The sequence below is a fragment of the Acomys minous genome (assembly GCF_964271855.1).
Source record: "Acomys minous genome assembly, chromosome: 17".
Classification (NCBI taxonomy): domain Eukaryota; kingdom Metazoa; phylum Chordata; class Mammalia; order Rodentia; family Muridae; genus Acomys; species Acomys minous.
The window spans coordinates 4,470,863-4,614,594 of record NC_140500.1 but is presented as its reverse complement, the minus strand read 5'-3'; the positions used below and the strand labels follow the sequence as shown (position 1 = coordinate 4,614,594).

General features: G+C 51.0%; 1 protein-coding gene and 2 pseudogenes across 9 annotated transcripts; all 3 read right to left on the bottom strand.

Annotated features, from left to right (window-relative positions):
- Positions 1 to 28,543: 28,543 nt before the first annotated feature.
- LMNTD1 (lamin tail domain containing 1) lies at positions 28,544 to 85,165 on the bottom strand. Of its 7 annotated transcripts, none has more exons than XM_084765830.1 (10): positions 84,955 to 85,165; positions 80,889 to 81,007; positions 77,405 to 77,655; positions 76,518 to 76,713; positions 64,029 to 64,215; positions 61,650 to 61,769; positions 56,224 to 56,441; positions 55,282 to 55,454; positions 42,816 to 42,873; positions 28,544 to 29,094 (listed from the first exon to the last, which is right to left on the bottom strand). In XM_084765830.1, exons 2-9 carry the CDS (start codon positions 80,978 to 80,980, stop codon positions 42,818 to 42,820), a joined length of 1,293 nt encoding a protein of 430 aa, XP_084621956.1. In that variant the 5' UTR covers positions 80,981 to 81,007; positions 84,955 to 85,165; the 3' UTR covers positions 28,544 to 29,094; positions 42,816 to 42,817. The 7 variants fall into 7 exon arrangements, with proteins under 7 accessions (XP_084621956.1, XP_084621951.1, XP_084621954.1 ...); XM_084765831.1 differs by lacking the exon at positions 28,544 to 29,094 and adding an exon at positions 35,125 to 35,234; XM_084765825.1 differs by lacking the exon at positions 42,816 to 42,873.
- On the bottom strand, positions 44,731 to 46,743 carry LOC311588730 (grainyhead-like protein 2 homolog; annotated as a pseudogene). Its single transcript has one exon. The product of its transcript is annotated as a grainyhead-like protein 2 homolog (transcript).
- LOC311587942 (mediator of RNA polymerase II transcription subunit 28-like) lies at positions 64,831 to 65,518 on the bottom strand (annotated as a pseudogene). Its single transcript has one exon. The product of its transcript is annotated as a mediator of RNA polymerase II transcription subunit 28-like (transcript).
- Positions 85,166 to 143,732: the final 58,567 nt, after the last annotated feature.

Genomic DNA, 143,732 nt, shown 5'->3' with positions numbered 1-143,732 from the left:
GTCCTCAGGGACACTCTGTGTGAACCTGCTCCAGCCGCCTCAGCCAGTGTCGCGTCCTCAGGAACACTTTGTGTGGACCTGCTCCAGCCGCCTCAGCCAGTGTCACATCCTCAGGACACTCTGTGTCAACCTGCTCCAGCCCCCTCAGCCAGTGTCGGGTCCTCAGGACACTCTGTGTGAACCTGCTCCAGCCGCCTCAGCCAGTGTCGCGTCCTCAGGGACACTCTGTGTGAACCTGCTCCAGCCGCCTCAGCCAGTGTCGCGTCCTCAGGACAGTCTGTGTGAACCTGTTCCAGCCCCCTCAGCCAGTGTCACGTCCTCAGGACACTCTGTGTGAACCTGCTCCAGCAGCCTCAGCCAGTGTCGCGTCCTCAGGACACTCTGTGTGAACCTGCTCCAGCCGCCACAGCCAGTGTCACGTCCTCAGGGACACTCTGTGTGAACCTGCTCCAGTCGCCTCAGCCAGTGTCGCGTCCTCAGGACACTCTGTGTGAACCTGCTCCAGCCGCCTCAGCCAGTGTCGCGTCCTCAGGACACTCTGTGTGGACCTGCTCCAGCCGCCTCAGCCAGTGTCACATCCTCAGGAACATTCTGTGTGAACCTGCTCCAGCCGCCTCAGCCAGTGTCACATCCTCAGGACACTCTGTGTGAACCTGCTCCATCCGCCTCAGCCAGTGTCGCGTCCTCAGGAACACTCTGTGTGAACCTGCTCCAGCCGCCTCAGCCAGTGTCACGTCCTCAGGACACTCTGTGTGAACCTGTTCCAGCCCCCTCAGCCAGTGTCGGGTCCTCAGGACACTCTGTGTGAACCTGCTCCAGTCGCCTCAGCCAGTGTCGCGTCCTCAGGACACTCTGTGTGAACCTGTTCCAGCCCCCTCAGCCAGTGTCGCGTCCTCAGGGACATTCTGTATGGACCTGCTCCAGCCCCCTCAGCCAGTGTCGAGTCCTCAGGACACTCTGTGTGAACCTGCTCCAGCCGCCTCAGCCAGTGTCGCGTCCTCAGGACACTCTGTGTGAACCTGCTCCAGCCGCCTCAGCCAGTGTCGCGTCCTCAGGGACACTCTGTGTGGACCTGCTCCAGCCCCCTCAGCCAGTGTCGCGTCCTCAGGACACTCTGTGTGGACCTGCTCCAGCCGCCTCAGCCAGTGTCACGTCCTCAGGAACACTCTGTGTGAACCTGCTCCAGCCGCCTCAGCCAGTGTCGCATCCTCAGAACACTCTGTGTGAACCTGCTCCAGCCGCCTCAGCCACTGTCGCGTCCTCAGGGACACTCTGTGTGAACCTGTTCCAGCCGCCTCAGCCAGTGTCGGGTCCTCAGGACACTCTGTGTGAACCTGCTCCAGCCGCCTCAGCCAGTGTCGTGTCCTCAGGGACACTCTGTGTGGACCTGCTCCAGCCCCCTCAGCCAGTGTCGCGTCCTCAGGACACTCTGTGTGGACCTGCTCCAGCCGCCTCAGCCAGTGTCACGTCCTCAGGAACACTCTGTGTGAACCTGCTCCAGCCGCCTCAGCCAGTGTCGCATCCTCAGGAACACTCTGTGTGAACCTGCTCCAGCCGCCTCAGCCACTGTCGCGTCCTCAGGAACACTCTGTGTGGACCTGCTCCAGCCGCCTCAGCCAGTGTCACATCCTCAGGACACTCTGTGTGAACCTGCTCCAGCCCCCTCAGCCAGTGTCGGGTCCTCAGGACACTCTGTGTGAACCTGCTCCAGCCGCCTCAGCCAGTGTCGCATCCTCAGGACACTCTGTGTGAACCTGCTCCAGCCGCCTCAGCCAGTGTCGCGTGCTCAGGGACACTCTGTGTGAACCTGCTCCAGCCGCCTCAGCCAGTGTCGGGTCCTCAGGAACACTCTGTGTGAACCTGTTCCAGCCGCCTCAGCCAGTGTCATGTCCTCAAGACACTCTGTGTGAACCTGTTCCAGCCGCCTCAGCCAGTGTCGCATCCTCAGGACACTCTGTGTGAACCTGCTCCAGCCGCCTCAGCCAGTGTCACGTCCTCAGGAACACTCTGTGTGAACCTGCTCCAGCCGCCTCAGCCAGTGTCGCGTCCTCAGGAACACTCTGTGTGAACCTGCTCCAGCCGCCTCAGCCAGTGTCGGGTCCTCAGGGACACTCTGTGTGAACCTGCTCCAGCCGCCTCAGCCAGTGTCCCGTCCTCAGGACAGTCTGTGTGAACCTGCTCCAGCCGCCTCAGCCAGTGTCGGGTCCTCAGGGACACTCTGTGTGAACCTGCTCCAGCTGCCTCAGCCAGTGTCACGTCCTCAGGAACACTCTGTGTGAACCTGTTCCAGCCGCCTCAGCCAGTGTCGCATCCTCAGGACACTCTGTGTGGACCTGCTCCAGCCCCCTCAGCCAGTGTCGCGTCCTCAGGACACTCTGTGTGAACCTGCTCCAGCCGCCTCAGCCAGTGTCGCGTCCTCAGGACACTCTGTGTGAACCTGCTCCAGCCGCCTCAGCCAGTGTCGGGTCCACAGGACACTCTGTGTGAACCTGCACCAGCCGCCTCAGCCAGTGTCACATCCTCAGGACACTCTGTGTGAACCTGCTCCAGCCGCCTCAGCCAATGTCGCGTCCTCAGGACACTCTGTGTGAACCTGCTCCAGCCCCCTCAGCCAGTGTCGGGTCCACAGGACACTCTGTGTGAACCTGCACCAGCCGCCTCAGCCAGTGTCGCGTCCTCAGGAACACTCTGTGTGAACCTGCTCCAGCCGCCTCAGGCAGTGTCGCGTCCTCAGGGACACTCTGTGTGAACCTGCTCCAGCCGCCTCAGCCAGTGTCGCGTCCTTAGGACAGTCTGTGTGAACCTGTTCCAGCCCCCTCAGCCAGTGTCACGTCCTCAGGACACTCTGTGTGAACCTGCTCCAGCCGCCTCAGCCAGTGTCGCGTCCTCAGGACACTCTGTGTGAACCTGCTCCAGCCGCCACAGCCAGTGTCACGTCCTCAGGGACACTCTGTGTGAACCTGCTCCAGTCGCCTCAGCCAGTGTCGCGTCCTCTGGACACTCTGTGTGAACCTGCTCCAGCCGCCTCAGCCAGTGTCGCGTCCTCAGGACACTCTGTGTGGACCTGCTCCAGCCGCCTCAGCCAGTGTCACATCCTCAGGAACACTCTGTGTGAACCTGCTCCAGCCGCCTCAGCCAGTGTCACGTCCTCAGGACAGTCTGTGTGAACCTGCTCCAGCCGCCTCAGCCAGTGTCGCATCCTCAGGACACTCTGTGTGAACCTGCTCCAGCCGCCTCAGCCAGTGTCACGTCCTCAGGACACTCTGTGTGAACCTGTTCCAGCCGCCTCAGCCAGTGTCGCATCCTCAGGACAGTCTGTGTGAACCTGCTCCAGCCCCCTCAGCCAGTGTCCGGTCCTCAGGACACTCTGTGTGAACCTGCTCCAGCCGCCTCAGCCAGTGTCGCGTCCTCAGGACAGTCTGTGTGAACCTGCTCCAGCCGCCTCAGCCAGTGTCGCGTCCTCAGGGACACTCTGTGTGAACCTGCTCCAGCCGCCTCAGCCAGTGTCACGTCCTCAGGACACTCTGTGTGAACCTGTTCCAGCCCCCTCAGCCAGTGTCGCGTCCTCAGGACACTCTGTGTGAACCTGTTCCAGCCCCCTCAGCCAGTGTCGCGTCCTCAGGGACACTCTGTGTGGACCTGCTCCAGCCCCCTCAGCCAGTGTCGAGTCCTCAGGACACTCTGTGTGAACCTGCTCCAGCCGCCTCAGCCAGTGTCGCGTCCTCAGGACACTCTGTGTGAACCTGCTCCAGCCGCCTCAGCCAGTGTCGCGTCCTCAGGGACACTCTGTGTGGACCTGCTCCAGCCCCCTCAGCCAGTGTCGCGTCCTCAGGACACTCTGTGTGGACCTGCTCCAGCCGCCTCAGCCAGTGTCACGTCCTCAGGAACACTCTGTGTGAACCTGCTCCAGCCGCCTCAGCCAGTGTCGCATCCTCAGAACACTCTGTGTGAACCTGCTCCAGCCGCCTCAGCCACTGTCAAGTCCTCAGGGACACTCTGTGTGAACCTGCTCCAGCCGCCTCAGCCAGTGTCGCGTCCTCAGGAACACTTTGTGTGGACCTGCTCCAGCCGCCTCAGCCAGTGTCACATCCTCAGGACACTCTGTGTCAACCTGCTCCAGCCCCCTCAGCCAGTGTCGGGTCCTCAGGACACTCTGTGTGAACCTGCTCCAGCCGCCTCAGCCAGTGTCGCGTCCTCAGGGACACTCTGTGTGAACCTGCTCCAGCCGCCTCAGCCAGTGTCGCGTCCTCAGGACAGTCTGTGTGAACCTGTTCCAGCCCCCTCAGCCAGTGTCACGTCCTCAGGACACTCTGTGTGAACCTGCTCCAGCCGCCTCAGCCAGTGTCGCGTCCTCAGGACACTCTGTGTGAACCTGCTCCAGCCGCCACAGCCAGTGTCACGTCCTCAGGGACACTCTGTGTGAACCTGCTCCAGTCGCCTCAGCCAGTGTCGCGTCCTCAGGACACTCTGTGTGAACCTGCTCCAGCCGCCTCAGCCAGTGTCGCGTCCTCAGGACACTCTGTGTGGACCTGCTCCAGCCGCCTCAGCCAGTGTCACATCCTCAGGAACATTCTGTGTGAACCTGCTCCAGCCGCCTCAGCCAGTGTCACATCCTCAGGACACTCTGTGTGAACCTGCTCCATCCGCCTCAGCCAGTGTCGCGTCCTCAGGAACACTCTGTGTGAACCTGCTCCAGCCGCCTCAGCCAGTGTCGGGTCCTCAGGGACACTCTGTGTGAACCTGCTCCAGCCGCCTCAGCCAGTGTCGCGTCCTCAGGACAGTCTGTGTGAACCTGCTCCAGCCGCCTCAGCCAGTGTTGCGTCCTCAGGAACACTCTGTGTGAACCTGCTCCAGCCGCCTCAGCCAGTGTCACGTCCTTAGGACACTCTGTGTGAACCTGTTCCAGCCCCCTCAGCCAGTGTCGCGTCCTCAGGACACTCTGTGTGAACCTGTTCCAGGCCACTCAGCCAGTGTCGCGTCCTCAGGGACACTCTGTGTGGACCTGCTCCAGCCCCCTCAGCCAGTGTCGAGTCCTCAGGACACTCTGTGTGAACCTGCTCCAGCCGCCTCAGCCAGTGTCGCGTCCTCAGGACACTCTGTGTGAACCTGCTCCAGCCGCCTCAGCCAGTGTCGCGTCCTCAGGGACACTCTGTGTGGACCTGCTCCAGCCCCCTCAGCCAGTGTCGCGTCCTCAGGACACTCTGTGTGGACCTGCTCCAGCCGCCTCAGCCAGTGTCACGTCCTCAGGAACACTCTGTGTGAACCTGCTCCAGCCGCCTCAGCCAGTGTCGCATCCTCAGAACACTCTGTGTGAACCTGCTCCAGCCGCCTCAGCCACTGTCGCGTCCTCAGGGACACTCTGTGTGAACCTGCTCCAGCCGCCTCAGCCAGTGTCGGGTCCTCAGGACACTCTGTGTGAACCTGCTCCAGCCGCCTCAGCCAGTGTCGTGTCCTCAGGGACACTCTGTGTGGACCTGCTCCAGCCCCCTCAGCCAGTGTCGCGTCCTCAGGACACTCTGTGTGGACCTGCTCCAGCCGCCTCAGCCAGTGTCACGTCCTCAGGAACACTCTGTGTGAACCTGTTCCAGCCGCCTCAGCCAGTGTCATGTCCTCAAGACACTCTGTGTGAAACTGTTCCAGCCGCCTCAGCCAGTGTCGCATCCTCAGGACACTCTGTGTGAACCTGCTCCAGCCGCCTCAGCCAGTGTCACGTCCTCAGGAACACTCTGTGTGAACCTGCTCCAGCCGCCTCAGCCAGTGTCGCGTCCTCAGGAACACTCTGTGTGAACCTGCTCCAGCCGCCTCAGCCAGTGTCGCGTCCTCAGGAACACTCTGTGTGAACCTGCTCCAGCCGCCTCAGCCAGTGTCGGGTCCTCAGGGACACTCTGTGTGAACCTGCTCCAGCCGCCTCAGCCAGTGTCGGGTCCTCAGGGACACTCTGTGTGAACCTGCTCCAGCCGCCTCAGCCAGTGTCACGTCCTCAGGAACACTCTGTGTGAACCTGTTCCAGCCGCCTCAGCCAGTGTCGCATCCTCAGGACACTCTGTGTGGACCTGCTCCAGCCCCCTCAGCCAGTGTCGCGTCCTCAGGACACTCTGTGTGAACCTGCTCCAGCCGCCTCAGCCAGTGTCGCGTCCTCAGGACACTCTGTGTGAACCTGCTCCAGCCGCCTCAGCCAGTGTCGGGTCCACAGGACACTCTGTGTGAACCTGCACCAGCCGCCTCAGCCAGTGTCGCGTCCTCAGGACACTCTGTGTGAACCTGCTCCAGCCGCCTCAGCCAGTGTCGGGTCCTCAGGACACTCTGTGTGAACCTGCTCCAGCCGCCTCAGCCAGTGTCGCGTCCTCAGGACACTCTGTGTGAACCTGCTCCAGCTGCCACAGCCAGTGTAACGTCCTCAGGGACACTCTGTGTGAACCTGCTCCAGTCGCCTCAGCCAGTGTCGCGTCCTCAGGACACTCTGTGTGAACCTGCTCCAGCCGCCTCAGCCAGTGTCGCGTCCTCAGGACACTCTGTGTGGACCTGCTCCAGCCGCCTCAGCCAGTGTCACATCCTCAGGAACACTCTGTGTGAACCTGCTCCAGCCGCCTCAGCCAGTGTCACATCCTCAGGACACTCTGTGTGAACCTGCTCCAGCCGCCTCAGCCAGTGTCGCGTCCTCAGGAACACTCTGTGTGAACCTGCTCCAGCCGCCTCAGCCAGTGTCGGGTCCTCAGGGACACTCTGTGTGAACCTGCTCCAGCCGCCTCAGCCAGTGTCGCGTCCTCAGGACAGTCTGTGTGAACCTGCTCCAGCCGCCTCAGCCAGTGTTGCGTCCTCAGGAACACTCTGTGTGAACCTGCTCCAGCCGCCTCAGCCAGTGTCACGTCCTCAGGACACTCTGTGTGAACCTGTTCCAGCCCCCTCAGCCAGTGTCGGGTCCTCAGGACACTCTGTGTGAACCTGCTCCAGTCGCCTCAGCCAGTGTCGCGTCCTCAGGACACTCTGTGTGAACCTGTTCCAGCCCCCTCAGCCAGTGTCGCGTCCTCAGGGACATTCTGTATGGACCTGCTCCAGCCCCCTCAGCCAGTGTCGAGTCCTCAGGACACTCTGTGTGAACCTGCTCCAGCCGCCTCAGCCAGTGTCGCGTCCTCAGGACACTCTGTGTGAACCTGCTCCAGCCGCCTCAGCCAGTGTCGCGTCCTCAGGGACACTCTGTGTGGACCTGCTCCAGCCCCCTCAGCCAGTGTCGCGTCCTCAGGACACTCTGTGTGGACCTGCTCCAGCCGCCTCAGCCAGTGTCACGTCCTCAGGAACACTCTGTGTGAACCTGCTCCAGCCGCCTCAGCCAGTGTCGCATCCTCAGAACACTCTGTGTGAACCTGCTCCAGCCGCCTCAGCCACTGTCGCGTCCTCAGGGACACTCTGTGTGAACCTGTTCCAGCCGCCTCAGCCAGTGTCGGGTCCTCAGGACACTCTGTGTGAACCTGCTCCAGCCGCCTCAGCCAGTGTCGTGTCCTCAGGGACACTCTGTGTGGACCTGCTCCAGCCCCCTCAGCCAGTGTCGCGTCCTCAGGACACTCTGTGTGGACCTGCTCCAGCCGCCTCAGCCAGTGTCACGTCCTCAGGAACACTCTGTGTGAACCTGCTCCAGCCGCCTCAGCCAGTGTCGCATCCTCAGGAACACTCTGTGTGAACCTGCTCCAGCCGCCTCAGCCACTGTCGCGTCCTCAGGAACACTCTGTGTGGACCTGCTCCAGCCGCCTCAGCCAGTGTCACATCCTCAGGACACTCTGTGTGAACCTGCTCCAGCCCCCTCAGCCAGTGTCGGGTCCTCAGGACACTCTGTGTGAACCTGCTCCAGCCGCCTCAGCCAGTGTCGCATCCTCAGGACACTCTGTGTGAACCTGCTCCAGCCGCCTCAGCCAGTTTCGCGTGCTCAGGGACACTCTGTGTGAACCTGCTCCAGCCGCCTCAGCCAGTGTCGGGTCCTCAGGAACACTCTGTGTGAACCTGTTCCAGCCGCCTCAGCCAGTGTCATGTCCTCAAGACACTCTGTGTGAACCTGTTCCAGCCGCCTCAGCCAGTGTCGCATCCTCAGGACACTCTGTGTGAACCTGCTCCAGCCGCCTCAGCCAGTGTCACGTCCTCAGGAACACTCTGTGTGAACCTGCTCCAGCCGCCTCAGCCAGTGTCGCGTCCTCAGGAACACTCTGTGTGAACCTGCTCCAGCCGCCTCAGCCAGTGTCGGGTCCTCAGGGACACTCTGTGTGAACCTGCTCCAGCCGCCTCAGCCAGTGTCCCGTCCTCAGGACAGTCTGTGTGAACCTGCTCCAACCGCCTCAGCCAGTGTCGGGTCCTCAGGGACACTCTGTGTGAACCTGCTCCAGCTGCCTCAGCCAGTGTCACGTCCTCAGGAACACTCTGTGTGAACCTGTTCCAGCCGCCTCAGCCAGTGTCGCATCCTCAGGACACTCTGTGTGGACCTGCTCCAGCCCCCTCAGCCAGTGTCGCGTCCTCAGGACACTCTGTGTGAACCTGCTCCAGCCGCCTCAGCCAGTGTCGCGTCCTCAGGACACTCTGTGTGAACCTGCTCCAGCCGCCTCAGCCAGTGTCGGGTCCACAGGACACTCTGTGTGAACCTGCACCAGCCGCCTCAGCCAGTGTCACATCCTCAGGACACTCTGTGTGAACCTGCTCCAGCCGCCTCAGCCAATGTCGCGTCCTCAGGACACTCTGTGTGAACCTGCTCCAGCCCCCTCAGCCAGTGTCGGGTCCACAGGACACTCTGTGTGAACCTGCACCAGCCGCCTCAGCCAGTGTCGCGTCCTCAGGAACACTCTGTGTGAACCTGCTCCAGCCGCCTCAGCCAGTGTCGCGTCCTCAGGGACACTCTGTGTGAACCTGCTCCAGCCGCCTCAGCCAGTGTCGCGTCCTTAGGACAGTCTGTGTGAACCTGTTCCAGCCCCCTCAGCCAGTGTCACGTCCTCAGGACACTCTGTGTGAACCTGCTCCAGCCGCCTCAGCCAGTGTCGCGTCCTCAGGACACTCTGTGTGAACCTGCTCCAGCCGCCACAGCCAGTGTCACGTCCTCAGGGACACTCTGTGTGAACCTGCTCCAGTCGCCTCAGCCAGTGTCGCGTCCTCAGGACACTCTGTGTGAACCTGCTCCAGCCGCCTCAGCCAGTGTCGCGTCCTCAGGACACTCTGTGTGGACCTGCTCCAGCCGCCTCAGCCAGTGTCACATCCTCAGGAACACTCTGTGTGAACCTGCTCCAGCCGCCTCAGCCAGTGTCACATCCTCAGGACACTCTGTGTGAACCTGCTCCAGCCGCCTCAGCCAGTGTCGCGTCCTCAGGAACACTCTGTGTGAACCTGCTCCAGCCGCCTCAGCCAGTGTCGGGTCCTCAGGGAGAACCTGCTCCAGCCGCCTCAGCCAGTGTCGCGTCCTCAGGACAGTCTGTGTGAACCTGCTCCAGCCCCCTCAGCCAGTGTCGCGTCGTCAGGAACACTCTGTGTGAACCTGCTCCAGCCGCCTCAGCCAGTGTCACGTCCTCAGGACAGTCTGTGTGAACCTGCTCCAGCCGCCTCAGCCAGTGTCGCATCCTCAGGACACTCTGTGTGAACCTGCTCCAGCCGCCTCAGCCAGTGTCACGTCCTCAGGACACTCTGTGTGAACCTGTTCCAGCCGCCTCAGCCAGTGTCGCATCCTCAGGACAGTCTGTGTGAACCTGCTCCAGCCCCCTCAGCCAGTGTCGGGTCCTCAGGACACTCTGTGTGAACCTGCTCCAGCCGCCTCAGCCAGTGTCGCGTCCTCCGGACAGTCTGTGTGAACCTGCTCCAGCCGCCTCAGCCAGTGTCGCGTCCTCAGGGACACTCTGTGTGAACCTGCTCCAGCCGCCTCAGCCAGTGTCACGTCCTCAGGACACTCTGTGTGAACCTGTTCCAGCCCCCTCAGCCAGTGTCGCGTCCTCAGGACACTCTGTGTGAACCTGTTCCAGCCCCCTCAGCCAGTGTCGCGTCCTCAGGGACACTCTGTGTGGACCTGCTCCAGCCCCCTCAGCCAGTGTCGAGTCCTCAGGACACTCTGTGTGAACCTGCTCCAGCCGCCTCAGCCAGTGTCGCGTCCTCAGGACACTCTGTGTGAACCTGCTCCAGCCGCCTCAGCCAGTGTCGCGTCCTCAGGGACACTCTGTGTGGACCTGCTCCAGCCCCCTCAGCCAGTGTCGCGTCCTCAGGACACTCTGTGTGGACCTGCTCCAGCCGCCTCAGCCAGTGTCACGTCCTCAGGAACACTCTGTGTGAACCTGCTCCAGCCGCCTCAGCCAGTGTCGCATCCTCAGAACACTCTGTGTGAACCTGCTCCAGCCGCCTCAGCCACTGTCAAGTCCTCAGGGACACTCTGTGTGAACCTGCTCCAGCCGCCTCAGCCAGTGTCGCGTCCTCAGGAACACTTTGTGTGGACCTGCTCCAGCCGCCTCAGCCAGTGTCACATCCTCAGGACACTCTGTGTGAACCTGCTCCAGCCCCCTCAGCCAGTGTCGGGTCCTCAGGACACTCTGTGTGAACCTGCTCCAGCCGCCTCAGCCAGTGTCGCGTCCTCAGGGACACTCTGTGTGAACCTGCTCCAGCCGCCTCAGCCAGTGTCGCGTCCTCAGGACAGTCTGTGTGAACCTGTTCCAGCCCCCTCAGCCAGTGTCACGTCCTCAGGACACTCTGTGTGAACCTGCTCCAGCCGCCTCAGCCAGTGTCGCGTCCTCAGGACACTCTGTGTGAACCTGCTCCAGCCGCCACAGCCAGTGTCACGTCCTCAGGGACACTCTGTGTGAACCTGCTCCAGTCGCCTCAGCCAGTGTCGCGTCCTCAGGACACTCTGTGTGAACCTGCTCCGGCCGCCTCAGCCAGTGTCGCGTCCTCAGGACACTCTGTGTGGACCTGCTCCAGCCGCCTCAGCCAGTGTCACATCCTCAGGAACATTCTGTGTGAACCTGCTCCAGCCGCCTCAGCCAGTGTCACATCCTCAGGACACTCTGTGTGAACCTGCTCCATCCGCCTCAGCCAGTGTCGCGTCCTCAGGAACACTCTGTGTGAACCTGCTCCAGCCGCCTCAGCCAGTGTCGGGTCCTCAGGGACACTCTGTGTGAACCTGCTCCAGCCGCCTCAGCCAGTGTCGCGTCCTCAGGACAGTCTGTGTGAACCTGCTCCAGCCGCCTCAGCCAGTGTTGCGTCCTCAGGAACACTCTGTGTGAACCTGCTCCAGCCGCCTCAGCCAGTGTCACGTCCTCAGGACACTCTGTGTGAACCTGTTCCAGCCCCCTCAGCCAGTGTCGCGTCCTCAGGACACTCTGTGTGAACCTGTTCCAGCCCCCTCAGCCAGTGTCGCGTCCTCAGGGACACTCTGTGTGGACCTGCTCCAGCCCCCTCAGCCAGTGTCGAGTCCTCAGGACACTCTGTGTGAACCTGCTCCAGCCGCCTCAGCCAGTGTCGCGTCCTCAGGACACTCTGTGTGAACCTGCTCCAGCCGCCTCAGCCAGTGTCGCGTCCTCAGGGACACTCTGTGTGGACCTGCTCCAGCCCCCTCAGCCAGTGTCGCGTCCTCAGGACACTCTGTGTGGACCTGCTCCAGCCGCCTCAGCCAGTGTCACGTCCTCAGGAACACTCTGTGTGAACCTGCTCCAGCCGCCTCAGCCAGTGTCGCATCCTCAGAACACTCTGTGTGAACCTGCTTCAGCCGCCTCAGCCACTGTCGCGTCCTCAGGGACACTCTGTGTGAACCTGCTCCAGCCGCCTCAGCCAGTGTCGGGTCCTCAGGACACTCTGTGTGAACCTGCTCCAGCCGCCTCAGCCAGTGTCGTGTCCTCAGGGACACTCTGTGTGGACCTGCTCCAGCCGCCTCAGCCAGTGTCGCGTCCTCAGGACACTCTGTGTGGACCTGCTCCAGCCGCCTCAGCCAGTGTCGGGTCCTCAGGACACTCTGTGTGAACCTGCTCCAGCCGCCACAGCCAGTGTCGCATCCTCAGGAACACTCTGTGTGAACCTGCTCCAGCCGCCTCAGCCAGTGTCGGGTCCTCAGGACACTCTGTGTGAACCTGCTCCAGCCGCCTCAGCCAGTGTCACATCCTCAGGACACTCTGTGTGAACGTGCTCCAGCCGCCTCAGCCAGTGTCGCGTCCTCAGGGACACTCTGTGTGAACCTGCTCCAGCCGCCTCAGCCAGTGTCGGGTCCTCAGGAACACTCTGTGTGAACCTGTTCCAGCCGCCTCAGCCAGTGTCATGTCCTCAAGACACTCTGTGTGAACCTGTTTTAGCCGCCTCAGCCAGTGTCGCATCCTCAGGACACTCTGTGTGAACCTGCTCCAGCCGCCTCAGCCAGTGTCACGTCCTCAGGAACACTCTGTGTGAACCTGCTCCAGCCGCCTCAGCCAGTGTCACGTCCTCAGGAACACTCTGTGTGAACCTGCTCCAGCCGCCTCAGCCAGTGTCACATCCTCAGGACACTCTGTGTGAACCTGCTCCAGCCGCCTCAGCCAGTGTCGCGTCCTCAGGAACACTCTGTGTGAACCTGCTCCAGCCGCCTCAGCCAGTGTCGGGTCCTCAGGGAGAACCTGCTCCAGCCGCCTCAGCCAGTGTCGCGTCCTCAGGACAGTCTGTGTGAACCTGCTCCAGCCCCCTCAGCCAGTGTCGCGTCGTCAGGAACACTCCGTGTGAACCTGCTCCAGCCGCCTCAGCCAGTGTCACGTCCTCAGGACAGTCTGTGTGAACCTGCTCCAGCCGCCTCAGCCAGTGTCGCATCCTCAGGACACTCTGTGTGAACCTGCTCCAGCCGCCTCAGCCAGTGTCACGTCCTCAGGACACTCTGTGTGAACCTGTTCCAGCCGCCTCAGCCAGTGTCGCATCCTCAGGACAGTCTGTGTGAACCTGCTCCAGCCCCCTCAGCCAGTGTCGGGTCCTCAGGACACTCTGTGTGAACCTGCTCCAGCCGCCTCAGCCAGTGTCGCGTCCTCAGGACAGTCTGTGTGAACCTGCTCCAGCCGCCTCAGCCAGTGTCGCGTCCTCAGGGACACTCTGTGTGAACCTGCTCCAGCCGCCTCAGCCAGTGTCACGTCCTCAGGACACTCTGTGTGAACCTGTTCCAGCCCCCTCAGCCAGTGTCGCGTCCTCAGGACACTCTGTGTGAACCTGTTCCAGCCCCCTCAGCCAGTGTCGCGTCCTCAGGGACACTCTGTGTGGACCTGCTCCAGCCCCCTCAGCCAGTGTCGAGTCCTCAGGACACTCTGTGTGAACCTGCTCCAGCCGCCTCAGCCAGTGTCGCGTCCTCAGGACACTCTGTGTGAACCTGCTCCAGCCGCCTCAGCCAGTGTCGCGTCCTCAGGGACACTCTGTGTGGACCTGCTCCAGCCCCCTCAGCCAGTGTCGCGTCCTCAGGACACTCTGTGTGGACCTGCTCCAGCCGCCTCAGCCAGTGTCACGTCCTCAGGAACACTCTGTGTGAACCTGCTCCAGCCGCCTCAGCCAGTGTCGCATCCTCAGAACACTCTGTGTGAACCTGCTCCAGCCGCCTCAGCCACTGTCAAGTCCTCAGGGACACTCTGTGTGAACCTGCTCCAGCCGCCTCAGCCAGTGTCGCGTCCTCAGGAACACTTTGTGTGGACCTGCTCCAGCCGCCTCAGCCAGTGTCACATCCTCAGGACACTCTGTGTGAACCTGCTCCAGCCCCCTCAGCCAATGTCGGGTCCTCAGGACACTCTGTGTGAACCTGCTCCAGCCGCCTCAGCCAGTGTCGCGTCCTCAGGGACACTCTGTGTGAACCTGCTCCAGCCGCCTCAGCCAGTGTCGCGTCCTCAGGACAGTCTGTGTGAACCTGTTCCAGCCCCCTCAGCCAGTGTCACGTCCTCAGGACACTCTGTGTGAACCTGCTCCAGCCGCCTCAGCCAGTGTCGCGTCCTCAGGACACTCTGTGTGAACCTGCTCCAGCCGCCACAGCCAGTGTCACGTCCTCAGGGACACTCTGTGTGAACCTGCTCCAGTCGCCTCAGCCAGTGTCGCGTCCTCAGGACACTCTGTGTGAACCTGCTCCGGCCGCCTCAGCCAGTGTCGCGTCCTCAGGACACTCTGTGTGGACCTGCTCCAGCCGCCTCAGCCAGTGTCACATCCTCAGGAACATTCTGTGTGAACCTGCTCCAGCCGCCTCAGCCAGTGTCACATCCTCAGGACACTCTGTGTGAACCTGCTCCATCCGCCTCAGCCAGTGTCGCGTCCTCAGGAACACTCTGTGTGAACCTGCTCCAGCCGCCTCAGCCAGTGTCGGGTCCTCAGGGACACTCTGTGTGAACCTGCTCCAGCCGCCTCAGCCAGTGTCGCGTCCTCAGGACAGTCTGTGTGAACCTGCTCCAGCCGCCTCAGCCAGTGTTGCGTCCTCAGGAACACTCTGTGTGAACCTGCTCCAGCCGCCTCAGCCAGTGTCACGTCCTCAGGACACTCTGTGTGAACCTGTTCCAGCCCCCTCAGCCAGTGTCGCGTCCTCAGGACACTCTGTGTGAACCTGTTCCAGCCCCCTCAGCCAGTGTCGCGTCCTCAGGGACACTCTGTGTGGACCTGCTCCAGCCCCCTCAGCCAGTGTCGAGTCCTCAGGACACTCTGTGTGAACCTGCTCCAGCCGCCTCAGCCAGTGTCGCGTCCTCAGGACACTCTGTGTGAACCTGCTCCAGCCGCCTCAGCCAGTGTCGCGTCCTCAGGGACACTCTGTGTGGACCTGCTCCAGCCCCCTCAGCCAGTGTCGCGTCCTCAGGACACTCTGTGTGGACCTGCTCCAGCCGCCTCAGCCAGTGTCACGTCCTCAGGAACACTCTGTGTGAACCTGCTCCAGCCGCCTCAGCCAGTGTCGCATCCTCAGAACACTCTGTGTGAACCTGCTTCAGCCGCCTCAGCCACTGTCGCGTCCTCAGGGACACTCTGTGTGAACCTGCTCCAGCCGCCTCAGCCAGTGTCGGGTCCTCAGGACACTCTGTGTGAACCTGCTCCAGCCGCCTCAGCCAGTGTCGTGTCCTCAGGGACACTCTGTGTGGACCTGCTCCAGCCGCCTCAGCCAGTGTCGCGTCCTCAGGACACTCTGTGTGGACCTGCTCCAGCCGCCTCAGCCAGTGTCACGTCCTCAGGAACACTCTGTGTGAACCTGCTCCAGCCGCCTCAGCCAGTGTCGCATCCTCAGGAACACTCTGTGTGAACCTGCTCCAGCCGCCTCAGCCAGTGTCGGGTCCTCAGGACACTCTGTGTGAACCTGCTCCAGCCGCCTCAGCCAGTGACACATCCTCAGGACACTCTGTGTGAACGTGCTCCAGCCGCCTCAGCCAGTGTCGCGTCCTCAGGGACACTCTGTGTGAACCTGCTCCAGCCGCCTCAGCCAGTGTCGGGTCCTCAGGAACACTCTGTGTGAACCTGTTCCAGCCGCCTCAGCCAGTGTCATGTCCTCAAGACACTCTGTGTGAACCTGTTTTAGCCGCCTCAGCCAGTGTCGCATCCTCAGGACACTCTGTGTGAACCTGCTCCAGCCGCCTCAGCCAGTGTCACGTCCTCAGGAACACTCTGTGTGAACCTGCTCCAGCCGCCTCAGCCAGTGTCGCGTCCTCAGGAACACTCTGTGTGAACCTGCTCCAGCCGCCTCAGCCAGTGTCGGGTCCTCAGGGACACTCTGTGTGAACCTGCTCCAGCCGCCTCAGCCAGTGTCCCGTCCTCAGGACAGTCTGTGTGAACCTGCTCCAGCCGCCTCAGCCAGTGTCGCGTCCTCAGGACAGTCTGTGTGAACCTGCTCCAGCCCCCTCAGCCAGTGTCGCGTCCTCAGGAACACTCTCTGTGAACCTGCTCCAGCCGCCTCAGCCAGTGTCACGTCCTCAGGACAGTCTGTGTGAACCTGCTCCAGCCGCCTCAGCCAGTGTCGCATCCTCAGGACACTCTGTGTGAACCTGCTCCAGCCGCCTCAGCCAGTGTCACGTCCTCAGGAACACTCTGTGTGAACCTGCTCCAGCCGCCTCAGCCAGTGTCGCATCCTCAGAACACTCTGTGTGAACCTGCTCCAGCCGCCTCAGCCACTGTCAAGTCCTCAGGGACACTCTGTGTGAACCTGCTCCAGCCGCCTCAGCCAGTGTCGCGTCCTCAGGAACACTTTGTGTGGACCTGCTCCAGCCGCCTCAGCCAGTGTCACATCCTCAGGACACTCTGTGTGAACCTGCTCCAGCCCCCTCAGCCAGTGTCGGGTCCTCAGGACACTCTGTGTGAACCTGCTCCAGCCGCCTCAGCCAGTGTCGCGTCCTCAGGGACACTCTGTGTGAACCTGCTCCAGCCGCCTCAGCCAGTGTCGCGTCCTCAGGACAGTCTGTTTGAACCTGTTCCAGCCCCCTCAGCCAGTGTCACGTCCTCAGGACACTCTGTGTGAACCTGCTCCAGCCGCCTCAGCCAGTGTCGCGTCCTCAGGACACTCTGTGTGAACCTGCTCCAGCCGCCACAGCCAGTGTCACGTCCTCAGGGACACTCTGTGTGAACCTGCTCCAGTCGCCTCAGCCAGTGTCGCGTCCTCAGGACACTCTGTGTGAACCTGCTCCAGCCGCCTCAGCCAGTGTCATGTCCTCAGGACACTCTGTGTGGACCTGCTCCAGCCGCCTCAGCCAGTGTCACATCCTCAGGAACATTCTGTGTGAACCTGCTCCAGCCGCCTCAGCCAGTGTCACATCCTCAGGACACTCTGTGTGAACCTGCTCCATCCGCCTCAGCCAGTGTCGCGTCCTCAGGAACACTCTGTGTGAACCTGCTCCAGCCGCCTCAGCCAGTGTCGGGTCCTCAGGGACACTCTGTGTGAACCTGCTCCAGCCGCCTCAGCCAGTGTCGCGTCCTCAGGACAGTCTGTGTGAACCTGCTCCAGCCGCCTCAGCCAGTGTTGCGTCCTCAGGAACACTCTGTGTGAACCTGCTCCAGCCGCCTCAGCCAGTGTCACGTCCTCAGGACACTCTGTGTGAACCTGTTCCAGCCCCCTCAGCCAGTGTCGCGTCCTCAGGACACTCTGTGTGAACCTGTTCCAGCCCCCTCAGCCAGTGTCGCGTCCTCAGGGACACTCTGTGTGGACCTGCTCCAGCCCCCTCAGCCAGTGTCGAGTCCTCAGGACACTCTGTGTGAACCTGCTCCAGCCGCCTCAGCCAGTGTCGGGTCCTCAGGACACTCTGTGTGAACCTGCTCCAGCCGCCTCAGCCAGTGTCGCGTCCTCAGGGACACTCTGTGTGGACCTGCTCCAGCCCCCTCAGCCAGTGTCGCGTCCTCAGGAACACTCTCTGTGAACCTGCTCCAGCCGCCTCAGCCAGTGTCACGTCCTCAGGACAGTCTGTGTGAACCTGCTCCAGCCGCCTCAGCCAGTGTCGCGTCCTCAGGACACTCTGTGTGAACCTGCTCCAGCCGCCTCAGCCAGTGTTGGGTCCTCAGGACACTCTGTGTGAACCTGCTCCAGCCGCCTCAGCCAGTGTCACGTCCTCAGGACACTCTGTGTGAACCTGTTCCAGCCGCCTCAGCCAGTGTCGCGTCCTCAGGACAGTCTGTGTGAACCTGCTCCAGCCCCCTCAGCCAGTGTCGGGTCCTCAGGACACTCTGTGTGAACCTGCTCCAGCCGCCTCAGCCAGTGTCACGTCCTCAGGACACTCTGTGTGAACCTGTTCCAGCCCCCTCAGCCAGTGTCGCGTCCTCAGGACACTCTGTGTGAACCTGTTCCAGCCCCCTCAGCCAGTGTCGTGTCCTCAGGGACACTCTGTGTGGACCTGCTCCAGCCCCCTCAGCCAGTGTCGCGTCCTCAGGACACTCTGTGTGAACCTGCTCCAGCCGCCTCAGCCAGTGTCGCGTCCTCAGGACACTCTGTGTGAACCTGCTCCAGCCGCCTCAGCCAGTGTCGCGTCCTCAGAACACTCTGTGTGAACCTGCTCCAGCCGCCTCAGCCACTGTCGCGTCCTCAGGGACACTCTGTGTGAACCTGCTCCAGCCGCCTCAGCCAGTGTCGGGTCCTCTGGACACTCTGTGTGAACCTGCTCCAGCCGCCTCAGCCAGTGTCGTGTCCTCAGGGACACTCTGTGTGGACCTGCTCCAGCCCCCTCAGCCAGTGTCGCGTCCTCAGGACACTCTGTGTGGACCTGCTCCAGCCGCCTCAGCCAGTGTCACGTCCTCAGGAACACTCTGTGTGAACCTGCTCCAGCCGCCTCAGCCAGTGTCGCATCCTCAGGACACTATGTGTGAACCTGCTCCAGCCGCCTCAGCCAGTGTCGCATCCTCAGGAACACTCTGTGTGAACCTGCTCCAGCTGCCTCAGCCAGTGTCGCGTCCTCAGGAACACTCTGTGTGGACCTGCTCCAGCCGCCTCAGCCAGTGTCGGGTCCTCAGGACACTCTGTGTGAACCTTCTCCAGCCGTCTCAGCCAGTGTCGCGTCCTCAGGAACACTCTGTGTGAACCTGCTCCAGCCGCCTCAGCCAGTGTCGGGTCCTCAGGGACACTCTGTGTGAACCTGCTCCAGCCGCCTCAGCCAGTGTCGCGTCCTCAGGACAGTCTGTGTGAACCTGCTCCAGCCCCCTCAGCCAGTGTCGCGTCCTCAGGAACACTCTCTGTGAACCTGCTCCAGCCGCCTCAGCCAGTGTCACGTCCTCAGGACAGTCTGTGTGAACCTGCTCCAGCCGCCTCAGCCAGTGTCGCATCCTCAGGACACTCTGTGTGAACCTGCTCCAGCCGCCTCAGCCAGTGTCACGTCCTCAGGACACTCTGTGTGAACCTGTTCCAGCCGCCTCAGCCAGTGTCGCATCCTCAGGACAGTCTGTGTGAACCTGCTCCAGCCCCCTCAGCCAGTGTCGGGTCCTCAGGACACTCTGTGTGAACCTGCTCCAGCCGCCTCATCCAGTGTCCGGTCCTCAGGACACTCTGTGTGAACCTGTTCCAGCCGCCTCAGCCAGTGTTGCGTCCTCAGGACACTCTGTGTGAACCTGCTCCAGCCGCCTCAGCCAGTGTCGCATCCTCAGGACACTCTGTGTGAACCTGCTCCAGCCGCCTCAGCCAGTGTCGCGTCCTCAGGACACTCTGTGTGAACCTGCTCCAGCCGCCTCAGCCAGTGTCGGGTCCTCAGGACACTCTGTGTGAACCTGCTCCAGCCGCCTCAGCCAGTGTCGGGTCCTCAGGACACTCTGTGTGAACCTGCTCCAGCCGCCTCAGCCCGTGTCGCGTCTTCAGGACACTCTGTGTGAACCTGTTCCAGCCGCCTCAGCCAGTGTCGCATCCTCAGGACACTCTGTGTGAACCTGCTCCAGCCGCCTCAGCCAGTGTCGCATCCTCAGGAACACTCTGTGTGGACCTGCTCCAGCCGCCTCAGCCAGTGTCACATCCTCAGGAACATTCTGTGTGAACCTGCTCCAGCCGCCTCAGCCAGTGTCACATCCTCAGGACACTCTGTGTGAACCTGCTCCATCCGCCTCAGCCAGTGTCGCGTCCTCAGGAACACTCTGTGTGAACCTGCTCCAGCCGCCTCAGCCAGTGTCGGGTCCTCAGGGACACTCTGTGTGAACCTGCTCCAGCCGCCTCAGCCAGTGTCGCGTCCTCAGGACAGTCTGTGTGAACCTGCTCCAGCCGCCTCAGCCAGTGTTGCGTCCTCAGGAACACTCTGTGTGAACCTGCTCCAGCCGCCTCAGCCAGTGTCACGTCCTCAGGACACTCTGTGTGAACCTGTTCCAGCCCCCTCAGCCAGTGTCGCGTCCTCAGGACACTCTGTGTGAACCTGTTCCAGCCCCCTCAGCCAGTGTCGCGTCCTCAGGGACACTCTGTGTGGACCTGCTCCAGCCCCCTCAGCCAGTGTCGAGTCCTCAGGACACTCTGTGTGAACCTGCTCCAGCCGCCTCAGCCAGTGTCGCGTCCTCAGGACACTCTGTGTGAACCTGCTCCAGCCGCCTCAGCCAGTGTCGCGTCCTCAGGGACACTCTGTGTGGACCTGCTCCAGCCCCCTCAGCCAGTGTCGCGTCCTCAGGAACACTCTCTGTGAACCTGCTCCAGCCGCCTCAGCCAGTGTCACGTCCTCAGGACAGTCTGTGTGAACCTGCTCCAGCCGCCTCAGCCAGTGTCGCGTCCTCAGGACACTCTGTGTGAACCTGCTCCAGCCGCCTCAGCCAGTGTCGGGTCCTCAGGACACTCTGTGTGAACCTGCTCCAGCCGCCTCAGCCAGTGTCACGTCCTCAGGACACTCTGTGTGAACCTGTTCCAGCCGCCTCAGCCAGTGTCGCGTCCTCAGGACAGTCTGTGTGAACCTGCTCCAGCCCCCTCAGCCAGTGTCGGGTCCTCAGGACACTCTGTGTGAACCTGCTCCAGCCGCCTCAGCCAGTGTCACGTCCTCAGGACACTCTGTGTGAACCTGTTCCAGCCCCCTCAGCCAGTGTCGCGTCCTCAGGACACTCTGTGTGAACCTGTTCCAGCCCCCTCAGCCAGTGTCGTGTCCTCAGGGACACTCTGTGTGGACCTGCTCCAGCCCCCTCAGCCAGTGTCGCGTCCTCAGGACACTCTGTGTGAACCTGCTCCAGCCGCCTCAGCCAGTGTCGCGTCCTCAGGACACTCTGTGTGAACCTGCTCCAGCCGCCTCAGCCAGTGTCGCGTCCTCAGAACACTCTGTGTGAACCTGCTCCAGCCGCCTCAGCCACTGTCGCGTCCTCAGGGACACTCTGTGTGAACCTGCTCCAGCCGCCTCAGCCAGTGTCGGGTCCTCTGGACACTCTGTGTGAACCTGCTCCAGCCGCCTCAGCCAGTGTCGTGTCCTCAGGGACACTCTGTGTGGACCTGCTCCAGCCCCCTCAGCCAGTGTCGCGTCCTCAGGACACTCTGTGTGGACCTGCTCCAGCCGCCTCAGCCAGTGTCACGTCCTCAGGAACACTCTGTGTGAACCTGCTCCAGCCGCCTCAGCCAGTGTCGCATCCTCAGGACACTATGTGTGAACCTGCTCCAGCCGCCTCAGCCAGTGTCGCATCCTCAGGAACACTCTGTGTGAACCTGCTCCAGCTGCCTCAGCCAGTGTCGCGTCCTCAGGAACACTCTGTGTGGACCTGCTCCAGCCGCCTCAGCCAGTGTCGGGTCCTCAGGACACTCTGTGTGAACCTTCTCCAGCCGTCTCAGCCAGTGTCGCGTCCTCAGGAACACTCTGTGTGAACCTGCTCCAGCCGCCTCAGCCAGTGTCGGGTCCTCAGGGACACTCTGTGTGAACCTGCTCCAGCCGCCTCAGCCAGTGTCGCGTCCTCAGGACAGTCTGTGTGAACCTGCTCCAGCCCCCTCAGCCAGTGTCGCGTCCTCAGGAACACTCTCTGTGAACCTGCTCCAGCCGCCTCAGCCAGTGTCACGTCCTCAGGACAGTCTGTGTGAACCTGCTCCAGCCGCCTCAGCCAGTGTCGCATCCTCAGGACACTCTGTGTGAACCTGCTCCAGCCGCCTCAGCCAGTGTCACGTCCTCAGGACACTCTGTGTGAACCTGTTCCAGCCGCCTCAGCCAGTGTCGCATCCTCAGGACAGTCTGTGTGAACCTGCTCCAGCCCCCTCAGCCAGTGTCGGGTCCTCAGGACACTCTGTGTGAACCTGCTCCAGCCGCCTCATCCAGTGTCCGGTCCTCAGGACACTCTGTGTGAACCTGTTCCAGCCGCCTCAGCCAGTGTTGCGTCCTCAGGACACTCTGTGTGAACCTGCTCCAGCCGCCTCAGCCAGTGTCGCATCCTCAGGACACTCTGTGTGAACCTGCTCCAGCCGCCTCAGCCAGTGTCGCGTCCTCAGGACACTCTGTGTGAACCTGCTCCAGCCGCCTCAGCCAGTGTCGGGTCCTCAGGACACTCTGTGTGAACCTGCTCCAGCCCCCTCAGCCAGTGTCGGGTCCTCAGGACACTCTGTGTGAACCTGCTCCAGCCGCCTCAGCCCGTGTCGCGTCCTCAGGACACTCTGTGTGAACCTGTTCCAGCCGCCTCAGCCAGTGTCGCATCCTCAGGACACTCTGTGTGAACCTGCTCCAGCCGCCTCAGCCAGTGTCGCGTCCTCAGAAACACTCTGTGTGAACCTGCTCCAGCCGCCTCAGCCAGTGTCGCATCCTCAGGACACTCTGTGTGAACCTGTTCCAGCCGCCTCAGCCAGTGTTGCATCCTCAGGAACACTCTGTGTGGACCTGCTCCAGCCCCCTCAGCCAGTGTCGGGTCCTCAGGAACACTCTGTGTGAACCTGCTCCAGCCCCCTCAGCCAGTGTCTCGTCCTCAGGACACTCTGTGTGAACCTTCTCCAGCCGCCTCAGCCAGTGTCGCGTCCTGAGGACACTCTGTGTGAACCTGCTCCAGCCGCCTCAGCCAGTGTCGGGTCCTCAGGGACACTCTGTGTGAACCTGCTCCAGCCCCCTCAGCCAGTGTCGGGTCCTCAGGACACTCTGTGTGAACCTGTTCCAGCCCCCTCAGCCAGTGTCACGTCCTCAGGACACTCTGTGTGAACCTGCTCCAGCCGCCTCAGCCAGTGTCGCGTCCTCAGGGACACTCCATGCTGTGCTCATTTGGTACCCACTGCACCAGGGGAAGCTGCTTTTCACCTTTACTCAATTTTCCATCCTTATTGTTCCATCTTTATTAAAAATATAATAAGCTAGCGCTCAGGCTTTAGATCTGAGAAAAGCTGAGTCTGAAAGGTCTTCATAGGCCCTACTTTTCTTTTAAATGTTCGACAGTGCCATGATCACATACCGGAAACACGGAAAGCCTAATTGTAATTGATCACATGACAGAGGACACCATGTCATGCGGCATCTTGGGCTCTGCACTCCACTGCACTCTTTATGAGGTCAGAGAAGAGTCGTCACTGTTCATACCTAATTCCATGTGCTTGTATATTTTTTATTTTATTTTATTTTTTGCTTGTATATATTTTAAGGGATGTCACTGAAATACATGTTTTTATAATACTTTCTTGGGCCCACACACAAAATGGCAGGGTAATATACGGAGATGTCTTAGCAGCCCAGGAGTAGTGTTTTTCTTGCATGCACAAGGCCCCGTGTTCAACCACTAAAAACAAAACAAAACAACCAACCAAACGGAAGCCAGCACAGTGTTTGACTCTCTGCCTCCTCTGGATTTTGTCATTTAGTTTAGCACTGGTATCAATTCTGTTGCTGCGGACTCTCCTGGCAGAGGAGCCACCATCAGCTCTCCTGTGCTGTAAAGTGCAGAGAGGCACAGCTGCCGGCGCGCGCGCGCGCGCGCACACACACACACACACACACACACACACACGCACACTCGCACACTGCCTGTCTGTACTGCAGTTCCAGCAGGGATGGGAAAGGCTCACATCATTTGATTAGTTTAGTAATGATGAGTCACCAGGACCAAAACATTTTTCATCGCACGTGGCTGATGCTCAGATGCTCTGGCGTGAGCTACTGTGAGATTTTGGAAAACATGAAGAAAACCATCCCGTCCTGCTGTCTCTCCGTGGACGGTGTTGCCAGCTGCCTGCAGGGATCTTTTCATCCCTGCACACACTGTTCACTACGCCTCAAACACCCACACCCATGGCACCACCTGTGACAGGCAAATCCTGTTATTCATACTAGAGGGTCCATCTAGAAGCATGACTGTGCAGGCCAGCGCTGAGCACCACAGCTTGGTTCCAGCCTGGGTACCGCAGTGTCTGCCCCCAGCCTTACCCTCCCCCACCCTCTGGGATGGACATACCGGCTTCTTATGTAGCTGGACCTGTCAGTGGGGTTCGGTCCTCTCTCATTCCTTTCTTCAGTGCATGTGTTTTTGTTTAAGTAGGTGCTCATGTTTACATCCACAACCCATACCTAGTGATTGATACTTGCTAGGCACCAGAATACATGCATTAGTTCCTTGTTTCCTTTCTCTAGACATCACCCAGGAATTAAAAGATGGTCCTCAACTTTTAATGGGGTCCTCTCAATAAAGATACCACACAATGAGGTAATATTATGAGTTAAAGATGTTCATACGCCTAACTGACACAACATGGTAAGCGAGCAAGAGCTCACTGTCAGTATCAACTGCTCACCACATGATCACATTGGAACAACATTACCCTGGAGGCTGTGACTTCACTTTCATGACCACAGGCTGACTGCAAACTGGGCTGTGGCACTGCCAAGTGTCCCAAGAGGGCACCATATGCCTACTGCTAGCCCAGAAAAGGATCAAAACTCAAGGGATGGCTTCCAGCCAGGTGTGGTGGCACACACCTCTAATTCTAAGACGCAGGAGGCTGAGGCAGGGGGAGAAGAATTTGAAGCCAGCCTGAGGTAGTGAGTTCCAGTCAGCGTTAACTACTTTTGTGAAATGCTATTTCAAAAAATTCAACTCAAACCAGCACTAAGGCTGGTTCATTGAATGAATATTATACACACACAATCAGTCAGAAAATAAAGTCCCAAGCATGAACGTATATCACACACACATGACCACAGTTCAGATAAAGTCCCAAGCATGAATGTATATCACACATGATCACAGTCAGAAAAGACAGTCCCAAGATGAAGGTGTAACACACACACACACACACACACACACACACACACACACACACACACAGGATCAGTTAGGCCAGGAGCCCCTGTGCATGGTGGCTGAGGGTGTTCTGCAGTGAGCATGTAGAGTAGGAAGCAGGCTTAACACTGCGCAGCACAGCTCTGCTTCTCTTGCCTTCAGAAGAGGATCCAAAGGCACCTGTAGTAGCGCTTGACAATTTTATAGAGAAAAATAAAAATTGTTCTTAAAAGAAACAGTGTCAGGAATTGCGTGGAAGTGAGGCTGGGACAAGCTGCCACTATGCCTGGTGGTGAGGAGGGAAGTCTAAGAGACAACGGAGAAAAGCCAAGCTGAGTGCCCTCACATAGAAAGGGTGCTGTGGGTAAGAAGAGACCACAGGAGGCTCGGAGCGCCCTCCACCCTTCCCTGCGCGTCTCCTCTGCTCACAACGTACACCTGTGTAGACACAGGTGTGTAGACACAGGTGTGTAGACACAGCCGTGTAGACACAGGTGTGTAGACACAGCCCTGAATTCCAGCTGCTGCACAGAAAGGGACTGAGCCGAGGCAAAGTCATCAATTTTCCCCTCTTTGCTTCCCTACATTGGCTTCAGTTTTAGCATGTGAGTAGGAATTCAGTTTAGAGACACTTTTTTGTCGAAGGTGCCTTGGCTTGTCAGGCCACATCTGGAACACCTGGGCAAAATGAACTAAGTTCAAAACTGTCTCACCACACTCACCCTCCTGCCTCAGGCTGTGGTTTACTTCTAACTGGACAGACTGGAGAAGAGGAGGACAGTGGTGCAGAGACTTCTGAGTAGGCCCAGTGATGGTATGTGCCAGGCCCCTCCGTGCATCTCCAGGACTTTCTTCATCCCGCCTCCCCCTTGGTGACCTAATTGTTCAATGAGGAGCCCTGATTCTGCCACCAGCCTCTGCTTGTCAAGGCTGAAGACCAAGTCGTGCATACATACTGGGTCCCATATCTCAGAAAGGCTCTGGTTTCCATGGCCATTTCTGGACTCAGGGGAGGTAGGTTCAGGCTAGGACAGCGGAGCTTCCCCAGAGGCCCAGGGAACAGAACCAGGAAGTGCAGGGCGGTTAGTGATCTCACTGTGCGTAGTCCTGCCTGCTCTGTCCTTGTTAGAAATGCTTTGTTTGCCAAGCAGCAGCTTCCCTGCTGAAACTGAACCAGCTGTTAGCAGTGATTGAGCGGCTTCTTGTACCAACACAGAGGCCTGAGTGTGCCAGGGCCTCTGCAGAGCCTATGCCTTGAACATCCTTGGTGTGCGCAGATGGAAACGCCCTCTGCACCTCAGCCCCACAGTCTCACAGTCAGGATGAAGGCAGATACTGAGAGCTCGGCTGGACCAGGCCGCTGATGAACACCAGCATGGGGCACGATGGGCATGCGACTTTGCTCTCAGTCACTGTTCTCATTTAGAGAAGAAACCATAAGAGACTCTGTGGCGCCTGTGACACCACGGTATGCGGCGGCGAGTGGATTTAACTCATACACACACACACACACACACACACACACACACACACACACACACACACTAACACAGCGGGTCTTTCATGCTAAGACAGCAACAGCCGCAGCAGCCGCAGCAGCAGCCTCAGCAGGGGTTTATTATTCTCCTTCGTTCCAAAGAGCCTTCTCAAAGGCAGCAAAACAGGAATCCTCCTCCCAGGTGAAATCCCTCAAGAGGTGGTTGCACACAGGAGGAAAAGTCTCGAGGAAGGGAGGGGTGCATTCTCAGAGCAGTAAACATGAATAGCTAACCAAGATAAACACAGACATGGAAGCTGCTAGAAACAGGACATGAAACAGCAAGAGTGGCAGGCAGCCCAGTTGGGCCTGGTTCCTACAAGACTCCCTTTTGCTTTTTTAAATGCTCATAATAAAACCCAAGGGGTAATGAAGTGAAGCAAGCAAATGCTTCTGTAGCCACAGTGGTAGCTTCCACGAATACCTTTGATTCAGTGAATCAGTCGTATTTTTTTTAAATCTTTGTCTCTTTATTGATGTGCCTGTCGATCTAAGGCCACAATACTATTTTGAGGTAGCCACCATCACTGTAAACTTTAGTAGACACGAAAGTACACAGGTAATATGCTCCATGTACTTTTAAAAAAGGTTTATATTTTATGTGTTTTGCTTGCATGTATGTATGTGCAACGTGTACATGCAGTGTCTGTGGAGGCAGAAGAGGGCGACTACTCCCTTGAAACTGGAGGTACAGATAGTTGTGAGCTGCCATGTGTGTCCTGGGAACTGCACCCAGATCCCTTTGCAAGACCAACAAGTGCTCTTAACCACTAAACTACCTTTCCTCTCAATTACTTTTATAAGTTGGACACACTTGTGTGTCTAACACACAGGCAGGACTAGCTAGCTCTCTCCTCCACCTTTATCTGGACAATGGGGTTATTTGCCTTAACAATCTGGTATTGGGCTAGGGCGACAGACTAGTCGGTAAGAGCTTGCCTTGCAAGCCTAAGGACTGGAGTTTGAATCCCAGAACCCACATTAAAACCAACAAACAAAATGTAGTGTTTTCTGCCATCCCAACTGTAAAAGAAGCCCACACAGGTCACAGGGAAAGAGAATTCACTCGCTGGCAGAGATCCAGGAATAAGACACGACTTGGAAGCACATGGGTCAGCCCGAGGGAATGTTTAAAGTCGCCTTAAGGGTTATGAGGTGGCAGAAAGGAGACAAGACAGCAAGTAATGGAGTAGTCATGAGCAGGTCTTGTAGACGGGTGCACACACGACTGTAGTCATGAGGAAAGCTGTGTGTGACCCCTGCTCTGCACAGGACCTCCCTGGAATCCCCTTTGCAGGCACACCCAGAGGTGTGTCTCCTCTGTGACTCCAGATCTAGTCTAGTTGACGACGAAGACGGACATCACAGTTCATACGGCTACTCTCCCGCCCTTTGTTCAAGGACACTGGCTCTTTGTACCCAACCACCCTTGAGTGAAGGATCTTAGGGCCAAAAGGCTTACAAAAAACGCTTCCTGTCACATCGACTATTGCCAGGCGGCCTCCTCTGCCTGTCGTTTATCAGTAGGGAAACACATGGGCGTAGGTGCCGAAGCCACCCATGCTCGCCCGAGGACGAACGAGGAGTCAGTGCAGCTGTGTCCCTGCTGGGCTGCAGCTCCTGGAACAGAGCCTGTGGGTCTCCAGAGGCGCCTGAGATGCTGTCATAGATCTGATTATATTCTTTTGATTACAGGTCCCCTGGGCCTGGATATGAAGGCTCTCAGAGCTCAGTAGTCAATTATTAAAAAGCACAGCAAGTGTGCAAAGAGCATTTACAATGGGGGGTGGCGGCTTTAAAAGCCACAGCTGTAACTCACAATTGCTTTTTAACCCCTGAGCTAAAATATGAGCTCCAGTGTGGCAGTCCATTAGGATGATGGATAAAGCCACTCGCTGGTCACATTTAGGATGTGGACTACTAAAGCCAGCTCCTACACCACTGAGCCTGAGCAGGACTTGTTCAGGGTGGCTGTTGGCTGAGATCAAAGCATAGTTGAGGTTCATTCCAATGTTTGCCGAAAAATAAAAAAACAAACAAGAAAAGGAGAAATATGACAGAAGAGCCCCTGGGGCTGGACCCCTCCCACGCCCACAAAGAAGATCTGCTAAGGGTGCTGTGGAGACATTCGAGAGGGCAGAAGGCACTGGCAGAAGCCAGGTGGGCTTCAGATAGAATGCGGAAGTACCCAGGAAAAGCAAAAGATGGGCAGGTATCATTCTGTCATCAAGACTTGGGTCAGGAGGGTCAGCAAGAGCAAAGGCGAGTGAGACAAGGTGGGCGGGGTTTCCAGAGCAGGCCATAAGCCGAAGAGCTGCATCACGAGCCTTGGGTTTGACTGCTTCCAAAGGAGGGTGGAGGTCACCTGAGGAAGGCTGCTTTGGACACACACACACACACACACACACACACACACACACACACACACACACACCTTCCACATCACACTAACACATGAAGAGAAGCACCCATCTTTACATCTGTCTGTAGCTGCGTTTAATGCTGTGAAGCAGGTATGTGTCATGGGAACATGTCATAGGGGCTCTATGATGCCAGACCCTGGGGTACGTTTCGGATCTTTTCTAGTACAAAAATATTTGCTTTTGAAATAATGTTAATCCTTATATTATTTTTTAAAAATATATCTTGTCTTGGAAGAGCTGTGCTTCAGTGAGCTTGTTTCCTGTGATGTCACAGCTGTGCTTCAGCATGACTGTTTCCTGTGAGGTGACAGCTGCGCTTCAGCATGACTGTTTCCTGTGAGGTGACAGCTGCGCTTCAGCATGACTGTTTCCTGTGAGGTCACAGCTGCGCTTCAGCATGACTGTTTCCTGTGAGGTCACAGCTGCGCTTCAGCATGACTGTTTCCTGGGATGTCACAGCTGTGCTTCAGAATGTTTCCTGGGATGGTACCCTCTCTTTAGCATGACTGTTTCCTGGGATGGTACCCCCTATTTAGCATGCACACTCTTCCTGATCCTCTTTAGTCTCTATTGTTTGATCAGTGTGAGAAACTTTAAAATGATCAGAGGGGTTTGAGAAAGTCTTAAGAAAACTTACAAGTTGGGTGTGGTGGCGCACACCTTTAATCCCAGAACTTGAGAGGCAGAGGCAGGTGGATCTCTGTGAGTTCGAGGCCAGCCTAGTCTACAAAGTGAGTCCAGGACACAGAGAAACCGTCTCCAACCAAACAAACAACAAAAAAATCACACTTATGAATAGGCTCCTTTGGTTGAGAAAAGACATTTATAGTGCAGGATTCCTCATTTAATTATAGTTTATAATCTAGATGATGCTTCATTGCAGCTTCTGGGGGCTAATGCACAAGGCTTGCCACAAATTTAAGGCCAACTTGGGTGACAAACTGAGATTTATCTGGCTGAGTTAGCCTGTTCCCTAGATTAATAAACAAAATCCTGCTGTGCAGTGGTGGCACATGCCTTTAATGCCAGCACTTGGGAGGCAGAAGCAGGTGGATCACTGTGAGTTCGAGGCCAGCCTGGTCTACAAAGTGAGTCCATGACAGTCAAGGCTACACAGAGAAACCCTGTCTAAACAAACAAACAAACAAACAAACAGAAACAAAATCCTTAGACTACATTATAATATTTGACAACTGCATCTACAGGTTTACCCCAAGCTGTCACTGCACTGTGTTCCACTTCTGTTTGCCTTTGTAAGGCCGTCATTGCTGGGTGGCTGTTAGTGTGTACGTGCGGCTCTCTCTCACCGCGCTCACTTCCATGGAAGGCTCAGAGTCAAGTGCTGCTGTACATTACAAAGTGGTGATATGAACCAGACAAGGGAACCACGGCTTAAGCACGACAGGACATGGGTAAGCGGGGGTGCTACTGACATATTTACTGTTAGAGAGCCAGGCTTTTTGCACAGGGTTTAATATGGTTGAGCAAGCGTGTTTGCTCACTACGGTCTCTCCATGGCCCCTGCCTCCTACAGTGATTCCTAACTGCTATGCCTATGACCGTGGGAGCAGCAGGGTCGTGGACTTTGTACGTTGCAAGCCAGGGGCTGAGGCCTGTGTGAGGGGAGATCTGGTTAGATACTTGCAAAGGGCAGAGGCCTGTGGAGAGTGCGTTACCAGAGATGTGCAGACATCCTTCTTTGTGGTGGAGCATGCAGCCTATTTTGACATCAAGGCTTCCATTATCCCTTGGAGCTAGAGTTACAGGTAGCTGTCAGGCACCCCAAATGGCTGCTGGACTGAACAAGTCATCTTGCTGGACCCCTCCAGCCCCTCTCAGATTTCTGTCTAATTTCAGGTGAAGACCGAGCATTGTAGTCTGAGACGCACGCAGCAAGTCTTTCTTCACTGAATCTACCTGCTTCCCGAGAGCTGGACCCCTCCAGCCCCTCTCAGATTTCTGTCTAATTTCAGGTGAAGACCGAGCATTGTAGTCTGAGACGCACGCAGCAAGTCTTTCTTCACTGAATCTACCTGCTTCCCGAGAGCTTCGTACATTACTGTTTAGATCTTCAATGGCTAAAGGAGTTGCTCAACCAAAATTTGATCCACGGGTCCTGCCACTTTAAAGCCACTTCCAGATGGACAGTGGCTGGCTGTGACGGTGAGAGGGTCTGTGTGGAAGGCAGCACAGAGCCAAGACCAGGATAAAATGGAGAAACACTGATTCAACTCCTCATGCCTCACTTTGAGCGTCAGGTGTGAAATCGCCATCTTCAGCATGCTCGCGTTTGGCAGCTCTGAGGCGACATGACCAGCAGGCAGAGCTCACCTGGATGCACAGAAGAGGCAGCAGGCTGATCCTCGGGGCACCAGCTCTGGTCTCCACCAGGCTTAATTTTACATTTCCCAATAAGTATGTTTTTCACACTGACTATGCAAAGACTACTGGTGAAACCCAAAATAAACTAGAATTTATATTTTAAAATGTTTCCATTTAAGTTACAAAAAAAAAAAAAAAAAAAAAAAAAACCCAACCAACCAACCAACCAACCAAAACAAAACAAAAAACCTGGTTCAGAAAATATCCCCTGGGCTCTTTTTCCCCTGTTCCCAATTGGCCCAACATCTGAAAGATTTAGATATGTTTATAGTGTGTAATCTATTCTTCTGAAAGCAGCTGTAATTTTTCTATAATTCATTCTTTTTAAAAGAAGGGAAACTCAACTTCCCAACAATCACTGCTGCGATTCCAATAAGATAGCTCCCGTTATGGGAGAAGGCAAGTAATAAACATTTAAATCATTTTTTAAAAACTTTGTTTGAGACAGGGGCTCTGGTAACTAGGCTGGCCTTGAACTGACTGTGAAGCCAAGAACAACCTTGAACTTGGCTCTTAACTTCCTCTCAAGGGATGGGACCACAGGCATTTGCCTCCATGCTCATCTGTGCGGTCCTGGGGATGAGATGTGGGCTTCTTATACCCAGGCTAGCTCAAAGGATAACCTAGCCCCCGTCACTGCACTCCCCAGGGCACTAAGGGAGTTAGTACCTAGCCTACACAAAAGTGAGAAGCTAGCGGACACCTTGGCTAGGCCTCTCAACTGTGCATCTAACGGGGCGCTGCAGGTGGTCTAGCTGGACTGTGTAGCTGTCCCGGATATGGAGGTTGTGGCTCTCCGAGATTGCTGAAACTGAAATCAATCTGAGCCTCAAACTTTCACTCAGAGGAAAACAGAGTGATCCAAGGCTGTGATCTGCAGCTATTTCTGTGTGGTGTGGGCATGCGCTAACCTTCTCTCTCCACCCTAGGGACACTCCCAGCTCAGGAAGGCAGTCGGAGGGACTGTCCTGGAAGCTCACACTAGCCGATGTCACTGGGAGAGGGTGGACTAGACCCTTGCAAGGATGAAGGGTTAAGCAAGGCCCACAAAGACAGACTGTGACCAGGGACTCAGGGACTACCCAACACCACAATCCTCCACACAAGGAAAACCCGAGGTGGAAGCTGGTTTGGAGCTGGGAAGCCACGGTGAGCAGGAGGCGTAACTAGACACACCTGAAGCCTATACGGACCCTCATTTTCCATGTGTTTACCACAGATCTTGGAGGGAAGGGTTGGAGGAGGGGGAGGGGAGCCTGTTAAGAGAGTGCTTATCAGTGAGTCACAGGCCTCTCTGGCTGTGAGTTTATGCCCGGTGTGAACACGGGAGTCATCGCCCGCATAGACAGCTGTAGAGATCAGAGGCCAGGAAAAGTTGACACTAACTGCACGTTCTCAGGATCCCTGCTAGTCTCTCCAAAGCATTGTGGTGGCTCTGTTTCCATAGCAACCATGAAACAGAACAGCCCACACAATGTAGACGGCTTGGAATTCAAGAGTGACACCTAATGACACACCGTGGCATGAAGTGGGACAGATAGTTTTCTGAAAATGCACAAGGAAGAAATGTCTACCTGGACAATGCAGAGATGACGTGAGCCGCGTCTCCTGGCAGCTAGACGTCTTTGCTCCACAGCACGCACTGGTGGTGCATGTGAGTCTTTAGGCCCAGCAGCCTGTGCTGTGGCTTCTCATCTTGCAGATGCCAGACAGGTGTCACCGGAGGTTGGTACCAAACACTCTGACGGTTTTTAAATGGTCAGCGCATCAGCACCAAGCCCATCCATAGCCCCAGACAGGCATCCCCACTGTCCGTTTCTAGAACCTTCTCACTGCCCCCACAGACTAATCTGTTCTCCATCTTCTTCCCTCCAAACTCCTGGAGCGCTGGGCTCTGCCCTCTAGCTCTGTGATGTCTCTGCAGAGATGAAGCGACCCTCACACTTTCTGTGTCTGGCTCATGTCAGTGCACTCATGTTGATGTGTCTGAATTTCACCTTTTATAGCTCCGTGACATGGCGGTGTATGGTAGCACATGACCTAAAAATCTATCTGTTGATGGGTACCATTTTAAACAATGAAAGTAAATAATAAATATGAGGACTGGAAATGTGCTTCAATCGTTACAAAAATGTACAGTTGATCTATGCAGACAATTTCCTAACAAGGTGGCACTAAATTGTGACTATCTACGCAACTGTCCAAAACACAGCGGAGGGTTAGTGAAGCACATTGCAGGATGTCTGTCTGTGACGGTTCCTGAGACAGGACGCTGGCCTAATGCATGAATGGATTTCTTGATGGATTCGTGATTCAATTACCTTTGGGAGGCAGTGAGATGTAGGGGTGGGTCTTGGGAGGCAGTGAGATGTAGGGGTGGGTCTTGGGAGGCAGTGAGATGTAGGGGTGGGTCTTGGGAGGCAGTGAGATGTAGGGGTGGGTCTTGGGAGGCAGTGAGATGTAGGGGTGGGTCTTGGGAGGCAGTGAGATGTAGGTGGGGTGGGTCTTGGGAGGCAGTGAGATGTAGGGGTGGGTCTTGGGAGGCAGTGAGATGTAGGGGTGAGTCTTGGGAGGCAGTGAGATGTAGGTGGGGTGGGTCTTGGGAGGCAGTGAGATGTAGGGGTGGGTCTTGGGAGGCAGTGAGATGTAGGTAGGGGTGGGTCTTGGGAGGCAGTGAGATGTGGGGTGGGTCTTGGGAGGCAGTGAGATGTAGGTGGGGTGGGTCTTGGGAGGCAGTGAGATGTAGGTGGGGTGGGTCTTGGGAGGCAGTGAGATGTAGGGGTGGGTCTTAGGAGGCAGTGAGATGTAGGTAGGGGTGGGTCTTGGGAGGCAGTGAGATGTAGGTGGGGTGGGTCTTGGGAGGCAGTGAGATGTAGGGGTGGGTCTTGGGAGGCAGTGAGATGTAGGGGTGGGTCTTAGGAGGCAGTGAGATGTAGGTAGGGGTGGGTCTTGGGAGGCAGTGAGATGTAGGTGGGGTGGGTCTTGGGAGGCAGTGAGATGTAGGGGTGAGTCTTGGGAGGCAGTGAGATGTAGCAGTGGGTCTTGGGGCTGTGTCACCCTGCATGAAGGGCTCTAGCAGCGGAGCATGGCAAACATGGCACCACCAGGCTCCGCCTTTTCCCCTTCTCCTTCTGGCTAAGCCACAGACTATATCCCTGAAGCCAGTCACCAAGTTCCGTTCCCTTATTTGGCCACTTCCTCCTCCTGAGACTGGCCACCAATGTCCAGCTATCTAAACATTAAAGTCCAGCGATCAGAAGCCCCCTTTGGCTCACCTAATTAACACAGTCAAAACAAATCGACTCTTCCTAAACACGGGTGTCTCCCTTTCCCTTGACAAACCGCCATCTTCCTATGGGCCATGTCTGTCTCCTCTCTATCCAGAGGCAGTCCTTTGTCCTCTGGGGCGACAGTCCCTTCGGCCTCTCTCTTGTTCCTTTCCCCTTCTCTCTAGTCCTCTGCCCCCCTGGCCTGTCTTTGTCCCGTTGTCCCGCTGAGGGAAACACATCTGCTTTGCGCTGAGACCATGGTCTGGGTGTGTCCTGTGCTGACTCAGGACCCTTCACTGGCCACTTCCTGTATGCCTCTTCCTTCTGTTCCCTGACTTTCAAGAAGCAAAGTGACTTTTCTCTGACATGCCCTGTGTTCTGTGTGGCTGGGCCATGCTCTTCTCCCCTTAAGCTGTATCTGTTTACACAGTTTGGTCAGAGTGACAGAGAAACAATCCATCGCACAATGCTGAGGGAGGAGTCACTTCTGTACAGCTTCTGCCTTTGCCGGGGTTTTATTATTCACCCTCTTCTCCCACTGTCAGCTCTGTAGCGTGTGCACATGCCTAGGTTATAGCTTTAGTGCTGCTCCTATGAGAGGCGGAGCCTCTGAACTCCTGAGACTGTAGCTAATTCCACAAGAATTGCTTAGGCTGGGCTTTGAGCATGGGCATCGGGTAGGGTGCCGGCTTGTTTACCAGATGGCTTCTACAGGTTCTGGCCTTTTGGAATGTCTGAGGTATACCCTATAGCAGCAGGTGACTCATTTAAGACTGGACAGGAAGCACACTGTGTTCTCCCTCCTGGGACAGGCTGAGGCCTCAGCAAGGGGACTGCCTGGTCACTGGTGTCGTCCGTGGAGCTATTCCCCGCTGTTTGTAAACCATGTTTGTCCTTCACCAGCATGCTGAGAGCCCAGCTGTGGCCCCTTCACTCTTCCCACAGAGCACGCTGTGATGGAAGAGGGCAGAAGTTGGGCAGATAGAATCAGCACGGGCAGCCAGCGTGACGGTTGTGGAGACCAGAGAGCGGTGAAACGGCGACTGAAGAACTGTGGGAAATGACGCGCCACTTTGGGGGCTGAAAGGAAAAGGTATGATTAGTGTAGAGATAGAAGGGCTACGTCACAGAGAACAGGGAGCAAGCACCCCCGCCAGGACGCACTCGGGAGCAGCAAGCACCCCACCAGGACGCGGGAGCAGCGCCTTTTGCCTTCTCCACGGCCTTTAATAAGGTCTCACAGCAAGGAATATTGAACATTTTCTTTCTGAGCCACTGGATCCCGCTGTCTCAGTTATGAAAACTGAGCCCAGGAGAAAGGGTTGTTGTGGAAAGGACCGGAGTTGGCACCGGACACACCAAGACACACCAAGGTCTCAGCACAGAGGGACAAAGGTCAGGGAATAAGAGACAAAGACAGGAGACAGAGGACGAGGAAGAAAGAGGGAAGGGACAGGGAGAGGGGGGAGGGGTGTTTGTCCTGGAGCACAAAGCACTGCCTCTGGAATGAGGGGAGAAGCTACAAATGGCAGTTTATAAAGGTGACCGGGGAGCCCTGAGTTAGGGTGAGGTGTTTAATTTTAATTGTGCCTGTTAATTAGGGCAGCCAAAAGGGGGCTTTTGACTGTTGGACTTCAATGCTTTGATAGCTGGACTGTGGTGGTCAGCCTCAGGAGGAGCAATGAAACCTGTGACCCTTGGTGGCCAGTTTTAGGGCTATAATCTAACCTTTTTATTTTATTTTATTTTATCTTAGCAAGGGGAATGGGGGAGGGAAAACAAAGCCTCTTAGCACCATGCTCGCCATGCTCAGGCCTGCTAGAGGCCTTCAGGTGCCCATGTCTGAAGACAGGTCCTTGCACGCTGTGAGGATAGCCTACATCCAGTGTGGCCATCAGGAGGAGGGAGCAGGCTCACAGCTCAGTTCACACAGACCACAACTTCATTAGGGGTACCTAATCCAGTGTGCAAGGGTACGTGCCGACACCAGCTGCGGCTGCATTAGTGGAAAGTGGTCCAAGCTACAAATCTAGAGCAGTGGTAATGCTTGAGGCCAGAGATGCTGATGTGTTAACTAGAGGGCTTGTTCCTCCCAGCTCTGTTTTATGCTGTCCTACAATCCCAAGTGTGTCCCAGAGGGTCAGCAAGTTCATGACAGGAGACTAGTCAGACTGGAAAAGTCCCCAGGCCTTCCGGGTGTTCCCCAGCTAGTGACCAGTTCTGTTTTTGTACTATTCGGTGACATGCCCACCTATAAGCCCTTGTGGCCCCTCCCCTGGGACCTACTTTAGTTTCTAGCATAATTGTGGCTCCTCTGTTAACACCAGCTCCTAGCACATCAGAAGTTATTTCACCCCAAGTCTCCATTTTGATCATAAGGTGAAATTAAGTTCAAGTTCCCAGGCCCTGTGTGCCTGAAACCAGGAAGGTTCAATGCTTGCTGCTTAGAATAAAACAACAGATGATAGATGCATGTTCAGCTTGGGTTAAAGATAAATGTATGTTCTTTTAGAGTTAAGGCTGCAACATCCAGCTATGCTCCTTACTCCCAGAGAGTTGGAAGCCCCCCCCCCCGCCCCTCCCAACCCCCCTCCCTCCCACCTCCCCACCCCCCCAACCCACTTCCCCGAGAGCTCCCCTATCCTGAATCCCAGCCAATCAGCTTAAACTGCTTTGTTTAGCGCTGAGTTACGCTGCGCTCACAACAAAAATCAATCCTTCTTGTGTTTAACTTGTCAAAATGACACGTCATGCTGTCCTCTGCCTTGGTACCTGGTTGTTACTGTTATAGTTTTTCTTATAAAAAGCCTGCCTTAGGAAGCAGATCAACACCACAGTTCAGCTCCTGAGTTCTTTCTGTGTCCCTGACCAGTCTTGGGGTGTGACATCCTAACAACCCATCAGTATCTCCCTGAGACTGACACTCACGTGGTCTGTGTGGCATTCTCCTGTTACAGCACCCCCAGTCCGGTCATCAACTTCACAACCCCCAGGTCAGGCTTGGCAGCTCATACTCAATAAAACCAGTTAAAAAAAAAAAGAGCCAAGTTAACAGTGGGAATCCGGGAAAGGAGGTTTATCCAATGTGGCTGTGTGGGAGGAGGAACAGAGAGGTCCAGCAACACCCTCCAAGCCCTCTGTGTCCTACAGTGAGAGCAAAGGATACAGGGAGGGCCAGGGTACACACATCTAAGCACTCCTGGTCAACGCACACTCCCAGCCGCCACAGACCCAGCAGTGTCTGGGCTTCAGTCCCATCCTGTAAACTGGTTTCACCAGCCGCCATGTTGTTAGAACTGGAGGTAAGTCTCCCCTCTGGCTGGTGCCTTTTCCTTCTCCCCTACTGCACACACAGGGGCTGCGCACTGCATCTCTGCCAGGACTCCCCACACAGGAGCTGCACACTGCATCTCTGCCAGGACTCCCCACACAGGGGCTGCACACTGCATCTCTGCTAGGACTGCCCACACACAGGGGCTGCACACTGCATCTCTGCTAGGACTGCCCACACACAGGGGCTGCACACTGCATCTCTGCTAGGACTGCCCACACACAGGGGCTGCACACTGCATCTCTGCTAGGACTGCCCACACACAGGGGCTGCACACTGCATCTCTGCCAGGACTCCCCACACAGGGGGTACACACTGCATCTCTGCCAGGACAACCACACACAGGGGCTGCACACTGCATCTCTGCAAGGACTCCCCGACACAGGGGCTGCACACTGCATCTCTGCCAGGACTCCCCAGACAGGGGCTGCACACTGCATCTCTGCCAGGACTCCCCACACAGGGGCTGCACACTGCATCTCTGCTAGGACTGCCCACACACAGGGGCTGCACACTGCATCTCTGCCAGGACTCCCCACACAGGGGCTGCACACTGCATCTCTGCCAGGACTCCCCACACAGGGGCTGCACACTGCATCTCTGCCAGGACTCCCCACACAGGGGCTGCACACTGCATCTCTGCCAGGACTCCCCACACAGGGGCTGCACACTGCATCTCTGCCAGGACTCCCCCACACAGGGGCTGCACACTGCATCTCTGCCAGGACTCCCCACACAGGGGCTGCACACTGCATCTCTGCCAGAACTCCCACACACAGGGGCTGCACACTGCATCTCTGCCAGGACTCCCCACACAGGGGCTGCACACTGCATCTCTGCCAGGACTCCCCACACAGGGGGTACACACTGCATCTCTGCCAGGACAACCACACACAGGGGCTGCACACTGCATCTCTGCAAGGACTCCCCGACACAGGGGCTGCACACTGCATCTCTGCCAGGACTCCCCACACAGGGGCTGCACACTGCATCTCTGCCAGGACTCCCATACACAGGGGCTGCACACTGCATCTCTGCCAGGACTCCCACACACAGGGGCTGCACACTGCATCTCTGCCAGGACTCCCCACACAGGGGCTGCACACTGCATCTCTGCCAGGACTCCCCAGACAGGGGCTGCACACTGCATCTCTGCCAGGACTCCCCAGACAGGGGCTGCACACTGCATCTCTGCCAGGACTCCCCACACAGGGGCTGCACACTGCATCTCTGCCAGGACACCCCCACACAGGGGCTGCACACTGCATCTCTGCTAGGACTGCCCACACACAGGGGCTGCACACTGCATCTCTGCCAGGACTCCCCACACAGGGGCTGCACACTGCATCTCTGCCAGGACTCCCCACACAGGGGCTGCACACTGCATCTCTGCCAGGACTCCCCACACAGGGGCTGCACACTGCATCTCTGCCAGGACTCCCCCACACAGGGGCTGCACACTGCATCTCTGCCAGGACTCCCCACACAGGGGCTGCACACTGCATCTCTGCCAGGACTCCCCACACAGGGGCTGCACACTGCATCTCTGCCAGGACTCCCACACACGGGGGCTGCACACTGCATCTCTGCCAGGACTCCCCCAGACAGGGGCTGCACACTGCATCTCTGCCAGGACTCCCCCAGACAGGGGCTACACACTGCATCTCTGCCAGGACTCCCCCACATAGGGGCTGCACACAGTGTCATGCAGAAACTTCATTAGCCAACACCCTGAGGATTTGCTTGCATTCTTTTCATTAATCAGCAACCTACTGAACTAGCAACACTGGAGTGGAGCCTCCATTTTCAGGGTTTTGCTAAGATTCTGGAGATGACTTCTTTTGGACGAGAATGCTTCTTCTAGGGGCTGGGGGATGGCTCCCTGCCCCCCAGTTCATACTGCTTTTGCAAAAGACCAGAATTCAGTGCCAAGTCTGGTCCCCCAGTACCCAGGTCAGTCTGCTCACATTTCAAATTTAAGGTCCAGAGAATCTAACCTGTGTTCTGGCTTCCAAGGACATACGTGCTCTCACATGCACATACTAACCCCTGGCTATAGTTAAAGATAAAAACAAATCTAGAAATAGTTTCTCCTGGTCTTGATTCTAAATGTGCTGTTTTTTATACTTGCAGACAGGTCACAGGGCAGGGCAGTGAGACAGAGATCATCTTAGAGCCCAGGTTGGGGGGCGGTGGGGGAGACACTGACATCAGGCTGAGACTCCTGCCTGTTGGCTGCTGCCCGCTGTCTGACTGACTTTAGGAAGTTACACGCTCAGTGCTAACACCGAGGGCCTTCTTGCCTACCTTGTGTCCTAAGGCGAGATCATGGAAGCCTGAAACACTCCCCAACACAGGGCTGGGGTCCCCAGGACCACCCACGAATGGCAGTAAGAAACAGAAAGCTTCTGCTTTACCTCTGAGTGGACAGTACCTCCAAGAGCTGTCATTTGCTAACAGATAAAAAGAAGAAATAAACCTCTGCTCCTGGGAAGGCCTCAGGAATATTCTGGAGGTACACTGTCAGTCCCACAGACACCAGCAGGTGGGGGTGGAGACTCTGAGAAGAGACAGCGAAGTTGACACAGGCCTTGAACTTTTCAAAACAGGGTGGAATGTAATGAAATGAAAGCTATCAGTCCAGGAACAAGCCTGGAGCCATCATAGGTAAAATATCATCGGAGGAAGATCCTCAAAAAACCTAAACATCTACAACACTTTTCTTTTTTTTAAAAACCAAACAAATCACCTGCCGTTCTTAGCTCCTGTTTATGACAGAACATACCCAGCAAACAGAGACAGCCTGAAAAGTTGGTGCATATGAGGGGAGCTGGAGGGCCTGAAGGGACACCAGGCTGTGAGGCAGGCACCCAGGTCTCCCTGACGGGCCAGAGGACTCACAGGTTAGGGCCATGGTGCTGTGTTTATAATCTTAAACCAAGAGATGGTCCAGAGCCAGGCAGATAAAGATCACAGCAACATGAGAATAAAGGATTGTAGGTGTGAACTGCAGAAAGACATGAGAATAAGCATTGCAGGTGTGAACTGTAGAAAGACATGAGAATAAAAATTGCAGGTGTGAACTGCAGAAAGACATGAGAATAAAGGATTGCAGGTGTGAACTGCAGAAAGACATGAGACTAAAGGATTGCAGGTGTGAACTGTAGAGAAACATGAGAATAAAGGATTGCAGGTGTGAACTGCAGAAAGACATGAGAATAAGGATTGCAGGTGTGAACTGCAGAAGGACATGAGAATAAAGGATTGTAGGTGTGAACTGTAGAGAGACATGAGAATAAAGGATTGCAGGTGTGAACTGCAGAAAGACACGAGAATAAGGATTGCAGGTGTGAACTGCAGAAAGTAATGAGAATAAGGATTGCAGGTGTGAACTGCAGAAGGACATGAGAATAAAGGATTGCAGGTGTGAACTGCAGAAAGGCATGAGAATAAGCATTGCAGGTGTGAACTGCAGAAGGACATGAGAATAAAGGATTGCAGGTGTGAACTGCAGAAAGACATGAGAATAAGCATTGCAGGTGTGAACTGCAGAAGGACATGAGAATAAAGGATTGTAGGTGTGAACTGTAAAGAGACATGAGAATAAAGGATTGCAGGTGTGAACTGTAGAAAGACATGAGAATAAGGATTGCAGGGGTGAACTGTAGAAAGACATGAGAATAAAGGATTGCAGGTGTGAACTATAGAGAAACATGAGAATAAAGGATTGCAGATGTGAACTGTAGAAAGACATGAGATTAAAGGATTGCAGGTGTGAACTGCAGAAGGACATGAGAATAAAGGATTGCAGGTGTGAACTGTAGAGAGACATGAGAATAAAGGATTGCAGGTGTGAACTGTAGAGAGACATGAGAATAAAGGATTGCAGGTGTGAACTGTAGAAACACATGAGAATAAAGGATTGCAGGTGTGAACTGTAGAAAGGCATGAGACTAAAGGATTGCAGGTGTGAACTGCAGAAAGACATGGTCATGCCTTGCCCTTGGCTTTTAGAGGAATCATTTAAAACAACAGAACTGCAGGGCCTAGCTACTTTTCTGTTGCTGTGATTAGAATCTGTGATCAAGACATAACAAAACTGGTGTTTACTTGAGCCCACAGTTTTAGAGGCTTAGAGTCCACGGCCATCATCGTAGGAGGCATGGCAGCAGGCAGGTATGGCATGGGCGCCATAGTTGAGACACAACCATGAGGCAGAAAGAGGTAAGTGAGCCTGATGTGGGCTTTGAAACCTCAAAGCTGGTGACATCAACACCTCCTCCAAAAGGGTCACAGCTCTTAATCCTTCCCAAACAACTCTACTAAGTGTAGATCAAGATGCAGACACTGGAGCCTATGGGGGCTGTTTTCACACCAGCATGATGCCTTTGCTGGACTCACCCTCAGAAACACGCATTGATACACCAGAACAAGATGAAGCAACTCCAATAGTGACTGCGAAGGTGATGCTCAGCCGTTAGGCAACTGGATCCCCGAAGACGGTGTTCCCTCTCTTCTTCCCAATATTCTTAACAGTGTCCCGGGTGGGTGGTGGTGGCACACGCCTTTCGTTCAGCACTTAGGAGGCAGAGGCAGGCTGCCTCTGTGAGTTCAAGGCCAGCCTGGTCTATAGAAGTGAGTCCAGGACAGCCAGGACTGTTTCACAGAGAAACCTTGTCTCAAAAAACCAAAACCAAAACCAAAAACAAAAAACAAAAAACAAAAGTCCCAGTACAGAGCCTTGTGGGCTCTTAAGTCAGAGTGGTGTCTGCTATGCAACTAGCGTGTCACTCACATGGAATGGACCATGTTGCTTTACATGTAGAGTTCTGACTCAATTTCAGTGGCATACTACATATCCATGAACAAAGATAAAATGAAGATCAGGGTGAATTATTTCTTATTCTTAGAAAGCACATCATTTAACAAGACGACAAAGCCTCATAGATTTAAAAGCAACAGAAACGTTTGTGAGAAAATGAGAGAATGCAGAAAGGTCACTAGGCTTTGGGGTGCACAAACTTTAGGTTCACTCAGGAGACAGAGGCAGGTGGATCCTTGTGAGTTGGAGGCCAGCATATTCTACATAGCAAGTTGAAGGCCAGCCAAAGCTATGTCACCAGACCATGTCTTTAAACAATAAAGAAAGAAAAAAAAGAGAGCATGTCCTGTAGCATTCCAAACACTTTATCACATCAAGAGACTGAGGCAGGAGGATTAACACAAGCTTGAGGCTGGCGTTAGCCATGAAGTGAGACCCTCAAATATTATTACAATTATTTGTGGTAACATTTTGGTACAGAGAAAGCAAGTCTACAATAGTTACTTACTTTCATAGATTGAACTGTTTCCTAGTTTCTTTCGACTTTGATTTCTTTTTCTTGGTCTCTAAAAATAAAAAGGGCAGGATTCAGGTCCGTGTCCCAAGTTTCAACTTTTCACAGAACAAACAGTTTTAGAATCAGCTACAGCACGTTTTCTTTAATTTGAAGGGGTCTGTGGTTTGAAGGTTTAATGGAGGCCAGAAGCAAGTAGCTAAGCAACTACCTGAGGAAAACACTCTCATCATAGTGAGGGCCACAGTTTCAGTGAATAATTTAAAAGGAGACATACTCAAAATATGATCAAAACTGAGAAAAGAATAAAACCCTGGAAGACATGTGTGTGCAAGTTATTTTCAGTACTCCCGACCGGCTGAACACGCTGCAGAGCTCTACCTAGCACAGAGCTGTATCCGCCCTCTTTTTGCTGTTAGCAGAGGTTGTACCAAGTTGTTCTAACTATCGGTGCAGCCCAGGCTGGCTTGGCTGAGTAATGTTTTGTTTTAAAAGCAGAAGACTGTAGAACGACACGCTGTTAATGAAATTTCTCCAGTGATTTTTTTTTTTTTACACTCATCCCTCCCACAGTGAGAGTGACCAGGGGAGGGGATGTGGGCGGCACAGGGAGATGTGTGGACAGAAGAGGACACTGTGTCTCTTGTCTGCCACCTGGATCAAGGGTGAGGTAACATCTGTGGGGCTCGGCGTCTGCTCTACCAGACTCTCAAGGTTCCTGTATAAATAGCAGCCTTTGCATATAGCCCACACCGTTCCCCTGTACTTTTAGCTGTATCTGCAGCACTTGTAAAATACTACACACAGCGTAACTACTCTGTGTCAACGCTGTACTGTTTCTTTAAGAAATAATGATACTGCAGACAGTTAGGAATTTATTTCTGAATGTCTTCATTCTGTGGTTGGTCAAATCTGATACTGGTTAGATCTATGGGCGGCCCTGAACCTGGGAGAGATGGTTGTGCTTGTGTGGAACTCAAGGTCAAATTATATAAACATCATGTTTCCATATGAGCCAGTGTGTCAATGGAAGAGCGGCAAACTGATTGATACCAAGGTCACATGGCTTGTGTGTCACAGGTGAGAACATGCACTATGCCTACGAGGTAAAAAATGAGAGCAAAGCATTCTAAGTATAGGCTGGTGTGGTGATCATGCCTTTAGTCTCAGCATGGAGGCAGAGGTGACACCCCCAGACACAAGGGTCTCAGCACGGAGACAGAGGTGACACCCCCAGACACAAGGGTCTCAGCACGGAGACAGAGGCGACACCCCCAGACACAAGGGTCTCAGCATGGAGACAGAGGTGACACCCCAGACACAAGGGTCTCAGCACGGAGGCAGAGGTGACACCCCCAGACACAAGGGTCTCAGCATGGAGACAGAGGTGACACCCCAGACACAAGGGTCTCAGCACGGAGGCAGAGGCGACACCCCCAGACACAAGGGTCTCAGCATGGAGGCAGAGGTGACACCCCCAGACACAAGGGTCTCAGCACGGAGGCAGAGGTGACATCCCAGACACAAGGGTCTCAGCACGGAGGCAGAGGTGACAGCCCCCAGACACAAGGGTCTCAGCACGGAGGTAGAGGTGACACCCCAGACACAAGGGTCTCAGCATGGAGACAGAGGCGACACCCCCAGACACAAGGGTCTCAGCACGGAGGCAGAGGTGACACCCCCAGACACAAGGGTCTCAGCACGGAGGCAGAGGTGACATCCCAGACACAAGGGTCTCAGCACGGAGGCAGAGGTGACACCCCCAGACACAAGGGTCTCAGCACGGAGGCAGAGGTGACATCCCAGACACAAGGGTCTCAGCACAGAGGCAGAGGTGACAGCCCCCAGACACAAGGGTCTCAGCACGGAGGTAGAGGTGACACCCCCAGACACAAGGGCGGAAATTTGCCTAGGACTCAAGCTTCAGCTCTGAGCAATTGGGCTTTGGGCCCCGCCCCCTTCTCAGCAGTCCTGTAACAGTCATGTGAGGTGGGTGAGCTGGGTCTCCAGGCTCTGGGGCAGCCGGGGTAGAATCTGTCTCCGGAAGGAGTGCCCCGAAAGCTCCCATCAAGCGGACATGTGCCGAGGGGCTCAGCTTTCCCTCCGCACGCGTGACCTTGAAGCCTTCCACTGTGTTCTCCATGTTGAGGATGAAGGTGTCCTCGCTTGAACAGTGCTCCATGATGTCATCATCCATGCTCTCTAGGGCGCCCCCTTTGCTCTTCTTGTGGCAGCCCACACTTCTCAGACAGCGCTTCCATCAGGCCCCTCACCACAGGCGATCTCAGCATCAGAGCCTCGAACACGTCATGGCTCTCCTTCCTCACGTACAGGAGAACTCGCTTTCCGTTTTCCTCTTTAATCTGCTTAGATGGCGTCCGATCAAACGCCTCTTCCACGGGCCTGAACGTCCATTTACCCCGGCCGCTGCTGCCTTCTCCTTCCTCATCGGTGCTGTAACTAACACTCTTGTCCGGTCCTCTGCAGCTTTGCCAAGTGAACATCTGGTCCAAGGAGCGCAAGTCCGGCATGGTTCTGAAGTACGTGACGTCACTCTTCTGTAAGGGTGTGGCGGCCAACCTCTTCTGTGAGAGGAGTTGCTGCTCCAGGCTTGGGAGACCTGACCCTTCCCTTTCTTCCTGTTCTGCTTTCTCTGTCCCCTCAGATTTTTCTTTCTGCTCCCTTGTCGCAGAAGACCTTGATCTGGCAGCACACTCTGTGGGCGCGCTTATTGCTGCGGTCATTATAACTGTATGTGCCGCTCTGAATCATCAAAGGAAGTCCTTTCGCACGCTTCTGGGAGGGGAAGTCTGTACGCAAGCAGTTCACGGTGATGAAAATCTTTGCCTCTTCGTTCAGCTTCCAGGGGAAGGAAGCAGCACTGTAGGCGATCTCCTCAGTGTTTCCAACGGTGTTGAGGCTCTGCTTGTAATCAGCGATGCTGAGGGTCGGCTGCTTGGCAGCGTGCTGCTGCGAGTGCTAGTACTGCCGGGATCTCAGCTGTTGGTCTCGTTCCTGTCTTCACTGAAGATCACCATCACTACACTCCTGACCTTGCTGATGGGGTGCCGGAAGCATTTGTTGTCTCCGGTCTCACTGAGTGTTAAGGTACAGACGTGTCCTTTGTTGAGTAGGCCATGGGGCCCTCACCTGCTTCTGACGGAGAGGTTTGGCGGCTCCCAGGGTGTGCTGAAACGTCCCACTTCCTGTCTGGTCGTACAAACACTCCTCAGCACCAACAGAAGCACTCCAGAATTTCTCCGAGGCCCCAGCTTTGAAGCTCTGCCTGTACGTGCTGTCTGGCGGGCTTCGCTCGCTGGTCATCCTTGAGATGCGAGCTGAGGCTGGCTGTGGAGGGGAGGTTGTGCTGCGTGGGGACAGTGCACTGGGGCGCCATGAACACCGGTGTGAGATCCTCAGCTTTCACCACGGCGAAGCCTGACACGGGGATGACCGCCGGGCTCTCGGTGATGGACGCGCTGTCCTCCTCGAGCTTCGAACTCTCCCTGTGGTCTTGACTCAGGCAGAGGTTCACTGGGACAAGACCTGCACGCGGTTCTCGCCTCCGCTCAAACTGCTCTGGGCTTCACGGGTGCCGAGGCAGTGTCTTTTATCCTGGTCTTCTTGGCTGTCACTTGCTTTGTTTACAGACAGAAGTCTCTTGTCTCGAGGAGCCTTGTAGTAGTGACAGAGATGGGCTACGGTGGCAGCACTGTCCTCATCGCCTTGGTGGCCGCAGACAGAGGGGTCTCCAGGTACAACTTCCAGGCTCTTCTCCTGTTGAAGGGAGGGTCACTGGGCGTGGGCACTAAGGCCACTAGTCTTTTATTATCATCCGACTCTTGTGACATGTTTGATCTAATGACCTCAGTCCCCCTTTCCTGGAGCCTCAGCCTTTGGTGAAACTGGACTTTCAAGTCTGTGCAGGTGAAAGTGTGTGAGAGCACCCAAGATGGCAGAGCAGGAGCTACAGGTAATTCTGATTTCATCCCCCTCACCACCCTCGCTCGCCCCCCCCCCACTAGCTGGAGACGTGGGATGGGGGGGCTTTCACATGGGGTCCGTGCTGCGAGGTGGCCCTGCAGCCTGAAGTCCTCCCGGATCGTGGCAATGGGCAGCCACAGGTAACTTCCTCCCCAATTCTTTTTTCTTTCTTTCTTTCTTTCTTTCTTTCTTTCTTTCTTTCTTTCTTTCTTTTTTACTCTTTTTAATTTTTAAAAAAATGTTGAGATCATAATCTAATTATATCCTTCCCCCTTCACTTTTATCCCTCCACACTCTCCTGTGTACCCCTCCTTGACCCATTTTTCATTAATTTTTACATTTTACATATATGTGTGTGTGTGTATGTGATATATATATCATATATATGCTCTCATGTGGTATACAAAAATATCCTATAAAAGTATTTGTGTAGTTATGTACGTATGTATAATTATTTTGACAATAACTTAAAATAAGAGATTTTAAATAGCTCATGGTCCATAAACCAACTTGTAAGAGTCTCTTCCAAAGAAGAATAAAAATCAGAGACACAGAGGAAACATGTGCTTCATGGAAGATGAGCACTCTAACTTCAAGGCAGAGAAAAGTTACTGTTCAGCCAACAGTGACTCTGGCTGCACTTGGGGTTTTCCTGCCAGCCACAGAAATGTGATCGCAGACACTCCAAAGTCTTAATTCAATAAATGTAAACTCCATAAAACAAGCAAGCAACAATGAACAGAACACGTGCCAACTTGACCACATAAAGGAAATCTATATCAAACCTGCTTTGGAAGCAGTTTATGGGAAAACGCCTCGGATCTCAAGGCAGACACGCCAGTTCTAATGAGCTCTAATGAGCGATGGCCCAGCGTCCAGCTCAAGCAATGTCCCTGAGGTGTGATCCTGCCGTACAGACCTTACGTTGATGAGACTTTAAACATCTTACTGCTGCACAGGCTCTGGTGTCACTTATTTCCTGACAGTGAGCATTCATTGTGTGACTTCGAAAGCTTCAGAAATGGAGACTATTTCACCACAGTAACTGATGCTGAAGATGGCAGCAACTGTGCAGTGCTCAGCTGAAACACTACAGACTGCAGCATGGCTGGTGGCTGACGGGCCAAGTGCATTCAGCCCTACGCAAGGCAAAGCCCGGCCAGTCACCAGGCATGGCAGTTCCTCTTCTTGCTAATGTAAGGAAATACCTGACAAGAAGCAACTTAAGGGAAGAACGGTCGCTTCTGGCATGGCGGCAGCAGTGTGAGGTAGGAAGCAGAGGAGCAGACAGAAAGGCCAGCTTGTCAGAACCTCTAGGTCTACCCAGTAACCTCACTTCCTCTGTGCAGGCTCCGCCTTCCTAAGCTTCCATAACCTTCCAACATTCCCAGCTGGAGCCCAGATGTTCAGATCCGTGGGCCTATGAGGGACATTCCAGGTTCAAACCACAGTTGGAACAGACCCTTGCTACTGTCACTGTCCTCAGGACAAGTTTTCCCTTTTAAGCTGAGTTCCCTGAGGAGCCTGAGAAGGCCATCCACAACCTTAGGCTAGCACTGTGAGAAGACAGCACCTTCTACTAAAGGAACATGGGTGGGGGGGGGGTTGCAAACCCAGCTGCTAGAGAGTGGCCACAGCCTGCATTCCTAGGATTCCTCTGTGCGAGGCAAACCTCAGGCCCACACAGCAGCCTACAATGTCTCTGATGCTGACTTCTACTTCCTATTTTCATTGAAAAACAGTTTCCGGAGACCCTGGTTCCAACCTTGAGAGCTTCTCAGCAGCCATATCAGGCGGCTCACAATTGCCCCTAACTCCAGTTCCAGGGGATCAGACACCCTCGCCTAGCCTCCATGGTACCTCACACATGGCATACACTTACACAGACACACAAATACACAGATAAAAATTTTTTTAAAATCTTAAAAACATTCAAGCACACAGAAAATATCAGTGACTATTGTACCTGTGATGAAAATCTTAACCTCCAAACTGGATGGGGCAGTAAGTGCCCAGGCAGCACTGCGGCCTGCTTCTGCTGTCTGCGAGGGCTCTCCCCGAGAGGACGAGCTGGGGAACATGATGTGGGTGGCACAGTCCTAAGACTGAACAGCAGCAGCAGCAACAACAGAAAACGGGGAGGAATCCAGCTGGGCACCACCACTGCCCTTGCTCTGCTATTTGACCCTCCCCAGTGTGAGCCAACAGCCGAAGGCTCCTGCCACTACTGCCAAGCCTCGCCTGCCTCCACAGCCGCTGCCAAACCACCCGCTAAGTCACTTTGGTCAGGCATCTGGTCAGGCCAGCGAGAAGGGCCACAAACACACCTGCACATCTGTCACTTACCACCCAGGCTCAGCCTTTTGCTACCTTTACATCGTGTCTGTGGGTCCGTTACTCAACTATGAGTGCACAAACAGTGATTTCAGTATGATTTCCCTAAGAACAACCCAGGCAACCACAGGCAGCTAACACATATGAGAACAAAGCTTAACACGTAAAACTCATGTCCTACATTCAAATCATCTGACTCCTGAAGATTTCACTTGTGTGTGTGTGCACATGAGTGTGAGCAGCGTGTGAGCTGTGTGTGAGGGTGTGCATGACTGCTGATGCTCACTGAAGGCAAAATGGGGCTTTGTGTCACCAGGAACTAGTGCTGCGGATGGCTGTGAACCTTCCATGGGGGACCTGGAACTGAACTAGCTCTCTGGTCCCACATTTGTCTAAAAAATGTCTAAAAACAAATGTCTGTCATCTGTGAACCTTTCCCCTCTTTTTACCTGGAGCCCAATGTCTGAAACTAAATGCAGAGTCTCCTGGATCAGGTGCTACAATGCAGCCTAGCGATGGCTTAACCAAGGTGTCTGTATCTCATTTAACGGCCCTGAAGGCGCAGATACAGGGTGGCTCCAGCCAGGGGCTCTGCCTGCACTGTCTTCACTGCAGAGAAGCTTGCAATGCAAGGGGCTCAGGGGACGCTGTGCCCAGAACTTCAGTGTGTCTTGTTCGGAATGCTGGGGCCACGTGGTTCTGCTGTCACACAGGGAAAGGCAGTTATTATGGCTGGATCTCTCTGGACCTCTGGGTCTTGTATCTTAAAGGAAGAATGTTTTACAGCACCGGGTAGCCGCCTGTGCCATGAGGGCTGCCTGGAAATCGCTGAGCTACAAGCATTAATATAAGTTCCCAACACATCATAGTGGAACGGACGGCCTTGACCTATTTGTGAGACCACTTTTCTTCCATTAAATAAGCTTCACATCAGTAATGGCCGCTGAGGTCACTGATGAGTGAGCTGATGGATTCTCTATCCATTCCTGTCAGAGCGCAGTTATCACTGTGCATTACTGCAGTCATATCTTCCTCGCTTTCCTTCTGTGTTGGCAGATTACAAAAGTGTGTGAGTGTGTGTGTGCTTGTGTATGTTTGTGTGTGGGAGGAGTGAGTGCTTGAGTGTGTGCGAGTGCTTGTGTGCTTGTGTGTGTGTAAATGCATGCTTGTGTGTGTGTGAGTGCGTGTGTGCTTGTGTGTGTTTGTGTGTGTGCAAGTGTGTGCTTTTGTGTGTGTGTGTGTGTGTGTGTGTGTGTGTGTGTGTGCGTGCGTGCACATGCTCACATGCTGCATGTGTAGGCCACAGGTCAGCCTCAGGTGCCAGCCTTTAGATACCGCCAGTGTTTTGAAACCAGAGCTCTCAGAAGCCTGGAGACTGCCAGGCTGACTGGGCAGCTCCTGTCTGCAGTCTCCAGAGCTGCTCCTGTCTGCACCTCTCCAGAGCTGCTCCTGTCTGCACCTCTCCAGAGCTGCTCCTGTCTGCGGTCTCCAGAGCTGCTCCTGTCTGCAGTCTCCAGAGTTGCTCCTGTCTGCACCTCTCCAGAGCTGCTCCTGTCTGCGGTCTCCAGAGCTGCTCCTGTCTGCGGTCTCCAGAGCTGCTCCTGTCTGCAGTCTCCAGAGCTGCTCCTGTCTGCAGTCTCCAGAGCTGCTCCTGTCTGCAGTCTCCAGAGCTGCTCCTGTCTGCAGTCTCCAGAGCTGCTCCTGTCTGCACCTCTCCAGAGCTGCTCCTGTCTGCGGTCTCCAGAGCTGCTCCTGTCTGCAGTCTCCAGAGCTGCTCCTGTCTGCAGTCTCCAGAGCTGCTCCTGTCTGCAGTCTCCAGAGCTGCAGTTATAAACACTGTCACTATGCGCCAGGCTTTTGAACTTATGTTCTTGTATTTGCAAGAAACGCACTTTACTGACTGAGCTATCTGCCCAGTCCTTGTCATCACATTAAAAAAATAAATGTAAGAATCAATAGATAGAAGGTGCACAAATCTTGACTGTAGAGCCCAAGAACAGCTAACAAATACGTAGAAACACTCTCGGGCCAGGAAACAGAACTGCTCCTTACACCACAAGTACCTCTTCTTTTAGACAACTCTTCCAATTATTGACAACAGGGTTAAGATTTTAAAGTTTCTATTGCTGGACTCACCCACTACATTCTCTGCTTGGACCCTCTGGCTCGATGAGACGCTGACAGTGTTTATTGATGCTATTGCAGTGGTTCAATGCGTGCTGCGCCTCGTGTCAACATTACTCATCTACTTGATGGATGATGAACTGGACTTTGTAGTGCTGCTATAAATCAGTCCAGCCACCATATGGTGTGTGTCATAACAACCATGACTGTAAGCATATATTGTTACTAAGAAAAGAATTATGACATTAAGGGGTAACACGATGTAAGAATTTTCATTTTTCTTGTCTTTTTACACTTGGGCTTTCTAGTGCAACACTGAACGGGCCGGTGAACATCCATCAGCTTCTGAGCATGGAAAGTTCCCAGGAAGGAGGAAACAGAGCTCCTCCATCCAGCGCTTCTCTAGGAGCAGGAAAGGAGGCTCCTCCGCCCAGCGCTTCTCTAGGAGCAGTAAAGGAGGCTCCTCTGCCCAGCGCTTCTCTAGGAGCAGGAAAGGAGGCTCCTCCATCCAGTGCTTCTCTAGGAGCAGGAAAGGAGGCTCCTCTGCCCAGCTAGAAGCAGGAAAGGAGGCTCCTCTGCCCAGAGCTTCTCTAGGAGCAGGGAAAGCTGTACATGCTGCACAGATGAGCACGTGCACAGGGGGACAGTAGAGGACAAAAAGCATTTGACTAGCCCTCTGGAAGCAACCTTGTACCCGTGTATATGCGTCACACGAAGATGGCTGCTGTGGTAGATACAGAATGTTTATCTGCATGGCTGCAGAATGAAACAATACGGGAATAGAAATAATATGTCAAAATTGATCAGATCTCCAGGTAACATCAAAGTTAAGTCTTTTATGTTGAAAACTGGGAATAGTTCTCCATCAGACCCAGCTACACCATTCCTGGGCACATACTCGAAAGATGCTCCACCATACAACAAGGGCATTTGCTCAACTACGTTCATAGCAGCTTTGTTCATAATAGCCAGAATCTGGAAACAACCTAGATGCCCTCAGCCGAAGAATAGATAAAGAAACTGTGATCCATCTACACAGTGGAATACTACTGAGCTATTAAAAACAAAGAAATCATGAAATTTACAGGCAAATGGATGGAACTAGAAAAGCTCATCCTGAGTGAGGTAACCCAGATCCAGAAACACACACATGGTATGGACTCACTTATAAGTGAAAAGTAGCCATAAAGTACAGGACAACCATGCTACAATCCACGGACCAGAAGAAGCTAACTAACAAGGAGGCCTGGGTGGGCGGGGTCACATTTGAGTCCCACTGAGAAGGGGAAACAGATTAGACATGGTGGGGTGGATGCAAGGAGGGGACCAGGGTGGGGAGAGGGCAGGGATGAGAGCAGGAGCGATGAGGTTGGGGAAGAGGGAAAGAGCACTGGGAGAGACAACTGGGCTGGTGTCAGGGCCGGGGCGTCTCTGGAGGAGCTAGAAACCTAAGACGATGGAAACTCCCAGGATCTGTGAGGGCGACCCCAGCTAGGACTCCTCACGGCAGGGGCTACGGAGCCTGAGGTGGCTACCTCCTGTAACCAGGCAAGACTGCCAGTGAGGGAGGGACACCAACCCAGCCACAAAACCTCAGTCCCACATTTTGTCCTGCCTACAAGATGTGCAGGGATAAAGATAGAGCAGAAATGGAGGGAATGGCCAACCAATGCCTGGTCCAGCTTGAGACCCACGCCACGAGAGGGAGCCCACCCCAGCACTGTTAACGATACTCTGCTATCCTTGCGGACAGGAGCCTCGCACAACTGTTACCATGGAGGCTTCACCCAGCAACTGATGGAAACAGATGCAGAGACCCACAGACAGACATTAGGAGGAGCCTAGGGGACTCCTGTGGAAGGCGGGGGGGGGGGGGAGGGGAAGGATTGAAGGACCCGAGGGCTCAAGGACACCACAAGAAAACCTACAGCATCAACTAACCTGGGCCCGTAGGGGCTCATGGAGACTGAACCGCCAACCAGAGAGCATGCATGGGACTGACCGAGGCCCTTTGCACACATGTAACAGTTGTGCAGCTTGGTCTCCATATAGGATTCCTAAAAGCAGGGGCAGGGGCGCCTCTGACCACACTGCCTGCCCTTGGATCCTTTCCCTACCTGGGCCACCTTGTCTGTCAATAGAAGATGCAACTTGCTATGCCAAGCCTGGCTGGTACCCATGGAGGAGTCCCTTTCTGAGGAGAAGGGGATGATGGGTGGGTGGGTGAAGTGAGAGGGAGGTACTGGGAGGAGATGAGGTGGGGAAGCTGCAATTAGAATGTAAAGTAAATAAATACACTAATTAATTAAAAAGATGTTAACTCAGCCAGGTACTCATCCATAATCCCAGAACTCAGAGGCTGAGGCAGGAACCTCAAGAGTTCAAAGCTATTCTGAGACAGCTAGGAGGCCCTATCTCAACGACAAAAACAAAACGAAACAACCCCTGTTGCAGTTAATTTAGAAGTATGGCCTAATGAGTGCTTACTATTAGGCTAATTATTATTACAGGGGGATTTTCTAACCCACTATCAACCAATGAAAACACAGACAATTGCTGTATTTAATCAAAACAAGCCTTCACCTGGGGAAAGACAGATATTAATCCTAAACCATCCTTCCAGTCTCCATCCCATGCCACACCATCTGCTTTTAATAATTTCTATCGAGCTACCTCTCATCCATAATCCCAAATACTTGCTAATGTTTCTCGTCTGGGCCCAATCCTGCATCCACTCTGTGCTTCTCCTCCACCTCACGCATGCCAGCAGTGTCCTTCCTCCTCCTCTTCCCTCTCTCCTCCTTCCCAAGGTCCTCTTCCGGTCTCTGACTGCTTCCCTTCCCAAGAACCTCTCTGTCCCCAAAGCCTGGGAACCTTAGACACACCCATCCCATTAGCCCTGCCTGGGGATGATGGCTTTTTATTGGTCAAATAGGAATAAGGTTTTAGGCAAGGTTACAAACATTTGGGGGTATGTGAGTCTGCTAATTTGGGCAGCAACCAGACTGACCCCCAACAACCCTCCCCCCAAAATCTACTCTAACCGTCTTGTTTGCTGCAGGACTCCTGGTTGAATGAGAATAATGACTTGAGGTCACTGTTGGGCTGTGTTTGGGCGTCCAGTGGGTTTTTTTTTTTTTAATTACAGCATAAAGTGTAGGACCCCTTTTGTTGTTTTTGTTTTTGTTTTTCCAGACAGGGTCTCTCTGTGTAGACCAGGCTGGCTTTGAACTCACAGAGATCCCAGAGTGCTGAGATTACAGGCATGCACCATCACAGCTGGCTAGGACCACTTTTTAAATGCACAATGCATTTTTTTTTCTCCTTTTGGCCAACTCTCAAGAACTGCAACAGGCCACTGAGGCAGGAGAACTGCATGGGTTCAGAGACAGCCTAGGATACACCGTGAACGTCAGGCTGTCCTGGGATATAGAGTGAGGTAGTGTCTCAAAGATAAACACACGCACCCCAGACAAACAGACCACGTGCTGGCCACATGGCCCTTCTGACCGACTGGCTCCCTAACAGGTATTTATGGAACTAACCAAGTTAGTTACCTTGAAACAGCTGCTGCGAATGAACACCCCACAATACTTGTTCTAAGGGCCGTTGTTACAGTTTTGATGAAGGGCCCCCAAAGGCTTCATTATTGAAACCGAGGTGAGGCTTGGAGGGAGGGAGTGGGTTAGGACGAATTCAAGTCTCGCTCGAATGAAGAGACGTGTGGAGGCCGGCGTCCTCTGTGGCTTCCCCCGCACGGCTCCTTTCTGCTTCCTGGTCACCGGGAGGTGCACAGTTTTCCTTTACTATGCCTCCATCACGGTAAAAAGCGGGCAAATCACACGTGCCTACCAACCCCTCCGTGAACCAAAATAAATTATCCTTTTTTGAACTGTTTCTCTCAGGTATTTGTCATAGAGACAAAAAGCTAACTCAGTCTGGCATGTGGGTCTGGATAGTTTTAATTCTTAGCACGCAAGCACCCCCTCCCCCAGTAGCAAGCGTGCGTTTGGCTTACCTGAGGCTGGCTCCGGCTTGGTTGATTGAGCCATGGGTTCTGCACTCGGCCCGCTCTCAGAGATGTCTGGGTCACGTGACTCGATCAGAGAACAGTAGGGGTGTGGAGAGGCGGAGGGACTGTGGCACCAGGGACTCTGGTTGGGAAAAATGGTTGGCAGGAGTTCCATTTCTCTGTAACGAGAGACAGACTGACTTGAACGCTAGAGGAATTTTATGCAGTGGCAGTAGTATTGGAGGTGCATTAAAGAGAATGCTTACTTAAAAAACCCCAAAGGGGGCCAGAGAGATGGCTCATTAGTCACCAGCACTGGCCGCTCTTCCAGGGGACCTGGCTCCAGTTTCCAGTACCCACATTGTGGCTTTTAACCACCTGTAACCCCAGTTCCTAGATGCCCTCCTCCTGCCTATGTCAGCACGGCAGGCACCTGATCTGTGCACATTTTTCAGCAAAACAACCATACACTTAAAAATAAGTCAGATCAACATCTTAAAAACACAAAGGGCGTGTCCCTTCTAGACCTTGGAGGCTGAGCGTTTATTGTGTCACAAGCATTTACTTACAAGGAAGGAAGTTCTACCATCTCTGGTGTCTGCCAGCTCCACCACCCCAGCCTGCAAAGCCCACGGAGAAATGTCACCTCCCCACCTCTTTACAGTTGCCTTGCCTCAAACAGCAAGCAGTGTCAAGAAAAAGTCACGGGGCCCAGGAGTCTCATGATTACCCACCGCAGAGAGCTCCCCCACAGCCTCTACATATACACTTGCTTACTCTATGGCGCATGCGCTCTGTGCTGGAGGCCCATTCTGTGGCGCATGCGCTCTGTGCTGGAGCCGCGGCTAGTGATTGATGAGCCACACTTCTGCTCCCCAGTCCTTTGCACATGCTCAACTACTGGCGGGAAAAGGACCCAATACATAAACAAAACGAAGTGTCCTTTACCTCTGAAGAGCGGAGTGGACTTTCTCTCTCTGGCTCTGCAAGCACTCTTTCTTTGCTGCTTCTTCTTTTTCCTTGTTTATGGAAGATGTAGATGTTGTCCACCGAAACATATGGCTTTTCAGGGATGGAATCACCACTGAACATCTCTCAAATTCAATGTCGGTCTCTAACTTCTCCCACGCTTGCTTCCAGTGGATGGGAGTGTACCAGGCAACAGCCTACAGAAATGAAGCGCGTTCTCAGGGCAGACTGTCATGCAATGCTACTGAGCTTCGGTCCAGGTTTTTGTTTGAGATCGGCTCCCACACTGCAGCGCACACTGCAGCCCACATACACTGCAGCCCACACTGCAGCGCACACTGCAGCCCACATACACTGCAGCCCACACTGCAGGGTGGTCTGCATCGTACTATGCTGCCCAGGCTATTCTAAAAGTCGTGGTGATCCTCCTGCTTCAGCCTCCAAAATGCTGGGATTAAAGGTGTGACCCTTCACACCTTACTGAGATTTTAAAAATAAAATGTATTGTTTTTAAGTTTCCAACATTACAGAATGAGTATATATTTATATATAAAACTATACAAATACATAACACATAGCATATTATATATAACATTGTATTATATATATATATATCATGTCTTTGACGAGAGCAAGTGAAATTCACTTTTGAAAAACCCACATACAGTGGCATTTAAGGGCCTTTAGTCTATGTGCCGTTCACTTTATCTCTAGACTTATTTGCCATATGGGTCTTCTTTGGGTATACACCAACAGAGAGGGGCGTCTAGGTCACATGCCAGTTCTGTTGTGATTTCTTTAGCCAGCCCTTCCCTGAGCTCCCACTGTGCAGGAGGGACCAGCTCCTGGCCAGGACCAGACACCGCGTGACGGTGAGCTGAGCCTAGGACTCCAACATGGTTGACAGGCAACATCTTGCCCTGTTTTGAAAACCCACAGACCCCCCAACATATTGGTGATGACAGAACACCATCTCGTATTTTCAGGGAGCAAACAGAGTGATGGCTACCTACAGTAGTGCAGGCAGAACAGACACAAATCCCCTCATCTTACTCTGTGGCTGTATTGGCCATCAGTTATTGTCATATTGGGGACAAGGTGGCTCGAAGTGTGGCCTAAGTCATACTTGAGGGTTCTCTTTGAGGAGGATCCATGACTCATCTGCCCTGTAAACCTGAGTTACTGAGAAGCAGAGAGAGAGAGAGAGAGAGAGAGAGAGAGAGAGAGAGAGAGAGAGAGAGAGAGAGAGAGAGAGATTCCTTTGCTGGTCTGTGGGGCTGTGTCAGGAAGAGGAGGGATAGCTCTGAGACATCCCCACAAGATGCAGACCGTCTTCCGTGGGTGAACTGTGTAGCTGGAAAGCAGCTCTTGGTCCTGGTGAAGCCTGGCTACTTCACTCAGCAGGTGGACAGGCATGAAACCTTTCTCGCAGGCGCAGGGTGAGGCCTAGTTCCGTTGAGGTGAGCATGGAGGGGGAGAGGAAGCCTTCTTTTTGTAATAGAGCTGTGTGTTTTTATTGGGGGTCTCACGCGGACATAGGCTCTCCTCAGCCATCTTATTAAGGGTGTACTTTCTAGCTGAAGAGGCTTACTGCCTTCTCACAGTTGGGCTTTTCCCAAGGGAGGGGAGATGAGGCCTGAGGAGAGGGTTGGGCTGCAGCAGATGTTTGGAATCTGAAGTGTCACCTGGTCTTGTGCTTTCAACATGGGTTATTTGTGAGGATGCTGAAACTCTGCCATGTGCTAAGGGGCTGAGCTCATCAAGGCCACTTGTGGGCTTGTGTCATCTCAAGCCTTTTCCTGTAGGTTCTATGTGCTTCTGCTACCATGATGTTTCCCGGGTGCAAGGGGACATGCAGCTTTTGGCTTGGTCCTCTGAGATTGTGAACCCAAACAGACCTCCCTGCCTTAGGTTTTCGGTCGGTCACTTTGGCCACGGCAGTGCCGTTCTGGTCCGCTTTCTGCTGCTTTGATGTCATGGAGGGAAGTCAGGGCAGGGATGGAGGCTACGGAGGAGGACCGACCTCTCTGCTTCCCCACTTGCGCTCTCTGGTGCCTGCTCAGCCTGCTTTCTCATTCACCCCAAGCTTTCCTGCCTGGTGTCAGCAAGCCCGCAGGGTCAGTCACATGATGGGCAGGCATACATTACTTTTGGCTCATATTTCATGGGATTTCAGTCCATTGTGGTGGGGGAAGCAGTGACAGAGTGGCTCCAGGGTGACAGGTGATGGGAGGGTTTGGCAGAGTTCCTCATGCTGTGGACAGACCAAGACGCAGAAGGCACAAAAGGAAGGAGCCGCCCACAGATACCTACTTCCCCCCCAGGGGACCCACCTGCCAAAGGTGCAAACACCTTCAAACAGCGCCCCCTACTGGGGGCGGGGAAGGTGCTCTGACATTTCACAGTCCAACCATCAGTCTTAGTCTGAGTTTTGCTGATGTCTCAGGAGACTGACTAAAAATTACTTGGGTTATATACCTTTATTACAAGTATCATAAAATTCAGGCTGAGTAAAGATGTATCTAGTGAGTTCACAGACCAGTCCCCAAAAGAGATGACTGGACAGATGACTGACTCCACGGGGAAGACGGCTGCTCTTCCCGAGGACTCGGCTCGGTTCCCAGCACCCACATCATGTGCCTCACAGCTCCCTGTAACTCCAACTTTGAAGAATCTGACACTCTCTTCTTTACTTTGTGGGTGTGCACGCAGGTGAGAGCACGCCAACACACACCCACACCCTGTGTACACATACCCCACACTGTACACACTCACACACACCCCACGCTGTACACACTCACACCCCCCACACTGCACAAACTCACACACACACACACACACACACACACACCACATTCACACATACAGCCCCCATACTGCACCTCCACTGCACGCATACGCACACATTGCACATACACCAGACTGCACACACTAACACCCATAAACCCCACACTGCACATACAAACACAATGCACACATACACACACAGTCCTCACAGTGCACACACTCACATATCCCACACTGCACACAGGCACACATACACCCCACACTACACACTCACATGCATCCTACACTGTAACACTTACACACACGTTCTCGCTCACACACATACTGAGCACACCTACGCCCTCACTACACATCTGTTGGTGCTGGTCTGGTGCTATGCGTTCTAACGCTAGTTACTGGCCCCCAAGGTCTAGTTGCTGCCCAGAGGAGAGGAGCACGTTCTCACGCCCATCCGTCCTTGTTGTGTAAGCCTTGCCTCCCTGTTTGACCTGGGCAGGGTAGAGAGTAGGTGTGGCTAAGGGTTGTGGGCTTTGGACACAGGAGGGCCTTGGAAGAAAAAAAAAAGAGGTATAGGAGGAGGAACCAGGAAGAGGAGGTCGCTATGGAGAGGAGCACATGGCTGGGCTGGCTTGGGTGGAGGCCAGCAGCACAGATGAAGAACATTAGCAAGTACTCTGGGACTATGGGTAGTGGTAGCCCAGATAGGAAGGATGAACACAGACAGCACGGGAGGGGGGCTGGGAGGTAAGGGGAGGTAGTTCAGAGGGTTAACATCTGCCCAGTCCCAGGTAAAAATGAGGCTAGTCTAAAACACAACAGGTGTCTGTGTTTTTATTGATTATGATAATAGGTTAGTTAATACCACCATAATAATTATAGGCTAATTTTACAAGAAGCATTAGTTTTAGATTTACTACAACACACACCCAGAACTCCACATATTCACAAACATCCCATACACACACACTCCACACTTCAAACACACACACACACACATACAGACAAACCACACTGCACACATTCTCACACACTCACACAATTGAAAATAAAATCTTTAAAAAGGCTCACTCTAGCCTATTCAACAGGTAGTTACCTGATACAGTTGTATAACGAAGACCAAAAGGAAGTCAAAGTCTGGTCAACATATTATGGGGATTAATGGTTCTGTGGCCTAGTAAACGTGTCTATGGATAAAGACAAGAATTTAAGAAAAATCTAAGGAACAGCTTTGAAAAACAAATAGTGTTTGGTTGTCACAAAAAGGGATGTGGTTGAACCCTACTAGTGTGCCCTTAGGCATATAATTATGCTAGTATTATACCAAGGAAAATATGAAAGTGTCAAGAATTGGAAAGAATTCCAGAAAACTGTCTAACATGTCTAATTTTATTCTGTATAAAAGAAAACTGTAGAGGAATGTTAACTCAGAATGCGGCTGTTCTGGCAAGAGATCACGTCTAAAGATCTTCTACATCTGTGTGATCTGGCTAGAATACAGACACTTTATCCACAGACAGAGGCAAACAGATCTGAGTTCAAGGCCAGCCTGGTGAAGAGCAAGCATCAGGTAAAGAAAAGCTGAGATCCAGGCGTGGTGGTACACGCCTTTAATCCCAAAGAAGGGAAGTTAGTTTGTAGAAGGAAGCACCCAAGTTTGAGAGTGATGTCTAATTGAGTGGCAGAAAAGGTGACGAATCAGAGATTTGACAGACTAGTATCTGCCCAACTCTCAGGAGAAGAGAGAGGAAAGAGAAGCTACTTAAAAGTTTGTTTTACAGAGAGAGGAGACAGTTTTTACCAGGACAGTAACAGAGAGATGGGCTGCAGAGAGAGAACTCAGGAGAAGACAGAATGAGCCAGACAATGAGAAGAGACAGGAGATTAGAGCAGATGCTGAGGTAGTTTGAGGCCAAGCAGAGCAATTCCCAGTTGAGAGAGAAGCCAGATTGAGTAAGTCAGCTGGGAAAAGAGTTTGAGACAGAACAGCTGAGCTGAACCAGCCATCCCAGAGCTCAGAACATGTAAGGGTGAGTTTATTCAGCAGTAAGTCACAGAGGCTGAAAACACTCTAGGTATAGGTTAGATTGTATGGAGGCTAGAAGCTTCCAGAGCTAGGCCTAGGTCAGCAGAGGGAGGCAGTAAGCTTCCCAGACAACAATTGAGTCAGGAGAATAAGCTACTTTTACAGATAGTCTTTTTCAAATTAAGAGCATAAGCCTGTCCATTAGCTTGCAGAGATCAAGTCTTTGCATCACGTTCCTTGTGCACACGTCAGCCTAGAGAACAGCCAGGAATCTCAGGAAACATTTTTGGGATGGGTAGCTGACCAGAGACGGTACACAGTGCCACCCTCACCCCACACTTCCAGACAGCATCAAAAACAAAACCCACCCCTGACTCTGCGATCTGCAGTAGCCTTCAGAAGCACAGGACACCTTAATCCTGCCACACTGCGGCCTTGGTCTGCCTGAGGCACTGCGGCATTGGGGCGGGTGTGTGTGTGTGTGTGTGTGTGTGTGTGTGTGTGTGTGTGATTCTACACTGCGCTGAACAGAGCAGAAGAGGAACACAGTGGGTCGGCTGCTCCAGTAACAGCTGCCGAGAACCTTGATACTCACCTCACCGTGAGGCTTGCACAGGATGGTCGTGCAGTCTGGACTGGATCGGAACCTGTCCTGCTCCTCCCAAACAAAGTCCGTCGGTGGCTGGGGCTTTGCTTCCGATGCTGCCGCCCACACCTATGAGAAAGCAGTTTGTTGTTGACCAATGCTACTGGGGTTCCACACAGATCCACAGATGGCACAGCGCTACTTTAATGAACCTTTCTGAATAGATAGGGGTTTTGGTGTCACTAAAGACAGAAGGCTCTCTATTTCCCTGAGCTGGACGGGAACTCTTGGACTTACAGGATCCTTATGTGTCAGCCTCCTGAGGGCCTGGGACCATAGAGGCGTCTGTGCTTCTGCGTTGTTTTAAAATATAATGTAACACCAAACCACAACTAAGCATGCTTTAAACAACCATCCAGGCCATTGTTTATGAGATGCAAGTGACCTAAGGTTGGCTGCGAATGCAGGAAACTACTGTACACTATAAGCCTATTCAAACATCCAGATTCCAAGGGACACAGATGGGAGACAGACCAGACATCCAGGTTCAGAGGGACACAGATGGGGGGACAGACGGGAATACAGGTTCGGGGGGACACAGATGGGGGGACAGATGGAAATACAGGTTCAGGGGGACACAGATGGGGGGACAGACAGGAATACAGGTTCAGGGGGACACAGATGAGGGGATAGACTAGACATCCAGGTTCCAAGGGACACAGACGGTGGGGCAGACCTCCAGGTTCCGAGGGACACAGACAGTGGGGCAGACCTCCAGGTTCTGAGGGACACAGACGGTGAGCAGAACCAACTTAGTGCTTGCTCTCTGAGCCAACAATCTCTTTGCTAGTCTTTGAAGAAACTGTACCTTTAGCTTTAGAAACTTCGGACTTGCACTTTAATAGCTAAAGGACAAGTGAGAATAAGGCTGCATACTACACTGAAGAAAGCTGTGGAGAGCAAAGTCCAGGTATCCACCCACACCACCACACGCCACAAACTACAAACCACAGAAGCCACATTTGTTACAAAGAACAAGTCTCCATGAGGCCATGTATGACAAGCCACAGGCTGACTGTGGAAAGAGCTGTCCCTGTACGAACGCAGCTCTGACACTGTCCCCAGCTTCCAATATCCCCAGCTCACCGTGTCCCCAGCTCACTGTGTCCCCAGCTCACCTTGTGCCCAGCTCACTGTGTCCCCAGCTCACCTTGTCCCCAGCTCACCTTGTGCCCAGCTCACTGTGTCCCCAGCTCACTGTGTCCCCAGCTCACTGTGTCCCCAGCTCACCTTGTCCCCAGCTCACCTTGTCCCCAGCTCACCCTGTCCCCAGCTCACTGTGTCCCCAGCTCACCCTGTGCCCAGCTCACTGTGTCCCCAGCTCACCTTGTGCCCAGCTCACCTTGTCCCCAGCTCACCCTGTCCCCAGCTCACTGTGTCCCCAGCTCACCTTGTCCCCAGCTCACCCTGTCCCCAGCTCACTGTGTCCCCGGCTCACCTTGTGCCCAGCTCACTGTGTCCCCAGCTCACCTTGTCCCCAGCTCACTGTGTCCCCAGCTCACCTTGTGCCCAGCTCACCTTGTCCCCAGCTCACCCTGTCCCCAGCTCACTGTGTCCCCAGCTCACCTTGTCCCCAGCTCACCCTGTCCCCAGCTCACTGTGTCCCCGGCTCACCTTGTGCCCAGCTCACTGTGTCCCCAGCTCACCTTGTCCCCAGCTCACTGTGTCCCCAGCTCACCTTGTGCCCAGCTCACTGTGTCCCCAGCTCACCTTGTGCCCAGCTCCCGGCTCCCAGCATTCATGATTCACCATGCTCTTCTCTCACGGTGTTCCCTGCTCACAGTGTTCTGCTTAGGGCAGTCCTGACTTACAGGTTTTCTTAGCTCCTGACAGTCCTGGCTGATACTAGTCCCAATGCACTAATACAGCCTCAGTTCATGGTGTTCCCAACTTACACCGGATTCCAAGGTCATGGCCGCCCACACTCACTGCATTTTCAGCTCACGGTTTTACCTGATCATGGTATCCCCAACCCATACTGTTCTCAGGCCCTGGTATTCCTACACCATGATATTTCAAGTTCAGTTTATCTTTAGCACATGGTATTTCCATGCTGAGGCATTCTCAGCTCAAGGGATTCTCAGCAACCTTATTTACTTCCAGCCCATGGCATCCCGACTCCTGGTCTCAGCGCACGGTGTCTCAGGTCACCATGTCTCATTGTAATCTCCCCAACTCATCCTGCACACACAGCCTTGTGTTCTCTGGTATTCCCAGGTCACAGCATCCCCAGGCTTCCGTGTCCCAGTGCTCCCAGTGCACAGTCTTCCTGACGGCGTGTCTAACTCATGCTGCTCTGAGTTTATGATGGTCCCAGATCCTACTCACCGTCACCGAGGAATTGGCCTGCATCGTGATGTTGGGGAGGAATCGGTACAGCGAGATTGCTTGTCCATCCACGTTTTGTTGGAGAATGTGGTTTCCAATCTCCACTTCTTTGTCACTGGAAGAGTTAACAATCCTCACAAACAAACCCTTGACATTTATGTCAGCTATTTTAACATCTCCAAGAGAACTAGAAAATAAAAAACAAAAAAAGGTGGGTTTGGATAGAAATGACTTTGTCACACAGTAAGAAGTCAGCAATGTGCTGTAAGCCCACAATCTCAACACTCAGAACACAGAGGCAGGAGGATCACAAATTCAAGGTCAGTCTAATCCATGTAGCAAGTTCCAAGCCAGCTAAGGCTTCATAGGGGACCAAAGATAGATGATAGGTAGATAGATAGATAGATAGATAGATAGATAGACAGACAGACAGACAGACAGACAGACAGACAGACAGACAGAACTCAAATAATGACAAGCTAAGTTATGGACTCTCTTAGGCAACAGAGTGTGTGGATTTTTTTAATGACTTATTTTTATTTTATGTAAGCCACCATATGGTTGCTGGAAATTGAACTCAGGACCTCTGGAAGAATGGTCAGTGCTCTTAACCTCTGAGCCTTCTCTCCAGCCCCAGGACTTGTGTATTTTGCAACCTAAGGAAAAAATGTCTTGACCTATTGGTTCTTTTGTTTGTTTGTTTGTTTGTTTATTAAATCTACAGGCATTTTATAAAGTACTAATGAATTTAGAGTATAGAGGAGCAGAGGCAGGGAATCATAGGTTCAAGGCCAGCCCAGGCTTCATACTGAAGTCCTACTTTATAAATAATAAAAATGGGATAGGAACATAGACTAACATCCACTCATTTTCCAACAGAGTTCTTCCAATATGCCACATCTGTAAGGAAAGATGTCTGGCAGGGCTGCAAGGCTGCACCACAGGCCTGAGCCCTTAGGTCTGCTTCAGAGGTGCAGGAATGTTGGCAGATGCCTGCTCGAGGTAGGCCAAGGAGCCCTGAGGGATTTCAGCTGGCTTTTTGTGCTGTACGTTGATATCCTCCAGCACCTGCTGCCAATGCCTCAGCTTTGTCAAGTGCTTCTGGACCAGTGCATCTTTCCGTTGCAATTCACTCCTTAGTTCTGAGACATCCTCTTTGATAACTTGATCTGGTTCTGGACAGACAACTGCAATCTTTTTTGTAAGAAAAAACATTCTGTCTGTCTTGCAATGTCCAAAAACTTCTGGATACATTGATCAACACCAGTTCGAATTTCTTCCTGATCAGTCCCATTGACATAATCCTGACTCACAAGGGAAGCAAAGCAAGCCTCGAACGAGGACTCCAACTCGTCCACCAAAGTGCTGCTAGACGGCCTCGGGGCCCCAGGGGCTGCTTGCAGAAGCGAAGCCTGACCTGGGAGCCCCGGCTGGGGCGGCGGGGGACCTGGAGGCTGCCTGGAGCACATCCCGCCCAGGGACGCCGCCATATCTGCCGACCTATTGGTTCTGATCATGGAAAATTGTGGGCTTCATGCCTGGACATAGGTGAGCAGACCCCCTGCTGATAACAACCTACCAGACCCAAATGTGTTAAAAAGATAGTTCCTTGCAGACCCTAACCCACACAAAAGGTGTCAAAAGATAGCTCTTTGAAGAAAAACCTATCAAAGGTGCCCTGGAGACAAGCCCTCCCTCCCCAAGTGTCCTGGGATTGTCTCCTGCTGTTCACGTACACTTGGTTTAAAAACCCAGAGGCTGGAAGGTTTGGGGCACACTCCCCACTTCTCCCCCATAGCTCTCTCCCCTTGTCTTTCTTTTATCATTAAGCTTAGTGAATTAAAATCTAGTTCTTTGACTCTTGACTGTTTTCATTTTAATCTAATGCAGTCTGGCCCTTCACAAGCCAGAGGCTCCCTTCCCCCTATGGAAGGGTCACAGATTTCTATTGTCTCAACCCTGGCTAAGCTTGGCTGCCCGGCGCTCCCTCCCTGCCCAGAAGGCCTTCTTCCTGACCAGTCTCAGGACAGAGCCCCCTTCAGCTAGCCTCCAGAAGGCTGAAGAAAACTCTGTAACCAGATTCTCCACCCAGCCTCCTGGAGAAAGGAGCCCACAGAAAATGTGATTAAAATTTTCTCTATTCCCTACTCTCAACAGAAGCTACCATGCCATCACTCAAAAGGAAAGGGCTGGAGAGATGGCTCATTGGCTACGAGCTCGCGCTGCTCTTGCAGAGGACCTGGGTTTGGTTTCCAGAACCCACATGACAGCTCACAACTTCCAATATGTCAAGTTCCAGGGGATCTGATGCCCTCTCCTGGCCTCTGAGGCTGCCACATGCACATGGTGCCCAGTCGTATGTGCAGGCACTTGCACATATGCACAGAAAGAAGTAAGTCTTAAAGTACAGACATAAAAAGTAAAACCATGTAGTTCCTTTCTGATAGAGTGACCATGAGGATGAACAGCCGCTATGAGCTAAAAATAATTCTGAAACTTGACACTATATATACATACAATAGCATTTTTGTTCGTTTGTTTCTAGCTTGTGTTGACAATGCAGTATGCTGCGGGACCTGTGCTCGTCATCTGCACATCTGAAATCTTCAGAGTGTCACACGCAACACACCTGAAGGTCATGACCTCACTGTGGAGAGTTAGGGAGAGCATCAACATCTCTTGACTGGTTATAATAACGCATATTGATTACATATCCAGCACTTGGCAAAAACACAGTTGTATTGCATTATCTGTTTACCCACAATTCCTTATCTATAATGCCAAATTCAAAAAAGTTATGGAAAATTAAAACATAATTTATTTGCATACACGTATGTATATGGTGCACATGTGTGTGGGAAGCACATGTGTTTGTGTGTTCATGTGTGTGCAGTGTGTGTGGAGGCTGAGGTTCATGTTACCTGTCTTTCTTAGTCACTCTACCCTATTTACTGAGGCAGGAGCTTGCCATGTCAGCTGGCCTGGCTAGCCTTGCCTGGGAGGTCTCCTGTCTTCACCGTCTGAGCACTGAGCCTGCAGGTGAGCACTAAGGCCCTGCAGTTCTCACATGCTTCAGACCCTGTAGGAACAACTCCCACAATCCCCCAGTGCAACCGCTGAGCCCATCCGACCCGCTGTGACCCACACTGCATCCCTGACTGCAGCTGGCATGACGTCCCTTCCTTCTTTACCTCATGACTTCCATGGCCACAATCTGGAACGACCTTTGTGCAGTTCTGATCTGACACGGCCACATCCCCGACTCTGTGACTTCCCTGGAGACTAAGCCACTCTCCCAGCTCCACAGCAGACCCTGCTTGCTCTCCCTGTCCCGACCTCTCCTTCCTTAGGCCTGACCCGTGGCCACAGAGAGTTCCTTGGGAGAGCACAATGCACACGGCTGTCGACTTCCTCGGGGCACCACAAATGCTGGTGCTGCCTTTGCCGCCCACACTTGCCAGCTCTCCCATGTGAGATGAACTAATGCTGCCAGCATCACGAGTTCAAAACGGCTCATTATTTCAATTTGTTTCCCCCTTATCTGGCCACTTAGTTTTCCTTTTTGGTGAAACTGCTGGTTCATATTCCTATCATTTTGTTCACTTTTCTATTGTCTGGTTTGCATTTTTATAATTCATTAATAGCACAATGTTTCACATGTGCACATGTATCACAGGAGGAGAGGCTATAATGCATCTCTTTTGGTGCATATTATGCTTTGGGTAGAAAATGTCCCGTGTGGGGCTGGAGAGATGGCCCAGTGGTTAAGAGCCTGGGCTGTGTTTCCAGAGGACCTGGGTTCAATTCTCAGCACCCACGTGGCAGCTCACAGCTGTCTGTAATTCCTGTTCCAAGGGATCTGACATCCTCACACAGACATACATGCAAGCAAAAGACTAGTACACAGAAAATAAATTATTAAAAAATAAAACGAAATTAAATGTCCCATTTATTAGGATGCTTGGTCTCCAGGATATGGCGCTGTTTGGGGATGTTGTGGAACCTTTAAGAGGTAGGGTCACTGGAGAACGTGGGTCACTACCGGGGGGCCTTGAGGGTTATAGCCGGCCCTGCCATCCTAACACTCTTCTGTTAAGCAGCAAGTGTGTGAATTCTGAGAGGTCCAGTCTGCTCTACTGTGCCCATGACAAGCAACTTCATTTTACACTGCTTTATAGTGTTTTACAATTTTTCTCTCATTTTCCTTCTTCAGTGGTAGCCTAAGTGTGCCCAACTTTCACCCCGGGGCCTATCAACAGGCTAACGAAAAATTAAAAAGCCTTTGCAAGCTACAGTTAAAGTTGTAGGTTTTGAGAGTCTATACTAGGCCGCTCAACTGGGCCCTAATGTAGTAAAGCCTTGAAACTGAGCGGAAGGGATGGACGCTGCTGCTGGCATGGGGTCAGGGACCCAGCTAACACTACGCAGAACTCCATGATGGCACCCAGCCGGGAAGTGGGCTCCCAGTGCTAAAGCCAGGGGACCTGAAGCTCACTAATAACCCCAAAGAGCTTGGTGCAGGTTCTCACCCAGCTGGGTGGCACTTGGAAGAATCAGGCAAAGCAAGCTAGGCTTACGACCTACACAGCTGCAGTGCATACAGGCCAGCAGGATGGCTCAGCAGACACAGCTGTATGCACACAGGCCAGCAGGATGGCTCAGCAGGTAAAGGTACCTGCTACCAAGCCTGACAAGCTGAGTTAGATGCTGGAATCCACGCGGTGGAAGGAGAAAATGGAATCCACAGGTTGTTCTTTAGTGTCTACATGCATGGTCTCCCCTAACACCCCCTCCCCCAACGTATAATAAACTGTACTAAAGGCTGGGGGCTACTTTATTTAAGTCACGAAGTTAGTGGCAACTTGTTATGAAAGCAAAATAAAACTAATACACACAACTTATGAATGTATGATCACCAAGTCAGAACACTGTCTATTCGGCCAGGAGTTTAGCCCCACTGTCCTTTTTGGAAGTTTACTTCAGTGTCCACTGACTTTCTTTTTCTCTTTCTTTCTTTCTTTCTTTCTTTCTTTCTTTCTTTCTTTCTTCCTTCCTTTCTTTCTTTCTTTTAGCAAATCAACTCTGAGGCAATGTTTTTGCTGTGTTTTGAAGATGTCTTTAAATTTTGGGGCATTCTCTTTTAGAAGTCTGCACTATCTAGGTTGTTGGCTGGCTTTTTTTATGCTCTACGAGTCAGTAATATTCATCTAGTGTTTGGCTTGTTGTGTTTAGTAGTTTTGGGAGGAAATTCTCTGCTCTTGGTGAAATAGTCCATCCACACATTCTTAATCACTCTTCTTCAGTAACTACAATTATAATTAGATTTTAAGTTTTGTTTTTAAGTGTGTGTGTGTGTGTGTGTGTGTGTGTGTGTGTGTGTGTGTGTGTCTACATACAGGAAATGCTGCTGTGTGTGTGGAAGTCATGGAACAGTTTATGGGTGTCAGTCTTCCGTCTCAGGCACCCCCGGGACCAAACTCAGGCCTTCACACTTGGTGGCAAGCATCCTTCCCCTCTGAGCCAACTTCATCTTCCTGGCACTTGGTTTCTTTTCAGTCTTGTCCTGTTGCTCTAATTCCCTTATTCTCTGTAACTCACATTGGACACTTTCATCAATAACTTCCTCTCCTGATGTATCCAATACACGGCTAACCCTGTGTGCTGAAATGACAGTCTCTGCCCTTGGACAATGTATGGTATTGCTGCTTTTGGTCCCCTTGCCTTCGGTGTACAGATCTAGGCTGACAGTGTCAGCTTGTCACAGCAGCTCAGCTGCTGCCTGTTCCCCCCACCCCCACCCCACAGACACCCGGACAATCTCATCCCTAAGGCCTACCTCTGGAGTCCCTTTGTATTCGGCCTGGACTTCCTGTGCGTGGTGTTGTTCTGATTTAATTTCTGGAATCGTGTATTTGAACTCAGCAGAGAGATCATTTAAGGCTCTGCATAATGCTTTGTCAACAGAGAGTGTATCCTTCGCTCCTGGCAGCCATCTAAGTTTTAACATAAACAGGCCCCATGCCAGCCTCATTGGCTCAGTCTGAAGTGGCTGAACACTAGGCTGGCATAACACAGTCTTACTACACCGCAGGATGTGCCTTTGGCACTCTTACTGGAAACCTGAGGTTGTTTGTCAGTGTCCCCCCTTGACACCTCCCTAATGCCAGTTTCTACGACACACTCATGCCTAAGTCCCTCGATGATCAGCCCCTTATCTGCTAATTCCAAACTGGTAACTGGTGAGCGTCTCTCCAAACCCCAGCTGGTCCCTCTGGTTCTAGCTCCTACAAGAGGCAATATGGGTGCACTCCTCTATGCACTCTCCTCTGAACAGGCGCCTCTCCTCACACCCACCAGCACGTGGGCATCTGCTTCAAGGAGACTCGCATCTGAACTTACACGGCCAATTCTCCCTTCTCTCCTGTGTTAGCATTATGACTCTGACTGAATTGTGGATATATCTTTTTTCTCTTCTTTCAAACTCTAAGATCCTGTGATGTCATTCTCATCTTCCTAGTACTGATCTCTCTGTTGTATGGTTTTATTTTTTAAAGTTTTATTTAGTTACTGTATTTATGCCTATGTATGGTTGCCTGTGTCAGTTTATGCACATTAAATGCATGCAGGAACCTAAGGGGGCAAGAAGAAGACAGTGGAGCCTGGATCTGGAGTTACAGGCAGCTTGCAAGCTGGGAACCAAACACGGATCCTTTACAAGAGCAGTCAGGACTCTTAGCCACTGGGCCATCTCTCGAGCCCATTTTCCTTTAAAGAACACATTTTTGCCTTCCAGATTCTCCCTTTTCCCTGTTACTAATGGTATCTGTTTGACTTTTTTTTTAAAAAAGATTTATTTACTTATTTATTATGTATACAGTGTTTCACCTGCCTGTACACCTCCACATCAGAAGAGGGCACCAGATCTCATTATAGATGGTTGTGAGCCACCATGTGGTTGCTGGGAATTGAACTCATGACCTTTGGAAGAGCAGACCATGCTCTTAACCTCTGAGCCATCTCTCCAGTCCCTTGACTTTTATCTTTAAACAGATGAATAGGTCAGCTATTCCTCTGTAGCATAAATGCTCAAATATTTGTACTTGCTTTTTAAAACTCTTTCATGGTCCAGTGAAGTTTTATTATTATCCTAAACTTGGTTTTTCTGCATACACACACATACAAACACACACACACACACACACAGGACACATCTGTCTGGAACAGAATGTTGCATGTGACAGGGTACTTGACTCACCCTCCTTCTAATAAAGACCAAATGCTACAGGAAAATAATTCATACAACTCATGGAAATTCTGAGGCTGCTGACCCGATGCCACAGCCCTCAAGAGTCAACCCTCCTCTTCCCTGCAAGCCTCAGCATCTGTCTTTACGAGGACAGCTGGCTTGAGACTTCTGCTCGTAATCTGTGGTGAGCTGAGCATGGACGCTGAGGTGTCAATCTTCCTGTCTGTAGCTTCCGCACACATTTGATTTGTAAGGGCACTGGGAAGACACAAGTGATGCCACCAGAAAAAAAAAAATCATGTTCCTTTACTTAAGCACGGATGTGTGTAGTGCTGGGGTCTTGCCAGCACTGTACTGTTTTTCTGCTTTCGGGCTTCTGTTTCTCTGTGATTTGCTGTCAAGTTTAGGATTTTACTTCCTCTAACCATATGTAACATTCTTAATACATGTGGCATCCAAGTTTGTAACTGCGGTGTGTATGGGGTGGGCGGTACTGCCTGGTGAAGTGGGGAACAGACGCCCCCAGGAGAGTGGAAATGCTCAGCCTGAATCAGGGTTCCTGCGGGAACAGGAGGGTTTTGCAGCTTCACTGGCTGTGCAGGAGAATGGACATCCACACACTAACTGGCTAGAGCCCACTGCAGTCTAGAGCTTGCTCCCGCTGGACTCTAGAATATAGACACTGCCTGGGTGTCCCACTAGCCAGCCTCAGCTGCCAACTGGGCACAGCCTGGCGTCAGCCGGGAGCAGAGCCTTGACGGAGGCCCTGCCTAGGTCAGGCTGGCATATGGGCTTGTCTTGGGAATTTCTTGTTAATTGATGTAGGAGGACCCAGCTGCTGCATGAGGCAGCCCCCCCCCCCCCATTGGAAGATGGTCCTGGGCTAGCTAGGAAAGTGAGGTAGGCATGAATGAGCCACCAAGCTGAGCTCCTCCATGGCTCCCGCCTTCCTGCTCTGACACCCCTCGAGGATGGAGTCTGACCCGGGAGTTTCAGGCAGATGGATCTTCCCCTCCCTAACCTGCTTTTGGCCAGAGTGTTTCGTCACAGCTAATGGTAAGAGGCCACAATAGCGGCAGATACAGAGGCAGACTGGAAGATTCCCCCTTAGTGTCACTGCCTCACTCCTAAAGTAAAGGGACTGCACTTGGCAGGGCCTGGGTACAGGGAGTGTGCTTGCACACGTGACTAGTCAAAGTACTAGCAGCATCCCTACCTCATGTCCTGCTTGCCTACAAATCTTTCCCCCACCCACTGTTGGCAAATATTAAAACGATCTCCAGAGATGTGGGTGGTGGTGGAAAAGAAACAACAATTTTGACTGAAAGCATCCGGTCGCCTCCCCCCCCCCCCCCCATTGCTCCTTCCTGCCAGGCAGAACAAGAGAAAGAGGGTTTCCACGGGGCTCACACAGCCGAGAACTGTAAGGAATACGTGTTGCTAAAGATATTAGGCCCTTGATGCCTGACAAGTGGGAATGCCCAGCTGACTGGAAACCAATGCACTGAGCTTGTAAACTTCCCCAAAGAGAGGGAACCACACAGGACCAGCGGGTTCTCTCCCTAGTGTTAGGATCCACGGAGGTCAAGGTGACAGGCAGAGTAGCAGAGAGGACAGCGTTCCTATGCAGAGGGAGCTCATGAGCATCCAGTCCTCTGTGGACTCAAAGCTTCTTCAGCTCATTGGTGAACAAAACTCCTCAAGGATGGAGGAAAAGACATTTGAAGGGTGAGCATCACAAAGATTGCCTGTTCTCACCAGCCAGGATGAGACCCCCCAAACCCTGGAGCACTGCATGCTAACCCCTGGAGGACCTCATGCTAGCCCCTGGAGCACCTCATGCTAACCCCTGGAGCACCTCATGCTAACCCCTGGAGCATCTCATGCTAACCCCTGGAGCACCTCCTGCTAACCCCTGGAGCACAACATGCTAACTAACCCCTGGAGCATCTCATGCTAACCCCTGGAGCACAACATGCTAACTAACCCCTGGAGCACAATATGCAATCCTCAGAAGACTTTGGGCCAGAAGGGGTAATATTTAGTTTAAATAAATAAAACAACACATTAGAGAGTAGTGGCACAAGTTCAAGCAGCCTAATTCATGTGTTGAAAGGGGATTTGAAGACATAATAGTCAAATTTTTTCAAATTTAAAATGTTAAATCCAGGCTTAATGATAGTAAGTATAAAAAAAAAATCTGAAGTTACACCAAAGTACATCCTAGCTCACCAAAGTGGTGGTGGGTTTTGGTGGTGGTAAAGTGACTGCTGCCACAGCATGAGAGCCCAACCCCAGAACCTACATAATGACCCAGGTACAGTAGTGTCCACTTGTAACCCAGCACTGGAGATGCAAAGGCAGGCAGAAACCTGGGTCTCACTGGCCAGTCAGCCCAGCCTCCAGAGCAAACTGCAAGACAGCGGGAGAGCCTGTCTATGCTTTAGAATTACCTGGGGCTGTAAATAATGGCAGACGCCCCAGTCCCCAAGAGGTTCTGACTGTAGAGCAGTCCGGACACCCACCGAGAGCACACTGGCCCTCCCAGCCGGGTCATCCCACTGGACACAGAACTGGTGCTCCGGGACACTCTCTCAGACTCCAAATCTGTAAGTCTTACACAAGTTATCTTCTGAAGCCTGTCTAAATGACAGCTCCTCACAGCGCTGCTGCCTGAGGTTGGTCTGATGCATTTTGATGCTAATTACTGTTTGTTGTCTCTGTGCCTCAAGGTTGCTATGTAACCTTGCCTCAGAAACTTCCTGTTTGACCAATAAATGGCCATCACACCTGGCAGGGCAAATGGGACAGGCGTGGCTAAGGTTCCCTAGTTGGGGGAAGAGAGGATCTTAGGAAAGAGAGGAGACCGGAGGAAAAGAGCAGGAAGAAGGTGGCCAAGCTGTGAGTTAGAAGAAGGAAGAAGCACGTGGCTAGTGTGGATGGAGGATTTGGCTCAGATGATGGAAATTAGCAAGTACTTGGGATTATGGATGGGAGGTAGCTTGATAGAAGCAGATGGCATGGGATGGGGTAGGTATCCCATGCCTGCCCCACTATGGGTTGTAGTTTAGGGGATTAATATCTGCCCTGCCCCAGGTTAACTAAGGCTATTTTAAAATATAACAGGTGTCTGTGTCTTGATTAATTGCTAGCAGGTTAGAAAACACTGCTGTAATAATAATAATTATAGGCCTGATAATAAACATTATTAGGTCATAATGATAAATTAACTACAACACAGTATCTTCTGAAATCACCCCAGGCTGGAAGCAAGCTCTCTCCCACTGTCTGGCACTCTATTTATCCCTTCCCTGACCTGGAAGTTCTTAAAGTCACACTCAGAAGTGATGCTGGCTCTGTTGATAAAGTGAACTTAGGATTCGGCTTCAGTCTGCCTACCAGTGATGTCACTGCCTATCTGCCATGGGGGTGTGGCCCTGCCCAGTATATAAAGGACAGACCTACCTCGCCCCTCCCTCTCTTACCTCTTTCCCTTTTCCTCTGTTTCTGTCTCTCTCTTGGGTACCTCTTTCCCCTTCCCCTCTTCCCCCCCCCCATGCTCACTTAATAAACTTCCCCATCTAATATCTGTTGCCCAGCATCTTGGTATCTTAGATCTTATTTTTAATTATTAAACTCACCATGCATGCATGAAGACCTGAGTTGTTCCTAGAGCCTATGTGAAAAATCCTGGTGTAGTAGCATGCACTTGGAATTCCACTAGTGGGGAGGGAGAGAGCAGGCCCACTGACGGATCCCCAGCTTACTTGGGGGTGCCCAACCAGTGAGAAATCCTGACTCCAGAAATAAGGTGGATGGCTCCCATGGAACAGACCAAAAACCTCCATATACACAGGTGAGAATATACCTATACACACACACACACACACACACACACACACACACACACACACACACACACACTACAGAGAAATACCCAAGCCAAGATCATCCAAGATGGCGTCGATCGCATACTGTCTGATCCGTGGAACAGCAGTGGCTGCACAGCCACCAAAGGACCATTCTGAGAGCTCCAAAACACAGTGCTGGTGTTTCCCAGAAAGAAAGAAATCCTGTCAAGTGGATCATCCATGTCCTCCCACAGCAGGACCATGGGACCATGCTCCAGTGAGGTCCCAGGGACCCCGGGCCACCACCACTTTGTGGGCCAAGGAGATAGTGTTTGAGGAGGGGGTGCTGTTCGAGTTGAGCCCAAGCGAGAACAGAGCCACAAGTTCCCCAGGACAAGAAGCTGAGTTGGGCCAGTATCAATGGTTTCTGTGAGCTACTCAACGAAGACTTTGAGGGGCCTCCACTTGCCACCTGCTTGATGGCCCACAAGATCCAGTACCCACAGGAGTAGGAGGCCATCTAGGCCTTGATGGCCAGCAACAATGTGGCGAATTGGGAGCAGGAGAGCTGGCCCTGAGGACATGGGAGCAGGTGAGCCAGCCCTGCCCTGATGATGTGGGGTTGAGTGAGCTGTCCCTGCCCTGAGGACATGGGAGCAGGCCCTGATCCAGGGCTCTGAGTGGATCTTACCCCAACATCTACCCCATCTATGACCTGCTGGAACGCATGAAGGGGCCAGACCTGCAGATTCAAAGCTTAAGAATCTCCCTGACACACGGCAACAACGGGATATCTGACAGCAGTCCCAGTGAGGATCCGGTAACGATAGTGTAGGCCTCAAACCAGACCCATGACTCATAGCAATGAGCATTTGAAAGTAAACATATGTGGACAAAAGGCTATACTGCGTGATACACTACAGCTTCTGTGACAAGACTTTTCGTTTGTCTGTTTGTTTTACTGGGGAAAGGAGAGGGAATTTGGTGCATGACATGTAAATCATAGACATTCAATAAAAGTTAAAAAAAAATAGGTCACTGGTGTAAAAATTAATTTTGTTCTTGTCTTTAACTCAGCAGCCTAATAGAAGAAAAAGATTAAATCCACCTGAATGGCTAGCTAGCAGTAAGAGGGCCATGCGTGCTTGGCCATCTTGACCCCCCACGTGGATTGTGCTGGGTAGTTTCCTCTGGCATCTTTGGAAAATTCATAACCATTGTTTGGTCCCTAGGAACTTCTATCTGTTTTCTCTAACTGCTCAGAGCACGTGTGGGATAGTTCAGGGAATTCCTTAAGGTTGTTGGTAAACAGATGGGCAAGCAACAGGTCAGGGCCCGGCTCTGTCCTGATCCACGACTGCAAGAGAAGACGTTACGGTGTCAGGTGGGTACCTGGATGTGAACTGGCCCACTTCTTCGAGAATCACAGACAGGTGTTTGGACACATCCTGGGCATGGGATGGGTGTGCGGTGAGCCTCTTCGACTTTCCAAACAAGGAAAGGAAATAGTCCTCGCCATCCCCCAACAAAAATGTGTCCGAGTCCAAGCTCAGTGGGAGCGGTTTCTTCGGATTCATGAAGCTTGTGCCTTTTAGAGAAAGTGGACAAGCAAGTGAGAAAAACACATAGACAGACACCAAAGGAATCCGAAGGTGTCACCTCCACCCCAGCAGCCACAGACCCCCACAAAGTCAGTGAGAACAGAAGTGTGGGTGGACGGCTCTGTCAGTACTCTGCAAAGGGCTCTTCCTCTGTAGGCATCTTAACTTTCTAGCCGTCACTGCCACCCCGGGCATCTCAGCCACAGAGATTGCGAACACTGCTTACTCCTGACACCAGCCTTCATCAGAAGGATCCCTGGACCCACACACTGGCAGTTTTAGTCCTCAATCAGTTCCAGAGCTCGCTCACAATGGACTCACAAACCACCGTGCTGGTCCAGGCAGCCCAGTCTTTCTAGCAGGACCAGCGGAAGGTCCTTAGGAATTCACACGGCACATTTCTGTTCTCTAACAATTCTAGGACCCATAAACCACCATGGTAGCTGCAGACTTCCTCCTTATGGAGATGCTGCATTTGGGCACATGCGTTTACATGCATGCCCAGGATTTAAAACCTCAGATCTAGATTCATAGAATCTTGACCACAGCCAACCTATTCTGGGTGTGATACCGACACTGAGAAACAACCGAATGTTATTGGGACCAAATAACATCCCTTGGGCCGGGAGGGAAGGAGCCAGTCCAGACACATGCTGTGGGAACGTGCTTGGTACGTACTCCGTTTTGCCAGGCTGGTGTCTCCTCGGGAGCAGCTCAGGATGGTAGATTTAGAAGTCAGTGGTCCCATGGATGAGAAAGTGAAACCACTGTTCTGAGCACTGGAGATCTGGTAGAAGCTGAGAGGCAGTTCTTCGGAAAATGACTTCGACAGTAGTGTCAGTGTGGAAGCCAAATCCACCAACTTTGGGAAAAAATGAACTGAAGACGGCTTCTTGGCTGAAGTCAGATTTCTAAATTTCTCTTCTCTTCTGTGTGAAACAAGAATGAACACAGCATGACAACCAAGAGGACAGGTGCTCACACGCCCACGGGGAACCCAGCATCCCGGAACTCTGCTTCCAACTGAGTAAATAAACTTGATAGCCTGGTCTCATTGTATATTTCATTTTTAACTTGAAGATCAAAAGACTCTATTGTTGGTGGTTTTGAAAATTAAAAATCTATAATAATCAGCATAACGCCAGCAACCAGGGACTTCAGTATTTCCTCCTTGGCTTTTATGTACGTCTCTTTTGCGTACATCAACTCTTTTACTCAAATCAAGACACGAGTACTTCTCTCACCATGAGGGGGCGGGAGACCTTGGTGCATGCTCACTGATTGGCCTTGAGTTCCTGCAGCCGCTAAATGCTGAACTAACTTTCCAACATTGACACTATCATGGGGATAATAACCTGCCTCCTCTGCCTCTCGTGGAGACTGGAAAAGAGGCAAGAATGTCATTTTCAAGCACCACTGTAGTAAGTGATTTTTTTTTTTAGGAGCATGTTTAAAAAAAAAAAAAGATTCACAAAGCCTCACAGGACCATCTGAATAAAGTCCCCAAGCTTGTTCCAAGCTAATAGTGTTCTCACGACTGATCCCGGGACAAGGTGTAATGCCCAAAATTAACCCGCAAGACCTGCCCACCTAGGAACCAGGCAACTTCCTAGAATGCTGGAAATTGTAGTTCTGGGAAATAGCAAAGCATCATGGGGAAGTGGCCTATAAGTTTGTCCTTATAAACCCCTGCAACACTTGGCTTGAGGCCACTCCAGCTAGGAAATTCCAGGGAATAGTCCTAACAAAAGTGCATCCCTTAGTCAGTATTTACCATTTAATAAAGTGCTTTAAAGTTGGCCCAAAGTGGTGGAGTTGTTTTTCCTGGAGAATCTCAGGATTAACAAGGTTTATAATGGATGACTCCACACCAACACCCTTCCAGTGGTCTCAGAGAAACTGGTGTGTGTGTGTGTGTGTGTGTGTGTGTGTGTGTGTGTGTGTGTGTGTGTTTAAATTGGAACAAAAGTTAAGGGGTCTGAACCCTTTTATTGCTCCATAAACCTGGACGTATGGCCAGTTCAGCGCCCCCATGCCGGTCTTGTCTACAGGATTTACTGTCAATTGGGAACTGACTTCTCTGCTTCCCAAATCACTTCTCTTTTGGCCCATTTCTCAGAGCACTTACACGACGGCCAATCTTGAGTGTAACAGGACTGGTGTGCAAGAGGCCTAGGAGGGTCAGTGGAAGGCACACCCCTGCATGTGTCTACCAGAGAAGGCCAGGTCAGAGGGCTTGCCCTCATGGTCGGGTTAGCTGGTGACGGGAGTCACACCGTGCCCTCGGGGCACATCCTGTTCTGCTCTCCCATCTCTGCTCTGCTTTTGTCTTCCTCGCCACACCCTTCCTCCAAGCTGCTTCGTCCTTGCCAGGGACTAAAGGTCATGGAGCCTCCAAGGCTGTGAGCCACAGAGCAGCTTTTGTCCTCTAGGACACCCTGCAGGATGTGTCATGGTGGCACAGTTTGTAAGGGTGTTGTGGTTCCTATGGCAACCAGGACCTGGAGCCTCCTCCTCCGTCCCCTTTACAATGTCCTGCACTCCCTCCCTGGAAACCTTGTATCTGGAGAGCTCATAACCAACAACAGGTGTTGCCAAATACACCTCTTGGAAAGAACAACCAAAAATTAAAAATCGTGAAGAGATGGCATAGGCTTTCAAATTTGCACTTCACTCTCCCAGCGCTCCGTAAGCTTGACCAGCCAGGATCAGCAATGCCCCATGCACTCACAGCGATGCTCCATGCACTCACAGCTGTCTGAGCACTCTCTGGAGTCTGACCATGAGGACAGGGCAGAGTGTCTGCACGTAACGTCTCAGCATAGCCAGGGATGATCACGTGGGAAAACATCTCCTTCCCTTGTCTAGAGGAGCCTGGGAAGGGTTTCAGTCTTCCTCACATCTGGAGTTCATTGCACATTGGCTCTGTTTTCTCATTTTGTACGCTCTCGAAAAAGTTTTCCTTTAGGAAAACTACACCCCTTCCAAATATATTGAATTCCAGCGGAGAGTCCTGACAGGCCCGTGTGTAGCTCCAGCGGGGAAACTTGGCCCGGGGACACAGGAAGTCTTAGTTCTGTTGTTAAAAATGAACGTCAGATGGCTGCGCACATCTTGGGAAGAGATTGAAGGTTCCAGGACTTGACTCCCATGGTGCTGCTGGCCGTGTGCAGCCATTTATGGAAGATGGGAGTCTCCTTACTGCCTAAGTCCTGGCATTTGCCCAGCTCCTTGGTATTCCCTTGTCTCTGGAGTTAAGGGCTACTAAGCCAGGAGTGACCGCAGGAGGTCAGGCCAGCGTTTGGGGTGACTGGGGCAATGTTGCTTTGGAGAGACTGACAGTTACTGCTACTCACCTCCAAAAGCACTAAACAGCCTAGTGCTCAACAGTGAACACAGGGTGAAGTCCCAACTAACAAGCAGAGCCGAGTGCATTTGTTAGCGAACCAGGGACCCCCGCGCCAACGTGGTGGCTGACAGGTGGTTTGCAGCGGGGGTAGAAGTGACCGTTTTATACGCCACCCTTGCAAACACTTCCACAGCAGAATTCTAGTAATGTTTTACTGCTCGCCACATACAGTTTGCTGTTGGTGGTTAAGGTTTAGTGTTTGTTTTTTGGAACAATCTCACACGTGGCTCAGGCTTCCTTCCTCAGCCTCCAGTGTGCTAGGAACCAAGTTGTGAGCCACCACAGCGCCACACCTGCCTCAGGCGAGGATTTAAACTGATGGCCTTGGCCCATTAAATGGGCACTGTGAAACCCCACCCAGGTTTTATGGAAGCGTTCTGTCTAAGGGAATTTTTATGTTGCTCACTGGCTGGAGCCCTAGAAAACAGAGGTTGGGAAAGCAGTTACTGCTGTGATTCAGTATAGTGTGGGAGCTTTTCTTGTTTTGTTTTTTCAAAACAGGGTTTCTCTGTGTAGCCTTGGCTGTCCTGAACTTGCTTTGTAGACCAGGCTGGCCTTGAACTCACAGAGATCGATCTACCTGCTTCTGCCTCCCAAGAGCTGGGATTATCTTTAGGTAACTTACGGAATTTGTGGTGCCGATGACTCCCTAAGCCTCTGGGGATCGGGGGAAGCACCTGTGTGCTGAGCTGCCTCGCCACCCCACCCAAGGTCTCTCTTCCATCGCTGCCCCTGAAGGCCAGAGCTGCTCACCCACTCCTGCCATTCTTCTCTTCCTTCTGCATGTCGCTGTCTTGCTTATTGAGGACGGTGTCGCTGCTCAGAGACTCTGACGAGTCCTTCATCCTGGCTGTAGCGATGCGTTCTCTTTCCTAGATAAACAGACAATGGCATCAGGCAAGGCAGTGACCACAGCTCCTGTTCAAGTGAGACTTTCTTTTTGGAGTGACCTTACCTGCAACTCCAACTATCTTCAACTTAATCAAGTTTAATGATTACTTCTCTACCCTGGTCCTAGAAAGAAAACTCTCATGAGAAATGTTAAGTGTTGACACTGCCAAGGATCTGGGACAAACGGCAGAGGGGCCACGGAGCGCAGCTTAGTAACCCAGCCATTATGAGGACAACCTCAGTCTGCCCACTGCTGCCTCTTAGGAAACAGGCTGCGTCTCCATGGTTACGGAGCTTCCAGCTCTGAACTGGGACCGCTGCTGCCACACTGTGCTGCAGTTTCTGGGCCTTAAACAATGAGAGCCATATGTCCCTCCAGGTGCTGAGATGTCTAACATCCGCTGTGGATTTCCGAGGTCCTAGGTCAGTATGTCAGTGCCGGGGAGAATCTATCGCGGCTCACGCTCCTACAACTCTTGTCTCTTCTCCCTCCTCCTCCTCCTCTTTTCCTCTCCCCTGACAGAGTTTGACTACACAGAATAGAAAACATGTCATTTTAAGGCACAAAGCAGTCTGTTAGTGGGGCTAACCACAGCCAGACAACATCCGGGATCCTCCAGGTACACGGAGAGCACAACATAGGAAAGACCCACATAAGTCATTTCTTCTCTGTGGGGAAGCGCACACGTCATGCTCCATGACAGACAGTGGCGTCAGGAAATACAATGAGCAGATATGAAGTTATAACACACACACACACACACACACACACATGTGCTAGTAAATACATATTATAGGATATACTGTGGATGGTGGTGAGGGGATGGTGAGTTCATTCAAAATTCGTCAGCAATCACCCACCGAGTAACTGACTAGAGCTACAGCTTAGTACTTCCCGGTTCCCGGATGATGACACACCTTCCAAGTCAGAGTATAACTGTAAAGACCTTAGAAAAGGGCAGGAAGGCAGTAAACATCCGGTTGCATTTTCTCCGTCTTGAAGATGAAGCCCGCGCCCTGTAGACACCACGGCCTGTGATGGAACAATCTCACTGGGAGATTTACGGGGTGCGCCTGAGAACGGATTTATCATTTCCTGGTACCCTCACCTCCTCCCGGTCCTGTGGTTCCTCGGCTGTTACGTGTTCTCATGACATCATTATGACCTCACTTGTCTTATCAGAGAGTCCATTCATATTTTCTTAGTTCTGGGGAAATTTTTTTCAGCTGAGAAAAGCTCCTGCAAGCTCTAACTGCGTGACCGCTGCTGCGCCCAGGCCTTATGCAGTGGGCTTCCCTCACTCCCTCACCTAACTTACTGTACACGGGCAACAAAACCAGTTTCCCCCTCCGCTGCTGCGGGGGTGACCCCAGGCGTTTGGAAACAAGGACAAGGTGGGCCACAAAGAGCATTTTGTATCAGAGTACAGGCGTATAGCTACAATTTGGGTGTGGTGTAGGGGTGGCTCTTCCTGCACTCACTACAACCTGGTGTAATTGTGCTTGGCCAAAAATTTTCCCGCAAACCGCTTGACATGCCAGATAGGCATACTTAGGGAAGATAAGTGAGTAGTACTTGAAAAACCACACGTTTAGTACACACCAAAACTCCAGAGGAAGTGGTCATTGGCTAAGAGGGAACTGCACATGCCCTGCTCTCTGTTTTGTAAGAGGCACGATCCATTAGGCTGCAGACACTCCCAACACCAAGAGTCTTAGCACTGCCACAGTCTCCAGCTTCGGAAGGACATGGCCAAGCAAGGACTGGGACAGCGACCCAGGCATTTATCCAGGCAATTACCTGAGCCTGGGTCCTGTCACCACGACTCTGCGAGATGGCAGCATCCATTCTCCAAGGGATAACACAGAAGGTAACTAAAGTCAACCTTGTCCAAGACATTGCACTACTGGACGACACAGGAGTTAGTCTCATCTGGTTGCTCTGGAGGCCTCTCCTGCACTCTGGGGCCTCATCACTGTGCTCTAGGGGTCTCACCCCTATGCTCTGGGGGCCTCACCTGTGCTCTGGGGGCCCCATCCCTGTGTTCTAGGGCTTCACCCCTGTGCTCTGGGGGCCTCACCTGTGCTCTGGGGGCCCCATCCCTGTGTTCTAGGGCTTTACCCCTGTGCTCTGGGGGCCTCACCACTGTGCTCTAGGGGTCTCACCCCTGTGCTCTGGGGGCCTCACCTGTGCTCTGGGGGCCCCATCCCTGTGTTCTAGGGCTTCACCCCTGTGCTCTGGGGGCCTCACCCCTGCGCTCTGTGGGCCTCACCCCTGCGTTCATTCCCGGTTTGACTCCTGCCTGGTATATTCCTGGACCCTTGGTGGTGAGGGGCAAAAAGTCTATCTAGTCCTGAACCAGATCTATCTTGCTTTTTTTCTTCTCTGTTCTAAAAATCATTCTTTTTTTCCTGGCTTTCAGCCATATTTGGACTTATCCCTATGGGAAAAAATTCCAGAACGTCATATGAAGAATGAAAGCCCTGCAGCAGTGCATGGAAACTGAGCTCACATGTAGTGCTAGACTTGTGAGGCTGTGGCAGGAGGATCACCATGAGTTTCAGGTCAGTTTGCTCTGTAAAAAGACCTTGACTTAAAAACAAAGACAACTGTTTCACATCTTGTGTTTTTTATCCTAATGAAGCAAAAATTAAAATGTGGCAAAATTCCACTTCTACTATTTAAATATTAGGTAAATATTTACACGTCCACAATTTTGGAAGCATTGACAAGAACAAAGATCTGGTTTTGTGGAGAGTGTGCAGCAGGAGACCTCATTAAATTGCTTTTTTTTTTTTTTTTTTTTGAGACAGGGTTTCTTTGTGTAGCTCTGGCTGTCCTGGAACTTGCTCTGTAGACAAGGCTGGCCTCTAACTCAATGAAATCCACCTGCCTCTGCCTCCCAAGTGCTGGGATCAAAGGTGGGTGGCACCGCCACCGGGCTAGATTGGCAATACAGGTAAAATGCCTTACGAGAAGGAGGGCTGTGCGTATGGGCTTTTCCTTCCATGTCTAGCAGTGGGTGTGCGTGGGGGGCAACATAAAGTTGAGGGTTATGACAAAAAGTAATCCTGACACGCCCCGCTTCCCCGAGCCTTTGGCATAAAGTTTCATATCTGCATATATACTATGAACTGAATATACAGGCCTTCCCACTGCCTCACTGTCCCCGTGGAGCTAACTCAAGGTCAAGTCAGATGCCCTTTCACCTCAGATCAGAGGGCAGGCTGCCTGAGACTGCCGAAGGGGCCCGCAGCCATTTGTTGGAGATTAGAGTTTCAGGTAGTTCGCTCAAACCTTGCTCACAGACCTGAGACTGAAGGAATAAAAAGGTGTCATCAGAAGTCCACACTCGTGGGTTCAGGCATGAATACAGGAGTGGGCGGACCCTCGTAAGCCCCAGTGGACAGGCATGCAGGGCATGCAGGGCATGCAGCGGGGGCCACAGCCCAGCCTCCTCTCCCTGTCCCTTCCTGCAGGGATAACGCATCAGTGGCTGCTACTGACAATTAGTCATTACTGATCACAGCTGCACGTGGCCATGACAGGCACCGTCCCAGGAGACATCGTGGCCCTAATAAAGAAAGCCGTTTTCAGTATTCAGATAAATAAACTACAAGCAGGTTTCGGTTGGTAAGGGGCCAGTTTTACCTCGCGTGAAACTGAAAGAATGGGATAAACAGGGACACCGAGGAGCCTCGCCCTTCATGAGAGAGAGACACCGCTACCCTTGCTGTGACAGGAAAGAGATCAGGGCTGGGGCATGGCCTGCTGTGCACACACAAGGGCCTGGGTTTGGATCCCCAGAACCTGCAGAAAACCCCAGCTTCTTGTGTGGCTGCGGTGATAAGAAAGTAACAGTGGGCTTGATTTAGTCTCTCTTCCTTGTTGAAGTTACTTTTATAAAACCATGTGTGTTTCTCTTACCTTATTTCTTAACCTAGCTATTGAGACTTTTATAACACAAGGCTTCACTTAAACGGAGTAGTTTTAAGTTGGTTCTTAACCCTCTGTGCTATTTCCTCTTAGTCCCAGCAAACATCCCAGTGATACTTTGTAGCTTTCCTGGGCTCCAGCTCCTTCCTCCTGATTGTCTTAGACCTCTACCGGGGCTGAATCCTCTACTTCCTCTCCTAACTCCTCCTCTACTGGCTGGCAGGAAGTCCAGCCCTATTCTCTCCCCTGATTGGCTAGAAGCTGCTTTATTGACACATCAGAAGGACAAATGGGGAGCAGAGTTTACATAACAGACAGGAAATCAGAATTTAAACTGCACAGTAACCTAATGCCTACATTTCCTTCTACACCGGTGCTGCTCGGCTGCCCCTGTATCTCTTCTGTAACCAGCTTTCACCCCCCAATGCTCCAACCACACTGCCCTTCATGGCATGAGCAGCCGCCTCTGGCTTCCAGACACTGTGTCTTGATGCTGTCCATTTGCACTGATAAGCTACACTTTTCTCCATGTTCAGTCCTACCTCAAATATAAACGCACAAAACCAATTCACCATTCACTTCCAGCCTAGCCCTCACATCACAAAAACAGAAGGAGTATTAACTTTTAGAGGATTAAATAATGCAAACAATGCCTTCAAATGGTGGATCTTGTTTTATTATCGATACTAATACCATTATCACTTGTCTTTTCCATAATGATTTCTGAGTCTCCTAAAAGCAGAGATGACTCACTTCTCTCCATCATGTTAAGGGGATGCTCTTTCTTTGCCACCTCGGCCAGTGTCAGCTTCTGTGGTCTATCACAGCCCATTCTGATGTGCTTCACCTCATCATGGTAGAGCCTAAGCCCCCCAAACCCACCCCCAGCCAGGGGACACCTGGGGAATTTGTTCCTTCCCATGCCCAGGATAGATACACTAAGTCCTTACTGAAGGAAGAACCACTGTCCACACAGTGGGAATTACAGCTTTATCACAGCCTCACCCACAAATTACAGCTTGGTGGAATTACAAATTAAAAATCCTATTACACCTAAAAATGACACAGTGAACCACTGTCTGGAGAAATACTTGCCCTTCTCAGGAGAAACTGGCAACTCTGAATGGGCGGGGACATGAGGGAGGCAACATGGTGGCTCACAAGTAAGGCAGGAAGGCTTGTCTGCAGGGAACTGTTTGAGTTCTGATAGAGAATTTCTTGCACTCCTTTGGCAATATGTTTTGTTACTCTCTGTGTGTGTGTGTGTGTGTGTGTGTGTGTGTGTGTGTGTGTGTGTGTGTAGGGTGGCACACTCATGTATACAACTGGATACGCACATGCATGCTTTCCAAAGTGGAGGTCAGGGTCAACTTCAAGGGTCAGTCCTCAGGTACCACCCCCACTGTTGTTTAGACCCCAGAGGTCCCCAGGGATCACAGTGTTCCTTTATCTCAGCGCTGGGATTACAAGTGCGTGTGAGCACAGCCAGCCTCTTCACTTGTGTCCTGGGGCTCAGACTCAGGTCTCCTGCTTGGGCGGCAAGTACTTCACTGACTGAGCCGTCTCCTCAGCTCTATGTGATGCTCGGCTGTTGCATCATCTCCTCAGAAAAATAGGCCTCCAACAGGGAATTAACAGAGGACTGTGACATAAGTCCAGACCCCCGACCCTCCTCAAGAGACAACTTGCATTTCTCAGTGATGCTCTTGGAGAAAAGGAGAGAAGAGCCCCCCCCCCCACATCCCGATGTTATGCACCCCAGGCCACTGCTCAAACAGACGAGGAATCTAGTCGCAGCAGCAGTGGGATGAGAGGCAGCCAGGAAGAGGGTGGGCTCTCAAATTGCCTTGCTCTGCTGTCAGTGACCTCAAAGAACTGTTAGCACAGACTGCGTTTCTGAGGCATTTAGCCCAGGCCAGCAGTGACGTCATGAGACATGTGGTCATCTGCCCACTGCAGCCCATTGCAGAAGGCTGGATTATGAAGAAAGGTCGTCTCGGGGAGACGAGAGCAGACGGGTCTTCAAGCAGCGCAGTGAAGGAGTCAGGAGACAAAAATATACCGCTCTGCGTTCAGACCAGGCCAAGTCCCTGTCATTAAAGCGCAGCTAGGGCATACAGAGCCTGGCTTGTGCCACTGTCCTGTGCCACCCATTCATGATGAGAGCATTTGAGGAGCTAAGATGGTGGACGTGGTGACAGGAGAAGCAACTTCTTTTCCACCCCTGGGGACTCAACCGTCTATCTGCTGAGGCCAAGGATTCTTGCCTCGTTTGCCCACATGCTCAACTGTCCTCCTGCTCCACCTCACAAAGGACAGCAGAAAGTGGCTCACTCGTACTACCACATCTTACACTAGGGACACGTATGTGCATGCAGCCACGTACACACACACACACAAACACGCACACGCACACACGCGCACACACACACCATCCTGTGATCTAACTTCACAGGCCACACTCTCTTAGTCATCTTCAACGTTTCCACGTGCCCGCCTGACGTCTCCATCTGGGTGTTCTCCATGACACAATTTTGTGTTTGAACCAAATTTGTTCTCTCTCTTTCCAAACATGCAAGATGCTGTCTCCATCTGCTCACTCAGTCAACCACGCAGGACGAAGCACTCGACTATCTATCTTTCCTGCCTCTGTGAGCTCAGAGTTCTAGACCTAAGTCACTTTCTATCAGAACTTGCATTAGCAACCTAAAAACATCTTCTTAAATCCTAAACAACTTAAGCTTAATTGTAAGATTTTGTTTAGAGATGGGGTGCGTGGGGGCCAGGCTAGGCTGAGATTTAACCTCCTCAGCATCTCAGCCTTCCGTGTACCTGAGACTACAGGTGCACATGAGAAGCCAGGTTCCTCAAGCCAAGAGCTTTGGACTCTGTTTTGTCTCTCTTCTCCTCCTTGACAGTTTCAACCAACTGCGTGTACACTCCCACCGGCCCTTCACCTTTCTCTTTGTGATAAGACCCTTGCAGGCACTTTGCACCTCTCTTCTGAGCACAGAAAAAGCATCACAGGTTTTCTTTTCCTAGGGCAGGTGTCACAGTGCAGCCAGAAGAAGGAGTTAAGCACAGACAGAATTCCTCCAGGAGTTCCCTGATCCCAGACACTGAAGGGAACTGGCCTGGTGCATCTTCCGTGCTTTCTGACCTGGCTGGAGGCCTTAGTCCTCACGGCAGGTCTAACCACAGCTAGTGTGCCGGACACAAGTTACAGTCATCTGAGAGAAGGGAACTTCAACTGAGAAAATCCTCTACCAGCTAGGGCTGTAGGCAAGCCTGTAGTGCATTTTCTCAATTAGTAGTCAATGGGCGAAGGCCCAGCTCATGTGGGTGTTGCCATCCCTGGGCTGATGGTCCTGGGTGCTATAAGAAAGCGGGCTGAGCAAGCCATGTGGAGCAAGCCAGTAAGAGGCACTCATCCACGGCCTCGGCATCAGCTCCTGCCTCCAGGCTCCTGCCCTGCTTGAGTTCCTGTCCTGACTTCCTTTGGTGATGAACTGTGATGTGAAAACGTAAACAGACCAAGTTCTTTCTTCCCCATGTTGCTTTGGCCATTGGTATTTCGTTACAGCTGTAGTTATGCACACAGACACAGCATGCTACCACTGTGCCTTCCTTCCATGTCTTTGCATATTAACAAAGCTGACATTCAGTCAACTTGTACACTGCCCATACTGGTGTACATAGCCAGGGCCTGTTTTGATAGGCTAGTTCTTGATTAGTACAGTGTTAATATTGTGAATACCATTTCAACTATAGCTACTGTTTCAATTCTATTTCTGCCTACCATAATGCTGTGAAATCAAGGACATAGACTTTGTGAAGAGTGGATCTTCATGGCTACAGAGCCCAGGAAAGTATCTGCAAATACATGTAGCCCTTATTTGCTAAAGTGAACACAATTTAAATAATCAGCTTTTAAAAAATATTACTTTCTTAATTGAAATATTTAATGTGAAACTGTCTTAGTCTGTGCCAAAGTCACCATTTCCCTTGATGAACAACGTTGGCCATAGATTTGGTAAGTACACAGACCAAGAGAAGGTGATTAAGTCACATCACGATTTTTCTTTGTTTAAATTTGGAGGAGGAAATTCTACACTTACTGAAAGCCCCCAAATGTGTGACTCAAAGAAGCTATTTAACCTCTGTCTTAGGGTTCTGTTGCTGCAAAGAGATACCAAGACCACACAACTCTCATAAAGGACAACACTGAACTGGGGCTGGGATGCACTGACCCTGAGCCATGGAAACCCCGGTGTCCAGCCTTTGCCTTGGCAGAGCTTCACTGACGGACCCAGGACTCCCTTGGGCTTGTCTCCACAATATCTCACTTTAAAACACTAGATCCTTTCAACTGAGGCCTCTCTCTTGCTGATAAATAAATGAAAAATAAACGCTGGAGGTCAGATGTCAAGGTGAGCAACGGCATCACAGCTCTTCCTCCGACTTCATGAACTGGTTAGAGCTAGCAGAGCAGATTCCAGGACACGCGAGAACGCCTAAACTTAAGAATTAGTAATCAGGGTAGAGGTTCTAGGTTCTAATTATATCATTCTGATACATAAACATGTAGCATCAAGGTCAAAATTGAAGGATTGTTCAGCTAGGGATACATTGAACTATAAAGAATTAACTTATAGGTTAGAACAAGAATTTAGCTTTGAGTTTTTTAATCCACCTTCCACCTCCTGTGTGTGCGTCTGTGTGTGCCTGGGCATGCTTACCCATGAGGATGCTCTGGAGGTCAAATGTCCACCCTGGATGTCTTCTTCAGCCACTTTCTATCTAACTTCTTGAGACAAGGTCTCACTTAGCCCGAACCTTGCCACTTTGGCCAGGCAGGTAGGTAGGCCGGTGAGCTCCAGGGGTCCAGCTGCCTTTGCTTAGCTGTACGTTCTGCCTACCTGAAGGAGCCACAGCACCTGACCCTTATGCTTCCTGTGGGGGCTGGAGATCTGACCTCAGGTCCTTGTGTTTCCCCAACAGGCACGATCCCCTGGGCCACCTCTCCTGCCCGAGTCTTCTTAGCCCCATGTGACTTCTGTTACTTCTGTCCTGTCGATTCCCACATGAAATGACAAATGTCTGGCATGGTGGGTCCACAGACAGCAAGTATGAAGTGTTTCCTTATGAGGGACAGGAAGATTTTATGGTAACCTCACTGGCACCTAACTAGGAAGCCAGGCAAGAGCCTGCTTGGTTCCTCCCTCCTCTGATGGGTCAGTACTGTCTGCTCCGTGTTCCCTGAAGTCTGTGCAGCCCGCGCTGCTGGTGAGAGTCCACGGACTGTGGTCAACACGGCAGGCAAGGCTGACTTCCCAGCTCATCCTACAGTTTAACAATTAGCTCAACTGCAACTCTCATACCTGCCCATCAACAAACTCCATGCAAAGAAAATCTACTGAAAATGAAGCTCTTTCTCAGAAGTCACTAAGAACCGATGGGCTACTTGGGCTCTGTAACAAAGAACACTCCGGCTGTCAACTACTAGGAAATAGGTATGAACTAAAAACAAGTATTCCTAGTCCTGCAGGACTTCCTGGGTGTCAGCTCATTCAAGGTGTCTTCACTGTTCCTCTGCACTGGTTCTCAGTCCGTCTCAGGAAGTGTCACATAAAGCCATCTTTCTGACATTACAAACGCAGCAACCCAATGTGATATTTAAACAGCTCTCCATATCGGTGTGCTACAAGTACAGTTGTCTGGAAAACAACTGTAATTTACATAATTATATTCACAGTGCCTGCAAGTATAGAATTGTAGAGTGAGATTCAGTTTGAAACGCTGACTTTTTGAAGATTTATTTTATTATGTGAATTGTGTGTGTATGTGTGTGTGCCTGTGTGAGCGTTTGTTGTGTACACGGATATGTGCACATTGAGTGTATGTGCCAGAGGAGTCCAGAGGCATCAGATCCCTTGGAGCTGGAGTCACAGGCAGCTGTGAACCACCTGAGGTGGATCCTGGGAATCGAACCTGGGACCTCTGCGAGAACACTAATTACTCTTAACAGCTAAGCAATCTATCTAGCTCCAAAATGCTAATTTTAAAATGCTCACTGATATAAAATAATTCTGTCACATAACAAACTAAATAAATGGTATAGGAACACTTTTTTTTGAGACAGGGTTTCTCTGTGTAGCCGTGGCTGTCCTGGAACTCACAGAGACTCACCTGCCTCTACCTCCCAAGTGCTGAGATTAAAATAATCCTTTTTAAAACCATTAGTTCTTATAAGGACACATCTTTTCCTTTTTAGTTTTCTTGCTTTATCACTCAGGTGACAAGCAATGAGTGAGAGGGGACAAGAGGCACAGTCCAGGCCTTATCCTCCACAGGGCTCCACTTTCCCTCTGAATGAGGAGGCTGATACCAGGGTGTGCCTGAGGAGAGGCAGGCTCTGTCTTCTGATTAGTGCCTTTGTTCTGAAACCTTCTGAAAGAGTAAGAAGCAGAGAGAGCAGAGAGGTGGAGACGTTTGCTGCTGTAGAGAAAGAGCCGCTGGCACCACATGCAGGCAGCAGAGAAGGTGACAGGGTGTGGCTGTGCTCTGGGTACAGGCTGAGAGGAAGGCTGCGAAATGTGTTGCAGATCAAAGTGAGGTGAGAGCTAAAGAAACAAGACAAGATGATTCCAGGGATTAACTTCACGCACGCACGCACGCACGCACATGCAGAAGCACAGACACAGGAACAAGGGTGTACATACAGAGACAACACGCAACGTGTTCACAATTTTTCTCAATCTATAAGTAAAGTAATAGCAATCATTTGACTGAGAGGGTAATTGTTTACCCACTGCCTTGCTAAGGACGACCAGCCTTAGCGCCACACAGAGCTTCATGCAACAAGTTGAACTCTCCTTGGAACAATAGCACATTCGTCCACATGCTAAGCTTGGAGTTTTCATAAGCAAAAGTACGTTATTTTGACTCTGGAGGAGTCTCTTCTAACGCATAGATTCCCTGTCCTTGGGAGTGTTTTGCAAACCTAATCTGGTACTCAACATTTGATAGCAGCTGCGACTGAAGGCTCCAGGTCCCGCACCCTGCAAATGCAAAGCTTTGCCAAAGAGTACAGACACTTCCCTTGGAAATGTGGTTATCATCTGCCAAGACTGCGGCACTTAAAAGCATGGCCAACAGGGCTGGAGACCACTTAGGGGGTCTGAGGAACATGTGAGTATGGCTTCAGGGTTAGCTGGAGACCACTTAGGGGGTCTGAGGAACACATGACTGTGACTTCAGGGTTAGCCTGCCACCGTTATTTATGTTTCTGTTTGGACACCTGGGAAATGTGTTTTCACCATAGCCTGGAATCTAATACTTATTATTCAACAAGGAATATTTTCATTGGCTGAAAAATGAAAATTTTGTTCTAGCTATCAACTTTATAATATTACGCCCATATCAGATTCTCAAACATTTTTTCTTTTTAAACCAAAAGAAACACTGGCCAGAGCACTTCCCAGGGGAAACGATGGTGTCTGCGGAGGGCACTGTGGCTGTCAGTCCAGCAGCTGAGCTCTGAACAGTCCAGCTGATGACCACTGCTAGCTGGAGGAACCCACGGGAGAGGAGGACCTGACCTGAAACACGCACTGGCCCCCACTCGTCATGCCCTGGTCTCTGCTGTGTGTGTAAGGTGTTCACACACTGGCCCCCACCCGTCCACCCGTCGTGCCCTGGGCTCTGCTGTGTGTGTAAGGCGTTCACACACTGGCCCCTACCAGTCATGCCCTGGGCTCTGCTGTGTGTGTAAGGCATTCACACACTGGCCCCCACCCGTCGTGCCCTGGGCTCTGCTGGCCCTCAGCAGGCTGCCTGCTATTCTAGACTCCTTGGCAGTTTCTAAAACCTGGCAGCACCCTTGGGTCCTGCCTGCTCTGACTAGGGAGCACACTCCAGCTTCAGTCCTACCGCCAGCTGCATTCAGGCACAGGAAATGAGTTGCTCCTTCCTCCCACCAAATGAGCCTGTTAGCATCAGTGTGAAAGGCAATTGCAGGGCTCAATCTGCAATAAGAAAGTGCTGTGTTAACTGGCCGAAGCCTACCACCCCAGGCAGGCCACTCTGAGGAGGCTGACCACCCCAGGCAGGCCACTCTGAGGAGGCTGACCACCCCAGGCAGGCCACTCTGAGGAGGCTGACCACCCCAGGCAGGCTACTCTGAGGAGGCTGACCACCCCAGGCAGGCCACTCTGAGGAGGCTGACCACCCCAGGCAGGCCACTCTGAGGAGGCTGACCACCCCAGGCAGGCCACTCTGAGGAGGCCTACCACCACAGGCAGGCCACTCTGAGGAGGCTGACCACCACAGGCAGGCCACTCTGAGGAGGCTGACCACCCCAGGCAGGCTACTCTGAGGAGGCTGACCACCACAGGCAGGCTATTCTGAGGAAGCTGACCACCACAGGCAGGCCACTCTGAGGAGGCTGACCACCACAGGCAGGCTATTCTGAGGAAGCTGACCACCACAGGCAGGCCACTCTGAGGAGGCTGACCACCCCAGGCAGGCCACTCTGAGGAGGCTGACCACCCCAGGCAGGCCACACTGAACCAGCATCCAGCAGACAAGGGACAGCTGTGAAGCAATGGAACTGATCGTGTTTACTTGACCTTGAAGCTTTTGCCTGAGTTATAGTTCTTCCATTGACAAGGTAGGCAGCCTCGTGGGCAGAGGGTGATCGCTTCTGGGCTGTTACTTGGTGCCAGCGAGGGGCCCGCTGAGTGACACATGGAAAGACCACAGAAGCAGCATTGAGTGGTAGGGCAACATGGTTAGCAGAACCACGCTTTCTGTCTGTCTGTAAAGTCTAAGTATTTGTTTGGGAGAAACCCCAGAGAATAAATGGTTTCAAAGTAGATGGTTTAAAGTTCTTGGTTCATTTAGTTATTTATTTTATTTATATCTGTGGTGTGTGTGCGCACATGGGTGTACGTGCATATAGAGGGGGGTACTACAGGGGTCATGTGGCAGTTCCTGGGGATCTTTTCAAAAAGGCATTCAGTAAGTACACTTTGGCTTCTCTCTCTTTAGCCTGTTGCCCACTGTGTGAATTTCCTGCCCTAGACATTGAGTTGGGACAACATACGGCGACGACGTATGAGGAGGCTGAGCCAGCGGCATCATGGAGTCTCAAGGCTCTGATGAACTGATTACTTGGATTTACTTTAAAGCACTGCTATTTTGGGTTACTGTTATTTAAATAAATCCTAACACATAGTGTACACCCCAGAGCTGGAGGGGTGGCTCAGCAGTTAAGAGCACTTCCTGCTTTTGAAAAGGCCTGGGTTCAGTTCCCAGTGACCACACAGCAGCTCACCATCCCCTGTAACCCAGCTCCAGGGGATCTGATGTCCCCTTGTGGCCTTCTGGGCATGTGCATACTTGTGTACATAGTGACTACCCTCACACATGTAAATAAATAACATAATCTTAAAATATATCTGGGACTCTCCAAGATGGCAGTGCCCAGCTCGTACCATATCTGAGTAGCAGGCGATCAGAGCAAGTGAGTGACCCGGCTGCTGACTCCAAATCACCAATGTCTGTGTTTTCCGGACAGCTCCTGGGTCTAAGAGACACACATGGTCCTAGGCGCCCAGCATTTGGCACCTTCTGCCTATTTGAAAACAACTCCTGAGTTCCAGAAAGGCACAGATCCAACATGCTGGCCCCAGACCCCTCCCACCTCCCTGATGACAGTTCCTGGATACCAGGGACAGGGTCTCAGCCTCTGATCCGTGGTTCCACTGGTCCCTGGTGGAGACCAAACAGACAATAGGAGCATACAGGGTCCCCATCCAAGATGGCAGCACCCAGCAGTATCTGAGTCCCAGGAGCATAGTGTCTGCAGAGCAAGCAAGCTGCAGCACTGCTGACCATGAAACACCAGCATGCGTTCATGTTTCCCTGGAGAGAGAGGAGGATCCCAGTTGCTAAGCACATGTGGGGACACCCTCAGACCCCCTGGCTACTCCTGCCTGCATGAGGCTGACTCGAATTCCAGAGACAGGCAGATCCAGCTTATGGACCATGGCCCTACTAGCTGCCTTGAGGAAACCCGCAAGACCTCACTGGATCACAAGTTTAGAAACCTACACCCAAATTCCCTGCCCATAGGTTCAACTGGAACACATCTAGCAGAGAAGAGCTGTAGGCTACTTGAGGAGACCCAGCTCCAGTCCCACAACCTAGTACCCGCGATCCCCCCCCCCCTCCGCATGCCTGAAAATCCCAGCAGGCTCCAGGAACAACCAGCCAATGCCAGGGACAACCAGACAGCTAAAGGCCAGTGTAAGAACAAAGTCAACAAGACCCAGGGCTACACGGCAACGAGCTCAGGACACCCTAACACAGCGGAGAACAACTATAAATCTATGACTATAAATAAAGACAGTGGAGGCCTTTAAATAGAAATGAATAAGTCCCTCAAAGAAATACAGGAAAATATGATCAAATAGAGGTCTTTAAAGAGAAAATGAAAAAAACACTTAAAGAAGTGCAGGCTAGCTGGGCGTGGGGGTGCACACCTTTCACCCCAGCACTCAGGAGGCAGAGGCAAGTAGATCTCTGTGAGTTGAGACCAGCCTGGTCTACAAAGAGAGTCCAGGACATCCAGGTCTCTGTGAAACAGAGAAACCCTGTCTTGAATAACAAACAAAAACAGGAAAACACAAGCAAACAGGTGAAGGAAATGAATAAAATGGTTAAAGACCTAAAAATGGTAACAGAATCAATAAAGAAAACACAAACCAAATAAATCCTGGAGATGGAAAACTTAGGAAGAGAACAGGAACCGCGGAGGTAAGCATCGCCAATAGAACACAAGAGATAAAGGAGAGGGTCTCAGGCATGGATGACGCAACTGAAGAAACTGATACACCTGCCAAAGAAAATATTAAATAAAAAAACTCATGACACAAAGCACCCAAGAAATCAAAGATACCATGAAAAGACAAAACCTAAGGATGATAAGAATAGAAGAAAGAGAAGATTCCAAGCTGCAAGAACCAGAAAATATTTTCAACAATATCATAAAAGAAAATTTCCTCAACCTAAAGAAAGAGATGCCTATAAACATACAAGAGGCCTACAGAATACCAAATAGATGGAACCAGAAAATAAAATCTTCCTGCCACATAATAATGAAAACACTAAATGTACAGAAGAAAGGAAGAATATTAAAAGCCTCAAGGGAAAAAGACCATCCATCTGGACACTAAGTTAGACAAACAAGCCTAGCAGGCTGCCTAGCGGAGCTGCAAACGTGGATGGACAGTCACCACACACACACACACACACACACACACACACACACACACACACACACACGAGGGCTAAAAGTGAGCCGTGCACATCAGCACAGGCCTGCGCATCAGGGTTTATACAGAGTGGGGAAGTTGCAAAGAACGCAAGGATCTGATGAACACAACGTCCCAGGAGACGGCCGAGGGTGCCAACCTGTGAGGAATAGGGCCCAACAAGTGGGTGACATCAACACATGTCCAGTGTCTGCTTCCACTTCCTGAGCCAAACAAGAACTGTAATAAAACCATTCATTCGATTTAAGCCACCAATACATCTTTAGTTATATATTTCATTCTGTATTTTTTAAAATTTAAAAATAATTTGATGACTAAGAAGGTCGGCCAGTAAGACACTCTTTCTCAAAAGATAGAACAAAAACTCTGCATACATGAGCAGGACGGTGCCTGAAGAATGACAGCTGAGGTTTCCTCCTGCCACCACATGCGCATGCACACACCTGAACTCACAAGCGTGTGCACACACATGGGAGGGAGGGAGGGAGGAAGAAGGAAAGAGGAAGAAAAGACAGAAGTGAAGAGAGAAAACTATTTGCTTGTTGTTTTGACCCCCAATATTTGCCAAGTTTCCAGGAGGAATTGGTGAGATTTTTACATCCTTAAGGTAGGATTCCCAGCCTATAGATCAAGGGTGTGTGTGTGTGTGTGTGTGTGTGTGTGTGTGTGTGTGTGTGTGTATGTGTGTGTGTATGTGTGTGTGTGTAACAGCTGCTTCTTCTCTGGCGTCTCCTGCTAGAAGGTGTCACACCATGGCTGGGCCTGCACTGCCCACCTCCTGCATGCCAGAGTGGACAGTAAATCTAAGGGAAGCTCCAATTCCCTATAAAACAACACCAACGCCTTTGATACCAAGGCACAGGTTTATGAGAAAAGAAAATCAATACTTAATTTTCAGTTTTCTTGTTTCACTTTTGCTGAAAACTAGTTCTTTCTTATGTCCATCAGCTCTTCACACCTCCTTTCCATGTTACATACTGTCAGCTCTTCACACCTCCTTTCCATGTTACATACTGTCAGCTCTTCACACCTCCTTTCCATGTTACATACTGTCAGCTCTTCACACCTCCTTTACATGTTATATACTGTCAGCCCTTCACACCTCCTTTACATACTGTCAGCCCTTCACACCTCCTTTACATGTTATATACTGTCAGCCCCTCACACCTCCTTTACATGTTATATATTGTCAGCTCTTCACACCTCCTTTACATGTTACATACTGTCAGCTCTTCACACTTCCTTTCCATGTTATATACTGTCAGCCCTTCACACCTCCTTTACATGTTATATACTATCAGCTCTTCACACTTCCTTTCCATGTTATATACTGTCAGCTCTTCACATCTCCTTTACATGTTACATACTGTCAGCTCTTCACACTTCCTTTCCATGTTATATACTGTCAGCTCTTCACACCTCCTTTCCATGTTATATACTGTCAGCTCTTCACACTTCCTTTCCATGTTACATACTGTCAGCCCTTCACACCTCCTTTCCATGTTATATACTGTCAGCCCTTCACACCTCCTTTACATGTTATATATTGTCAGCTCTTCACACCTCCTTTATATGTTACATACTGTCAGCTCTTCACATTTCCTTTCCATGTTATATACTGTCAGCTCTTCACACCTCCTTTCCATGTTATATACTGTCAGCTCTTCACACCTCCTTTACATGTTACATACTGTCAGCTCTTCACACCTCCTTTACATGTTATATACTGTCAGCTCTTCACATCTCCTTTACATGTTACATACTGTCAGCTCTTCACACTTCCTTTCCATGTTATATACTGTCAGCTCTTCACACCTCCTTTACATGTTATATACTGTCAGCTCTTCACACCTCCTTTACATGTTACATACTGTCAGCTCTTCACACCTCCTTTCCATGTTATATACTGTCAGCTCTTCACATCTCCTTTACATGTTATATATTGTCAGCTCTTCACACGTCCTTTACATGTTACATACTGTCAGCTCTTCACACCTCCTTTACATGTTATATACTGTCAGCTCTTTACATGTTTAATAACGTCAGCTCTTCATACCACTTTACATAATTTAGAATAAAATCTCAGAAAATCTGTTTCTGTTTATTGCACTCTGTATGTAGAAATTCCCATTATTTAATAAGGTAAGCTATAAGTATGCTTCCCGAATAATGGGAAGTCAGCCTCTGTCCTCTGAATCCTATGGGACGCCCGAACCCTCAGAGGCGCACAGCTCCTGGCTCCCTCGGTTGCCCACCTTTGCCCCTTAGGGCAGCGTCCATCTAGGGAGGAAGGACCCTCCTTCTAGCAGACTGTTCAGTCCAGACCATAATGAGTTTGTTAAGCTTCCAGGTGCTGACGTGGCAGGGACACATGGCCTGCCTCTCCACATCCCCACACACAGGAATGTTCCTAGTTTTCAGTTTTTCTTTTTAAAGATTTATCCTCATTCCCTCCCCCCTCCCTCCCTCCTCCCCACCCCCTTTGCTTTTCCTGAAAGGCCTTTAACTGCCAATAGTTAAAGGGCTGCTCACTAAGACTTGGTCACACTGCCTGGTGGACCCCAAACATCTGGCTTTTTCTTGGGGGCCACAGTCATGGGGTTCAGCTTAGAATCTATGTCTGTTGGCTTACTCACCAAGAGATGAGTGCAGGTGAGAAGAAAGGGGTGCCAGTTGGGGAAATCCACAAACCTGAGGTTTATTTTCAGTGTGAGGTTTTTTTTTTTTTTTTTTTTTTTTTTTTTTTTAAGGCTTTTGAACAACCGTTTTCTTAATTTTGACAGCACACAGCCCATCTTCTCAAGCTGAGATACATCTGGGCTCCTGGCAGCCCTCCCTTTGTCTGACAGAGCTCTGCACCCAGGGAAAGGCTCTGCCTTCCTGTGACGAGCAGGAAGAAGGGCGTGGTGGGCAAGTGCTGGCAGTCTCCGACTCATCTCAGCAAGAGAGAAGCTTTTCTCACACATCTTGACAGAGCTCTGCGCATTTCTTTTCAGTATTCTCAACTAAACAACCTTTAACTTTTGTGGAGAACTGAGTTAATGTAATTTAATTTCATAAAAACAAAACAGATGTGTAATTCTTTTAATGTTCAAAATTCTATAAGGAACACATGTTGGATATCTTGCAAAGAAATGTTGGAAGTGTGTGTGAAAAATGAAGTTGTCTCTCTTTCAAAATGAGACGTTAAAACTCCCTATGAGCCTGGCCAGACACTGTGTGCCTAGTTCTGTGCACTCACAGTCAGTACGGAGGCAGAGGGGTGGGAGAGGGCTTCATTTGCATACTAATATCTAAGTACCTTCTAAACCAGAGTAATAATACTATTTATTAATTATTTACATGTGTGTGCACACGTGTGCAGTGCATACACATGTGTTGTTTAAGGGGAGGGAGGCCAGAAGACAACCGCAGGTGCCAGTCTTCAGCACTGCCCACTGCTTTGCTGAGCCAGAAACACCTGGCTGGACGCTGACCCAGTAGATTGAGCTGGCTTGCCTGTGGGCCCTAGGGCTCTGCCTGTCTCTGCCTCCCCTCCTTGCTGGGATTATAAGAGCATCCCATGTTGCCTAGCTCCCTGTGTATGTTCTGGGGAAATCTAACACAGTTTCTCAGTCTTGCAAGGCAGTACTTTACAACATGAAAATTTCCATGCACAGCATATATATTTAACTCTTCAGAGTCGGGATGCTGACCTGGCTAGTTTTATGTCAACTTGACACAAGCTAAAGTCATATTTTTGGCCATGGTTATTATGGCTTAAATATCATTGTCTTTAACCAGTAATTCATTGCATAATATGATATCACAGCTCTTCTACTGTGCTCAAAGTCATCAACTTCTTAACTCAGTGCTTCTTCATTTCTATCAAGTGAAACTCTCCCATCAGTCAACAGTCTTGAGATGACCATTCTGTGCAGAGGGACATCAGGTCACCATCCACGCTCTGGACATGACTGTCGTGTGCACAGGGACAACAGGTCACCACCCTGACTCTAGCCATGACTGTCGTGTGCAGAGGGACAGCAGGTCACCACCCTAGACAAGGCCACATGATTCGAGCTCAGTAGACAATGGAAAAGCATCACTGGGATACAGGCTTCCAGCTGGGTGCAGGTCAAGGGCAGAGGGAGAAAGAGGAATGAAGGCCCCATCACTAAAAGGAGGATGCACAGTGGACTGAAGCAGTGAGAGAACCAATGGACCGAGGGCTCAGGAGGTGGAGAGGCGGACACCACTGACCTCTCAGTAGCTGCAGCAGAGGAGGGAGCCTCAGATCTAAGACAGCCTGGCACTGTTGCTTCCAGAAAGGGGCAGGGTGGGTGTGGTCATAAGAGGTTTGAAGTGATAGCCCAGACTCAGGCTAAAAGAAACTTGGAAAATTCTTTAATCCAACTGGCACAGCTTAGGGGTAGGGCTCTCAAAGTAGCATCTTTATGGAAAGGGGCATCTCTAGAAAATCTGTGTGCATGGCTGACAGGAGCTGGACAAGAGGGCCATGCAAGGAGGGGGAGGGGGAGGCTCACTTTGTCATCAGATGCTGAGATGTTACACACAGTGCACAACTGCTAATGGGTGATCTTAGGGGGCAGAAGTCGTGCTTGGGTGTTCAACTACTACTAGATTATGAAGAAAGGGAAAACACAAAGATATTTAAAAGCTTTTCTAATCAAGGTAAGACTAAAAGGATAAAGGGAGATGTTGGATATTCTTTTTTTTATTTTAATGTTTTGGTTTTTCAAGACAGGGTTTCTCTGTGTAGCCTTGGCTGTCCTGAACTTGCTTTGTAGACCAGGCTGGCCTCCTACTCACAGAGATCCACCTGCCTCTGCCTCCCAAGTGCTGGGATTACAGGTGTGCACTACCATCACCTGGCTGATGTTGGATATTCTGATGGTTGTTGAAGGGTTTGGGGCTTCATTTTTATTTTTAGACTTGAAAGATTTGATCAAAGTCTGTAAAGATACAGTGAAGCAGGAGGGATCGGGGTGAAGGAGAGGAGGGATCGGGGTGAAGGAGAGGAGGGATCGGGGTGAAGGAGAGGAGGGATCGGGGTGAAGGAGAGGAGGGATCGGGGTGAAGGAGAGGAGGGATTGGGATGAAGGAGAGGAGGGATCGGGATGAAGGAGAGGAGGGATCGGGATGAAGGAGAGGAGGGATCGGGGTGAAGGAGAGGAGGGATCGGGATGAAGGAGAGGAGGGATCGGGGTGAAGGAGAGGAGGGATCGGGATGAAGGAGAGGAGGGATCGGGGTGAAGGAGAGGAGGGATCGGGGTGAAGGAGAGGAGGGATCGGGATGAAGGAGAGGAGGGATCGGGGTGAAGGAGAGGAGGGATCGGGGTGAAGGAGAGGAGGGATTGGGATGAAGGAGAGGAGGGATCGGGATGAAGGAGAGGAGGGATCGGGATGAAGGAGAGGAGGGATCCGGGTGAAGGAGAGGAGGGATCGGGGTGAAGGAGAGGAGGGATCCGGGTGAAGGAGAGGAGGGATCGGGGTGAAGGAGAGGAGGGATCGGGATGAAGGAGAGGAGGGATCGGGGTGAAGGAGAGGAGGGATCGGGGTGAAGGAGAGGAGGGATCGGGGTGAAGGAGAGGAGGGATCGGGGTGAAGGAGAGGAGGGATCGGGGTGAAGGAGAGGAGGGATCGGGATGAAGGAGAGGAGGGATCGGGGTGAAGGAGAGGAGGGATCGGGGTGAAGGAGAGGAGGGATCGGGATGAAGGAGAGGAGGGATCGGGATGAAGGAGAGGAGGGATCGGGATGAAGGAGAGGAGGGATCGGGGTGAAGGAGAGGAGGGATCGGGGTGAAGGAGAGGAGGGATCGGGGTGAAGGAGAGGAGGGATTGGGATGAAGGAGAGGAGGGATCGGGATGAAGGAGAGGAGGGATCGGGATGAAGGAGAGGAGGGATCGGGGTGAAGGAGAGGAGGGATCGGGATGAAGGAGAGGAGGGATCGGGGTGAAGGAGAGGAGGGATCGGGGTGAAGGAGAGGAGGGATTGGGATGAAGGAGAGGAGGGATCGGGATGAAGGAGAGGAGGGATCGGGATGAAGGAGAGGAGGGATCCGGGTGAAGGAGAGGAGGGATCGGGGTGAAGGAGAGGAGGGATCCGGGTGAAGGAGAGGAGGGATCGGGGTGAAGGAGAGGAGGGATCGGGATGAAGGAGAGGAGGGATCGGGATGAAGGAGAGGAGGGATCGGGGTGAAGGAGAGGAGGGATCGGGGTGAAGGAGAGGAGGGATCGGGGTGAAGGAGAGGAGGGATCGGGGTGAAGGAGAGGAGGGATCGGGATGAAGGAGAGGAGGGATCGGGGTGAAGGAGAGGAGGGATCGGGGTGAAGGAGAGGAGGGATCGGGATGAAGGAGAGGAGGGATCGGGATGAAGGAGAGGAGGGATCGGGATGAAGGAGAGGAGGGATCGGGGTGAAGGAGAGGAGGGATCGGGGTGAAGGAGAGGAGGGATCGGGGTGAAGGAGAGGAGGGATCGGGATGAAGGAGAGGAGGGATCGGGGTGAAGGAGAGGAGGGATCGGGGTGAAGGAGAGGAGGGATCGGGGTGAAGGAGAGGAGGGATCGGGGTGAAGGAGAGGAGGGATCAGGGTGAAGGAGAGGAGGGATGGGATGAGGAGAGGAGGGATGGGATGAGGAGAGGAGGGATCGGGATGAGGAAGTATGTCCACATGAAATGGTTGACTATGCAGGTGAGGTCACATAACATATAGTCTTATATAACATTTAAAAAATTATTTACTTCAGTGTGTGTGTACGTTGGAAGGTGAGAGGACAGCTTAAAGACTTAGTTCTCTCCTTATACCCTGTGGGTACCAGGGCTTGAAACACTACACGATGAGCCATCTCAAGAGCCTTAGAGTTTATAAATTTTACTCGCGGGCTGGATTAGCACCAGCAGTCAGTCTACTTTAGAACTCTTATAGGACATTGCCTTAATGAACAAAAGTTCATTACTGAAAACGTGCCAGTAAATTACAGAATAAAGAATTCACATGCATGTGCGCATGCACATGTGCACGGGGGGGGGGGGCCGCATACACACACACACACACACACACACACACACACACACACACACACACACACCTGTGCACAAAGCCAAAGTTGTGGATCAAGCAGTTTTAGTCCTATTTCCCAAGCACATGGTCTTGGAAGGTAAAGCGTATTCCATTTCCTTAGCGTCAAAGGCTTTTCCTTTGAAAGTTACATTAAAAAGCCACCGTCTCCCTCCTGTCTAGGTTTACCAGTTCTTCGTGTAATTGATTCCCTTCCTCCACCGCTTCTGCTCCAATCCATCTTCTCTTCGATGCTTTCTTTTCATCATGTGGTGGAACTTAGAGGAAATGTCTACTGGCAAAGGTGTTTTCTCCACCGCACAGCAAACCTCCTGGCGGGGAGCGACTGCATGTTAATCAGTTACACATGGCAGCCCTGACAAAGCTGGGCCTCCTCAGCCTTCTGTGTGTTCACTGGCGCAGAGCTTCTGTCCCCTGCTCACACAGAGTCAAGAAAACTGCTGCACCTTCTAACGCAGAGATAGAAAATTAGAATTTTTCAGTGACTGAAAAAGCTTTTTGTTAAAATATGAATAAGCAGCTCAAGTCTAGGTCATTCTTTTCTTAAATTAACCAGCTTTGAGGATCCTGAGAAGGAATCTGAAGTCCCTAAAACACACAGATGCACACGCGCGCGCGCGCGCGCACACACACACACACACACACACGCACACACAGTCGGTCTGCCTGCCCCCCGCCCCCCAACTCTGTTAGAGGTACTAAGTAACCACTCATAATTGCTGGCCTACATTATGGATTTCATGCTGTGGGATTTGGAAAATCTTTGCTCTCTTTCCCCAGAATTCTTTAACGTGACACCTGCCTAGCAAACGATCTACAGCTTACCTCAGGCAAGCCCATGTCTGGAAAGCCATTGAAGAGCGAGTCACACTGAAGGGACTCTGCCATCTTGTGTGTTCCCTCATACATGTGCTTGCTGCACACCTGTGTGCAGCAGTGCGGACACACATGGGAGCTTTATAACGGTTCTTCTTGGCTAATGAACGCAACACTAAAGCACCTATCAAGACTCAGGAAATGGAAAAGGGAGCCAAGGATAAAAAAACGCCCAAAAATGCTTAATCCACAAACTGTGAATAGTGACTCCTCTGGTCAAAGAACATTTGAATAGGGATTAGAGATCTCGAGATAAGATTACTCTGGGGGGTGTGGCTGGCTCAGTGACACGATCACATGTTCATACAGGAGGCAGAGGAAGATTGGCAAAGGCCATGGGACCGAGGAAGGTGTGATGGCTGGCCTCCGGCTGACTCGGTTTGGAATCACCTAGGAGGGCTGGTAAGGCACACTTTGGGGATAATCTCTAAAGATGGTTCCAGGGAGTAACAGTGTTAATATCTGTAAAAGCCATGTTTCCCCAGAGGCCTGAGGAGTGAGCCATCGTGAATGATGACTAAGCCTAGAGAGTTTCCTCCCTGGATAGGAACTCACTGTAAACGTAGGGCCCTCCCCACTTGGATATGGTCTGCTTCCTCTACGTCAACATTCAGAGCTCAGAGTAGAACAAGGATGGGCCGGGAGCAAAACCAAACAGCAGAGTCCAGTAGCCAAGGAGACCGCTGGGAAAGATCCTCGGCAGGTACAGAACGCAGCTACATGTTTGAAAAGGTTCGCCATCGCAGCACCACAGGCCAGGAGGCTGGACAGCAGTTAATTCTCCAGAGGTCTGAAGTCCAAGACCAAGGCACCCACCTGGCTCCTGTCCTTGGCAGGAAAGTCTGGTTTTCCTGTGCCCTACTTTCCTCTTCTTACAAGGATATCAGTCATATTGTGATGACTTCATCTTAAAGTTGATCGCCACTGTAAAGACCCTGTCTCTGCATCCTTATTCGGAGGAATAGAGGATTTGGAATTCAATGTGAGAGTTAAGAAGTGAGACACAGTTTACCCCAGAGTCAGCTGTGGTCCACAGAAGTCTCCCAAAAGGGAGAGCCGAGTGCAGAAGGGAACGTACTGGATTGGTAACCCAGCAACGGCTATCTACAGAGTGGGAAGGCAGAAGCCGGGTGCCCAGCCCAGAGCAGGACACACAGCAGCCCCCATACAGCACTGAAGGCCCAGAGGCCCCTGGAGAGGGCCGGCGTTGAGTCTACCTAAAGATTCAGGTGAGAAGACGCACAGTCACTCAGAGACCAAAGGGGCTTGCAGACTTACTGCTGCCTCCTCCCACTGCCCTTTTGCCACCTGTGCCATGTACCCATCCAAAACGTCACTTTACCCCCATCCAGGGTAGGTCTTTCCCCCAGCCACTGCCCCTTAACATCCATCCTTTCAGACAGGTGCATCCCTCAGTCCAGACCTTTCTATACAATCAAGTTGACAACAGCCAAGACCAGCCATCATGCCAGGCAAAGAGTGATGACGCACAATAAGAAAGACCAACTTAGGTCACAGAAAAAGTCTCGCTCACCAGATGCGGGTATGTGTGCGAAGCAGAAAAAGCGCCTGAGGTCACGGGACGATATGCTGGCCATAGCGGTGTGATTCTGTCAAACCCGTGAGCACAGCACCTGGGCGTATAAATAGGATCAGAGCGGAGCTTGGAAGTTAGGTCAGCAGGTACTTTGGGGAGCCCCTGAAAGCACCCCTCCCAATTCTGGACTCTAAGCCAACAAAGGCTGCACAGACCCTGGACAAGGTCAGAAGAGAACCTTGTAGAATCACGCGCTTTTCTGCCATTAGAAAATGGGGATTCTGTGATCTCTCAGCCCAGAGAGAAGGCCAGCATCCTCTCTCAAAGCATCCTCTCAGACAAGAGTGATCAGAGATTCTGTAGTCTGCATATAAAAAAACAGAGTTTATATATATATATATATATATACATATATATATATATATATATATATATATATATATATATATATATATATATATATATAAAAGACTCAGAGTTGCCAAACCCATTTTTTAATATTAGTGACTTAGTTAAGAAGACATTTTATGGTAATATGATTTAAAAAAAAAAACCTGAAGCTATCACAGTGGACTTTAAGTATACGTTAAATTTTATTTCAAATGATTTTCATATGAACCACCTCAAGTTAGTAACATATAGAATGTAATCAGTTGTTTCTTTAACAAAATAGAAACTTTATTTATTCTCTGTCTCTGTTTCTGTCTCTGTCTATCTGTCTGTCTGTCTGTCTGTCTCTCTCTCTCTCTCTCTCTCTCTCTGTGTGTGTGTGTGTGTGTGTGTGTGTGTACCCACTGTACCACAGAGCACACATGGAGGTAAGGCGACAACTTTCAGAGGTCAATCCTCTCCTAGCCTGCGGTCTCTACCTTCAGGTTTTGTGTACATGTCTTTAGCTGCTGAGCCGCCTCACCAGCCCCTGCTGTGCAGTGTACCATATATTAGGCACCTCCCTATGCCTAGCACAGCCCCTTTCCTCACAAAATTTACTTCAGTAGTGGAGATAGACGACACAAGCACACATGTGCACACGCATTCACACGCACACACAGTGTGAAATGACAACAACATCATCTATGCAGTGAATACATGAATCAGGAAAGGGGAAGCAGGACTGTGCCGCGCTGTCAGAGCCCCCCAGGACAAAACTAAATGTTGACCCGGAAGATGAATGCCAACAGATAATCTTCATTTGCCCAGACTTGAACTCTGCTTCCTTCCACCAGGAGGAAACCGAGGCCCAAAGACGTTCAGTCCCAGCACAGGTCTGGCTGCGCCCTGCTTCCTCCTGCTGCTATTCATACTCGCTCCAATAGCTCCATGGAGGCTCGGCTAGGCACAGACTTACCACTTATTCATTTTTAATTAACAGTGCAGGGAAACAGATGAATTTAGCAGAACTCCGAGTTCCTACGCCTTCACTGCCATCGCCCCTTGGTTCTGAGGTGCTACACAATCTGGGCATTTAGCTAATAGGAGCCAACCTCAAAGGCAAGTGTCACAGAGCACAGGAGATCTCTTGGAGAGCAGACAGTCCAGCTGTGGGAAGGAGGAAGAACCTCAGGGACACAGATATGGGAGGGGTTATAGATTTTCAAGCCATCCAAACTCTCAGTGAAGACTGAGAAGTGGTGAGTGGTGCATTCGATCAGTAAGAACTGGGCCGTACTGTGTAAGTTATCCTTGCCCCAGGTGAGCGTGGATGAGACCAAAGGAGACTCTTAGCAAAGGGGGTTTCAGAGCTGGGCAAGGTCAAGCAGCACTAGAAAGATGAACCAGAAAAGGATACAGGTCCACATAGTCAACACACACAATGGCCCACAGCAGACAGTCAACACAGTCAGCATGCGCAATGGCCTACCACACACAGCCTACACATAGAGCACAGTCAACACAGTGGACATGCATGATGGCCCACACAGAGCACACAGTCAACACAGTGGACATGCATGATGGCCCACACAGAGCACACAGTCAACACAGTGGACGTGCACAATGGCCCACACAGCACACAGTCAACCCAGTGGACATGCACGATGGCCCACACAGAGCACACAGTCAACCCAGTGGACATGCACGATGGCTCACACACAGCACACAGTCAACCCAGTGGACATGCACGATGGCCCACACACAGCACACAGTCAACACAGTGGACATGCACGATGGCCCACACACAGCACACAGTCAACACAGTGGACATGCATGATGGCCCACACAGCACACAGTCAACTCAGTGGACATGCACGATGGCCCACACACAGTACACAGTCAACACAGTGGACATGCACAATGGCCCACACACAGCACACAGTCAACACAGTGGACATGCACAATGGCACACACACAGCACACAGTCAACACAGTGGACATGCACAATGGCCCACACACAGCACACAGTCAACACAGTGGACATGCACAATGGCCCACACAGCACACAGTCAACACAGTAGACATGCACAATGGCCCACATACAGCACACAGTCAACACAGTGGACAATGGCCCACAGCACACACAGAAGTCATGTACAATGGCCAATGGCACACGGTGCACATAGTTGACATGCACTGTGGCCCCACAGTCACAGGTGTGACAGGTGCACAAGGCAAGTGTGCACACACTTAACTCCTGCCACTGAGAGTCAGCTCTTTCAGGTTCTACTTCAAGTTTTACCTTTCAGACTATTGTTACCACAATTTAAAAGCTGCCCTCAACACTGTCTGCTTGCCCTTCTGGGACTCTGTGTGCCAAATGACTACAGGAATTCACCCAAGTAGGACATTTTGATTGATTTCAACCAAGCCTGCCTATTAGAGGCACCGGGGGAGCAGTCAGTTGCTCCAAGTCCCAGGCTGAACCCTTGGAGATCTTGATGGAATGAGCCTTGATTGAAGTGCAGGCAGTAGTGTTCACAGGATCACTCCTGGGTGACCGGCTGCACAGCCGTGGGAGCCTCTGGCGCAGGCTGAGAGAAACCAAACGTGCAGAGAAGGGAGCTCTGGACTCTCAACACCACGGTGATGCCTATGAAACCATGGCTTCAAGAACTTTTCCCTTCCAGTACATACTGCTCTTTGGGTGAGCTAAGTACCAAGTCTCCTGAGCCCCATGCTAAGACCTTATGGAGGGCCAGCACCAGAGCACCCAGGCCTGGAGGGAAAGGCGATACAGGAATTGAGGAGACCAGGCTTGACAACGAAGCCAAGAGCCTGCTCTGTGATAGGTAAAACTATTCGATCTCTAAGATCAAGCCAACCGCTGCAAGGGCACAACGATACCCTAAATCATTGGCAATGTCCTAGTCTGTGCAGTGTTGTGCAATACTGTCCTCTGGGCGGGATGTGGCTGTCATCTCTGTGAGTTCTCATCAGCTGTCATCAGCCACGTGAGAACTACACAAGAGTAAGATGATCAATGGTCCCTCGTGGGTGGGAGTGGGGGTTGTGAGGCTCCGCCCCTCTGTGAGGCTCTGCTCCCTCTGAGGATTTAAACATGGCTAACATTTACTTGGAGAGAGGGACATGTTTGCCAGTGATGACGCAAAGGCTCAGGAGTTCCCATGCTCTGTAAGTAAGCAAGAAAAGCGTTTCTCTGAGCTAGCTTTGAGTGGAATGGCACCTTGGGTTTCTTGTTGGTGCCCCATCTGGGGTGGAGCAGACATTTGCTCACACACCCCAACCCAGGGCAAGTTCACACAACAGCCAGGAAGCAAGGAGGCAAATGACAAGCTTGGGGAAAGCAGTAATTCTGTCTTGATGCAGCCACAGAGACCAAGCACAGTACTTAGTACCCAGTACTCACTCACAAGCAACGGAGAATCATCAATCAGCTTCAGCATCATGAAATGATTTGTCCCAAATAGAGAAAGAATTTGTAATTAGCCAATGGTCGGCTCTCCCAACGAGTGAACCTTCAGACCTGCTCTACTGTTTGTGTGTCCAGTAACATTACTAATTAATTACTAATTATTTTGCAGTCAAACACAATACATCAGGGTGATGAGATGTGTGAGAAGTAGTTGCTAGGTGAGGACCTAAGTTCAGATCCCCAGCACCCACATAAAATCTAGCACAGTACAGTAGACCTGTAACCCAGGCACCAGGGTGGCTGCGGGGGGAGGAGCATGGGGAGGGGTTGGGCCTGTGGAACCTGGGTTTGCTGGTCAGTCAGCCTAGTCTAATAGGTTAGCGTTAGGTTTGGTGCGAGACCCTGTCTCAAAACATAAACTGAAGGGTGTTAGTGGCCTCCATACACAGATGTACGCACACACACGCACGCACACACACACACACGCCCGCACTAGCTTTCCAACTTAGCCACACTCTGTTTCATGAGAGGGAGCTATCCTAAGAACCTCTGCTCTTGTGTAAATGTCGAGTGTGCACACACAAACCTACAGGACACCGGCCAGTTGCTGTAGTCAGGAACTGCACACTCTCTCCCCTCCCTCCCTCTCTCTCCCTCCCTCCCTCCCTCTCTCTCCCTCCCTCCCTCCCTCTCTCTCCCCTCTCCCTCTCTCTACATATAAATATGCATGTGTGTGCTCTCTCTCTATGCTTTATATATATTATATATATACTTTGTATTATATACACACAAGTGTATGTGAGTGCACATATGAACTCTCACCATATATTAACTGCATTGTGTCATCACTGTATGCCATAAGAGTTACTAGCACTACACAATAGACAACCACGCCAACTTTACAGATGGAGAGAAGCTCAGTCTTCAGGGCTTGAGTGCCTGCTTCCAGCCTGACTTCAGAGGCCAGGCTCTGCAGCGCTGCCCACCACTGCCTCCCTTATCTGCTCTCCGTCACCCACAGCTCTAAAGGCATGACAGCAAATGCACAGTGTTGGATGACACCTAGGACTCCTTAGCACCCCACAAGCTCCAGACAGCACTTCAGAGTCCCCGCTGTGAAGGCACAAGCAGCCACCTACAGACCCGTGGAAGCTCCTGAGAGGTTCAAGCAGGGGCCCCGGGTCCAGGTCTGCACACTCACATTCCTGTGTCTGATGGTGCCAGCTCCTCCGGACTCCTGTTCTGAGAGTATCCGTGAGGTTAGCAACCCTGAGCATCTGGTCCCAAATACACCAATGGGAATGAAGGAAGCAGTAGAGGAAAAGGATGAATGCTGAAAGGTGGACGCATTGAGAGAGCAGAAATTGCAATAGAAGTAAAATAAGCGAGTTGTTATTTTTGTTTAGGTGTTTGTTTAGTGTCACAGCCTGAGGAAATGTCACTGTCTCCTGTATGGATTGGAAACTGATTAGGAGACCGTAAACCTGGAGGTGTTCCTGTAGTAAGGCCCAGCACTGTGGGACACGGTGGAGACGTTCAGTCTAACGAAAATACCAAAAAGCTGCACCACAGATTCTGTCCGGACTGGACGGGAGTCGATCAGGATCCTCATCTTTGTTACTTTTCTGCTGCTGTGATAGAAATAACCTTAGGAAAGCAACTTAAGGGAGGGTTTGCTGTGGCTCAGCGCTCATGGCACTGTCTGACATGGCAGGGAGACAGGACAGCGGAAGCCTGAGGTGGCTGATGCCACAGCATCCGTCGTCAGGAAGAAAAGAGCGATGGCTGACTGTGTCCTCCTCGCTTCCTCCAGAGTCCCAGCCCAGAAAATGGAGTCAGCCTGCAGAGGGAGAGGACCCTGATGCATGACCAGAGCTAACCCACCAGGAGATCCCAGAGGCCTGCCTTTCGGGGGTCTAGATTCTGTCCACTGACCACCACACTTTCCCCAACTGTCCCTATGTCCAACACGCACAGAAAAAACTCTTAGAGAACGGGAGGGACAAAACATCACGGCACCAACGGTGTGTGTCCTAGGTACAGTCACTGCTGCTGAGGAAACACCGTGACCAAAGCAACTTGGGAGCAAAGGGCTTGTTTTGGCTTACACTTCCAGGTCACAGGGAAGTCAGGGCAGGAACTCACACAGGGCAGGAACCTTGAGGCAAGAACTGAGGCAGAGGCCATGGAGGGTGCTGCTCACTGGCTTGCTTCCCATGGCTTACTCAGCCTGCTTTCTTACAGAACCCAGGACCGCCTGGCCAGGGATGGGCCCCTTGACGTCAGTCACTAATCAAGAAAACACCCCCTTCCCCTCATGGCATTGCAGGCGTGGCTGCTGTGTCACATGTGCGTCAGTAGGTGGCAGAGAGGAGAGAGGCTCTGTCTACGCTCAGTGTTCTGACTGTGAACATTGAATGATTAGTAGCCGGACACCACCTGAAAACAGCAAGCCTGAGACACCCACCAGTAAGGCACCGGGGGCCTGGAGGACTTAGCCTGAGACAACCACCAGACCAGCGTGTGGGGCCCTGGCAGGAAACTACCCTAAAATGACCACCAGACCAGCACATGGGGCCCTGGCAGGGAGCTAGCCAGAGGTGACCACAAGTCCAGCACCACACACACCTTGGCCGGGGCAGACCATGCCCAAGACAAGCCTTGCCTGATGCTATAATGCGCCAGAGGCATGCTGGGTACCTCCAAGAGGAGCAAGTAAGCAGTGGAGACATGGACGAGAAACAGAAGGGTTGCACAAGATGGAGAGAGGCAGAACCGGAGACAGTAAGGAACAGCCTGGCGTGAGTAGCTGGTGATGCCACCTGGTACCATGGTGGGGTCCTGGCCTGGGCTGCCACTGGGGCCACAGCTGGGTGTGAGGCCCTACATCAGCAGGGGTCTGAAACCACCAAAGGCCATGGGGACATCTCTGGTCTGAACTGCCACGCAGAGACATGTTGATGGCTGCGAGCTGTGCAGAACTGGGCCCACCCCTCAGTTGGCATCATGGGAGAGCTGGCGCCACCCCTAGCCAGCTTCAGCACCCAGGAAAGTGGGCCCTGCACACTGCAGGAGCTGCAGGTTAGCTTACCCTGAGGGTATGAGCTTGGGAGAGCTGGACCTATCACTTGTCTCCCACTGAGGGAGAGATGCCCTCCTCCCCCTTCACCCCTGACATCTGTAGCAGCGAGTGGAGAGCTGGCCCTGATGGTGGGGGTGTAGGTGAGCCGGCTGTGAGGGCATAAGCACAGGAGAGCCGGCCCTGCCTCTTGTCCGCTGTGTGGTGGCACAGACAGGGAGAGATGCCCTCCTCTGCGCTCTTGTGCCTCAGGCAGGAGAGTTGGCCCCAGTGTCATGAGTGTGGGAGAACTGTCCCTCTCTCTCACCAGCTGCAACACTCAGAGGGCCCTGCACCTCTCCTGGGCAGCAGGGTAGAACTGACCCTGGTTTGAGGGTTGCAGGTGAGCTGGTCTCAAGAGCGAGAGAGTGGGAGAGCTGGCGGGCTGACCAGCTCACATATCTCTCCGGCCCAGATCCAGAGCTTTGAATTGGCCCATTCCAACACCTACCCCATCTGTGAACTGCTGGAGCCTATGAAGGGGCCAGTCCTACAGATCCAAAGCTGCAGGAGCTCCATGACACAGGGCCACAACAGGACATCCGAGAGGAGACTCAGGGAGGATCCAGTATTGACAGAGTGGCAGAGCCAGAGGCCTCCAACCAGACCAAGGAGTCATTGCAAGAACATTTGCAAGCACACAAAAGGGTACACTGTGGGACACCCTGTGACACACAACAGCTTCCACTATCAGAATATTTTCTCTTTTGGGGGTGTGGTTGCAAGGGTGGAGGGTGGGTATGAGGGGAAGGAGAGATTAGTGGGATTGGGATAAATTATTTCAAAGCTGCAAACAACCAATAAAAAGTTGAAAAATATGCCCTACAATCTTTCCTATGGGCCAGTCTTATAGAAACAATTCCTCAAATGGAGTTCGCTCTTCTCAGATGACTCTAGCCTGTATCAAATTGATCACAGGGTCCCTGGTTCTACTCAGGATACCAGCTCATGACGTAGCTAATCTTAGAGCCAGCAGCATCCTTAGGGTTTGCCATCAATCTGCCTACAAAATACCAAGCAATCCAATGTGCCTCATCTGTCTTTGTTTTCAGAAATTTGTTTATAAAGCCAACAGCTGTGATATGCACCCTCCTAAAGGAATAACCTGAGGACTAAAACCATGGCAGTTGCTCCTTTAAAGTAGAGAAGCGCCTACGGGCGCAGAAAGGGCTATAACCTTGAAGATGGAGATTCCAGGCCTGATGCCCCCCTGATCCGAGAGATGCTGGAGAACCCGGAAATGTTTGAGGATGACTCCTCAAAGCCTGGCCCCCACCCCAAGGCTTCCAGTGAGGATGAGGCTCCCAGGAACCAGGGAAAGGGGGGCCAAAGCCCCCAACCTGTCCAGGGCCCCTGACCTACCCCACTGTGGGGCTGGGCTCCAGGCAGCAGACTGAAACATTTCCCAGATGTGCCCAGTGACTAGGGGTGGACCTGCCCTGCCCGCTCCCACCCTGTTAATGAGCTCGTTGTTTTGCCAAAGTTTTTGGGGTGCCTGTGGTCATCCCTGGTCTGCTCTAACTGGGGGACCCACCACACCTACCAGAAGAGCTGTGCAGGAGGAAGCCCTGCCTCTCTCCACAGCCCCTTCCTCTGCCAGGTGCTTGGGCCTCTGGGAGCAAACAGGAACACTAGAGACCAAAAGGGAGGGGGCCTCAAGGAGGGCTGAGCCCACCCTGTGCCCTACCCTGGGTGCCTAATGCTGTGTGATGTACCTGCCATGCACACCTGCCCTCTGTGCCCTGTCCTCCTCCTCCTGCTGCCAGGTGTAGGGGCAGGCTGGGCTCTGCATTTCTGGGGTGAGGCCTGAGGGTGAAGGGAGAAATGGGAGTCCATCCTGGACCTCTCTGCTGCGCTGCGGTACAGCACTCATCCTGGGCCCTCCATTTTACAAGCCCCCCTCCCTTCGCCCTGACTTGTGCCTTGGCCTCTTGCCTCCATCTCAGCCGTCAGGCAGGGACCCATCCTACACTATAGAGGGACCAAGGATGCCTGTCCTAGTGCCTTCTACCCTTGACCTCTGCCCTGCTCCCCCAGAGCAGCTTGGCCCCAGGGAGGGAAGATGCTGCTTAGCTGACCCTACCCTGACCCAGAGGAGACTTCTATTTATTTATTAGCGTTTGTTTACACCTGGAATGACCCCTTCCTCCAGGGGTCTTGGGAGGGGGAGCCCAGGGCCTCTGGGCCCCCTCCTTTCCCCACAAGCTCCCAGTTTTTATTTAGCTGCCAAATAAGATTCCTACAGGCTCCCCCTTTTCTCTAGGGGGGGTCAGGGTGCTGTCTCCTTCCCTCTGTTTACATCTCCCCTCCTGCCCACCCTGCGCTATATCACATAATGCTGAGTTTTCTATTTTTGCAAAATAAAGTGATGGAAATTCAAAAATAAATAAATAAATAAATAAATAAATAAATAAGAAAAGCAGTTAACTGGCCCAGCCGGGCGGCAGGGCGTTAGATGAGCAGAGCCACCCACATTCCTTTCTGCTGATGCAACAAGGCCTCGGTGTTTGTACACAGGGTACAGAGATCACCGGTGACACTCACTACCAAACAGTAATTCTCACCGACTACAGACATGTGTTTTATGATTATTTGGGGAGCAGTCTTTAAATCCCACCATCTGGGCCATGTCTGACGTCTTCTATGCCGTTTACAGAGGACCCGTCCTTATATAAGATACATTCTGCAGGAACAAAGGTCTATACCACACAACCACATTTAGGGCTCAGCAAATACTGGACACTCCTCTTGCTCTGAGCTGATACAAGGGAAAGTTTTACATGCTACCCAGGTCACCAGAGCTGGCCTTCTTAGGAGTATAATACGGTTCTCATGAGCTGGGCTCTTTCTCTGTAACGACTGCTTCTATATGACTCAAGTAGCATATTGCTCAACTTCTCAAAGTGAGAAGCATCCATGGGAGAAGCTCCCCCCCTTCCCTCTTTTTCCCCTCTCTCCCGCTCTCTCCCCCTTCTCTCCCTCCCTCTATCTTCCCCTTCTCTTCCCCTCTCTCTCTCCCCTCTTCCCCCCTCTCCTTTCCTCCCTCCCTCCCTCCCCCCTCCCTCTCTGCATCCCTTCTCCCCTCCAGCTTTGAAGAGCTTGAAGTTAAAAGGAACAGTTCCTACTCTAATGACAACTTTCCCCAAAGCTCTGTGTACAATCAATGTGTTCTTTTCGTGGGTCACTTTATGTCTAAAGACAAATGTCACCAGATTGTCCTTTATGAGGTAGGAGCAGAACAAGCACAAAGCAAGCCTCTGGGGAGGAATGCGCTATCTGAACATGAAGCTATCTGAATATTATTTGGGAAGACACCCTCCCACAGTACACACAGTGCATTCAATTAACTATTCTCCATTTCTTGAAATCAGAGATGCCTTATCTCATTCTAAAAGAACATTATTCATAGGTTTCATGTGTGTTGTTTATTCCAGAGCAATATGGTAATGACTGTCTTATTGCATATATTCATGACCATGAGTTAAATGAACTTAGGAAAAGCACCTGCTTGTAGCTAATCCTTTTCTTTAAAAAGACAAGGGTATTAAAGATAAAAATTTAATGCAAAGACCAAGTTGCCTATTATAACTTTAAGTTGACCAGATATTCTTGATAAAAGCATTGTTTTTATAGTTACCATTTTCACCTACATTTATACCTTAAGAACCACAAATAGCATGAATATCATGTTGTGTTTAATAATTTACACTACAAATTGCAAAACAGGACTAGGCCTTCAGTATGCTTGTAACCAAGCCAAGCTACGTTCCCATCTTTGAAGACCAGCTCCTCTCATACATAAAACTGCCCCACTGTAGTTAGCAACCTCCTACTTACTCACTGGACCTCATATGATGGGGAGAAACTGCAGATGTGGTCAGGCAGGCAGCTTGATATGGGAGACTGCTATGGATGGAACAGGGGCAGAGTCCATGCACTCAGGAATGCAGGGAGAGGCAGAGAAAGAAAGAGCCAATACTGAAACAGAGCCTGGGCCACGGAGCCTGAGGTTGGGGACAGTAATGACCTCCAGAAGCAGGATGGGGCAGGTTCAGCAGGATCCCTTCTGTTGGCCTTTATACTGGTGTTTCAGTTACTTTTTTCTGTGCTGTGCTAAACATTATCAAGGCAACTTATAAAAGAAAGTGTTTAATTTGGCTTATAATTTCAAAGAGTGAGAGTCTGTGATGTCAATGTAAACAGCTGAGAACTCACATGATGAACTCACTGGGAATGGCATTGGCCTTTCTAAACCGCAAAGTGACACACCTCCTCCAACAAGGCCACGCCCCCCATCCTTCCCAAGTGACACACCTCCTCCAACAAGGCCACGCCCCCCATCCTTCCCAAGCAAGCCCATCACCTGGGGACCAGGCACTCGCACACAGGAGGAGCCTGTGGTGCCATTCTACTTCAAACCGCTGCACACGGTCAGACTGACTAGAATACTGACTCAAAACCCAGCACAGTGGATTTGCATTATTTTAAGATACTGAGTCTGTGGTATTTGTAATAAGCTCATCACTGGGGAAGCTGGGCATGGTGGTCCATGCCTGCATTCTCACCACCTGGGAGGTGGGTGGCAGAGGGCTCAGAGCCTAAGGACAGCTTCACTACAGAGCAAGTTTGAGACCAGCTTGAACTATACAAATTTATGTCTGAAAAATCTGAAATACATGCATGCATGCATACATACATACATACATACATACATACATACACACACGTACCCATACATTACGCTGAAGCCTGTCCTAGTGGACACGTTATGTGGTCAGCTTGCTCCCCAGTAGAAGACCCACAATTAATTACAATTATGAAATTAGCACCTTGGGGTACACAGAAGACAGGGGACACCCTGTCAATTAGAGTTCACCTCACCAAGAGCACTGGCACTTTGCTCCCTTTGACCCCTATCACCTTTCCATGTGCTAGAGCTCTCCTCTCGGTGGGTGTGGCCAAGTTCCACCTTTTCCCAACCCCCTGCAGGACAGGGCAGGGTAGGGCAGGGCAGGGCAGGGCAGGGCAGCAGGGTTTCTTTATTCCCCCCAAAACTCCCCCCCCCCCGACAGATCCTTGTAGAAACTGCAGAGCGGTGTGACTGAGATGTTAGTGGCTCCTTCCTTCACCCAGCCCCACACTTGCAGGATGTAACTTTTGCATCAGGAACAGCAGGGCAAAGCAACTGTGCCTTCATCAGCTTCTTTCCAAACTGTTCTAGGGTAGAGGTCACATGTCAGGAATGGCAAGCCAAGGAGACCAGGACCACCCCCTGTAAGTGGCCTGTGCTTAGGGATGCCATGCCCCATCCCTATCAGCTCTGGGCATCAGTCATTTTCTTGATGGTGGTTACTCTGGCTGGGGTGGATTCCCAAAGGCAGCTTTGCTTTCTCTGATGGCTAAGGATGCTGAGCACTTATCCAAGCATTTACTGGCTGCTGTCCTTCTTTTGAGAACTATCTATTCATTTTACTAGAGTATTTGTTGCCTGAATGATTTATTTTCTTTGTGCTTAATTTTTTCAATCCTTTATAAATCCAGGAGAGAAAGAAGAAACAAAGAAGGGAAATCAGGGAGGGGATGAGTAAGAACAACACACAACAGTGTGTGTGTATGAAAGTGTCATAATGACACTCACCGCTCTGTACGCTATCTTAAGAAATATTTTGAGCCTGGTATCGAAGAGAAATGTGATGCTGACCCCTCCCTCAGTTCTAGTGCAGGAGCGACACCAAGGTCCTGGCTCTTGAGTAAAAGAAAATGCTAAGAACAAAGAGCCTGGTGTCTGTGTGTGTGTGTGTGTGTGTGTGTGTGTGTGTGTGTGTGTGTGTGTGTGTGTGTTACAGGTTGACACACAATGATTCAGCATTTGCCATGTGCCAACCTCTAGGCACTGGAGACACAGTCATCCTCAGGGTCACGGCCCCTGAGGTGACACAGTGAGTGCAGGCATAGAGGTGTTTGGTAGTTTGGATGGCTGGGAACCAGCACATGGGGAGAGAGGCCAAAGAATTCAGTGTGTTTTCATTAACAGGTCACGTGTTTAGGCCTGTGGAAACAGAAGCAAGGGCAGGAGAGCTGAGGAAATGCACGTATGACAACCGCTCACACAGGACCTTCAGTAAAGGCCTCGTTGCAATGAGGTGACCGCAGGAAGAGGCCCTGGCAGTGACCGGCCATTACAATTCCTTCCATTGGGGCTTTTTGTTTTGTTTTGTTTTGTTTTGTTTTGTGCATGCCTTTAGTCCCATCAAGGCCAGCCTGTTCCACAAGTCCATCCAGGACAGGCAAGGCTACACACAGAGAAACCCTGTCTCGAAAAACAAAACAAAGCAGTCACTTCCGTCTTCAATGCGTGCTGCCTTCACCTCACTGCCTTCCACGTCTTCTCCTGCCTCAAACGGATCAAAGTGCTGACAGAGTACAGTTATGTGTCCTAAGGCGCGGCCACACGCTCAGGGACTTATCAATGTGCTAACTGAACAGTGACGTGGGACAACAGGCACAAGGTCTCTGAACAGCAGGTCAACATCAGAAGCCATGGCTGAGAGGCTGGGTGTGAAGCTAGAACAGCCAGCCTCCAACAGGGAGAGGGGCTTCCGGTTGCCTCTTCTCCTGTGCATCCCAGATGCTCTGCTTCAACTGGGATGCAGCCCTCACTCACGGGGTTGTTATGCACATAAAAAGGATAACGTATGTAAATTGCCTGTAAATAACAGATCGGGAGTAAATATTAGTCACTGCTGGTTAAGGAGCCGATCCCCAGTGCTGTTCTGTGCTGTCCTCTGTGCTGACGGGACACATCATCCAGCAGGAAGACTTTTCCCAGTCAGGCCTTCCTGGCTGAGGCCAGCGAGGGGCTTCTTGCCTTGTATCTATGAATTTGATGACAGAACCGGAGACCTGGTTGTTGGTTTGGTGACATGGTCACAATAACCAGATGAAGCTATGATTCCAAAAGGTAAGATGGCAAAGGTCAGTGTGCCGTCTGCTGCTCACACCCTATACGGTGTTTGTAAGCAGGTTCTGAGGCCATCTACTCTCTTACGCTTCATGTCCCTCTGTCTCACATGACCCTCTTAGGACGCTCTAACCTCTCACCTGACCCTGAGTTGTCACTTGATTTTTCTGTCTTCCAACATTTGTCTTGGTTTAGTTTGACCTTCCCTTCTAAGGTCTGCTCCTCCCTTGATGGACGGCTAATACTCAGCTAGTTTCAGGATCCCATTTCTTGTGTCTTTCTTTAGGCCTCTTAAATCAGCAGTGTTGGGGGGGGGTTGGGAGTGGGGTGATGACGGCCATGCATGAGCCTGGCAGTGGCAATGGTTTTGGTTTCAGGTACACGTGGCTGTGACTACTAAAGGAGAAAAAGCCAACTGAAAATATACAAAGCGAAGAACTGAGTACATTTCAGAGACATCACTGTTAACTGGGAAATAACTTCCAAAGTGTCTCCAGTACAGTCTCTTGGTTCCCTGAAGAGTCTGCGGTGGGAGGCCTGCTTCTCTGGAAGCTCAGGTGGTCATCTGCAAACGTATTTTGACCCCAGAACTTTCTTTCCAGAGTGTTTGCATTGCAATCTTTCTTATTTTTTCTTAGCGAATTAGTTCCTTTTATTACACTTTAGTCTTTAAATGTTCTAATTCAAATAACGTGAAAGCTTCTCTTTGACCCTCTCTTCCACAGTGCGTTGTGACCTCATATGAGGTTGTGTAACTGTTTGAGGGAGTTGTAGAAAAAGCTGAGCAACAGTAGGAGAGTAAGAACACAGAGTAACAAAAAATTACCTCAAAATAGAACAGGTAACAAAGTCTGAAGTATTTCTGATGGTGCTCGCCTGTGTTGTACCAGGCACCTTCACTGCAGCTCTGGTTCTGATGATGCTTGCCTGTGTTGTACCACATACCTGCCCTGCAGCTGTGGTTCTGATGGTGCTCGCCTCTGTTGTACCAGGCACCTGCCCTGCAGCTGTGGTTCCAGATGGTGCTTGCCTCTGTTGTACCACACACCTGCACTGCAGCTGTGGTTCCTGATGGTGCTCGCCTGTGTTGTACCAGGCACCTGCCCTGCAGCTCTGGTTCTGAGCACACATTGTATACTTTATATTACAAATGCTGTCATGCCATGCAATGTAGTGAACACTGCCAGAAATGCGTGGGCTCAGATTGGAGACTGTTGTGAGCTACAAACTCTGGTGTTTCTGCTGTGTATATACAGTCTTTTGCTCTTTCGGGAACAACAGTCTGATCATCAGAATGAATCTGATGGTGTCTTCCTATCATCACTAAGTCCAGTCTGGAATGTATCATGCTACAACATCTCAGTTGTAAAAAAAATAGTAAAAAATTTTTTTTCATAGATTGCTGATTTGAGGTTTATTTACATAGTCATTAAATTTATTTGGGTTTGGGATTAGGGTAGTATTTCCACCAGTTTCAGAAATGAGTCTAAACATATGCCTGCCATTTTGTGCTGTGCATTTTTCTGAAGAGACCATTTTTAACAATTCAGCATCACCACGGTGAGTGGCTTTGACAAGGGGCCCTTGATGTAGGCATCTGTGTTCTAAAACAACGTGTACTGCTGTGGGCTAACACCTGACTGCCTGGTGTGTACTTAGGGCTCAGTGATGACAGCTGATGCAAGCCCACATGTGAGATAACCCTTTGATAATTTCAATTTCGGCTGCTTGTCGTACCTAATTTGATCATCATTATCTTCATTTCACAAATGTAGCTGAAAAAGAGCTCTTCTTCAGATTGCCTGCAATTATCTCGCCCCTCTCCTATCAGGGATGACCTTCCACCCACTGCTCCTCTGTAAGCCTTCTTTAAAGCTATGTGTGTGCTCTGTGGGGGAAGCCCAGGTAATGAGGGAACATCATTTGGAAGCCCAATTACACAGACGTAGATCACAGTGTAAATAACAGCTTTCAGCAAAGAACCAGTGCACGCTTCTATCAAGCACAAATTACCCACTCCACTCCCCACAGAGGCTGCCTCACTCCCTCGTGCCCTAATATGGCCCAGGTAAAGGCTGAGTTGTTGGTACGCATGCTGAGTGTTCCGCAGTTTGGTTTGTTTCATGTTATATATAAGATGTGAGTGTTAGTCCATGGTCTATGAGCACATGGTAGACAGCTACATGAAGACATTTTCATACCTGATACACGCATCCCACTTCCCTGTCCCCTTTCTCACTTGAAGCATTAACCTAAATAAAATAATGTACAAGAGGTTTAAACTACCTTTTCAAATCTTTCTGGCTAAGTTCATGGCAAACCAGACTGTGAAATCAATTCTATGCAAACTCCAGGGTATTTCCTTTAGGACAAGGTAAGGGACAGATTGAAGTGGGTTTTAAATGGAAGCCCACACTGCCTGCCGTGGGGTCTTTCAAGGACTAAATCCAATGGCTCCAATGTCATGTTTGCTTCCTGGCCCTGATGTACTGAAGCACTATAAACTAGGGTCAGACAGATGGCTGGCTGGCTAAGAACAACCGCTCTCCCAGGAGATCTGAGTTCTGTTCCTGGTGTTCACATCAGGTGTGAACTAGCGTTACCGTCTCGTCAGCAAGAACGACGCTGCACACACAAACAGGATCCTTCTGCAGTAAAGCTTTACTGCCTCTTGAGAGGAAGAGCATAAGCTTACAGCACGAAAAACGGAGACAGAGAGAGCAAACAGCAGAAACCCATCCCTTATATAGGAAACTGTCCTCCGCTTAGGATGTGTCAGTCCCCGATTGGCTGTTGCTCATCGGGCGAGATGATGCCACGGGAGAGGCAGAACACAACGAGTGGAAAATCCCTTCGCACATGCGCAGATTAGTCATTTGTCCGCATGGGACACAGGGTGTCAGCGCCATCTTGTAATGGCGAATGTGGGTGCGGCTTCCCACAATCAGGCAGCTCACATCAGTCTCTAACTCTAGCTCCAGGGCCACTGGACGCCTCTGGCCACTGAGGGCACCTGCATACAGCCCACAATAGAGGTCATATGTGAAGTGTCTTCCCTGTGCCCGCTACATGGCTTTTCTGTGTTTGGACTCTCCATTGCCCTCCACCAGGCTGCACTTCTGAGATCTTTATGGTCCCAACATCTTACACACACACACTTCTTATTCACTGATATTTCTAACAGACGCCGATGGCCACGGGGCCTTAGCTGGATAGGCCTTCCTATACAGAAACACAAGGGCTTCACGCACAGGTCCTATGTGGCAAAGCCAGCACCCTGAAACCAGATCTAACCCCAGTGTCTCCCTCCCACAGCCCCTCACTGTGGACCCCCTGAGCTGCTTCTGATTGTCCTTTGATTGTTCTTCTCCCCAGATTCATCTTGACTCAGCACATCCAACCTCCCTCCCAGAGGCTCCTTGCTCTTCTCTCGATGAGCCGCTGATATCCAGCCCCAGCCCTGGGGCCCCTTCCCAGGGTCCCCTGGAGCACCGCTGGCTCTCAAGATGTCTGCAGAGCATGTGTCTGGTGTGGGCAAATCTGATTTTCAGCATTCCCTGGCAGTAATGCTTACAGGAGAAAAAAAAACAGACTAAAGACAGGCAAGCAGAGAACACTGTTCTTCAAAGACCAACGCCATTAGAATGCAGCCCTGGGTTTTACTGTATGATAGCTGTATGCCACAATTCATATCAGTAGAAGTGAAAAGTTACAACTGAAGAGCCTAGGTTTTTGTTATAAGTAATTATCAAAAGTAAGAGAAAGACACATCTTGGACAATCTGTTGTGACGAATCTGTGCAGTTTATAATCAGTAGAACTAAGTCTATGTTAGCTTGGCCAGATTGCAGCATTTGGCCATTTATCGACAGAAGGTCAACACTTGTTAAATCTTTTAACATATCAAACTTATGTCATAAATTTCTTTTCTGTCATTGTAACTAATTAAATCCTTGATTTGTAAAACCCCAAGTGAAAGGTAGCATTGATCAACCCATTCATGAAAACGAAACATGACAAGAATATTATCTATTCAGAAAAGTATGCTGCAGGGTTGCTATGTGTAGACCGACTTAACAGTGGAGCCACAGAGCTGGCTGGGGGATCTGCAGCACTTGCTGCTCTTCCAGAGGACCTGAGTTCAGTTCCCAGCCCCTATCTGGGCAGCTCATGACTGCCTGGAATTCCAGCTTCCAGGGATCCAACGCCCTCTTCTGGCCCCATGGGCAATCGTCTACATGTAGTATGCACTGAGACCATATATACAAATAAATTAAAAATCAAAGAAAATCAACTAATGGGAGCTTCCCAGATTATCTGTTTCCTTGTGTGCTGCTCTGTTGTGTCTAAGGTGACATAACTCTCCAATGCGTCATGAATCTCTTCACAAGATGTGATTAGGCCCCTCATGCCAGGGAGTCAGGCTCTCCTAGGTGGCTTTTCCTTCCTTGGCCACTCGCTGGCTGCAGGAAATAGACCTTCAAGAATCACTTCATCTGTCTCAGGCTTTTCTTTGCCTGTCTAACAAAGGAAGTGGCTAAGTTTCTTTGCCTCTCTTCACTTTCAGATTCTGTAACTAGAGAAACAGTTTTAGCCACACTGGTCATCTTCTTATGGATGGTTATTCTTCTGCCAGAAGATGTGTACATATTTTTAATTAGCCAAGAAGTCAACTACATCTTTGGAGGCAAAAGGAAATCCAAGACACAAGTAGTGATAACAGAAAAAGGTGTCAGCCGTTGTCTCTCTCCCATAAGGTTTTTGTGTGGTGGCTTTATAAATCTCATGCTGATTTCTTAATTAAATAAGGTCCCTCAGCTTACACCATGATGTTCAGTGTGAGAACAGAGGGCGTAGTCAGGGAATGTCCACGGCTGGTCCTACATAAGCCATTCCATGCAGACTACAGACTGAATCCTTCAACAGCCAGCAGGCCACCCGCTGGCCACCTTCTCAGCTTTCAGCAAATGTGTATTTTTAAAATATGCTTGCAGCAGACTAGACAGCTTGATTTTAAGACACACATTTTGAAACTGGAAATGACACTTAATTTTGAACTATGAATTTACAAGGCAGTGTGCAAGAGTGAACACACATGCCCCTCCCGCATTGTGTGCTGATTGGGTCAGGTGTCTTAGACAAAGCAGCAGAGGGGGATCATTAGGTCCCATGGGAGCCATTAGGTAGAAGCACTGTAGTTATCAAGCCTGCAAGGCATGAGGCTTTTAGAAGGGGTTGGTCAAAGTGATAGGTGTTTCTTAAGAGACAACAAACACTAAGTGTTCAAAGTCTCCTCAAACTTATGTTGCTCCCCTGCCTCAGCCTGCTGAGTGCTGGGATGACAGGCATTGTAGCACTTTATTGAGTAATTTATTCACATATGTGTGTGCATGTGTCTGTGTGTCTGCCACATGTCTGGCTCCCTAAAGCTGAAGCTGCCGGAGGCTGTGAGCTGTCTGATACGGGACGTGAACTCTGGTCCACTGCAAGGGAAATGCATGGTCTTCACCACAGAGCCATCTCCTGGGCCCAGAAGTACATTTTTATTGATGACAAAAATATAAGAAGATGTATACTCAAATCCTACGGCCTGGATTGCTTCTGTCTTCTTGTTGTTCCAGCCACAGCTCTGACATGGCTGAACTCCTAGGCCACAGAAGGCCCTCCTGTCACCTGCTGGGGATGAGGACACCTCACTTGCCAGCAATTCCACTCTGCAGGAAAGACAGCATTCCAGACTCTGGGAACTGCTGTCTAGGACCCAGAAGTCTGTGTGAGCCATTAAGGTTTAAGGAGATGAGCTGTGACAAGAAAATTGGTGTAAAAACACACTACTGGTTTATGGTTGCCTTGGAAGAGACCTTTAGAAGCCTAAAGGCTCAAGGTTTTCTATGAGTGTGCGGTGTTCATCAGGGGTGGGAGGAGGCACCCAGGGCCCCGCTGACAGGGCAGCTGGATGCGGGTGCAGGAGAGCCGGGGCTTTTGAGAAGTAAGCCTTCCCTACAGGAGAGAATACGAAAAGGAGAGAAAAGTTAGGACTGGCTCTACTGGGCGTTTTAGAAGGAGGCCCTTTACACAAACGTTGCTGGTTGGTGTTTACGGGCAGCCAGAGACTGCAGTTTCCATTTTAGAGATGCATTTAAACCATTTATTTTATTTCTCTCTAAACACTTTGTCCATGAGTATGTCACTCTGCTAAAAGGTGACAGGCCCCAAGCCCATGCCTCCTTCCTGTATCTCTGCAGAGGGGTTGGTGCACAGAGGCTGAGGGCAGGCGGGGCTAGGGGTGGGTAGGGAAGGCAGGTGTTCAGGCTGAGTGCCTGTCAGCATGCCAGGCTGCAGCTGCAGGGTGCAGAAGGTGGAGACCACCATGCGCAGCTGGGCGCTGCTCTCCAGCGCGGTTGGTTCATCCGCTGCTCACTGAGCTGCAGCTGAAGGACACAGGAGGCTGTTGCTTTGTTATGTTTAAGTGTGGCCAGGCCTGGTGGCTCCTCCAGAGGCTGAGTCAGGGCAATGACAAGCTCCAGGCCTCAGACTGTGGAAGTGAGGCTAAGGCCAGCATAGGAAACCTTGTGAGATGCTGTGTCAAAACCAAATGTGAACAGAGGCTTGTGGGGGGGTGGGGGGGAGTAGTGCTTGCCTGATATATGTGGCGGGGGAGGGGGGGAGGCGGGCAGAGTGCTTGCCTGGTATATGCGAGGCCCTGGTTCAGTACTACCAAGCACACAGAGAAACGTATTTGAGTGTATTTACCTTATTCTTCTCCCCCCAAATTTTCCCACTCTTGTTCTTTGTTTTGTTTTTGTTTGTTTGTCTACTTTTTTTAAAAAAAAATATAACTAATCCAGTCAAATTTTGTGCTGCCAGCTATGGCTTTGGCCTCGCATAGGGGCTGACAGCCCATGTCAACAAGAATTCCTGGAAAAAGGTTGCCCCGCAAAGACTGACTGACTGATTGAAACTAAGTGGCCTGCAGAAGTTGGAATGCTGTGGGTCCAGAGCTAATTGCCTCATCTCAGGCTAGTGGGAACAGTAGGAACAGCCAGAAGAGCGTCGCTTTGCTCACCTCTGTGTCAGAACTAATATCCTGTGAGTGACAGATAAAACCTTAGGAACCTATTAACCTAGCAGACCAGGGCTTCACCCAGCCTGAGCTAAGGTCACCATCCAGCCTGAGCTAAGGTCACCAGCCAGCCTGAGCTAAGGTCATCAGCCAGCCTGAGCTAAGGTCATCAGCCAGCCTGAGCTAAGGTCACCATCCAGTCTGAGTTAAGGTCACCAGCCAGCCTGAGCTAAGGTCACCATCCAGCCTGAGCTAAGGTCACCATTCAACCTGAGCTAAGGTCGCCATCCAGCTTGAGCTAAGGTCATCAGCCAGCCTGAGCTAAGGTCATCAGCCAGCCTGAGCTAAGGTCATCAGCCAGCCTGAGCTAAGGTCACCATCCAGCCTGAGCTAAGGTCACCATCCAGTCTGAGTTAAGGTCACCAGCCAGCCTGAGCTAAGGTCACCATCCAGCCTGAGCTAAGGTCACCATCCAGCCTGAGCTAAGGTCACCATTCAACCTGAGCTAAGGTCACCATCCAACTTGAGCTAAGGTCGGCAGCCAGCCTGAGCTAAGGTCGTCAGCCAGCCTGAGCTAAGGTCATCAGCCAGCCTGAGCTAAGGTCACCATCCAGCCTGAGCTAAGGTCACCAGCCAGCCTGAGCTAAGGTCATCAGCCAGCCTGAGCTAAGGTCACCATCCAGCCTGAGCTAAGTCATCACCCAGCCTGAGCTAAGTCATCACCCAGCCTGAGCTAAGGTCACCAGCCAGCCTGAGCTAAGGTCATCAGCCAGCCTGAGCTAAGGTCACCAACCAGCCTGAGATAAGGTTGTCATTCAGGCTGAGCTAAGGTCATCAGCCAGCCTGAGCTAAGGTCATCAGCCAGCCTGAGCTAAGGTCACCATCCAGGCTGAGCTAAGGTCACCAGCCAGCCTGAGCTAAGGTCATTAGCCAGCCTGAGCTAAGGTCACCAACCAGCCTGAGATAAGGTTGTCATTCAGGCTGAGCTAAGGTCATCAGCCAGCCTGAGCTAAGGTCACCATCCAGCCTGAGCTAAGGTCATCAGCCAGCCTCTGTGACTACAGAAATTCTCCCTCATTCTTGCTGTAAGCCCCTCTCTGCTTTATCGAAAGATGTAGTTTAAATTTTCCTTGATTTATGACATTTTTTGTTTTGTAAAACTATGAACTTCATGAAACTGCTTTTATGTTACAACATAGAATTTGGAGTAACCTAAATTTGTATTCTCAGGACATGGTCACTTAAAATGGCTCCAGAATAAACAATCACTTTTTCCCTTTAAGGCTGTGTTTTTTTCCAAGTTGACACCCACAAACACAATCCAAAACAGTCTGTGCAAATCACGCTTGAGTCAATCCTAGACATGTAAGGGGACCCAAAGCTCCAGGAGGCGACATTCCAGGCTGTGAGGTGCCTGTCCTCCTAGGAGGAAAGGCAGTCTCTTGTGTCACAAGATCCTCATGCTTAGGGACTACAGGCAAAGGGCCAAGCTGAGCAAACCTAGTCAACCACACTGACAGCCAAGGTGTGAGTTCCTGTGAGCCACCGTGGCTGAGAACCAAGATCTGGCAGCTTAAACAGCAGAAATTCAGTTCCTCATAGTTTTGGACTAGGAGTCCAAGGTCAACATGGCAGGGGTGGTTGAGCAAGGCACCTCCCCTGGCTTGCAAACAGCCAGCAGCTACCTCTCACTGTTTCCTGTGTGGTCCCTCTACTGAAAGCGCACGTCTGAGGGCTCCTCCACTCCTTGTAAGGTGCGCTAGTCTGGGTACTCTAGTCTGGGTTCTGTATGTGTATACACACACACACACACACACACACACACACACACACACATACACACGCACGCATGCACGCACACAGGCACACGCAAACACGCCACACACACAGACACCACACATACACATGCACATACCCACATACCACACACACACACACCACACACACATGCACATACCCACACACCATACACACACACCACACACACACATGCACATACCCACATACCACACACACACACCACACACACACATACACATACCCACACACCATACACACACACCACACACACACATGCACATACCCACATACCACACCCACACACACCACACACACACATGCACATACCCACATACCACACACACACACCACACACACATGCACATACCACACACACCACACAGATGTACACACCACACACACACCACATATACACACACACCACACATATACACATACACCACACACACACTACACACACACAGACACACACATCACACACATACACGTACCACACACACAGGTGTACTACAGCTAACCAACAATGGCTGCCCATGAACACACAGTCGCTCAGTCCCACACGGCTGGTGTCTCAGCTGGTCTTCAGTACACACTGGAACCCTGAAGAGTAAAGGAACGGGCATTCTAGCAAAGCACCGCAAGCAGGAAAAGGGGAAAAGTTTCTTTTTTCCAAGTCCTTCTGGCAGAAGGTGTGGCCAGGACTACAGGCATGTGTCCTCCTGCCTCAAAGACTCTGATTAGATGTGGATCCTTCTGCTTCAAATGACGCAGAAATCTTGCACAGCATTTTTTATTACGACCTCATTTATCTTTAAAACCTTTGTTTAAGGCCCGATTTTCACATACAGCCCTAGGTGTTAAAGGCTCAATATGTCAGTCATTGGTGAGGAGAGCCATAATTCAGTGCACAGAGGTGAGGAAAACCTCAGAGAACTGATGTGCTAAACAGGGGCTGGAGACATAAGCACAGGCACACAGCAAGGACTGCAGTGAGCTGCGGGGCTCGGTGAGTGGCCCAGGCTGAGCATGCTTCCCAACACTGGCCTGCACCCTGCACTGCAGCTCTCACGTGGGCTGTGGCTGCCTCTGGGTAAAGCTCAAGGGAAACACATCCGTGACTGCAAAGGGACTGCAAGGCTGGGTGGAGGCAAATAGCCTCTCCCAGGCTGGTGTGGGTCAGCGGGGACAAAAGCCCACAGGCAAACCTTGACCAAGCCTGGCTCCCCAGAACACAGCTGGGCCCTGGCTCCAGGAAAACTTAGCCCAGGGCCAAGCAGCTGTGGGAGAGGTCAGACAGGTGAGCGGCTGTGGACTGAGGTCACCTTTCATGTGACTATGAGGGCCTGGGGGGACGGAATCATGGCAGAGAGGCTAACACTGGAGCCCCAGTTCACCAGCTGGGCAGGGTCCCTGCAGAGCAGGCTGAGCGGGTCCATCCTGTGTTTCCACAGCAGCCCGTGCTGGGGCTGCTAAGAACAGGCCAACATGGCTGCCTGCCTGATACCTGTCCAGGAAGTGATGGAAACTAAATAAAGCAGTGCCCTTTACACATTTTTTCCTTAGAAATTCACGCCAAAAGCCTTTTGGTGCAGAAGCAACAGGCTTTTGGCTAGCCATTTGCTGGCTGCTACTGTGGCTAGCCTGCCCTCCCTGTCCCGGTCCTACTGAGGAGTGGTCAAACATAGCCCAATCCCTGCTAGCCAAGACTGGGAGGGGGAGGGGAGGCTGGCCACAGCACTACACATACCTTACACAGAGCTCCCAAAGACAGTGCCCTTTACAGGCTCCCATGGGCCCAGGGCATCCGACACAGGCCTCCACTACCCATTCTGCCCAGCATGACCATATTATCTCTGTATACACTAACCTTAAAGAGACGCCCATGCCTGGCCATGGGCAGCTCTCCTGCACGCTCTGTCTTCCCTTGGACGGCTCCAAACTGTCCTGCGGAACCATGGAAGTGCAGGTGCCCTATGGAAGGCAGTCATTCAACAAACAGCAGAGGATCTCATGCTAACTGCCCTGCACACAGCCTCAGTCACTAGCACCTGATCCACGGGGCCCCTTTCTCTGTCCACTATATCCCTCCTCCTAGAGCTGGTTTTTATTTTATTTTTTATACATTTATTTTATTACACATGTATAAAACAAACTACGTACAGCAAGAACCATGTGACAATCATGAGAATAATAAGTTCCATACATGTTACATTCATAGTGAATTGACCATCTGCATCTGTCCAGTTTGAAGTAAGTATGTTTCCTGTCTTGTTGGGTCTAAATTTCTGAATAAAATTCAACATTTATCCTATCTCAACTCTAATAGCTTAACTTCTTTATCTTGATCTAAAATGAGTTTATCCCCTAACCACCTAAGCTTGGTTGTAAAACTATACTTTCTTGTCTTCAATGTCCCTCAGAGACTTGAGAAGGAATACAATTTAAATTCCTGAGTGAACCAGCAGTGCAGGCTTAGAGCTTGTTTTTAACTAGTCACTTTTGACACCCTAAAGCCCAGAGGCAGGAGGCTAGACGTGACTAGGGCTTTACTAAACCAAACACACATTTCCACAACTCCATCACCCCCTTCACTGTCACGCCTGGGCTCTACTGACTAAAGCCGGGCTGACCTATATGGCAGCCTCGCAGGGACCCTTCCTATTTCTGGAGAGATCCTCATGGGAGATTGTCCCTTTCCATCACTACAGAGCTCCCAGGGGAGCTGGCATTTGTGTCCTTCTTCCGGATGGGGAGAAGCTGTTGATGTTACATCACAGCACGTGCCCACGGCTGCAGCCTACCTTCCGCCTTCAGCATCCACTGGCCGTAAGTGCCTCCCTCCATTGCAGGTTTTCACATTCGAGGCCAACATGACTTTATCAGTCACAGCTAATCAAACAGGTAAGGATGGACGGAAACAATTAAGACAGGATTCAACGTGTCACAGTGACCTGAGCAAATAGCATCCCCAGTAAAGTGCTGAAGACAGACAAGTGTTTTAGGACAGGAAAGCAGGACCATGTTTCTCTGCAGAATAAACAGTATTTAAAGAAAATAACCTAGCTCTGGCTTGGGCTGTGGAATCCAAGCAAACCAAACACAGGACAAAGGGAGCCTGCCTCCATGCTAGGCTAGAAGCTAAGAAATAAAACAAGCTGTAAGAGGCAGGGGTATATTGAGCCAGGGCAGCGTGAGAGTGTAGGTGTGCTCCACATGGTCCCTGCATCACAGTGAGAGCCCCGAAGATCCTCTTGGCTCTTCAAAAGACTTATCGAAATGACATAGTAAGGAAGGAAAAACAAGTTTCCAAGCTGAGCTTGGTGATCCAAGCCTGCAGCCCCAGCTCTTGGAAGGTAGAAGCAGGCGGGCTGATCGGGCCTGCCATGTCATCCTCAGTTACAGAAATCCTTATGAGGCACATCATGCCCCTGAGCACACCTAGCCCGTCTCTAAGGAGATGAGCGCCAATCTGCCAGCACACTGCTGGGGGCTGGGTACACGCTGTGCTGTTGGGGGATACTGGCTGAAATCAGGTGTTCCCACACAAGGACGGGGCAGTGTTGATGGACAAGGCACACTGACGTGGAAGAGACCAAAGGAGAAGAGAAGGCTGCATAAAGGACACGTGAAGGGCCTGAGCAGTGAGCAATCTGAGCAGGAGGCGGGGTCAGCACCACTAAGGGGTGGTGTCTGTACTGATTTATTCTGTGTGTTTTCTGATGCTGCTGTTTACCAGTTCATCAGAACAGGTAGCAGCCTCGGCTTTGTCATCTGTTCATCATGATGAGGGCCTGGGGTCCCTGAGACATGAAGTTCCAGCTGTGTATAAATTAATTTTAAAAACAATAAGAAATAAGCCTAATAGCTTGAAAACTAACAAATACTGAAAACTAAATGAAAAAAAAAAAGTAGTAAAAATGTAAAACTGTAGAGGAAAGCTAAAGAGCTTGTAGCCCTGAGAAATTAAAACTATGAATTTGTATTTCTCAGGGTTCTATGATTTATTCAACCAGAGCAACTTTTAAAACCTACATCTTGTAACTTTTAAAGCACCTTAGAATCATATGCAAAATACAAACTTCAGATAAAGCAAGTCGCTGAATTACAATCACAACTGTAACACACATGCACGCACGCACGCACACACGAACGTATATGCCTTCGACCTTTGCAGCTGCCTCAGGCAATACAAAGATACGACATTGATAGCGACTTTCTGTCCAGTGGCATGACGAGGTGGCCAAATCTTCACAAGGCAGAAGAGCACAGTCTGGGAGGAGCAGCACTGCCATAGTGGGTGGTCCAGGGCGTGTGCAGTTCAGGCTTGGCCGGGAAGGCAGGCCGGTGAGGCCCTTGCCCAGTTCTCTCAATCCCATAGCGGGGCCTCCGTTGTGAAGGTTGCTTTGCTGCAGATGAATTCCAGACCTTCAGTCTCCTCTCAGTTGTTAGAAAGCCCTGCCATCTGACCACACACACGTGGATCACTGCCAAGCCCTCCTGTATGTCTTTCCAGCACTGTGCTGAGGCCATGAGCTCCACCAAGGAACTCAGCCTGGGAGGCTGTGAGCCAGAAAACATCTCCACTCTCAGTCAATGTTCTGTTGCTATTTTAAACACAAGGCAGTGAGCACATAAAGAGGGAAGGTGCTGCACAATGTGAAGGTTTGGTCCATGGTCCCGGGGACCCCTTGCTTTGGGCCTATGACCATGGCAATGTAGTTGGGGTGAGGGGCTCACAGTACAGCTGGTGTAAAGAGAGGAGGGATGCTGAACCCTATGCGCCCGCCCTTCAGGAGCACGTCAGGTGCCCAGGGGGCTTCCCGTCGGGACTCGTGCAGAGGACCAAGCCTGACGCAGGAGCATCCGGAGGCCTCTGTGGATCCCACAACAACTCCCTCTTGTCTGTGAGGCAACTACACTAGAACATTCAGAATATGTACTTCTGCCTGTTATTTTAGAGCAGTAAGTATTCTTGAGAAATTTTAGAGACAGCAAAAGAGGTATGAAATACACTCAAGATTTGATTGGCATCACTACAGGTCTGCAGCTCTTCCAGTTCTGGGCCTGGGAAAGTGACTCCTGTCACTTGTTATTAAGCCTTTCACCTGCCGAAATGGAAGGCTTTTGTTCAGATGATGATGATGATGATGATGATGATTACTCCGGTCTGGAGACTTAGTTTGGTTGGTGGGGTGCTTGCTTATCCTGCACAGAGCCCTGGGTTCAGTGTCCAGCACCATAAAAACTGGGACAAAGGTACAAATCTGTAATCCCAGAATTCAGGAGGTAAAAGCAGAGGGCTCAGGAGTTCAACGTCAACCTCGGGAATATAGTGAATTTGCTGGCCAGCCTGGGTGAAACAGACCCTTTCTGAAGAAGAGGAGAGGGGTGAAGGGGAAGGGGGGAAGGGGAAGGGAGGGGTGTCACTCTGGCCCAGCAGGTGCCCTGGGTTGCCTGTCCTGCAGGCTGGTCCAACACTGCTGCATCTGGACTGAGAATGGACGAATTTTGGGATCAAAGATCCCAAGGGTTTGTTTCTCTGTCAGGGGTGCTTAGGTCACTTTAGAGTGAGGCTGTGAGCCATGTGCAATTGCATTTCTGAAAAGGAAACTTTATTTTAAGGGAAAACAACCTGGGCATGAACTCCATGTTCAAAAAAAGAAGAAGAAGAAAAAAAAACCTCCACAAAAATGTGCTTTGACCATTCACCTCTGATAATGTTTAACCATCACCCTTAGCAACAGACTAATCAGTAAACACTGGAGATTACACATGGCCCAGATGTTCTGTTCAACAGTTGCTGGCCACCCACCTCTGGTAACATTTAACTGCCCTCCGAGCAACAGCTAAGCAGTAAATACCTAGATATTACCCAGGTGTTCCTTTTAATAGGTTGACTAAAACAATTAAGGTTTGGCCCGCCAGACACAATCAATCAGGTTCTATCACCCAATAATTGTGAAAATGTCAGTCAATAAGAGACCCAACAAGCTGAAATTCCCCAAGTCTTGCTGTAACCCAGATAACAACCCTGCTGATTTGGAGCTCGAGGCTCTCAATCCGGATCCAATGCATCACTGACAGTTGTGAGCCCCTGCTTGAGCCTAAATAAAACCACCCTCTTGTGTTTGCATCTAAATTGGCTCCTTGGTGGTCATTTGGGGTCCTCAAGATCTGGGCACAACATTTGGGGGCTTGTCCAGCATTCCCAAGAATCCACCCCAAGTACTCCAGGATGGAATACCCCTCAAGTTTGGAGGGGACAGAGTGCCCCAGAGGAGAGAGAGGTTTGCTCTTGTATAACGGTGTGAGGCCACGTCCTACCCTTGGTTCTGCCTGAGTGGAGGTTTGTGCTGTTTTAGTCTTTGTCCGCTGTGTTGGCTTTCTGTATGTCACATATTATTGACTTTTGGCCTAGACTGAGATGATGGGACAGATGGCAACAACCCCTTTGACTCTGATGACAGGACATTTTAAAGGAAGTTAGGGAGCATGCTCATAACCTAAGTTTAGAAGTTAAAAAGAGTAGACTCATCTCTGTAGCTCAGAGTGCCTACCTTTGGGGTAGGATGGCCACCCGAGGGACTGGGAGCAGAGTCCAAGAAACTATCTTTTGTCCTCGTACAGGACACCCTGAGAAAAATCTGATTTGTGACCCTCCTACCTGGGTCGAGATCTTTTGGCTTCCACAGAAACAGCAGCCTGAGGTAGTCTTGGCAGCCTGTGAAAAGGCTCACAGAGAACATAGTGGGAAAAGACAAAATGAAACTAAGCCGACGGCGCCACCCTACCCAATCCTCCAAGGAGGAATGGAAGAATTCATTTCCCCCGCCTAACAACCTACCCTATTCTCCCACAGGACCAGGGCGAGGCCAGAGGCAGAGAATGAGCACAGACCGGGTGGGGGGCACCGATTCTAGCTAGTACAGGCAGAGATGGCCTCACCAAGAACACCCGACAGCAGCACGCTGCCTCTACTCCACTGTTCTCCCACTAAAGGTGGAGGGGCCGCCTGATGAACACGGCAATCAACCCCTACACTCCTGGCCCTTTGCCACTGGTGATTTTTATAACTGGCATACTCAGCATGCCAAGTTTTCAGATAACCCTAACCTTTAGATTTAACTATCCTTTTAGAAACTGTCCTATTTACCCATCAGCCCACTTGACATGACTGTCAGCAGCTCCTCCAGATCCTGTTTACCACAGAAGAATGAGAGAGAATCCAGAATGAGGCCAGGACAGTGGTTCCCGGAGACAATGATCAACCTACGACCAACCTTGACACTATCAACAGCTCTTTTCCTCTGTCCCAACCTGATTGGGACTTCAACACGGCACAAAGTAAGGAGAGGCTCCGGATTAAACTCCAGGCTCTGTTGGGAAGTCTCAAAGCAGCTACTTGGAAGCCCACTAATTTGGTCAAGCTAGGAGATGCATATAGCAGAGGGCAGATGAATGCCCTGCAGTCTTCCTAGAGAGGCCCCAGGAAGCTTTCTGTAGATATATTCCTATTGACCCAGAAGCGACCGAGACGAAAGCAGCCATAATAATACACTTTGTCAACCAGGTGACACCAGATATTAGTAAAAGATACAGAAAATAGATAGGAGAAAATAGCACCTAGGACTCAGTGGCAGTAGCAGAGAGAGTACAATAGCAGGGAAACTGCAGAGGAGATGCAGGAAAAGGCTGGCAACTGACACACATGAAACTTGGCTCAGATGCTGTTGGCCATCACTGCACGAGAACGGAAGGAGTATGAGCATCAACTGAGAAACTGTGGCGGAGGGACAAGGTAGGGGGAGTGCAGAGGCTGCCTCTGGGTCTCAATGTTCTTACTGCAAAGAGGAGGGTGACTGGGCCACCTTCGTCTCAAGTTTAGCGCAGGTCCTGGGGCAGATGGGAAATTACATTGTGCCCTCAGACCCCAGAGTTCAGTACAGGTAGAGACGATGACTAGAACCCAAAGAGAGAGCTTGACTAAATTAACCATAAAGACTTTCTTTTCTGTCTTAATTGTCGGTCAAGCCCCCGGTGTTCAGCAGCAATTTCTCCTAGAATAAGTGGGAGTCACAGATGGTCATGGCGGAAGAAAGGTGAGCAAGAGAGCAGGTGCAAACCGCAGCCTGGCCAGCCTTTATTTATAAACCTTGCGCAGTGGGGAGGGGTTTGAGGGTGAATGTGTCTGATTCCCTATGGCTAAGGATGCCATGATACTTAATCTACAGTGGTACAGCACCTCAGTTTTAGTCAGTACCATGGGTCCTATCACAAGGAGAAGACAGTACTTAATGACCCTGTGTGGGAGGGGAATAACTTCTAGATATAATTGCAGCTCGTTTGCTGGAGGCTGGGATCTGCGCAGTATAGGGTGGGGTACTTTCAGGAATTCCCTGCGCTGGCTGATCAAGTTCCTGTCAGGAAAGGCTCGGGACTTGTAATCTTCCCTGAGGGATATGTGATCCTTACAAGATCTGGTGATACCACATCAGGTGGAGTGGGAACCCTGTAATAAAATGGAGTCGGCTTGCATAGACCAAGCACGGCTATCCGGAGAAGCCAGACTTCAACTTTATCCAACAGAGCTCCACAAGGGAGTAGGGGAGGGGAGGGAAAGCGAGGGAAAGGGGGAGGGGGCAGGAGGGGATGAAGGAGTAGAGTAGGGCTGAGCTGAGTCCAGCTGTAAGTCAAACTGTTAGGATTTTCTTTAAGTTTTTTTTTCTCCAGTGGATAATTTTATACTTGCATATAACTGTTTTCATTGACTCCATGTCCCATCTACTCCCAACTTTTCTCTTCCAGCTCCATGTGCTCTGTTTTAAAACCCACCAAGTCCACTAGTGCTGCTTGCATATGCACAGGCCATAGGACCAGCTGCTGGAGCATAGGGGGGCATCTCAGGGGCTCCTTCCATGAAGAAAACCATTTTCTCTCTCCCAGTGGCTTCAATTGCCAATAGCTCCTCAGCTACAGGTGAGACTTCATGAGCTGGAATTCTGGTGGCTGCTGTGTTCCCATGCAGGTGCTGTGCCTTCAGTCCAGCCACTGTGAGTTCACATGCATAAAAGCCCTGCCATGCCCAGCAAACTGTTTTTGCTGTAGACAATGTACTCTACCCTGGCTTTTCCTCTTTCTTCCCCTCTTGTGCCGTGACCCCTGAGCCCTGGAGAGAGGGATGATACAGATGTTGTGTGTCGTGACCCCTGAGCCCTGGAGAGAGGAGTGATACAGATGTTGTGTGCCGTGACCCCTGAGCCCTGGAGAGAGGGGTGATACAGATGTTGTGTGCCGTGACCCCTGAGCCCTGGAGAGAGGGATGATACAGATATTGTGTTTAAGTTCAGTCCTCCACAGTCCATTGTTCCCTGTACACTCACTGCTTGTGAATCTGCAGATGATTCTCTCACCTAGCTGTAAAAGAAAGGTTCTTCGATAAGGCTGAAAGAAATGCTGATCTACAGATGTAAACACGAGGACTTAGAGAGCAATTTAACACCATGCCCATTTAGCAGAATAACAGCAGTAAGTTCTCCCTTAGGGCTTATGAAGATACAAATGAGAAATAGATAATGTCTGTCAAAGAAAATGTTAAATCTAAAACCATTCCTAGCACAAAACAACGTCATTCAGCCAGCCTCTGGTCCATAGCTCTACTCACCTTCTAGAGGAGACCTACAGAAACCCTAGGGATACGTGGTCCTAACCTCTGGGCCAATGCTGGTCCAGTTACCAGCACTAGGAATGAGTTCCATCTTGCACAGTGACCTTTATTTCCCGTCAGAAAGTAGCTAGTTACCCCCTAATACTCATGCCACCCCTGCCTCAGTAGACACGTCTTCCCAGCCCAGTCATTACTGTAGCACGCAGGACTCACAGATGGTTATCTGTTTACAAAGCCATAACTACCCTGACACTCAACAAAAACGTAAAAATTATAGTCCAATCTCCCTGATGGACAGAGATACAAAATTCTCAATATATTTACAAACCAATTTCAAGAATACATCCAAAACATCAACCCACCACAATCACATTGGTTTTATCCCAGAGATATAGGAATGGTTTAATGTATGTAAACTGATATATGCACTCCACCATGAAAATAGACTCAAGGCCAGAAATCATTTGATCATCTCACTAGATGCCTATGACTGCTGCTGACTATAAAATATCAGCTTCTGTGTTTCCCTGATGAACACTGGGACTATTAACTTCCCTGGCTCTACTCACCTTCCGGAGGAGACCTACAGGGACCCTAGGGATACATGGTCCTAGCCTCTGGTCCATGTCTCTAGCCACCAACGCTAGGAGGGCTGCCAGACACCAGGAACATTTAGCCTCCAGCCCAGGGTTCTTCATGTCTTCCCAAGAAGCCCAGGAGGCACCAGGAACAACCAGCCAACACCAGGGTTAAAAGCCAGCATAAGAACATAATCAATAATAGTCAGAACACTATGGCATCACCAGAGCCCAGCTAACCTGCTACAAGTCCTTGATATGCCAACATAGCTGAAAATTACCCAACATCTATTATTATGAAGATGAAAGAGGCCTTTAAAGAGGAAACGAATAAATCTCTTAAAGAAATACAGGAATACAATCACATAGGTGAAGGAAATGAATAAAACAGTTTAAGACCAGAAGAATGGAAATAGAATCAATAAAGAAAGTGCAAACTGAGAAAACCATGGAGATAAAAACCTTAGGGAAGCACCAACAACAGAATACAAGAGATGGAAGAGAGATTCTCAGGCATGGAAGATACAAGTGAGAAATAGATACGTCTGTCAAAGAAAATGTTAAATCTAAAAAATCCCTGGCACAAAACCTCCAATAAATCTGGGACACTATGAAAAGAGGAAACTGAAGAATAATAGGAATAGAAGAAAGAGAAGATTCCTGGCTCTAAGGACTAGAAAAATTTTTTTCAACAAAATCATAGAAGAAAATTTCACAACCTAAAAAAAGAGATGCTTATAAACATACAAAAAGCTTAGGGAACACCAAATAGATTAGACCAGAAAAAGAATATCCTCCCACCACATAATAATCAAACACTAAATGTATAGAACAAAGAAAGAATATTAAAAGATGCAAGGGGAAAAGTCCAAGTTATATATAAAGGCAGATCTATCAGAATCACGTCTGACTTTTCAACTGAGACTATGAAAGCCAGAAGGGCCTGGGCAGATGTCTGCAGACGCTAAGAGACCACAGATGTCAGCCCAGACTACTATACCCAGCAAAGCTTCCAATCACCATAGATGGAGAAAGAAAGATAGTCCATGACTGAATTTAAACAATCTATGCATAAATACCACCCCACAGAAGTTATTAGAAGGAAAACTCCAACCCAAGTAGGTTAATTGAACCCCCCCAAAAAACCACAGGAAATGAAAAACTCTAACTGCAGCAAAATCAAGAGAAGTACACAAACACACTACTGCTGTTGTTAATTTTATAAAACAGTGTTTGTTTCTCTTGGCTTACTTCTTAACCTGTCTATCACACAAATAATTGAGACTCCTTTATAATACAAGGCTTCACAACACAATCTGAGCAGTTTAAGTCTGTTCTTAACCCTCTATGCTATTTTGACTTAACTCCCAGCAAACACCCCAGTGATACTTACACTTTGTAGCTTTCCTCAGCTCCAGCTCCTTCCTCCTGGTCTTCCTTGGATCTCTACCAGTGGCGCAATCCCTGGCTGAACCCACTACTTCCTCCTCTAACTCCTCCTCTCATGGCTGGCAGGAAGTCCAGCCCTATTCTTTCCCCTGCTCATCGATTGGCCATAAGCAGCTTCAGTAATATAACAGGGGGACAATTGAGGAGCAGAGTTTACACAACATTTAAACAGTAAACTCTCAGAACAAAGCTTTCAACCAGACATGAGAGGTAAAGAAGTCAGTATTTAAACTACACAATAACTGTATACCCTCACACTACTACCATCAATATCAAAAGAACAGGAACTAGAAATCACTGGTCTTTATCTCTCAACATCAATGGCCTCAATTTCCCAATAAAGGGACACAGGCTGTCAGAATGGATGTGTAAGCTGGACCCATCATTCTGCTGCATATAAGAAACACACCTCGGCCACAGAGATAGGCAATACCTCAGAGTAAAGGGATGGAAAAGGTTTTCCAAAAAAGTGAACCTAAAAGCAAACTGGAGTAGCCAATCTACTATGTAATAAAATAGACTTTCAACCAAAATTAATCAAAGGAGATGGGGAAGAACATTTCATACTCATCAAAGGAAAAATCCACCAACATGACATCTCAGTTCTAAACATCTATGCCCCAAATACAAGGGCACTCATATTTGTAAAAGAAACATTACTAAAGCTTAAATTATACACATCAATGCTCACACATAATTAGTGGGAGACTTCAAAACCTCACTCTCACCAATGGACAGGTCATCAAGACAGAAACTAAACAGAGAAATTGTGAAACTAACAGATGTCACAAATCAAATGGATCAAACAGATCTCTATAGAACTTTTCACCCAAACACAAAAGAATATACCTTCTCAGCATCTCACAGAACCTTCTCTAAAATTGACCACATATTCAGTCATAAAGAAAGTCTCAACTGTTACAAGGAAATTGAAATAAGCCCTTGTATTTTATCATATAACCATGGATTAAAGCTGGATTTCAACAACAGAAACAAAAGAATGCCTACACACTAATAGAAACTGAACAATTTTCTACCCAATGACCCTGGGTCAGGGAAGAAACAAAGAAATAATTAAAGACTTCCTAGAAATCAATGAAAATGAAGGCATAACACACCAAACTTGTGGGACACAATGAAAGCGGTACTAAAAGTAAAGTTCATAGCATAAAGTGTCTTCATAAAGAAATTGAAGATACTTCATACTAGCAACTTAACAGAAGACCTAAAAACTTTAGGAAAAAAAAGAAGCAAACACACCCAAGAGGAGTAGATGACAGAAAATAAACTCAGGGCTAAAATCAATAAATTAGAAACAAAGAGAACAATATAAAGAATAAATGAAAGCTAGAGCTGGTTCATTAGAAAATTAACAATATAGACAAACTGCTAGCCAAGCAGAGACACAATATCCAAATTAACAAATTCAGGAAAAAAAGGGGGACATAACAACAGACACTGAGGAAATCCAAAAATTCATTAGGTCTTACCTCAAAAGCCTGTCCCTACAAAATTGGAAAATCTAAATGAAATGGATGGATGCTTTTTTAAAAAATAGATTCCACTTACCAAAGATAAATCAAGATCAGGTAAATAAGTTAAATAGTCCTATAACCCCTAAGGAAAGCTAAATAGTCCTTCCTATAACCCCTATGGAAATGGAAGCAGTCATTAAAAGTCTCCCAACAACAATAACAAAAACAACAAAAAGCCAGGGTCAGATGGTTTTAGTGCAGAATTCTATCAGACCTTCAAAGAAGAGCTAATAACAACACTTATCAAAATATTCCACAAAATTGAAAGAGAAGGAACATTGCCAAACTTATTCTATTAGTCCATAGTCACCCTGATACCTAAACCACACAAAGACTCAACAAAGAGATAATTTCAGACTAATTTCCCTTATGAACATTAATGCAAAAACACTTGTAAACCAAATCAAAGAATGCCGATGCTGCTCCCGTCCAGCAGGAAAGACACCAACACCGGGAATTCTTCTTGCAGCAGTTTTTATTCAGGATCCTGGAGTGACCCCTGGAAAAGCTCCCACAGAACCTTTTATAGTGTGCCTGTCCTATTAGAAACTGCCACGTCGTCACTCCTGGTTGGTGCATTTGAATCACGCCACCTCACGCCATGCCTTCAGGCATGCGCACAAGGGGCTTGCTCACTGCGCATGCGCATAAGGTTTACTCACTGCGCATGCGCAAAGGTTTTCTCACTGCGCATACGCAAAAGGGGGCACATTGCCGGTGAAGCAGCAGGGCGCGCTGCTATCTGTGGCTCTCCACAGTTCCCCCTTATTCATTAAATTTTGAGCAAGTGGCACAGAGAATGCCTGGTAGGTTGTCCCCCCTGCACTGGAGAAATAGGCTGACAAGATGGTTGATCATTGGCCTTATAGCCTGTCCCCAACTTCTTCTTCTTCTCCTCCCTCCCTTTATTAGAAAAGGAGGTAGATGGATCCATCATATATAGGTGAGCTTGGGTCCCTGAAGGGAGCGGGCATTAACCAGAGGGGGGAAGCATTGACCTGATCCTCCTGGGGCCACATTGGCCTGTCAAGATGTCTTTTTGAGGAGGAGAGGGGGGTCCTGATCTGCTGTCTGTGGGCATCCCCCACATACAGCGAACAAGACAGTTTCCGACATCAACCTCTATGCAATCAGGTTTACTTCTCGGGGGACTCCTCCTGTGGTACCTCGTCCTACACCCCTTGCAGGTGCCCATGCCTTATGGCAGGCAATATCTGAGTATATGCCATTCTCACCATGCCAACGAAGGGGAAACGGAAGCACATTAGTGTCATGGCCTTGGTCTGCCAAGTGCACGGGGGATCTATACCTGTCATTGATTACTTCTCTATCATGCCAAGCCACATTTGAGGAGATTGCCCAGCCTCCAGTGCAGCAAATGCTTGCATCATAGAGGCCTGCGTGCGATGTTGGCGGGCATGCATCCTGGATATGCACCAGAGTGCTAGGCAACTGACAAGGACCAGACACACTGTCAAAGCTCTTATTCCTGCCCATTCCTGCCGATGAGAGAAGGTGTTCTGGAACCACTGCGACAGCCCAGAGACCATGGAGACGTCAGTTCGTGTAGAATTGATGTGCACTAGGGAGAGACGCAGTTCCTCCAGGGGACTATCCAGGCTTCTGCTCCAGTTACCTGCAAGATACTGGGAGAGACTGCTAGACAAGTTAATAATCTGAAAACATAAGCTTCCCTTAAGGGGAAAGCCCATATTTTCTGTATCAGGTGCAATCTCTTTTGTTAACGAAACATTGGTGGTGAAGATTCTTGGGAAAATTGCAGTTGTATGTAATACTGGTAATGGTTTTGGAAAACCCGACAAGATTCTCCACCTATGCTCAGGCTGTGTCATGGAGCCCGGAATGTTTCCCACCATTATATTAAAAGCTCACAAGTCATGTAATAACCTCCATTTGCCTGATTTCTTTTTTATAACAAAGATGGGTGTATTCCATGGTG

Coding starts and splice junctions, on each gene's coding strand:
- LMNTD1 (XM_084765825.1), bottom strand. CDS start 80,980: ATGAAGGACTCGTCAGAGTCTCTGAGCAGCGACACCGTCCTCAATAAG. Junction 77,656..80,888: donor GAGAAGAATGGCAGGAGTGG/GTGAGCAGCTCT, acceptor TGTTTCACACAG/AAGAGAAGAGAAATTTAGAA. Junction 29,095..55,281: donor CAAGCCGGAGCCAGCCTCAG/GTAAGCCAAACG, acceptor ATCATTTTAAAG/TTTCTCACACTGATCAAACA.